Genomic DNA, 144,179 nt, shown 5'->3' on the forward strand with positions numbered 1-144,179 from the left:
CCCCATCTACCTCCTGTTAGAGAAAACTTACATAAAATTTACATCAATAAATTAATATTCAAGTTTTAATTTGAAGGAAATTAAGAGTTTTTAAACAAAATTAAACAAATATTAAAGCCTCTAAGTTACAAGATTTATTTCAGCAACTTCAAAACTAGAATGGAAGTGTCTTTGAAAAAGACAACTCTGTGAGAGAACCACATTTAAAATGTGTTAAGAAATATTAGTTTTATTTAACCAGTTTTCACAGCTGAATATTTATTCTATAAAAACTTTACAGATTGTACAGTTTATATATAGTTCAAACTACTAGAACAAAGAAGTAGGTCCCACAGATGCAAAAATACTGTACCAATTCAAGGTAAAGGCAGATTTACACACTGTACAGCTCTCCACTGGGAAGGGGAGGTGGGTCAGTTCCAAGTAAAAAGTTCAAAACTGTACAAAAATAAGGTTTGATTTCATTTTCATTCTTAATAATACATTCAATAAGATTGCAAGCACAGATACCCAAGTAATAATAGATATCTGCAGTCAGGAATCAATAACCACTCCTGAAAGGAATGCAAAATAGGTCTATTTACACAGGGCACTCTTTTACACCATACTGCATATAGTGTATATTTCAAATAATAAAAAAGCATAGACAAAGAACATTAAACATCTAATATAAGGTAGTTTTTTTTTAAAGAGGTTTTTTTTTTTTTACTTAATAGTGTGCCAAAAGAATTTTAACTTATTAAATAATATATTCTAAGTGAACCTAAAATTTATGAACATAAAATGCATTTTTGGTGTAATACATCAATTAAACCAGCAAATAGGAAAAAAGAACCAAAAACACCCCCCAAACTGTATATAAAGTAGTATTTTCACCCAGCAACAGGAGCACTTATGTAGTTATTAAAAAAACCAAAATAAACAAATAAAAACCCCCAAACAAACAAACAACAACCCAAAGAGGCTTTTTAAAAACCCACTAAAACTAACTTATAACTTAGGATATTCATACATAAGATATTCAGTGATTCACTAATACTGCAAAACAAGCTTTTTTGTGTTGTTTTTTTTTTTTTTTTTTTTTTTTTTGTTTTGTTTTGTTTTGTTTTGTTTTGTTTTGTTTTGTTTTCCTTCCTTCCCCCTTCCATTTCCCTCTGGCTCTCCCTCATTCCCTTCCCTAAGAGACAGTGGTTTCTTCATGCTGTCTGGGTAAGAATCAGACATATTCCTGCCCCTTCCTCCCACCCCTCCATACCTCCCCCCCAAAAAATAACAGAGTGTTTCCTTAGCATTAATCCTGAGCACACTCTCTTTTTGGGGATATGTGTGATTTAAGCATAATAGGGTTTATTTACCCCAAAGTTTCAGAATGTTCCATTACTTGAGGTATTTCAACCTTCTTCTGAGACAATACCTTCTCTCTAAGCTGACTCATGGGGCAGAGAAAGCAAGGGCTGGCTAATACCCGTTTCAATTCTGTATTCTCATGAAAAAGAAAAGCATTACTCCAGACTTCCCTGCCACACAGAAAATAATGCAACACCATTCACTTTTTAATGAATTCTCTATTTGATACAGTACTAGCCAAAGATAACAAAAACTAGAGCTTTTAAAGAGATGTTTGGTAGTGCACTCTATCATTTTTAACCTAGTGTGTGTGTGTGTGTGTCTACATACACACTCTCACACATATTACATTTATATCTATATATATATATAAATATATATATATAAAAGACATATATAGATATATGCACACACATACACTTGTGTGTGTATACATCTGCATGTAACAATCAGGGAGAAAGGAGTTTTGTTCAAATTTAAGAGATACAGTACTTTTAAACCCCTTGACAATAAAAGGGGAAGGGGGGTGTGTGTCCACTCCTGTTCCCAAGCTGAGCAAGGGGTTAGTTTATATAAGGGTTTTTTAAATGGGCTTATTTTGCTTGCCCTGATGTCCAAGAAATACAATTCCAGTGTCACGGGCATCTCATCAGAATTCATCAATTCTGTTCTGCAGATATTTTAACATTGAGTCCATCCCTTGTGCTGAGCCCCAGATTTTCTTCAAAACTTCACACTCCTTTTCATTTGCTTGTTCCAAGTCCACCTTCATGATGTTCCGTACTAAAGCTTTGGATTCTTCAAGTACCTGGGCCAAAGTTAAAAAAGGGGGAGTTGGGTTAGTATTGCCTGAGAACTGATCTTCCAGGTGCTTCTATGGGCAAGTAACAGGTTTATATAGACAAATGCTGGAGCTGATTATCAACTAAAGCTTATCAATTCATTACTATGACTGTAAGAAATGTTTCTCATACTCATCTGCCTTGTGCCATCCCACAAAATTTCCTTTGCCTTATACCAGCACAATTTAAAAGTGCACAGAAGAATGAAAATAATGAAAATCATAAAGTAACTATGAAAATATATCTATATATATATGGTTTTGTAACTATAGGAAAGTGCAAGGCCATAGTAGTGAAGGCTAATCATAACACTTTTATCCCAAACTACTCTAATAAGGGGCCAGATCTTGAGCTCTTGAGCACTTAAAATACACTGAAAAAAAATCTTCTTTGTTTTTTCTGTTTAGAAAATGAATAATTTGCTTTTAAAATCCAAAATTTCTAGTGCATAGAACAGTTAATTTGTACTGCATCTTTCCTTGTAAGAAAAGTAAAATTACCACTATTTGATGCCATCTTGTGCAACTGCCAGTAGCACACACAGCCACTACGTGTTACTCATAAAACAAAGTCCAGCACAACCTCAAAGACTGTATTTATTTCCTTGGTAACTTAAATTAGAACTCAACCTCACTCAAGATTTCTGTGTTTCTGTGCAGATATTAGGGCAACTGTTTGTACTGTTGACTAGACCAAGTTGGACTTCAGCAACTCTGTTAATACCAAATTACATTATAAAAATCCAATGCTGGTTTAGTTTATGTTCCTTATCAAATGCCACAGTACGCTATAGTTAAGAATCAGATAGAAACTTTAAAAAGAATCCTAAAAAAACCCAAACCAAACAGATACATAAAAATCTGTCAAAAAACATTGCTGTGTTATAATGCAGTCCTCATTTCATGAAAAGACCCCTTGTTTTTTTTCCCCAGGACAAGAAGATACAGTCCAGTACTACTTAGATTAATTATTCATCTAATCATAAAAATACAAGAAGATAAAGGAAACTTACAACTGAATTACATGTGACAAGTTCTTTAATTCGAACCATTACTTCCTGTGTGAATGTTCCTGGCCAGAACACTTGGGAGACGAGTCCTTTGGCACAAGCTTCCTGCGCCGTCAGCTTCCTTCCACTGAACAACATTTCATTGGCCTGAAGGGATAAAAAGTTACTTCTGGTATGAAATGTAATGAGACAAAACTCATCAAAGGAAAAATGTTCAAAACAAATAAGAAAAATGCCTGCACTGTTTGAAATAGTTTTATTACAGCTCTTCCAAGTTTTTTTAATTAAAAAAGAAAAATACTGGCCTACAGCTGGCTGGTCCGTGTTGTTAAGCAGTACTAGGTCAGTAGTTATTGAAATGTGGATGTCTATGATTAATGGTTAAATGTGAAAATGTCTTCTGTCATTTCCTGGCTGTGAATGTTTGTTAGCTCTGGCTTTCTTACAGTATTGCTGACTTGGTTATCTGTGTATGTGGGAATAGGTTATAATGCCTGGCCAATCTGTAAAGCAGCAATGAATACATCAGCTTGCCCTTTATAATGATGTATTCCAATTTCTGACCAAATTCATAGAAAATAAACATTCACATTTGCTTCAACAGTCCAATACTGAAATGATAAATCCTTTAAGTATCTGATATAGCAGTCTTATTAAAAACCCTCAATATTTAAAAGATCTTGCACATGGTTCAAGGTACAGAATTGAGTACCACCTTCTATGCAACAAGATCCTCTCTCTAGTTCTGTATATGTTTTTGATTTGTAATTATCATGCACTTTACTATTTACCAATTTCCCCATTAAAGTTTTGTCCTACAGCCACTTTAATTCTAGCTTTAGTGAAGCCTTTTATACAGTTTGCAGTGACATTTACATGGAAACAGGCAGTGGAAATTAAAAAAATCAGAGTAATAATCAGCCTCAAAAAAAAAATTAGTGCTATAGTTTCATAATGACTTATTGCCACTGAAAAATATGACAAAGCCATTACTGGATTGATGAAATATAGGAAATAAGGCTGTTCTAAAACACAAACCTGACAGGTGTAACACTTCTGAGGCAAAAATACTGAGGTTTTTAACATTTTCCAGTAGTGGAACATCTGGTAATTATTTCAGCAACTTTCAGTTAAGGATCTCAAATAATGAATTATTAACTTCATAAACAATTATTTATTTGCTGTGCTACCATGTTCCTGGTATTGCATTTTACACATGAAGCAATGTGGAGATTCTGCAGTCTCTTGTTTGTTCCTTTGTAACGAAATATGAAGTCTGGGCTCTACTGGTAGTTTGCTTCCTGACTGCCAGTCCACTTGAAATGCAAGAAAAAAATCCAGGCAGCTTCCTAGTGTATTTTACTGTGATTTTACCATCAGCACATCTCTCAGAGTTACTATGGAAAACTCTGATTCACATATATTAGCTGACAAAAACCCAAATCTCTTGCACTGTGATCGAGTTCTATACCCTATAGTTCTACCTTCTGTGAACACAGTATCAAATAAACAGGTTCATTAACCATTCCTTCTCATTTTCCAGAATGTATGTGAATAATAATAACCTGAAATACTAAATAAGAATCAGAGATGTACACATGGTTGTCTAAAAACTGAATCCTTTTTCCTACACAGTTGGGGAAAAATTAATCTTCTAACATAATTTAAAACCACTTAACATTTCTACGAAAGATCAAAATGCGAAGTCAATCTAACTGATAGTTATGACAGGCAAGCATTTAAGCCAGGTGGTCAGGTCTACATATTCTTCATATGTATCTTTGCAAGGATAAAAACCAATGCTAGAAAACCCTTTTTCCCCCCTAAAACTTAGTTGCAACTGCTGAGTTCTCCTGAACATGAAACACCCTAAGTGAGAATGGTGCAGTTATCTTATTTCTGCCAGCTGTAACACAGTATTAGCATAAAGTCTCACAAGAAATGAGCATTGCCATTGATGTTCTCACTTGACAGGCTTTGAGGGGAAATCTCTTGCTCTGGCATCTTCACTTTTGATCTATACACAACATCTGCTGGAGACCAAATGCTAAACAAGCTTTAATCATAATCATGCCTTGTACCTGCTGTAAAAATTAACTCACTTGGTGGTTACTTTCCAAGAAATATACTACAGCCATAGAAATGAGTGTGACAAAAATATTTCACTAAGAATCTCATTAGCAACCTTCACTTTCTACTCTAAGTAGAAAACATCTCCTTCCACAGAGGAACTTCACTTGGACCTCTGGACTCTCTTCAGTGAGGACTTTGAGCCTCACCAGGGTCCTTTGGTGCAAGGCCACAGGCACCAGGGCCATGGAGCAGCTCAGCTCTCCTGCACCATGATCAGGAGGCAGCTGGCCTCTGACCACCCCAGACCCTGGCTGTGACAGGGACTCCAGGCACTATGGAACTGTGCTTCCCTCCTGACTGACAGAAAAGCTAAGACATCCTGCCAGGCATGCTGGGGCCTGGCAGGGAGACCCAGTGTGTGATGTGTGATCACACAGCTCCTGGGCTTCACATCTAGGACCTGACAACCAGAGCAAGAGCTCCATGGCAGATTCATAATAACATCTCCCCATATAGACATCACCTCAATGTCTTACATATTATTTTCAAAACTCAAAAGCCAAGTTCAGGGACACTTCTAAAATTCTTGGTAATTCCAAGATGGTATCAGTTTTGAAGCCTAAAGTTTGGGCTTCAAATTTCCTGGAATAAACCCATGGTTGAAAATGGGGGAAAAAGAAATCCCCCTCCATGAGAGACCTGCTCACCCACAGAAGGTGACTGACTCCAGATGGAAGATATTTCCAGGAATCTTGCAATGGAACATTTTTACATAGCTGCAGCTAACAACATTGCATTTTAAGACTGACTTACAAGAGTTAGGGGTGGCGCTACTCCTGATTAATTGATATATTTGTAGAAAATATTATGATGCATTTAGAGGCCTTAATTTTTTGCTTTGTATATTTTTTCCCCTGAATGTTTTGCATTTCATTAATAACATCTTCCTGCTGACTTCTCTCTCTCTTTTACAGACAAAAGCATACTTCTGTATCTACTATATATATCTTCAAAAATGTATCTTCTATATCTATATCAAAGTCTTCAGTATGGATTCTGAACATATTTCATGAAATGTACTGAGTAAAGTTCAGCTTTGTCCCATAGAGACACTGCTTTGCTGCAGAGAGTCAAGGATATTATAAAAACAGTGGATTTTTTCCCCTTTTTGCACTGATCATTTTGGAATTGTTACCACTGGATGCTTTCAACTAAAATCTTTCTATTTAAGAATGAGAGCATTCACAAACACACATGAAAGAGTGCACTAGGGAAGAGCTTGTGTTTTTTGTACAACTTCTAAAGAAATGAAAAGTAACAACCACAAGTCTTTAAAGGACGAGGATGTATGGAATGGATGGATGAATGGATGGATGGCCAAATAAAAAGGGAAAGGAACAATCAGTAATTTGAAACATGCTAAGATATTAAAGATACTCTTATAACTGTTAATCTATTTCAGTTACCTTTTCTGATCTCTTCTAATAACTAAATCCAAATATGACACAATTAGCTATTAGATCTTTTAGAACTGGTGTTTTAATATATATTTTTTAAATCAATAAATATCTACAGGGAAAAAATGGCTTTTATACCAAACAGTGATTTTGGAAAACAGGTGTAGCCACAAGCACTTGTTTCATACTGTCCAAACTGGAATAGGACATAGGTCTGAGTTTTCAAAGAACACAGAGTGAAAGAACACTAAGCAATATGAAAATAACATAGGTTGCAGATTCTTGAATAGCTTTTTGTTAGGGGTGCATGGAAACTGAAATAGTTATTTTGCATAGTGGCATAAGACTGCTCCTGGCTGGTGTGACAATGCCTTGCTGTGCAGTGACACCGAGTGCCACGCTGGTGCTGTGCTGAGTGCAAGGCACCTGTGGCTGGTCCCCACGAGGCAGCAGCAGGGACAGTGTGTCTGGGGACACAGGACATGACCCTTCTGACACCATCAGGGTCAAAGGTGGGATTAAATCCCGTGCCTGCTTTCTGTTCTGTGCATGCAGGTGAAGAGTAAGTTGTAAGAGCATGGAGCAGAAAAGCTATAAGGGGTGGCTTCTCATGAAAGGTTTTCATGAGAGAAAGAAAATAATTAAGAAAAAGACAACACAGGAAGGCAAAAAGTCTTGAAATCACACTGGATAAATTATCCCAACTGAACTGTGAAGCTGTCAGCCCCTACCCTGCAAGCTACTTACAGAAGCCAGGCCCATAATCCGAGGGAATGTAAGGGATGAACATCCATCTGGACTTTGTCCAAAAGTAGTGTATGGTGTCTGAAACCAGGCCTTCTCGTTGGCCCAGACCACGTCACACAGAGGCAATATAGATGCTCCAAGTCCAATGGCTGGGCCATTTACTGCTACAATGATAGGCTTCTTAAACTGAATAAAAGTATTCACAAAATTCCTGAAGAGAAACAGAAACATGCGCTCACTACATATATTGAGAGTGTAAAATATAACAGCCCTTGAAAACTGCATAATAATTCATCTTCACAGTAACATCACTTTCAAACCCAACCTGATAACCTTCCACAATGAGATGGTAATATCTGGTGGATGAGGGGAGAGAGGTGGATGCTGTCCACACAGAGCTCAGAGTGAGGATTTCAGCACTGTCTCTCATAAGAGTTTCAGAGTTGCGCTGTCGATGTATAAGCTGGATGAGCAGACAGTGAGGTGGACTGGAAAATGTGGGAATGGCTGGCCCAGAGGGTGGTGACTCATGGCACAGGCCAGTAATTTAAGTGTTGCACCCCCCGGGTTCAGTGATGGGTCCAGCTCTGTTCAACAGCTTTGCTGATGATTTGGTTGATGGGGAAGAGCTTATTCTGACTGAGTTTGCTCAGGATACAAAACCAGGCTGATACACCAGAGGATTGTGCTGCCATCCAGAGGGACCTCGACTGGCTGGAGAAATGAGCTGACAGGAACATCCTAAAGCTCAACAAGGGAAGTGCAAAGCATTGTGCCCGGGAAGGAACAACCCCAGGATCAATGTATGCTGGAAGACAAGCTGGAAAGCAGCTTGGCAGAAACTGAGCTAGGGTTCCCAGTGGATACTAAGCTGAACTTGAGCCAGCAGTGTGCCAGTGCTATCCTGCACTGCTTTAGGAGGAATGTTGTCTGGAGTGTGCAGGAGTTGATCCTGCCCCACTGCTCAGCCCCAGCGTCATTATGGACTTCTCAGTGAAAGGGAGACTCCAGATGGTCTAGCAAAGGGGCATCAAGGTGACCCAGGGACTCAGTGAGCTGGGCATGCTCAGGCTGGAGAAGGGAAGGCTCAGGGGATGTCACCAAAGTGTAAAAGTACCTGAAAGGGGATGCAAAGAGGATAGAGCCAGACTCTTTTCAGTGGTGCACATTGAGGCAGTGGGCACAAACTGAAACACGGGAGGTTCCCTCTGAACAGCAGGAACACTTTCTTACTGTGAGGGTGACCAAATAGGCAGCCAACAAAGTCATGGACTCATAGTCTTGGGAGATTTAAAAAAAACCCCAGGAAATGGTGCTGGCCAACCTGCTCTAGGTGACCTTGCTTGAGCAGGTTGAACAAGATGACCTGCAAATGTCCCTTCCAACCTCAACCATTTTTTGGTTCTGTAAAAGCCTACCATTCCTCCCAGCCCAACCCATCACAGTAGTTGGGAAGGTGCAGATTTAACACCCCTCTACAAGCATCAGCTGATACAGCGCTTTGGTACATCCATGTGTCCCACAGCTCCCAGATAAGGCTGCAGCCTTTCCACACCTCTGGGTGCCACAGCTGTGGCACAGCCCTGCTTGATCCTCACTGCATTTATGTATGGCATCAGCACAAGGTATTTACCTGTGTTTTTAAGTGACAGTAATAAGGTACAAATGAAGATGGCCAAAGCATTATTGGTCTTCCTTGAGGAGCTCTTCTTAACAAATAAATCTGCTTTTAAAAACTACGAGCATTAATAGTAGAGCTCTATTATCCCATATCACACATCTGTAAATGTCCCCATCTCCCATCTTTTGGTCAGTAATAATGCTCTGGGTACTACACTATTAGGTAGCATATGCATATTCTCATCCTCATTGACAACAAAAAATGGCAATTCATTCCAGTACCCACAAAATATTGATGCTTCTCTGTTCTCAAACAGTAATGCCTCCAAAACCTTCTTAGGAAAAAACAGTCACGTGTGTATGAATACATGCACAGGTAATTTTAAAGTTTGCTCCCTATCTGTGTTACGAATTTTTGTATTTCTGCAAAACAGAACAATTTTACTATATTGCATTCAGCACTAAAGGTTATCATACTCCTTAACTCATTCTAGTGAACTGAAATAGCTAAATGCAAAAACCCCAAATCTAAACCATCTCATGCATCATACAAACATCCCATCCAGAGACTTAAGGTAATTTTAATCATGTCTGAATAACCCAGAGAGGACCATTTCTAGAATATACATGAAAAATACCTTATTTGAAAGGGAGGGTACGTGTCTATAAGTCTTTTAAGTTACCTTTGCCCATTTTATTACAATGAATATTAGGTGAAAAAACAGGTTTCTGGAAGGGCCCAAACTAAAATAGTGATAGAAGCTCAGTGCTAAAACCTTCTGGCCATATCTGAAGTCACTGCATAAGCAATTTTTACATGAAACGACTGAAGAATTTCCTTTGATAAAAATAACTATAATCATCCTTATGAACCAACTGTGCCTCCAATGAAACAGATTTTACATGGCCATGGCCTTTTTTTAGAAACATGACCATTGATAACAAGAACAGAAGAAGAGCTCTGAAAGAATATAGGTACTCGGAAAGAATGCAAGAGATCAGGATCTCAAAACCAATGCTCAAATGTACTTGTTTGTATTACTAAAATGTGTCTCCAAGATCCATACTTTTTTCCGTATATTTTCTTCTACTTGGTAATAGTTCAGATCAATTTGTCTAAATGTTAGTTTTGGTACCTGGCATTGGGATGATAATCACAAGTATTAATCTACTCCTCTAAAATATCCATCATTCCACTTCTCTGAATGTACTATATCAATTTACTAATTCAATACGTATCTTGAATTTTGGTGTATTAAATTTGTTTTCTGGAAACCCTAAGGCTATTGAAGTATTTTAATATTGGTTTTAACTGCATGAGTATTGCAATACTCCCAGTTTTCACAGTTAAAATTTAAAATTAAAAATGCATGAAATGACAACCCAAATAGAAAAGGACAAGAAGCATAAAGGAGTGCTGCACACTATAATGTAACTGGTGAATGTCTGAGATATTTTTGAATAAGAGGCTTCTGAAATAAAGATAGAACAAGCCAGGCCATATGATGAACAATACCCATCAGATGACTGAAGACAGCCATACATACCTAATAGCTTCTGCCATCTTAGTGCTTTCCTTTTTTCTATCATCCGTTAAACGTCGTATAAAATAAATAAAATCAAGACCACAGCAGAAAATGCTACCAACTGCACTGAACAGCACAAGTTTACTGTCATCTGCAGCTGCTGTGTTCAGTGCACTTTGGACTTCCTTCATTACCTGAAAATAAAAATTTCATAAGAATCATTTTAATTCATCATTACAAAGCAGCATGCTGTTCTCTTCCCTTCCTCCCCCTATGAGACCCTTCAACAACTTCAATTTTTCCTTAGGATCCACTCAACCATCTTATTAGAAAAGTTAACTTCCTTCATTATCCAAAAAAAAGGAAGTTAATGTATTAGAAGCTTTGCATTTCAAAAATGTAATTAGACAAAGATAATTAAATCATTAAGGAAAGATCTATTAGGTGTGATCTGTAACTAAAGCACTCATTCAGCATTTCTGTAATTTGGACAGCAGATGGCATATGCAACCAATACAGAAAAAAAAAGAACCTTAATTGAGGCTAAAGGTTTTTTCAAGTTGCACTTTGTAAATCACTGTACATCTTTTAAAAGACAGTACACATCAACATGGTCAGGTAACAGAATTATTAAATGCAAGTGAGTTACAAACAGAGTCAAGTGTACATATAACACCTTGCAAGTAAGAACTTGTATCGTGTTCTGTGTACATTTGTGCCTGAATAACAAGCAGAAAAAAGGTAAGGATTCAAATTCCCCTCCCCTCCCAAAATCAGAATTGTTCTGACCTCTGGATTTAATGAATTATTTTCAGACGATTTTGTTGATAGCAAAATGTGTGTGAATCCATCTTGTTTCCTGACAACAATGTCTCTGTACCGGTAGGCGCTCTCCGTTTGCCTCACGCTGAAACGCAGCCTTTTATCAAAGGGCTGATCTCTCCTGTCATCAATAAACCTTCGCTTGCTGGTTGTCACTCCTGTCACAGATGTCTGGATGTTGGTTGTACCATTGGCTGCTAATGCTTCCATAAAGGTGGGTGTACCTGGAAAGAGTTTAAACAAGTACAATTACATTTGAGTAGCTCACCCATCTCAAAATCCCTGTTAGCATGAAAACATGCAACTCATATTAAATCCACACAGTAAAAATGAAATTCTGTCTCCTGAAAGTTATTGAAAGAGACACTGTGAAGAGAGCAAAACTGAAATGACAAAGGGATTCAAGAAATTAATTTTACAATTTTGAGAATATACAATTAGAATAAGTCCAACAGACCAATTTTCATACACTTATTTTTAGAAGGGGAGAAATGTGTATTTAACCTAATACCAAGGCACTTCAGTAGGTTAATGGTCTGCTTTCTCCCTTTCCAACATTTTAAAGTCATTTAACAGCATCAACATTGCTAAGAGAAAGCAAAAGCCTTTGTTTCCATCAGAAGGTATTATAAATAAAAAGACACTTAGAATAAACCAAATAAAGAATCTGATTGACAAGATCATAAAAAGCATAATAGTTTTACAAGAAAAATGGAAATGAAGAAATGCAGACTATATTTTGAGAGGAGTACAAGACCCATGAAGTGATGGACAGTTTAATGGATTCACAGACAATGAGATCTTTCTCATGTTAAACATTTTTTGCTACTGGAATTGGCAAATAGAGAATTAAAGTTTTGCTGGTCTTGTTCCCAATCCCTTACACAGAGGGAGTTTGAAGGCATGCAAGTAAACAGGCCATTTTTCATGTCACAGAAGGGACAGGTTTTTCTGCAGTGCCCATTAGAAACATAATACCAAATAATTACCATTCATTAGAGAAAATAAGAGAGCGTACTGGATCTGTATGTTTAGGTCTCCATGCAAAATCTCCCCCAAATTTGTCATACTAAAGTAATGGAGTGTGCATAGGAGAGGGGGGGTTAAAAATATTGGGAAAGTGTGTTAGAATACAAGACAGTAAAGTTTTGAAAGACTTGTCCTGGGAATTGAGCTCTGGGACTAAATTCTGGAAAGCCACTGCCCTAATCTCACTAACAGGTACTTTAGAACATCATATATGCATATGATGTCTTAGGAAGTAGAGTTAAACCATGTATAAGTAAATCATTAATTAAATGTTATTGTAATTTATCATTATCTTTCTGAATAAGTTATATTTTTAAATTAAATTATTTCAAATTTTAACTACAACATATTTCAAACACTTGTGCATCCAGTGAAGACATTAAAGAGGCTCACTTAAGTAACTGGAATGTTCAATATCTTGATATTTCAACTGCATTAAAGTGCTGCTTACCTTGACTCATATGAAGTATGAGAGAGATAATAAGAAAAGAGACTAATTAAAATTTAGAACATTATACATTTTCCTACTTATATTCCAGAAATTGTTTCTGGATATAAATTAAGTTTTTATATCAAATAACTTAAAATAAATAGTTTATTATAAATACATTATGATTAATTAGGCAAGTTGTCTGTTTAAGATCTATAAAATAATAAGATTTTATTCTATTTTTAAGGTCTTTCTTGTTGTATTAGTGATTTACACCTCTTACTATCTCACTTTTTGTGAAGTTCAAGACAATTCAGAATTTTTTAGTTGTTTAAAGTGAAGAGTAAGAAACTGGATTCAGTTTGAGATCAGTTTCAGAGACAGAGATGAACAAAATGAAATGGAAGATTAGTCTTTTGTATTGACACAAAAATTTCACATTTATTCCCAAATTTTCCATGGCTTATAAAATTCCTTTCGATTTCATTTCAGCAGAATAAATAAAAATTTGGTGTATACTAAATATGAACTTGATGAGGAAGGCTTTCAACTTTTTTTGAAACCATATTATGGCAATTACATTCCCTTAAAAGAATTCTCATGAAAGGGAGTTTGCACCAACACCAATGTTGCCTCATATTTCATTAGGAACACAACAAGAAGTTGTCCTTTTGTCCTAGCCATGGTGAAGACCACGGAGAATTGGGAGAGCAGGATAGACCAGAGTAAGCCAAAACAAGAAGTCAGTAAATTTGTGCAAGACCTTTGAGCCTGTATTTTCCCACCACTCATTCTTCCAAAGATATACAAATACCAAAAAATTACTTTTGAGATGCAATAGACAATGATTATATACTTTGAGAGACAAAACTTCTGGCAAGAAAGATCAAGATGTAAACACCACAGGCCAATTTTCATGCTTATTGAACTGGCAAGAGACCTCCTGATTTTTTATATAAACCCTGTCTACACTTATCAATAGCTGGAGTTTCAAACCACAAGCAAGGGATAGCTGCAATTCTGGAAGAGGAAGAAGTCTCTTCTTTCCAATCATGTAAACACTTTTTTTATTCCAGGATACTTGGACTGGAATAAAAAAATCTGTCAGCTTTAGAAACCACAATTCTGCACAGGGAGACTCGGCCAGCCAGTACAGATCAGAATATGGCACAGAGAGGTTCAACACGTTTGTTAATGCTTGTCATTACTGATGGAAGTTTGGGACCCTGTATACCTGCCAGCACAGGGGGCTCCTTCTCTTGGTGTTTGGTCCTTGGAAGCAAAGGGACAACTCAGAGAACAAAAAACAGTATTTAATTTTTTAAGAACATAGGCAAAGGTGGTTTTACTACTCAGTCTTGAACACATGGTACAACAAACAGGGATGAAAATAAGTAAGTTCAACTGAGATTTAATTGTATTGCCAGAGATTTCCTTACATGAAAACTTTACATTAAGGTGACTTATCTTCAGGATAATTACAGCTGTATTTTAAAACAGAGTTTTGTAACAAACCAAAAGCACTTCTGCATTTTAGACATTAATAGAGATAGCATAACAAAGATAAAACACTACAGCCCTCTCCTTTCAAACTGAGCTTCCAAACATAAGTAAGGACTTGGGAAAAAAAGGCAGTTTACCTTGGATATTGTCAACTAATGAAGAACTGTTTGTTTAAAGTGTAAACAGACAGCTTATGGTTATATAAAAACCTTTCCACCTGCAGATTGTGAACAATGTGATCTCAGAAGCTGAAGACAGTAGTACTACTGGACAAAGCCAAAGCTTCACTATACAGATGCAAAAGGAAGTTAAGGAATACTTTGTTCTGCAGCTGTTGACCAAAACCTGGTAACAGACAGCAATTTCAGGCAACTGCCCTTGGAGGGAAAAAAACTAAGGCTATGAGCAACAGATAAGAAAGGAACTAGTCTTATCCAAAGGAAGACAGACACAGAATACCAGTTTTGGGAAAGAGGCAGAACAAAGCTGTTTTTGTTAAAAACACAAGTTATGCTCACTTTACAACAAAGCAAAATTAAAATCCCAAGCACCTCTCTAAGATATTCATGCCTCACTACTACTGAGAAGTTCATTAGCTTACATATCAAACCTTGAATACAAATACTCCCCTCCCTGCAACAATACTGGGGATACATCCGAAGAGATGGTATAAAACCAGCAAAGCTTCTTTTGCACACTTCCTTTTGGGTACATATGTGTTGGTTCTCTTAATTCAAGGTTTGACTGACAGAGTGTGCTGTCTCTGAAAGCTTAGCATAGATGCCTAAGGAACAAGCACAAGAACATGAGAGGTGTGAACAATACTGTTTGAGTATTTTCTCTAACTCCAGCCACCAGAAACTTAGCAATTACTAAATTTGCATGCCCAGAATCATTGGCTGCACCAAACCCCATGTATTTAAATTCATCTTCTCCACAGGATTGTCCAATTTATTTTTGAAACCACTATGGGTTTGTCTTCCGAAGTATCTCTTGACAGCAAGTTCTGGAACATACATGTTAAGTTTCTTCATTCCTTTCATCAGAACCCTTCTCCAGATTGACTAGCCCCAGTCTTATTTCCCTTTTCCTCTTCCAGAAGCCAGTCCAAGCCTGCCATTCTTCTCCATGCTTCTTCCTCTTCTATTAACTCTTGGAACAGGGCCAAAAATGGGACACAATATTCAATATGGGGTTTTTTTTTTAAACTACCACCAAACAGATGCTTGCAGAAAACTATCCAAAACAAACCCAATGCCATTTCCCTGAGCAGCAACAGACAGCCAGGAACCAGTCACTGTTTTATGTTTTGCTATAGGCACAGTTTGGTATGTAAGCCTGTTTTGTCCCCTCCTCAATGCCTGGCATTCATCTGCACTGAAAGTCAGCTCTCATTTTACTCATGAAATCACTCAGTATTTTCAGAGAAGCCTGATGTGTTCACAAGGAGCTTTTGGAACTCCCATGTCTTTCCTGTACCCTCCTGGCACCACTTATGTCCTTTCCTACACTAAGTGATGAAGGGGTTAATGAGAAGCATCCCACTTGAATAAGCAAATGAACAAACACCACCAGCAGCAATGTCTTAAAGTGTTAACTGCAGAAATAAAACTGCAACTGTAACTGATTACAGCTCAAGTACCAGACAGGGAACAATATGATCTGGAAAACTGATAAGTAAAAATAACTTGAATTTTCAATGAAAAAAGAAATTAAAATCTAGAAGTAAGTTACATTTTTTTTCCTTAAATTCTTTCTGTACTTTTACTTCTTCATTGTACCTTGTATGTATAATTCACAAGAGTTCAAAATTAGTTGTCCAGTGCAGGTTGCCTCACATTTAATTTTTTGCCAATAAACAGAGGTGTTTTGTTACATGTTCACATGTATTAGCAATCTCTAACTATAAACACCGTTAAGCTTTTCCAGTCTTAACTCTGCACTACATCAAATATTTCACAGGAGACAGGAATTCCAGACAGCGATACCACAATGCAAACATAACACAGTAGAGCTTCCAGTATTTTTTCCACTTCTTCTTCAGTGATTACACAGAAAACAACTTAGAATTGTGGTGTATCAGCACAGACTAGAGAAACTAAAAATGAGGGTTCTAAACCTCCTATGTATGTGGTTATTTTTTGTCTGAATATGCATATTAATAGCATTTACATTTTTGAATCAAAAGTTCCACTTTGAAATGTCACAATAAACATTTGCAAGAAAAAGAAGTCTCAATTTATTGTACATTTCACCTAAAATGCTGATTTGCTCTGTGTTTCTGAAAGAGTATTCAAAATGTGCTGGTCACTTATGTAAGAAAGATGCAACTTCAGTTAATTCCTTCCAGAATATGGTGTTTCCTTGACACAGAGCCCAAACCAACCAGCAGTAAGTTGTGCACACCCCAGCATCAGAACAGGCATCCCCAAAGATGCCTTGGAGGAGAGGGGGTGGGAAAAGGACAATACTCCTTCAAATCATAGGCTGATAATGACTGCAATTACCGTGCTGCTGATAACCTCATCAAAACCCTTACTGTGGGGAGGAAGTGTTTGTGCCCTGCAACACTCTCCTTGCTAAATGAAGTGAACCACTTCTGATTCTGTTCCAAGGAAACAAGTACACAGGCAACCAGTAGATGTTCTTCAGCCATCTTCTGTTGGTTTTGCAAGTATGCCACTTTTCAGTACAAGGACTACAGGTTTTAAGAACAGATTAACTGTTTTGATTATGACAGAACTTGGTGGAACAACAGCAACAGGAAACTACAACTCAGCAGCAAGCAGTCATGAAGTGGCTGGCATGCTTGATTGTTAATGTCTACCTTCAACTCCTAAAAAGTCATTTTCTTGTGCTGTTTAATTACAACTCTTTTCCATATATTATGTATAGGTATTAATTGTAAATATAACCTGGAAACACTGCTCCTATTAAACCTACATTTCTTACAGGACACTGCTGTTGTGGACAAAATTAATATGAGAAGAGAAAAACACACATGTGGCCCAGTAGTATTTCTCTACTCAACTTTTGAAGTTTTTCTAGCTTACACTAGTTTTTAATCCTGGTTGACATGTCACATTTAGAGTAATATTGTCTACAACAGCCTTTTCCCCCTTGGGTAGATATTTTTCTGTGTTTCTTAGATTACTCAGAGCCATCAAATATATTTATATGTTATTTTAATATTGTTAGGAATAGGGCAGCATTACTGGTCATATTGGACTTTAGTAGGTTATATGCTATTAATTATTTTGCTTTTGGATGTCTTTCCTTTTCAGAACATAAGCATCCATGTGAAGATAAACTCGTAATGCCAACCAAAAACGCAACTAATCAGAACATAAAATTCTGTTACTGGAAGTGGGCAACCAATACAAGAGAAAATGGCATTTCTTCACCCTTGAGTTAAATAGGTTTACATTAGCCTGACTACTTTATATTGTTTAAGTGGAAATAATAATTTTTAAAAACTACATATGGTAAAAGATGGAAATAACAAAACACTTGACCTAAGATTTGCTAACACCATGCTCACAAAAGCAACAAGGATAACATTAATAATAGATAAATTGGCAACATATCTTTTAAGGAGTATGCTTAAGTTTTACTGTCTTTGAAGGACTACGCATTTTTATGCATAATGTATTAAGTAAACTTTCCAGTCTCACAGTGGAAAGAAAATGTTCCACTCCTAACAATTCCAAAATGTTTTCCAAATACATCTCCATTCTTATTATTTCACCAAAAGTAGAAAAACAAACACTTCTCAGGTAGCAAAATCTCTTTCTCCTTTATCATGGATCAAGATAAATTAGAACTGTTCTCCTTTCCCCTTCCACTGCAGTTTTAGCCTGTTTTTGGAGTGATTTGTCTTCCACTGAATCTATAGTCAAGATGCTATTGACAAATAGAAAACAGTACACTACTGTTCTCATCCTTTTAGATGGCTGTAAGGAAAAAATATAGATAAAAATTCCTAAGTGCTTCCAGTATTACTCCAGTCAAGAAATCCCAGCTATATTTCACAGTAGCATGCACTAAAGTATTTGATGTGGGAAGCAAAGAGTTAGTTTCCTTTCTTTTCTTCATGAGCAAGTCAAATCAGAAAAGCCTTTTCCAGGTTACAGACTCCTTTTTGAGATATTTTAATACTGGGAACATTTCATAAGGGAAAACTCTCTTCTATCTTGATATTTTTGGAGCTGTAGGTTATGATACCACAGCATCCATTCAAAATGCTCTAAAATTTGAGAGTTAAGCAAGGACATCTCTCAGGGCCCATCTACAGAGGGAAGCTATTGCAAAATAGGCTAAGGTTTAAACTTGAAGTATACCCAGCTATTTCACACTAACTCCTAAGGTGAAGATATTCCATATTAAGAGCACTTCGCTGCAATTTAATCCAATCCCCTTGAGTGATGTGAAAAATGGCTCTCTTTTTGTAGGCTATCAGTGTCCCAATGTAAGGCTTCTCTAAAACAGATACTGCCAGAAGACATCCCAGTAGTTTCACCTATAGACACAAACATATACATGCAATAGTACACATTATATAATGCTTGTAAGGACTCTTACAAGCACCTCAGCTAGATTATGAATTAAATTTAAATAGATGGCTAAAATACTATACTGGCAGAACACTTACATTAACCTTCTTTTTGAAAACAAATGTAAATACTAATTGAAAGGTTCATTCTTATCACATAGACAAGGCTTTCAATACCAGACTTTGCAAGGGTTCCACTCACAACTGTTGCAAAAACCATTTGGCATTTTAATGCAGAAAACTGATAGAAAAGGCTCAGGACTCCCACAGGTTCAAGACACTGCTGTGAATGTGTTAAACTTTCCAAGGAACCCCAAGATCAGAATGCTGGAGTGAGCATCCCTGCTGGAAAAAGGCACCTCTATTTTTATGCATCTATCTCAAAAACGTACATGTGTTTTTCCAGCCACTATCTGATGTCTGCTATTCATAGAAGCTGTCTCAACCTCCCATGGGATATTCAAAAAGAGGCTCATTAAGAGGTGGCAAATGAACCTGAAGCCATCATCCAGTACACCAAGGGCACACAGCTGTGTGCCCTAACACCACCAGCTACACTCTATACTTGAGAAACCTGCAATACATAATGTATACACAGGCAGACTGTTCTGCAGCAGCACCCTCTTATGAGAAATTTCTGACCTGGAAGAAATAACTGGCTGGGGTGGGAAGAGGAAGGGCAAAAGAGGAGTCTCTGACTTTTCTAAGAGGTTCCCAAAACCCTGAAGTGAAAAACTAAACATTGCAGTGCTTGGGTATTTAGTCCTGATCCTTGCACTTATACAAGAGAGATGCCAGCTCCTTGACCCCTTCTCCTGCCTGAAGGGGTGTAGAGCAAAAATCAAGAGCTGGGCATTGGCACCAGTGGGAGAAAATAGGGTGAAAAGAAGATTACAGGTCTTGAGAAAGTGTAAACACAGGGACCTCTGAGCAATGGGAGATGAAAAGTATCTTTGGGTATCTCACTCAACGGGTGCTGGATAGTCAGGTGCTCTGAACTAAAAAATTAATTCAGAATAGTATCACATTCACCTTGCCCAATCTGCCCTTTTATACTGTTGCAGAGGATAGGATCTACTGGCAACAGCTGAAAGGAGGCATGATGGAAAGGAGTGACAACCTGTGCTTTCAAGCTGAATCTGGTCTCTCCTGTTTATTTTTTAGCTATACTAGCTAGGATCAGCACATATATGAGGACTTGCATCAACTGGAGAACTTGTGAAGCATGTCCAATAATACCCTAATAATAATCATTATCATCATGAAAATAATGCCCCACCAAAACAATAAAATAAAAAAAAACTCAGAGAAGGTCCTTAAGTCAACAGTAGAAGACTACCAAGCGTAAGACTCAGATCAGATGCTTTGCATGAAGAAAAATATGACATCCTCCCTCAATCAGGCTTTTTCCTGTATCAGTGCAGGAAATCACTAAAAAGCCCAGGAGGCATTCGTTTCCACATCATCTTGCCCTGACCACAGTACAAGTAGTGCAGCTCTCCACAACCGGGATTTGCAGAGACAGCAAAGATCTTGAACATGCTGCACAGTGTAAGAAGGACACAGATCTGCTGGAACAAATCTAGAGGCACTGGAACAGGCTGCCCAGAAGTTGTGGATGCTCTGCCCCTGGAAGTGTTCAACGCCAGGCTGGATGGGGCCTGGAACAATGTGGTCTAATGGAAGGTGTCCCTGCCCCTGGCAGAGGGGTGGGAACTGGATTATCTCTAGGGTCCTTTCCACCTCAAACCATTCTATGATGATGGCCACAAGTCTTGGGAAAATGCCCATCATAAGTTTTCATCACATTTTGCAACAAAGCGGTAAATAAATAAATAAATAAACCTCCCCCCCAAAAAAGGCCCATGATACATCACAGGGAAACAACCACAGCTGCAAGCAGTGAGCAGAGAAGGCATCTCAGCCAGCAGCTGGAAGGGCTGGAGGCAGTGAGCTGCCCTTACTCAGCAGGATGGATCACATGCATGGGCTCTATTTGGGTGCATGCTCTCCATACTGCTGAGGAAAGCAATAGGCATCCGTGGAAGACCTTAGGCTTTCTCCTGCATTGGCTGTTGTCATATTTATGAACAAATTATCAAAGGAAAAAATCTCAGACAAAAAACCTGAACTGATAAGTCCAGAAACCACTAATTAAGTAGTTAACTGGCCGCCATACATAGAAAATGGTTTAGAGCTGCCAAAGTGGCTTCCCTCAGGCGACAAAGCAAGGAATATAGAAGCCAGGATTGTTAGTTACAGGTGGTCCCTATCCCCAAAAGCTATTTTTTCCTGTAAGTATCTGCTTGTATGAAATACGGGATTTTTTTCTTTACAGAAATTATTAGTATCCCGATTAAAATACAAGTACTAACAGAGATACTATTGCTATACAGAAGAGACAGCTAAAGAAGCAACAGAACTAGCATGGTGATATTTAAGTGGGACATACTATTTCAGCAACACCAATGTATAAATATGAAACTACAGCCTCTGAATTATTACAAAGACTAATACTAGGAGGCTGACATTTTGAAGGGGCAGGAAAAAAAAATATTAAGAAATTAGGAAGTTACATCTGTGGCAGAGAAAACAACCAACCAAGAGAAAAACATGTGGTTTAAAGCAAATTTCCAAACAAGTTTCACAAAAGACAAACCAGTTAAGGTCTGTCTCAGAGAGCAGGATACAGCAACTACCATCAACCCTACCAAAACCAAGGGAGGCTTAGTTGGGTACCATAATGGTTGCTGCTACACAGAAACCAAGAACAAAGTGTATCATGTCTGATACTTTAAATCAAAGTGTGCAGGGAGAGAGAATTTCACAGTTTGTGCAGCTGGTAATAGGAAAGTAAGGCTTATTTGACTATTTAGTGATGTGGGGAGGAGCACATATTTCCATGGGAGTCATACTGATATGTTCACAGTTCAAGAGCAAATTCCTACATTTTTAAATATACAAACATTGCAAATTCACGGAAGGACTTAGATCCACAACCTGTTAATTTTAAAAAGTAGGGAAAGGAAAAAAAGAAATCTCCATTTGAAGTTTGGGGTAGCAGGTTGTTAAAACTCCCACTGCTGCAATTCCAAAGTCCATTACTGATGCCTCGTGTTCAGCAGGAAGTTCATAAAGCTGTGCTCAGACTTATATTTACTAAGAGGTGCTTCATGGGTGACAGGGTCTGAACATTTTTAGGTACAGTAGATGCTTACAATGCTAAATCTTGCCTTAGGGAACAATCTATTAAGAACACACAGAGAAACCAAAAATATCAAGGGGATTCACTAGACAAAAGACAGAAGAATTCTATGGAGTAAATCAAAGATCGTGTACACAAAAATAATGGGACTAGTACATAAGCAGCCACAATTGTGAGCTCAATTTCAACTTGGAAACCATTTAAACATGTCACAGATAAGACAGAATGATGGATGAATTACATGACTGGTTGTTTCCTGAAACCTGCCAAGGACCCACCTGTTCATGTCAGATTCCAACCACTAAACAAACAGAACAGAATTGAAACTTAATTTCTACTAAGATGAATGCTGTGCAATTTTAGATAGCTGTGTTATGTAAAAAGATATTGCATTAAATACTTTTCAGACAAATAACAAGATAGCCCAGACATAAGGAGAGAGTGTAAAAATGAAACTGAACTTATACAGTAATTGAATTATTTTCTTCAGGAGTGAGATGTAGCTTCAATTAATGCCACATGGTTAAACAGGTCAATAGAAACTAAGGGGAAAAAGAGAATATGCTATACTTACAAGAAAATAGGAAGTAAAGAACACTGGGAAGAATACAGGGAGATGCTAAAACAGATAAAGAACGGGTATTAGAAATGCAAAGTAAAACTCTGAAGTTCTCATAGTTACAGATGCTAAACACAAATTATTTTTCCAGTGATAAAGAAAAAAAGGGAGAGGAGAATTAGACCAAAATAAAAAGTGAAATGTAGTGTAAGCTACAAAGTCAATTAATGCAGTCAATTAAAATACTAGTGGTGAAACTAGCATGCCATAAGAAATCAGCAAAATATTTATAATGGGCATGAATATATTGTACATACAACAAATGACAGACTAAAAGGATTGACCATAGCAAGACTGCTGACTGACAGTAAAAGAAGAGAAACAGACAAATGTGATAAGTTTATATGGGAAATGTATCATAAGTGAAATACCTCCAAGACTAGCTTGCTTAAAGACTAGCAAATTTGGTAGGTACCTTGTTTAATAAAATTTCTAGTGATGTAGTTTCAGATATATGTAGAAGAAACACTTTTAAAAAAAGGCAGCCTTAAACCTCTTCCGTTTATTTCTGTTTATAAACAAGACAGCTCTCCAAGTCAAGTTTCAAAAGTGTCCTTCCAGTTAAAACCTACTGGAGATCCAAAGCAACACTCAGGAGAGCCATACTGGGTATCAGAAAAATTTCATCTTTTTACAAGATGAAATTTGTTGTATATTCATTATATTCATATTTGTTGTATATTAATTACTTGGAATATATTTTACCAATATTTTGCAGTTTCATACCATACAAATTTTGAATCAGAAGCTTCCCTATAATATATACTTACATATGAATGTCAGGATTTAAAAATAATAACCTCATCACAGCAGCAACCCTATTTTGCTCAACATTGAAACTGTACACATAGAATTATTCTCAGTTCTGCCAAGTGGGAAATATGTTTAAAACTAAAAATTTTATATCTAAAATTACTTTTGCTTCCTAAAAATCCTAAAATGGGACACTCAAAAATGGAAACTTGTAGCAACAAAGATGTCAGGGTTTTGTATAAGGATGTTCTGTGGACACTCTCTGTCACTAGCAGCTTGATATACAGAGTTATAAGAAACTCTGCATCTCCATTTGATCTCAGAATATGTCTCCACATCACTAATGTGTTGCCTAAGATTAACACTTGACTAGAACAAAAGTTATTGCTTAGAGTTTTCCATTTAGTTTTTATCTATACATCAACATATTTGCATTTTGCAGTCATAAACATCTTGTCTTTTCTCAGTTACGATATTTGATGACTTTTCCACACCAGCTACATCACAAAAGATACCACACCATTAGATATTTCCCCCTACAGCTCAGTTCAAATGCTATCAATCTCAAAGATTTTTAAGCTGTTCTTTTCAATCATCACAATTAAGAAAAATGTTGCAGTGGGATCATCCTTTTCATTAATTTTTAAACTAAATTATAAAGTTACTGAAACTTCTAGGAGAATTAATGTGGGGTTTGTTTTTCAAAGAGGGATTACTTCCCTCCTGACCCCACCTGTCACCCCACAAAATCAGGTAAGAGACTACAAGCAAGAAGCAGCACAATCACATCTTTGCTCACATCAGACCAACACTGCAAACAGAGTAACCAAGTTCATTCCTGACACAAGGAGAAGTCTGCTGCATCTATGTCCTCAGGCGTGATTACCCTTGCTGCAAACCTGCAGTCTGTTTAGCCGGAAAATTCAGGAAGATCACTCATTCCATAAGCCTTAGCATACTCCTGGGCAAGCAGCACATACTGAATTACTCTGAGGTACTTAAGTATGAATCTAGTTTGCATAACATCAAAATTAAGATTTGTTTCCTTTCACTGCTCTGTTTCTTCCTTGTATAGCTTGCCACATCAGAAACAAGTCACTTACAGCAGTTATTTCTGCCTGACCCAGAAACAATGCAGCTGGGTTCCTTAACACCATCTCTGCATCCACTGATGCCTCTGCTGAACCATTACAGGGTTCAACCAAATTCCAGTTTAAAACTATCACCTCTACTTTCACCTCCTTTGTTTTTCCCTCTTGAGTAAGACCAATGGAATCCTACACCAAATTTACAAAAACATTAAATACAGTTCAACTACTGCTAAGTATGTGGGCAAAAGTATTAGTGTTTTCCTTCTTGAGGCGCATTATTTGGACAGAAACATCAACCTCTGACTAAGTGTCAAGAAATGAGTAATCAACTGACATAAAGAAATGAAGACTTGCCAGAACCCCAACAAAAAGTGACAAAAATAATGTAACAGTAGGAACAAGCCAAACATCTTTGTGGGGTGCATTGAGTAAACTTTCAGCCTGATCAATTCCCATGTGTAGCCAGCGACCAGGAACTCATCTAGAAGAGGAAGGGGGAAAGAGGACAGGATGACAGAGTAGTGAAAAGCACCATGTCTAAAGGCAACATCAACACATTTTTCTCCAGTCTAATGACTAGCAAATAGCAATTAGCATTTTAAAATCCACTTCCTGCTGTGAATCTATCTTCTAATATTTCAGTTCCATGGCTACAAAATACACTGTGATTGGGAACTACTTTTTCAAACACAACATAACTTGTACTTTAGACAACATCTGTGGACTAGTTTATTTCCACTGTAGAAAACTGCCTGCGATGTAAACTCCTTAAACTCTCCCAAAAAAATAGTAAGAAAAACCATTGCAGGCATCTGCAAGAGAAATACAGTGTAATTTTTCACTGCTGCCATCAATTTCCAGTTTATCAATGTTTAGCTAGAGGAAAAAAAGGACCTGCAAACAGGATGTCCTGCTGAGACACAAAGTACAGTGGGAGGTGGGAGGTAAAGCCACGCATCTGCTGAGGCTGCCACAGCCTGCGGTGGGATGAAGCATGAACAAGGACAGTCAGAGAAGTGTGACTATTCACCACCTCCTCTTCACAAACAGGCACTTCCCTGCCTGCTAGGTCCAGGCAGCAAGAGTTTTGACTACAATAAATGCTAGAGCAGACTACAAGGGAGAGGAAAAAGAACTAAAGTTCAAGCTACGGTTTCACAAATCTGTCTAACAAATGCTCCAGTAAGCCCCCAGAAAATGTTGTTAGAGAGCACCCTGACATCTCTGAGAATTATATTAGTGCAATGTGTACTCAAAAAGCCGATTTGGGATTATTTTGTTGCCAACTTTGTCAGTCTTCTGAAGGACAGAGAAAACAGTGCAAAGGATACAGACTCTAAAGCTGATAGGAAAGGTTTTATTCCTAAAGTAATGGCTATTGTAAATAGTAGATTTCACTGCAAAACACATTCCTTTCACATGCCATAACATGTTGCCCATGCATATGTGGTACAGAGGGACATGGCCTAATGGTGGATTTGGCTGTGCTGGGTTAAGATGAACTTAAGGCCCTTTCTAACCTAGATGATTCTAGGATTACCAGCCCATCAAACAATTTTGTTTCCAGAGAGAGACTCACACTGTTCCACCTCAGGTGGTTCTCTCACAACTGCTTTCTCCCCAAGATAAGTCTTTCAATGTGCATACTAGCCAGGAAGAAAAACTTTTCCCTTCCTTTTAGGATGGTTAAGGCTTAAAGTTCAAAATTTCCCCTTCTTTTTCATCTAGCTTATATATTTATTCTTTGTCAAAAATGAAAACCCAGTATGATGACCATGAAGTAGGAATTAGTCAAATGCAGAAGTGGGCAAATACTGGATTTTGGCTCAGAGGGTAAACCAGAAAGACAACAAACCTAAACAGGTGATTCTTTTATTTTGAGATTTACTCCTTTTATGTATCAGTTTTCAAACTGTTCTGAAGTAAAAATACTGCTTCAAAACAGGGACAGGTGTGTATTTAATAAATTGCAGTAATTTGTAAATAGGATTCTATGGTTGCCTGTTCAAAGCTTTACTTCTCCTGCAATTTCTATTGTTAAAAGGAATGTTACCTGTATTCATTCAGGAATAATATAATTTTAGCATTTACTACTGGACTTACTGTAGTAGTTTTAATTCTTTTGGTGTATGAGCATGAATCCATAGTCTTCATGTTACTTGTAGTAAATATAAACATGAAACAATAAAATTTGCAAACACTAATACAGCAGTTGAGGAAGGTTAAAATTGAAGCAGAAGGAACCCAGGAAAGGAAATATGCTACATTTAAAATTGATTGTAGCTTTAGTCCCACACGTGCTTAGCTAAAAGACAGAAATTATTTAATAGTAAATATGTTTTCTTTATGTTGTAAACTAAAATCAGTGGCTTGAATTCAGGCCTGTGCTGTTTCTAGACGACCCTTTAAAGGGTCTGTCAGTGGTTTTGCTCTGCTTTGGTAACTTTAAAAACTTTGTAACCATGTCAGTGGTCACAAAACAACTGGAAACAACAACTTATAACAATTACTTTCCTTCAAAAAACACCTCCTCTACCGGTAGGATTCCACTACAAACGCCAAAGGATTTGTCCCACACAGGTTCTCTAGTGAGCTAGCACGACAGTGACTGCCCAGTGCAGTCACACTACACAACAAAGCAAATAACCAGGACTCATAATAAAGAAAGTGAAGTACAGTCCATTTAAAATAATGTATATCCTCTGCTGTGTGTTGCATTTCACCTTATTATATACCCAAGAGGTGCCTTATAATGTCCTGATACAACCAAACACTGCAACAAGTAAACTCAAGTCAAACATTGAAAACAAAAATTCCCCTCATTTTGCACTTCTCACAGACAAAAACCCATTCAACAGAAACCCAAGCATCTCCAGAAGCATGCACATTATTTTCAATGAAAAATTTGCTCATAAAACTCTTTCCCACTACATCCTTGACCAGCTAGAGTTATCAACACTGCTGATGTCCTGAGGGCATCTACAAAAACAGATGGCATTCCAACTCCATCACGTTGCCTGAACCACCTTCTGTTCCACCAGATGACCCTCAGAGAAAATGTACCTCCATTTTGCAGTTCCTTGCTTTTATTCCTGCACACTGACACAACAGCTACTAACTGGCACATTCTGTAACCCCAGAGCTACAGGTGTTTCTCAGTGTCCCTGATGGATTCCTCTGCATGCGAAAACAGTTTGATTGAATCAACAACTACATCTGCTGAGCAGTCTGGGGGGAAGGAGGATGGATTAGATGACAAAGGTCTTTCCCAACCCGATTTTATAGTATTCTGTGATGCATCTGTGATCACACTGTGTAACACTTCTGCCTTTCTTTCCCCACTACCTAAAGGCAATCTTTCAACAAGCTGGACCCATGGTATCAGGTGCAGATTAGCAAACTGTGGACAGTGACAACTGGATTCTCAGCTAACCGCTGCTTTCAGATGAGATGGGGAGAGCTCTGCCTGTGTCCTTGAATCAACCCTGGAGGGAAAGAATCCTCTTCTGTGGAGAGGCCTGAATATTTGTCTGAGAAGCCACAACTACAGCTCCAATATATGTATCTGTACCCCTGCCATAAAGCTTCAGGTCTCACGCTACGCAAAGTCTTTGTAAAAATGTTCCTATGGATTACAGTCTCCACTCTGAAATGATAATTTCTACAATGATATCAATGCTGTAAAAATTACTCTTGGTTTACACATTATTTGCAAAATACTTCCAAATCAGAGGACTGGATCTATGACTGGGTATAAGAAATGATAGCCTTCTAACAGTTTAAAAATAATGATGGGAAAGACAGCCTGGGGTAAGAGGAAACTTCCAGATGATCAGATTAAAAATGACAATTCCATTTTTCTTCAAGGGTAAGGAACAAGAACAGCCATTCATCAAGGGAAACTGCTAATCTCCTTAGTTTCAGCACAACCAAAATACTGTCTAAATTAAATATGGGCGATGTTATTGGATAAACTTTCTGCAATACCTTTTGGACTGCCCAAGGGAGTTTATGGCTAACTCTAGGAATCATTCTCTGAGATGACCTTCTGCAATGCTTGGTGTTAAACTAGAACTTGACAGGGTTACAGAGAGAAAAGTAAAGACAGTGTGATTCCCCTAATATATTGGCATTTAAGTGTGGAGCATGATAAAATGACTTTTCCACTGACACTGGGGAAGTCTGGACTATCTGATAAAATAATAGCAAGAGTAGACATATATAGTTCAAGAGTGCCATGCTTCCCTGTCTTACTGCATTTATGAAGGTGGGATGCCAACAGTTAATTTCTGAGGGTGTTTTTTCCCAGTTTTTTTGACTTATAGTGGTTCTGCTGCCTGCTTTGTCCAGCATGGCCCAGTGTTACTAGCTACTCATGAATGCTGGAAGTTAAGTGATAAACAAAGCCTATGGGGAAGGGAAGGGGGAAATTAGTTTTCCGTGAGTCTCAGCCAAAGCAGAGCCAGTTCTCTCTTGAGGGACCTTCAGGTTCCTCCTTTTTTTCCTGCACTAAACCAAAGAATACTTTGTCAGGGAAACATTCTCATGAGCCACTGGAGTGTTCAGTAGCTAAACAGGAGTTGCAGGAGGGTGTTCCAGGCTGGGGTGCTTCTGTCCCTCTGCCAGTGCACAGCTGCTGGCCCAGGCTCGCAGGCAGGAGGTGATGGGCTCCCAGCAGGACAGGCATGGACAGGACACAGCAAGGGCACTGAGACACCCCTGTACAGTGAAGCACAGGGTCACGTTAGAGAAAGGTAAAAATTCTGATGAAACTAATCAAGGAGGAAGGAGGTGGATGGGAGAGGAGCTGAAGCAGAAAAAGCACTTAGCTGTCTGCCAGCAGAGGCAGCCACAGCTGGCTGCAATTTGGTGAGCAGCCCCTTCCCCACCTGGTCTGCCCAGAGAGAGCATCAGCTGCCCCAGGTCCAGACACCCTATAGCAAAAGGAGCTGGTTATAAAACTCCACAAAATCCACCCACAAACCAAACAAAACCAATATGTTTTTAAGGACATCTATTTCTATGCTGAGGAGATCTGTTTGCTGGAAAGGAGACTGCTTCCTCTGCTGTTAGCATCATGTTAGTAGGAAACATCTGCAGGCATCATTACATTCATTTCCAAGCCAGACTGTGCTCAGTGTAGGCGATCTTCAGTAATGGATAAAAAATGAAGAGGGTTTTGCTGAGTGTGCACACAGCCAAATATTTTTAGAAAGACTTAAAAGGTGGCCAAGTCTGAACGGATTATAAATGATGATAGCAAAAGCACATCTCTGATACATGGGGCAAAGCTCTGCTAAATTGCAAATCATTGCACAAAGGCTCCTGTGAGGAAGAGATTATCAGCTCCACCGCCTTTGACAGCAAAGATATTCAGAAAGCAAACTGCAGAGCAACACATGGCATTCTCAGGATATGGGAATTCCTGACATCCCATATATTTCCACCATATAATTCCCTCTGATGCAAGCCCAATACTCACTGCAGAACTATCTGCTATTGACATTTTCCTTTCCTTTATTCTCTAGTAATTTAAGTTTGGATAATAGGTAAAGAACCCTGAGGCTTTAGCCACTCCTTTTCTTAGAAGACTAAAATCTCAAGCCAATAAAATTTCATCACTTTCACAAAGTTTAAATACTGCAAGTAAGAGGGCTAAAAACAAATCCAGCCCCAAAAAATGTGACATAGAGCAATGACTCCCCCTTACACTTTCAATTAAGAACTAACCATCAGGTAATGCACTGGAAGTTCACCTGTGTGAACGCACACACACACAAACTTCTTTGTAAACCTTTTTTGTTTGTTTGGTTTTATTTTGTTTGTTTGTTTTAAAAATTTCTTCCTGGAAAACACATTCCTTTGTCTATAATACTAAGAGATGTTAATTTGCAGTGAAAAGTGTTCCCTCTCCTCTGCTTAGCAAAGCTGCATTTATGATTCAAAACAATCAATTATTGTTAGATTCAGATTCTGTAGAGGGTTTTTTGCCACTGAAATTGAGTCTTTTACTATGTGGATTTTAGTATTAAACTTCATTAAAGTAATTTAACATTTTATTATCTAATATACATTTATAACCTATATTTCAAAAATAGCTCTTGTTATCTCTTACTAAAGACTCATTTCTTCATAAATTTAACAATGTGACCACTTAAAGATGTACTTTTTTTTCCACAAAATATGACAAAGTACATATTCATAAGTATTACTATAAAAAAGCAAAAGTGACATATCAACAAATATAAACAAGCAGAAGCACACAGGCATTTTTCAGTGTATATATATGTTCATCCCAAACTTGATACATTTTGTAAATTAGTCATTCAAATTGAGTATTCACATCCCTATGGAAAGTTCCAAGTGCTGAAGTTTCATAAATAAATAAATAAAACATTTAAGAGTGGTCCATGAGCATATACATGATATTTAGAGCAAAGAATGCCAGTGCAACTGGAAACACTTGCCAGACCATAACCTCAAGAGAGGGTAAGAAAAACAACATGGCAGCACTAAGGTTAGCAAAGTCCTAACCACTAAGGGATTGAAGGATAGAATATTACTTCTGCTGTGCTGCTAACAACTGCAGTAAAATAAATGTAACAGAATCCTGGGTATTTCAGGCAAACCCATCTGGTGAAAGGGCGTTTGCCTACTGAATTCCTTTGGTTTGTAACAATGTACAATATTTTGAGAGAAAGATACACAGACAAAGAAAATAAATACCCTCCAAACTTTAAAATATTTGTATTTTAGCTGTTCATCTGTTTCTCAATTTAAAAATGTCTAACAATGGTTGCAAGAGCAAAAAAAACAAATATAGACCAATCACAAATACTGAAATCCTACAGAATTCTAAATATTTTAAAGATGGAACCAAGACAAAACAAGGAACATCTTTCTGTAGGCCTTCACAATAAAACTGACTGGCAGAAGAAGGGGGCTGTGGAACAGCAAGCATCAGATGAAGCAGAGTGTCTTCTGCCCAGAAAACTGAGGCAGGTTTGAGGGAATAAGCTTTCAAAGTAGGAAATGTTTTACAGAAATCTGCACTCAGTGAAGCCTGTGGTGCTCCTATATAGTGTTCCTTGCTGTCTTACAGATTTTTACTGCTTAATCCTCTCAAGTAATCTGGAAATCAAAGAGTAACATTCTCTGCAGGTTTCATTTCTATCCCACTACCATTCCCTAGGACTTTTCACTTCACAGCAAGTGAAAAACTGTTACACAGTAAGGGCCAAAAACATGGACAAAATAAAAAAAAAAACCCCAAAACTCTCAAAAAACACAAACAAGCAAAAACCCACCAAACAAACAAAACGAAAAAACCCCCATCAAACAACAAACCCCAACCCCCCCCCCCCCCCCAAACAAAAAAAAACACTATTGGTGTTAAAACCCAAACCCATGCTATGGGGATTGTACTGAAAAGCCAAAACAGTAGGGCAGAGAAAGTGAAGATAATATACAGAGAAATAAGAAGTATAAATCTGAACTTAGTTCTGAGGTATATATTTTGTTTTATTGGGTGGCAACAAACACAGAATAGTATTTGCCTCTACTGTAAAAGAACAAACTCACTTTGAAGGAAGAAAGACACAGAGGTGTTCCAAAAACCCTCTGAAACACATCCACATAATCACAAGTAAAATTCAACTTTTTGTTAAAAATACAAAATAGAGCTTTGAAGAAATATTAACTCTTTTATGCAAAGATCAAAATATGGTAAATTATCTCCATTATTATAAAGCAATTGGCTACCAGAAGTATGCAACTATAATTATGAGAAAAATCACACATGCCAGTGACCTTAATGAAAATTCATACTGGAAATGAGCAAAGAATCTCTGTAAGAAAGAACATACCCATATGCTCCAAAACATAAGATAGCACTCTTTCAGTGCCAGACAGCCTATATCCTTGGCACTTGCTTATTTTCAGCCAAAAATTGAAATCTCAGGAACAGTACAATTTATTACCCATTACAGCAGGTTACCAGAAGTTTATAATATGTTAAGTAAACAAGATAGCCTCTACCTCCTAGCTGAAGCCATCTAGATTATTTATATTACACACTAAAACAAGGCTCATAAAAGTAATTTCAGAGGCATAATGGGAAAGAACTGATGAGATGCCCTCAAAGAACAGCAGACAGACAGAATCTTTTTTTCTCCTTTTTGAAAAACTCTTAGTTTTGTAGCTCTCAAATAATTTAATGATTTGTTATTGAGCTTTTCTCCCACCAGACTGAGTTTTTCAATAATCACCTGAGAAAAATCATGACAAGACCAAAAGAAACAGAAGAGGCAGCAAATGCCCTTCATTTTCATGAATGAAATTACTCTTCACAGCATACTGACTTCTTCATAAAACTTAGGGATTTAGATCAGGCTGATACTTCTGTAGCACTTACAACCAACCTGAAGAGCTTTCTTAATAATTTCATGTTGATCTTAGATCCCTGGCATGACCAGGCAGCAGAATAGCTGAGAAGTAGTGATTTTCTAGACACTTAACAGACACAGATTTAGGATATCCTATTTTCCTGATCTTTAGTAACACGCCAAAAGAAAAACCCAAACAAAAAAAATCTCAACCAAATAATAAAACACCTCACCTAGCCTTAGGTTTACAGTAGAGATATGGAGATTATTCCTTATTAGATTTACTCATGTTATTAATTCAGAGCAGCAGACTCAGGCAATGAAAAATGAATTCTCCCCAAGTCAGGCAAAAAAACCCCAGACACTTGATTCTATGGTCTGCCCGGCAAATTTTGTGGGCAAAAGCCTATTATACTGAGAATAAAAACCAAACAGTGTTGATTAAAGCGTATTTCATTTAACCGAGATATAATAATGCACACTGCCTTATTACTTATTCAAAGTGATCACGTTTGGAAGGAACTTCTGGAGATTATAGAGTCCAACCCCTCCTGCCAAGGCAGGGTGACCTGGAGCAGGTGACACAGGTACACACGAGGTGGGTTTGGAACGTCTCCAGAGAGGAAGACTCCACAACCTCCCTGGGTAGCCTGTTCCAGTGCTCTGCCATCCTCAATTTAAAGAAGTTCTTCCTCATGTTGAGGTGGAATTTCAGCGTTTTAGTTTATGGCCAACACTGAAACAAGTCTGGCACCATCCTGTTGACACCCACCCACTTTCAAGATATTTATATGCGTTATTGAGAACTCTCAATCTTCCTTTCTCCAGACTAAACAGGCCCAGCTCCCACAGTCTGTCCTCACAAGAGATGCTCCAGACCCCAAATCATCCTTGTGGTTGTTGACTGGACCTCCTGCAGCAGCTCCTTGTCTTTCCTGTACTAAGGAGCCCAAAAACACACACAGCACTCCCGATGTGGCCACTCTACGGCTGAGAAGAGGAGGAAGATCACCTCCCTTTTCCTGCTGGCCACTCTTCCTGATGCACCCCAGGATATCCTTGGCCCTCCTGGCCACAAGGACACACTGCTGGCTCATTGTCAACTTGTCACCCACCAAGACTCTGAGGTCCCTCTCTACAGAGCTGCTCTCTATGGGGTCAGCCCCCAGCCTGCACTGCTACTTGGGGTTACTCCTCCCCAGGTGCAGGACCCCACACTCACCCTCACTGACCTCATTAGGTTCCTCTCTGCCCAGCTCTCCAGCCTTTTAAGGTCCTGCTGAATGGTGGAACAACCTTCAGGTGTGTCAGCCACTCCCCCCAGTTTAGTCAGGGAAGTTACTGAGCATACATTCCATCCCTTCTGCCTGGTCATTCACAAACAAGTTGGGTAAGACTGCAGCCAGAACTGCTCCCTGGGGAACACCACTGACTGCAGGCCTCCTGCTGGTTTCTACCTCTGTTATTACCTCTGGACCACAAAAGCTGCCAATCAGCTTGGATATGTATTACATCAGTACTCATCCTCTTCTGGGGAATTTACAAGGCAGGAGTCTCTGAAGCAGTCATTCCAGAACTGGGTATCAGTTTCTGGAATTTTATGGGGCAGGTAATAAATTAGACAAAGTGAATGTTAAGGCACAATTAGGTTCATTTTCCATGCAACTCAAAGATGTTTCTACTGGTATATGAACACATCACCACAAATTCCACTATCAAATAAATATACAAATATTTCACCTTAGAAAATCCATGTTTAAGAATTCTGTTGTGCTCCTTCCCTCCCAGGTGCACTAGAAGGAAGCTACCCCACTGCTGCTTTCACTCAGCAGTAGTTACCACTTGCCACTGACAGAAGAAAAAGCAAACCTGCAATTGCATGCAACCACAACAGGCCCTAAATTGAGTTATTTCTTGTTAACCTGTAAATGAGGACAATTTTCTCATTTACACAGTGAACCAGGATACCTTTTCTGTCACTGAGCAGCGTCAAAAGTATCACTTTACACTCCAAACCTTCTGGACTAGTACTTCTTAGGAAGTATATTGTTTTGGAGGGCATTTTTCCTCTTTCTTCTAGCAAACTGTTACCTCTTACAGAACTATAAAGATCTTTGTAAACACCCTTGTGGTAGCCCATAAACTGCAGACTATATTTAAATATTGAGACATGCATTTTTATTTGTCAAACTCTTGCATAAACACTTGAAATTAGGTGATCTTTACTGGTATCTTGAAAAGAAAATAAAAAGGACAAAAACTACCAATATTATTGTTAAGCACAGAGAATTTTCCTTTAAATTTAACAATGAAGCATTCCAATCCATTTCAGTGCTGACCCTATGAAGTTGGTTCTTTAAAAGCCTGAGGTCATATTTACCTTGCAAACAAGAAAAACCCAACACAGGCTAGATTTGTCAACTTTCTAGGGTATGTTTAAAACCAGAGAGAGTCAAAGGATTTCAGGAAAGTCTCAGGTAATGCTTCACTGCTTATGCCATTAAATAGGTCCAAAAATTAATCTGAACAATCTTAAAATCAAAAGCATGCATGGCACAAGGACAAATGGGTTATTAGAATACACATGCTGTTTCTTTAAGCCTGAGACAGGAAGCCAGATCCTAGACAGGAAAAGTTCGTAGCAGAATTCACTTAACTGAAGCTCTGCCAGTTTATAATTAGTGACCTCACTCATTATGTTTTGTTTTTTCTTTTAAATCTTAATGAGGCATTTGTTTGACCAAAAACATGTAGAGCTAGCAAACAAAACGAAACGAAACTAGAAGATGACTTTCATGTATGATGTCAGCTAGAAGTGATAAGATTAATGTGGAAAGTCATTATTTCAATACATATCTTAGTAGTATGCAAATCTGTGAGATATTCTGAGAATGTGTATTTTACCTCCACCCTCTGCCTTAATACAGATGAGCTCAGGCCCAGTAACAAGGCTACTAGTTCACATACCTAGAGCCCAAGTACTCAATATATCATTTACCTTCACACAGAAAAAGAGATTAAAATAACTATGGCACCATTTTAAAAGAAAGGATGAGGGTCACTGGGAAATATGTGGGAAAAGAAGGGATTGTCACTGTGGAATGAGGAGGAACAAGCATAGAACTCAGATTATTCAAACGTAGTGCATAATTTTTTGGAAAGTCTGGAGGTAAAAATGAAACAGAAATTGCAACTGATTCAGCAGGGTCAGCTACTGAAACTGCAGGTCACTGTGCAATAAAAGTCAGTGCGCTACAAACACTGGGAACTGCATGTGTGGAGAAAAAAAGATAGTAAAAGTAAGAAAGAAGTGAGTTTGTTTCATCCTGCAAATATCTGCAAAGAACATCACCTGACCAGACTGAGCAAGCAATGCATAGCACAGACAGCTACAGATCTTGGGCTACTGATGTTTAAAAGTGGAGCAATCCTTAAAATCTGATAGGCAAAACATTTGGAATTTTCAACTGATTCGGGAACAACACACACTTGATTTAAATTTAAACTAGATCAAAATTTGAGGCACACAATTAAAGCAGCCCAAGGTTGCCCTTTGATGGTGGGATGGACAAACCTCATGTGGGGCAGTTCAGGGGGCTGCCATCACCCAGAGGTCATGCAGAGGGAGGGGACAGTGGGTCACAAGTTCCAAGTAGGTCACAAGGCTACTCCCTTCTACAGAGGAGGAAGGTAGGGCAGTGAGCACAGCCCAGTCCTGCTTGGGGACAGCAAAATGCTGAGCCTTTCTGGTGCCTGTCAAGAAAATATAACCATAATCCAGGAAACTCACTGAGGGATAAGAAAAAAGGGGAAAAACAAAAAGAAAAAATAAATACATTTTCTTGCCATAGTGAAATATATACTGGTGCAATGGAAGCAAACAATGTATTACGCTGTGCTGCAAACTATGGGAGTTGTCTTCAGCACCTTTCTAGCTTTACAAGGATAAAATTAGGAAGTCTTCAGACTCTAGAAAGTCTCACAGGTGCTAATGTCACCCCTAAGTTTGAGAAACAACAAAACAAGGTTAGGAAATCTCAGAAGGTCATGGCTGCTGGATTAGACAAGCCTGGCCAAAAAGCTGTGCTGTGACAGATCAGGAGGGCCACTGGGACACTGGCTATAGGAACTGGGGGGACAACACTGGTACAACCCCCCCCAATGGAATGATCATGTTTCCCCCTGTAAATATCTTGGACCACTGCTGTTACTTTTTCAATAAAATTTTGGCTCCTACTCGTGGCCACCCAATTTTGAAGAGACACAATCTCCAGCCCCCAAAAAAACTGTAACACAGACACCACCAGCACAACCACCCCAAACACCTACAACCAACCTCTCTACAGGTTGCTTGAAATCAAGTAAAAAAAACCTAATGATAAGGAGTAATGGGGAAAGAAAAGAGAACAGATGTTTTTGAGACTGGTGACAAAACAAGGAATTATTCACAAAGGGTAACAACTACTGGAAGACGAGAGAAGCAAGGTATATGAATAATTGAAAAATACATGAAGAAATTAACACACTATCAAACTAAAATTACTTTTCAAGTCAAAGGTGTGCCTTGGGCCCAATTCTAGTCAGTACTTTTTAATCAAGACTCATAATGGAAGAGAAACTATACTCATATGAACAGATTACATCAAATTGGAAGGACTGTAAATGTTTAGAAGGGGAATATCACATTTCTAAATTACATTGCTGAATTTGAAAGACAGCTTGAAAAGAGATTTTTTATTTGTACGGAAGAAAAATAAAACATGCATTAAAAATATGCAACAACAGACTATGGAGCAGAACATAGGAAAGTTTATTGAGATATATAGTCAATCATAAAATCTACACCCTTTAACAATGTTGATATATAAAAGAAGGCAACACCCAATTCAATGGCACATTGATAAGGAAACTTTATAGGTGCAAATGACAATACATTCTACTAATTATCTGCTGAAACAATCCAGTTTTGAGAAATGTACCTCAAAAGAGATACTTTGGACTGTTCATGGCTGATCAACTTAGTCAAGAAATTTAAATACAATGCATAAGAGGAAGGATTAACATATTAGGGTCTTTTTAGTCCATAAGGAACAAGTATCAAGATCTGACACTGTTCTACAGCATGTGCAAGTCATTAATTGTTTGTTGGAAGAATCATTACTGAATGGCATGGGCTGGACCAGTACTGATTAGAATACACTGAGGAAAGAAAAGAAGTGGACTTTTCAAATAAAAGCAGTATGAAAGAAGAGTTAGAGATGGTTTAATTCCGATTATGGATGTATTTTAGGAACCAATCATGCAACCTCTGTTAGGGAAAATAAATGCTCAATTCTGCCTTAGTACAAGAATGGACTAAGATCATCAGCATCTCCTTGAGTCCAAGCTGTAGCCCATACAAAATCCTGGAGGTTTAAAAATAAATTCTGCTTTCCACATGCATAGTTCCAGTTTCAATGCTATCGTATTTTGAACGAAGGCCAATATTTATTGCTTCAGTGACATGTTGTTCTACACAGCTCTCAAACTTAAGATGTTTGGTATTTCTAACTGGAGAAAACGTGTTGGAGTAACAGGCTTACTATAAACAGATGCCATCTTGCTAGTTTGAAGCTATTGGTAGAAATCAGCACCCCTAAAGACCAAGCCAATATGAGCATTAACTCCCTAAACCTACTAAATATACTAGAATCTACTAAATCTACTACTAAATCTACTACTAGATCTAAACCTACTTGAGAGCATACACCACAGAATTCCCATCTGGTAACAATACCTCCTTGAAAATTCCTAACTGACCTCTCCAATTCTCAAAATTTCTAACAAAGACTGGAAGGCTACACGTCCAAATAATAACATGATTCAAGCATGACTAACACTTAACAAGGTCTGAATACACTTTATGAGCTCAATTTGACTATTTGCTGAGGTAGATGGGAGATTCTCAGAACAAAGTCCCTCTTTTCCCTCTGAAATCAGATTTCCAGTGCTGAAACTTCACAATTAAAAACTATTCTGATTTTAGCTCCTGCAGTTTATTTAGGATGGCACGACACGTTACAAAAAGCACTTAACGAGAGTTGATGATCATGTTTTATTTAACTACCAAACACACATCCCTGTAGAAGCACAACCAGATTATTCCTGGAGGTGCTCATTAAGGTATGTGGGGCAATGGAGGGTTGTAACCAGTGAAATTCTGACATTAGGTTTAATAAAGAGTTCACAAAGAGGTTAAGCCAAGTACTGGAACAAGTGTCCTTGCAAATATTTTAAACAAGCCCTGAGCAACCTTCACAAGAACATCAAAATGTATGATGAAAAGCAAAACAAAAAACCCCAGAACTTTAGGCACAAGATTGAATCACACAATTTTTTTCAACAAGCAAATACAACACAATATATCCTGTTCATTGGACTAACTGCTAGATCTTGGTAATTATTCTTATAGAGCAGAGTAAAGAATAGTGACATATTAACCTGTTAAATACTGCCTCTCAAAACTTGTTTAGCCTCTATCTCTCTATGACCTGCTATCACATTATTCAAAACTAAGTCAAAAGGCAACTTCCTTCATCAGTTCCAAAAAGCTACACAGACTAATGGCTCAGGCCACATTTTGCTGGGTCTGAAATACTAACTTCTTATGTGAAGCAAGGGTTTGAGTGAGGTACCTTTGTTCTTATCATCCAGATGGACATATAGCTGCCAGCGCAAAGAATGGAAATGGCTAAACTAAATTGTCATTAAAAAGGCCCTGCATTAGCTGAGTTGAGACATAAAGCAATCCTTCCACTGCTGTAAGAGTTCAGAGGTTTCTATGTTTATATATTACATATGGCCAGTATTTGAAGAAGCTGCTTAGTGACAGTGATTGCATCTATGGTGGGGGGTAGCAGACTGGTCTATTGCATCAGGTTATGGGCAACTCAGAGATTGTTAATTAGGGGGCCTCAGAGTCATCTCTCCATCTCCACTCATTATAATAAGGGCTTTTGCTCAATGAAGAAATCACCTTTGGAAACTCTACTCACCACTTTGCCAGCTATTTTTAGGAGGAAAAAAAGAAAAACTAAACCTTTTCAAAATACATCTAGGGCATGCTTCAGTAAGCAGCACTGCCAGTTTCAAGGCCCTGCTTTGCCCAGTTGCCTGCTGGTTTCAGCCTGTGCTCAGTCCCTTTAAATAGGCTGTCACAAATTAAAGGATATGGACTAGAACAAGCAGCCAAAACCAGAGTGATAAGTGAGACAGATCGAAAGAAAAAAGACATTGTGCAAGCATGTGTAGGGAAGCATTTCTACTTAATGTTTAACCACAGAACTTAACAGGGGGGAAAGTATGGCTTGGGCTAGGTTGCCTAATAGAAACCTGTGGCTCCATTTCTCCTTCTCTTCAAGAAAGCAGTACAGAATGAAGATTTTGAAGAGGCTGCATGCTGAAGAAGACATTTAAACTGAAGATAGTTACTGAAGAAGGTACTTAAAATTTTCCTTACTTTTGCAGAACTTCACAGCCTACACAATGCAAGGGGAAAAAAAAGAAAAGCAGTGTGTTTGTGAGACCTTTTATCTTAAAATCTATTCACACTGGATCTCCCTGCAGGTATCTTTCCAGACTACAGCTCAGCCTGACACATTTAAAATTAAAAAGTCTCTCCAATGATATGCTAGTCTCTAGACAACTGCAACAAAAACAAATCACAAAAAGATCACAACAAAACAAAACAACCCAAATCCTTTTTTGTTAAAGGGGGGTAACAGCAATTAAAAAAATCCTCACTCTTTTATTGTATCCATCAGGCCCCTTATGCCAAATGAGCTTTCACATCCAAGACAAAGTCTGGAGTTTGAGCCGCAGAGGTCTACCAAGGCATCATGTAAGTCCACCTCTACTCTGGTCCTCAGCTGAGATGGAGGCTAAAGGAAGAAATTACCAATGGCAAAGGCAAGCCCCTTATTAGAATGACCTCAGCTCAAGTTTTAATAACCAGCCTGCACAGTTGTTCCTTGTCAGCATACTCAGGCATCCAGGGAGGCATAACAATCTGCACGGCTCTTGGTGGGAAGAGCAGAGGTTGCCAGAAGGAAGTGTTTGGAGGGCACATAACCAAAGCTGGGCTATGTGTACACGACTGAAACATAAGCTGCTTTTCTGCAAGCAAGCTCTTTTAATAGGAATCCAGTTTATTTATTAATTCAGAAGCAGATGGCATCCTCTCAAGATGCTATGCAGAACATGACACACAAAACAAGTATTTTCATCTGAGCATATTTTTTCTAATCAACTCCCTGCTATTCATCATTAAGTGACAAACAAAAATTTAAGTCTCCAGAGTCTGATAATACTCTAGGCTAACTGAAGCTAACTCAGGATACAGCAGTAAGTGATGAAATGTAATGACTTGTAATGCACTGGAGTACAGACTAGATGATGTCAGTGTCTTTTGACTTAAAATGTTCTACAAAAAAAAGCATTCCAACTGCAGGAAAAAAAATATTACAAATTGCAGCCTCTGTGCTGATGAGCACATTTGATAGACAAGCCCCATGACCTATGGTTACTCAGAAGTGCCTAACAGAATTTTTTGTATTTATACAAAGAGAACAAAAGGCAAGAAATCTTGTCAGAAAGTGTTAGTAATACTGCCATGCAATCACTGTGTTGTAGGATTCTGTGTGACATTGCTGATAGCTTTCATACAAAGATTTTATGTAATTCCTGCTGAATCATGACCTTTAATCTCCAATCATTGCAAAGCCTAAGCAGCCACCACAAGGCCTTGTAGAAGTACCATGTTAAAGAAAATGTTATCCCTTCATGCAGACAAAACACAATTTAGAAGGAAGTCAAGTACTATCAAATTCTCCCCACTCTTCTAACCCTTCCTACTCCACACCTCAACTCAGAGACCACTGTGTGCCATCTTTGATAGATATACCATGTTTTCCTTTTAATAGAAGTCATAGATATCTGTGTTGATGTATTGAGGTTAATTTGCCACACAATGGTACAATGCAGTACACCAAAAGTGAGTCATCTTGTCATTACGGCCTCATACAACACATAATTAAAATATAAGGGACTCCCACAAACTAAAGTAATTTTAGAATTTTCTGCATGAAGAATGTGCACAGTCCTAATATTTTCTAATAATTTAACAATGTACTGGTTTTATTCTAAAATAAGATCACATTGAAAGAGTAGTAATATCAACTCAAGGAATTTGTAAGTTATGCACTTTACTAAGGTGGTTCAAATTCAGCAGTCAGTGAAATTACATTAAACTTCTACGGTCCCTTTCTTTTCCTGCCAGCGTTTTTCCAGTTTCTTTTCATTGCCTCCCCTGCACTCCTACCTGGGATCATCAGCTTCCACTCTCTGTGAAAGGAGGTCCTTCTCATTCCTCTCTCCTATGCCTTTCATTTCTTCCATCAGCAAGGCAGGGGAAGGGAAGGACTTGAGGATTTGGACTGCACTTGGTCCCATCTCCTTGGGAAAGGGCAGAAGACTCCAAGAATGGATCTTCTGGGACCAAATCAGCCTGTGACCTGACTGTTGGGATGATCTACTATATGGAGTTAAAGATTATAAGGAAAAAAAAAAAAGTTGTATCGTTTCTCAAACTTACTGCATCGCAAGATAACTTGTACCCGAAGTTCTCATGATCAAGAATGATGAAATTTGCAAAACTGTAGTCATATTATGCAGAAATTTTGTCACCCTCTTTCTCTTATATTTATAAGGGTAACTTAAGTAGGTAAATCTAAGCTAGTTTCAGTGTGAACATTTCCATTTCTTACTAATTACTTATTCTCACTTTATTTTGTTGTGCCGGAACATGGGTAAGAGAATAAAACCTAGGTTTTATTTACATGTGTGTAATTCTTATTTTTAAGAGTTTGGGCCCTTATTATTTGGATGATTTTGCCCAACTCAAGTGCCCTTCTGAAGATCAGCCTGCATCATTACTTTCCCACTCTGCTATATCCAGAATGCTGAAGAGACTTAGCAGGTACCTAAATATCATTGGAGATTAGAAAGGAACACTTATAATTCAATTTTTCACACTGGTAATAGTTTCTTCTATAGTTTTTCATACTGAAGAGTATTTCCAAGCACTGCCAGCTGGGCTTTTGTGCTCTCTGTCCCCTTTTGGGAAAGAGACAACAGTTGAGATGATGACTGAGCTCCAACAGCTCCACATGAAGGAGCTACCAAGCTTCAGTTTCCCTCCATGGCCTGCCTCTCCCACAACTAATCCTATGGAAATGCAGCCAACTAACAGCTCAACACTAGTGAAAACCTAGCAAACCAGCTGGTAAGGGCTATTCAAACCTGTCTGCACTTCTTAACTTTTTCATAAAAAAAACCCCAAAAAACAACACAAAACAAAACAAAACAAAACAAACAACAAAAAAAACAACAACAAAAACCACAACAAACCTGAGACAATTTTTGAATGTTCATCTCATTAGATACTAAGATAAAAAACAAACGAAGACTTGGGAGTCTGGGCCTCCTGCCCTTAAGTTAGTAGTAAAACACACTTGCTGGGCCAGAGATTTCCTGTGTTTTCAGAGATTAACCTCGTTGCTATTTGTGAGTGTGAAAAAAGATACAGTTGGAGAAATGAATAGTTACAGCAAATTTAGTAACTTATATATAAATACATAATGAATGAGAAAATAATTCCTTCAGGGAACTGGAATGATGTTGCTGTTCTTTCCAATATTGTAACGGAAAAGTCAATAACAAAAAGCATTTCCCCCCTCATGTACTATAACTGAGAAATACTGAAATCAAGGTAGTCACTTTTTGGCTTTAGTCTTTTATTTGATCCCTGATGAGAATAAAACCTAGTTGGGATTCCTGTACTAACTGGAGATATTAAAATTTAGTGTGGGTATAAAAATTCAGAAGTGAAGAGGGCATTACATCCTCCATGAAGGGAAGACTAGAGTACAATCCCATTTCCATCTGTTCCTCGAATGGGCTTTACATTAAATTTAGATATTTTTTCCACGAATGTAGATATTCTGTCAACAAAATTTCAATTGTATATTTCCTTCACAAATCTTCAGCTTCCTACACTACATTTTAAATACACAAATTAATTTTAAACAAATCAACTAAACGCCTAAGTATTAGAAACTTCATCACTGAAATAGTACCACAGTGTCACAGAACACCCGGTAGGAAGTGACCTCAAGGATCCTCTGGTCCAACCTTTCTTGCAAAAGCATGGCCTAGACAAGAAGACATAACACCCTGTCCAGCTGATTCTTGAAAGCGTCCAACTGTGGGGAATCTACCATTTGCCTGGGGAAATTATTCAAGTGGCCAATTGTTCTTATTGTGAAAAATTCTCCTCTTGTGACCCATCTCCCCAGCAGCAACTTGTATCCACCTGCTACTCCTCATCTCTCCCTTGTTAAAAGGGAGTCTCCATCTTCTTTGTAACCACCCTATAAATACCGGAACACGGTGATAAGGTCTTCACTGAGCCTTCTTTTCCCAAGGCTGAACAAATCCATTTTTCTCTCAGCCTTTCTTCATTCATCAGCCTGTCCAGGCCTTTGATCACCTTTGTGGCCCTTCTCTGGACCCTCCCCAGCCTGCCCACAGCTTTTTGCACTGTGGGGACCAAAGCTCAACACAACATTCCAGGTGCAGCCTGACAAGCAACGATTAGAGAGGGACAATGACTTCTCCATCTCTGCTGGTGATGCCCTTATTGATGCAACTCAGCATCCTGCTGGCTTTCTTTGCTGCAGCAGCAGCACACTGCTCACTCACACTGAGCTGTTTGTCCACCAGGACTGACTCCATAGAGCTGTCCCTCAGCTGGATGGATCCCAGCCTATGACACACTCCTGGATTATATTTTCCTTACATGGGATACCAGGCCAGACTGCCACAGATTAAGTTTCTTTAGGAGGAGGATGTAGGACACCATTTTGGAAACTCTGGAGAGTTTCAAGTAGACAATGTCACCGCTCACTCCCCACATCCACCGAGTAGGTTACTTTGTCATAAAGGTGATCAGGTTTGTCAAGCAACATTTGGCCTTGGTGAGCCTGTGCAGGCTCTTCCAAATGACATGCCTTATCTGAGCTGTGATGGCTCCCAGCAGGACTCATTCCATCACTTTCCCAGGGACTGAAGTTAGACAGATGGACCTATAACTTGCTGGATTCTCCTCTAAGCCTTTCTCTTAGATGGGGGTGACATCAGCCTTCTTCCAGTTTTCTGGGACATCCCTGATCTCCACAACTTCTTGACTTCTCTAAAATTATGGAAAGTGGCCTTGTGGTGAAGTCAGCAGCCTCCTAACACCTCTGGTGGACAGTGACAGGGCCCATCAGTGTGTATGGGTCTAATTCCTGTGACAGGTCACATACCAGCTCTTCCTTCACTGAGGGAGGGTTTGTGTTTGCATCCACCTGGATTTTTGTTCTCAAGGCCAGGGACCCAGCAGTGTGGGTAAAGATGGTGGTGAAGAAAGTGTTGAGAACCTCTCTGCCTTTCCAGCACTGCTGGTGACTGTTCACTTCTCCTGTTTAACAGTAAGGCAGTATTTTCCTTCTGTTTCTGCTTGTTGTTTTCTTACCTGAAGACCCCTTTCTTGTAGCTTTTCATGTCTGGCCAATTTAAATTTGCGCTTTTGCTTGTCAAACTGCATCTCTGCACACCCTGGCAATGTCCTTGTAGTTCTCACCGGCTGTCTCTCTGCTGTTCCATCTATGGTGCACTTCTCCTGGCTTTGAGCAGACTCAAAAGCCTGCAGTTAAACCAAAGAGGTCTCTCCCTACTTCCCTCACCTTTAAAGGGCATGAATAGTTTTTGAACTTCCAGGAGACTGTTCTTGAAAACCTCCCAGCACTTGCTGTGTCCTTTATCCTCCATGGAAGCTTCCCACAGAATCCCTCCTAACCAAGCTCTGAGCAAGCTGAAGTTTTCTCTTCTAAAATTTAAAACAATTATCTTAATATTAACCTTCAGTGTGTTCAGCAGGATTCCAAACTGCAATATTATGACCAGTGCAGCCCAGACTATCAGATATTACAAAGCAGTACTGCATTTAATTTGTTGATTTGTTCAAAACACTCATATCACAGTATCTAACAGATGTAAAAGAGACTGATCAGAGGTACAACAAACAATGGGCAGAGCATGTCTAGGATTTCACAGCAATTTCTGAAAAATCTAAATTGAAAGAAACTTAAATAATATAACCCTATATTTGCCAATATAAGCCTATAAGCCAATTTGCCTACCTAACTTGATCCTCTACAAAAACATTTTACTCATAAATGAGTCACAATACAATTAGAGCAGAATTACAAGAGTATCTGTGAAAACTGGACGCATACCAAGGAATTTACTGAGCTATAAACAAGGTCTGTAAAAGCACACAAAGATCATGTAACAGTTCATATCATCCTGCAGCCAACAGAAATGCTCCTGAAATGCTGAGGATTGCCAGGGATGCTGGAGTACCTCCGTTTTCCAAAGGTTTCAACAGCCTCCCCAGGGCCTTCCCTAACCTTGACACAGTGCTGCCCAACTCACTTCTGTGCAGGAGAACCTAAAATTGCCTCAGAATACTGAATTTTTCTTTTTAGTCTTCAAAGAGTATGAGGCCTGTCCAAAGAGTGAGTGACAGGAGAAAGAAAAGATAATATTTAAGAATATTTAACAACCGCTAACACATAAAAGATTGAAATGTTTGAAAATGTGATCACTGAATCTGGCTGAGTTAGAAGATGATAGTATAGCTAATGCTGACACTGGCTAAGTACTAAAACATTAGACAAAATTGCAAAAGGAAAAGTATGTTAATATCAGGCCAACTATAGACCCACTGACTTCTACACAGGTTTATCCTGAATAAATGTTATTTATTATTATTCCCATCCTTTTTAACCTAAACATATGTATTTGTTCTATCAGTAGTACAGTAGTCTGTAAGTTTTTAATTTATTATACACAATACTATGCTGAAAATGTCTTCATATCACACTTTCAAACTCTAGAGTTTATTACTGTTTTTTTAAATTGTGTATTACTGACATGCCTAAAACATTTAATAGAGAATGGACTACTCCTTAACACATTAGGCACTAACCACTACTCTACTAATATACTTTATTTAACTACAAAATGACATTACAAACCGGACTATGCCAACAAAATAGTAGCAGGGAACCTTCAACTATTACAAGATACAAGAGAAGAACAATGATTCCTTGAAGATGACCACTATGCCAGACTAAAACTTAATACTAGAATGAAGAAAGGACTTCAGAGCAAAATATCTTAACATATTGTAACAAGTCCATTTTCTTCCTCAAAGCTTCACGGGAAGCTGAAAAATAAGGATCAGTGGGCAATACTAATTGTGTTGGCTTGTATTACTTTTTCAGAAGACTTAGTGCTCTTTAGTGCTTAATGCTTAATGCTACTCAGTGCTTTAATTACTAAAATTGTTAGCTAGTTACATCTGTATTTGGAAATGCAAAAAGAAGTCTGAATGCAAAACATTCAAAGCAAAGAAATGTTTAAATCTTGTTTTTTTCTCCCTCTCCCTCTAACCTATTTAGAAAGGTTTTTTCCACTGCTTCATTGTCTGCACACAGAAAGATCATTTGTAAAAACCCCTCCTGAACCTGACTGACTATATAGGACCCAATAAAGCTAATGGAACAAAAAGCACTATCAATGTGAAAAGAAACAAGAAAACAAAATGGCCCACTAGCTTTCAATAACAACAAAGATGTAACTTGTGCTTTTGTATAAACTTTTAAATATTTAAAATAGGTTTTCAAGCTAATTACCTACCCATGCACGGAAGGTAAAAATAGATGATTCTCTAAAGAACGCAGAATAATCTGTCATCCTTCTACTCAGAAACTGAAACAGAAAATCACAAACCACATAGTAAGTTGTTTGAAATACCCATTATTACCATATTGAGTTTGCCTGCTTGTACTAATGTAAGAAAAAACCCACTATCTTTGAATTCTTTGGCGAAAGGATGCACTGCCACAAATACATCTTCACTCACTTATCAAGTTTGAGAGAAGCCCTGGCAGGATATTCTTTCTGTTTGCTGAAAATTTGTTTTTAAATTAGCACTGTCAATAAAGTGTTATGTCTGGTAAAATAAGCTTTGCATTTACTGTTGCTTTCAACTTATTCCTGTATTTCTCAAAAGTGCCCTCTGAATTTGAAATCCATCCACAAAACCAAAGGATGAGGGGAGAATACAACACAATAATTCTGTTTACACTGGATGGATTTTTGAGCTGACTGTACCAAATCAAAGGAGGACGGATGACAATTAGTGTTCTTTACCTAAAGCATCTGAACTTTGAAGCATTTTTTCCCCTAATATGATTGTTTTATACATTTCTATAAGCAAGTTTTTAAAGTAGGAGTGCTTCACATAAGAACCTCAGCAGGAACCAGACCAGAGCTCTACCTTCTCACTGCTTTTCCAATGCCTGTCCTGATACCCTAACAGGGCAATGATTAGACCCTCCGAACATCTGCACAGTAAAAAGCTAATTCTATGAATAATAGTTAAGAGAATAATTCCATAAATAATACTGGTTAACAATGTAGAAAAACATATAAAAATAACCAAATTTAAATTTTCAGATGTGTCACAAAACACTTCCCTACTTCTGAGGAAAGAGAACTTACATTGTTCGTAAAATGATATCAAGCCTATAAATATGGTATATTCCCATTATCCCCATAAATGCCTATTTTTTTTAAATGGCCATTATCTCCCTGTCTTTGACTCAAACAAGTTTTAGCAAAGAGTTCTCAGGACTAAATGGAAGCATCAACTAAAGCTGTAACTAATCTTTCCCTTTTGAATTTGACACCCTTTGATTTTTCTAGATGTCCCCTTGTCTTACTCATTCAATTCCAGAATAGAAATTTCCAACTACATTAATCATTATTTCATCATGTCTATAATTTGTTTCTTCCCCAAAATATTTACTGTATTCCCTTTAGAGATGGGATTTTTAAACAAATTATTTAATATCCTCTTTGTTCCCGTTGTAGCAGCTTTCATCAATGGCTTGGCCTAGATTCCCCAGCTGTGTATGCACTGCAAGTACATTGGGACACCTCTCACAGGGACCTTGCCAGCCACTCATTCTGTTCCCTCTCATTCCAGCCCATCTTTCAAACAACAAAGGAATTCAAGATGAAATCCAAAGGACAGCAGGGCTAAGGCATGGAAGATATTGTGCCAGCCAGCGTGTTATCTCCAGGTTCATTACACACCAGATGTGACTGAATAGTACCAACAAATGTGCGAGACAAACGGAGAAACCTTGAGAGCTTCTTTAGTCCAATACTAGGCCAGGTCTTCTTGGAGTTGCCCTTCACAGCACTCAGGCATTCCTATCTACATCCCAAACTAAAAATTCTGTTTAGGAGCTAAATTGTGTTTACGTGATCAGCTCAAGTTATCTTTCTGCTGTCCATACTTCATTTAGCTCCTGCTTCAGGGATGTCCCTCTGAAATTTCTGTTCTCTTGTACCTGAAGTAATAAAGTGTTTCTTTGCAAGTTTTGTACCTTTGCTGCTCACTGCAACACTTTCTTTAAAAAGAGATCACTAAATACAAATAAGCACAGATTCCAATGCCAAACTTGTGACACAATGAACGACTAAGCCTACCCTGCTTTCCTTCCTTCCAGTCAGTTTCAGAGCAGTCATTTGAAGCCCTACTTCTTATTATCTTTCATTGCCTCTTTCAAGGAATATTTTCAAAGAAAATAGATGACAGTCTGTATTTCTTTATCCACACTTCAGTTAAGATGTTTAAAGAACTCTTAATACAATAGTACAAAGCTTTCCTCCACTTCTTCCACATTAAATTTTAAGACTTCCCAGTTTTCAGATGCATTTAAATTTAGAATATTATAGCTCAAAGTGCCAATGTTTATGACTTGCCTTTGTTTCTTAAAGGTGTGTAAAATATAATAAACTTGAAGCATTTTAAATTACACTTACTTACTAAAGACAAAAGCTTTTTTATGTGTTCAAAGATTGCAAAATTAAGACAACCATTACTAAAGAAGAAAACAATTACTAAAGAAGAATTAACTGATAATTTGTGGCCGAAATGCATTTCAATGTGTGTTCTTAAATAAGTTTACAATATAAGTGGTATGTAGAGCAAGTAATGTAGATATTTTTGTTTGAAAAAAAAATGCTACAGTGTTACAAACATACAGATCCTGTATTTATTTTCTTTTAAATAACAGTAGTTCTTTGTATTATTATCAGTGACTCACAGCAGCAGCTCCACATCATGGTTATGCCACTTTGAGTACTGAAATTTCTCTGGCTGGGTAGAAAGTAGAGCTATTCCAGGGCAACATAATATATGCATGTATACATAAAAACAAAAGGTATTTTTATGAACACCTATAACATTCAAGACTGTATCCAGCTGTTATCGCAACAGCTAGCCTTAAAAACCCTTGGTTTTGAATCTTAGTTTTGCATCTTCCTAAATCTAAGTATATTGTCTCTTTCACAAGCATTGGTGTAAACACAGTATTTTGGAGTTTTGTCACAACTGCATGATATTTTATCCCACCTGTAACAGCCTCCCTGTGAGGATGTTTTGTTGACTTTATTTTACGTAGACAATGTGATCTAGGCAAACCTTCCACTAACCAAATTGCAGTTGTTTTGGTTGAGTTTTTAAATGGATTTTTGCATGAAACTATTAAGATTAATCTTTTCAAGATAACACAGATTTATAATGACAGTTGCCTTGGCAAATGTGTGTTCCATCCACTTCGCAGCTTTAACAAAGATAGGAGATGAAACTTTTTCAAAAACTGAAACAGCAAGAGACAAAAAAAGTGGCTGGTTACTTTACCAGGCACAACTGCAAAAGGCACCACATGAGTGTTTCTGATTGCACTTCACATTTCTAAAGCTGCTCTGAAATTCTACGATTTTGACAATGTTGGATAAAAAAAAAGTATCTAGCTCAACATTTTTGTTCCATCCTTCAGTCTGATCTTCAACACACTTTCTCTGTGCTAATGTATGCAAAGTAGGTTGAAAGGGTGTCTTGTAAACAGAGGCTCTGCTTCATCTTTCCTGGAAAGTTTTGGCACAGCAGGTGTGACAAACCTGTCCTCAGAATTTACTTTTGTCTCATGTTAGCACATGTGCTGTAGGAGAATGCAATGGCAGATCATTACTGACCCCCCTGACCTGTCAGTCAAGAGAGATGCTGACTCCAGATCCTCAGCTCATGTAAACTGATGTAACATCAGAGGAACTGCACACCTATGAGCTTTATGTTTACCAGGGGCTACAGCTCTAATACAAATTCCAGTGACAACAACACAGGAGTTTTTCTAGCACAGGAGTTTTTTTTAGGCTGAGGTTTTTATGCCCAAACCGAGAATTTATAGGGAAATTTCTTACCTTTTTCTTAAAAAACCCAAACAACAACAACAAACCAATCAACCAACCAACCAAACAAGAAAAACCCCCCAAAAAACCCCAACACAACAACAACAACAACCAAACAAAAAACAACAAAAACCGTTCAATTCAGGGTTTCCTTAAGGGTTTTTCAGGAACGGAATTAAGAAAAGAAAAAATTATGTGTCTGTCTCCCTCCTCCAGGACACATCCTCTATCTCATTGTCACTTCCAGAAGGCTGATAAAAATAAGCCTGCCCTTAAAGGACCAGTTGTTTGGCCATATATATATGATTAATCATATATATAAATACATCTCCCATACCTGGGAGGGGAAAGGAAAGGGATCACTCTTTTCAAAGTAACCGCATTTTACACTTGCTCAGCTGCATTAAGTCTACACCAAAGTAACACCCAACTAAGACATCTCCATTTTGGGAACCGAAGAATAGCAGAAGGCAGAAAAAGAAAGAAACAAGTCACTTATGGCTTATGTTTCTCAAAAATGAAAGCAAACTGCACTTAGATCCTGATTACTATTATTATGATAATCTGTTGCCGTAAACCAATACAGTTCTAAAGATAAGAGATTTTCACAGCAAGTTCTCAGCCCTGGAGCTCCATGTAAAGTAACAATAATGTGTACTATAAACTGCAGAAGCAATAGGGCAGAGGGAAGACAAAAAAACAGAACAGTAACAGATCAATTTTCCACATGACACAGACCAAGCACTCTACAATATTGCTTAAAACGTTTGCATTTATACTAAGCCAGAAAATATAGATAAACAAGAAACTGGTAACAAGTCAGATTACTTTTACTTAAGAGTAAAACAGCTGAAGAACATGACTTTGTAAGACAGAAGGAAAAATTGATGTTAGGTTAAAATGTTTCAATTTAGTGCATAAGGGACATAATAATGTGAATTCTTAAGAAATACAATCAAAAGTCAACTTCTGGAGAAAAAAAACAAACCCAAAGGTGTCTTTAAGCTTGATTAAATGAAAACTGCTTTACTCTTTTAGTGATTTGCTAAAAAGATACACAATCAAAGATAAAAAATTACACACTTGTGCATTTGAAAAAGAAGTTTAACCAGTAATTTTAGAAGTTAAGAGAGCTTTGCAAAGGACTTTAACCCATTTAATAGGCTTTTGTTTGCACTAATAAAATATTTGGTTGCTTTCCAGATCACTCAGCAGAGATCAAGCCACCATCCAAGTGCAATGTACAAAACACACTGAAAAAGGAAGTTCTTCTCTTAGGGCTTTCTTTTGAATCACCACTTACTACTTAAACAACAAAATCTCCCAGCTAAGAAAAGAAGTGCTCAAATCTGCTTCTGTCCTTCCAGGATGCTAAAAGGAAATAAAAAAAACTTGTAACACATCATTCCCACATTCCCTTTTGTTGTACTCTAAATTCACAGCAATGAACTTCAACTTTTCTCTTAATTCTGCTTTCTCAGAGGGTTTATATGCATGGCTTGTGGTCCATCTAGACAACTCTGTGGTTCACAGCACTGTCAGCTGCTGTGCTCTTCCCATGGGACTCTCAAGCCTGGCCAGTTATGCTAGTGACAGCAGACCATTCCTCATGAAGAGTTCAACACTCAGGCACACCTAGGCAGAGGTGAAAAAGTAACTGGGAGAATTTGGGAGGGAAGTGTGTGAGCTTCCCTCACCCTAATGAACAGGGAGGGACTGAACTCTTTTCAGCTGGGCTTGGTATTGCATTGAGAAGAGATGTTTCTCCTCAGTTCCAGTGGCCTCCATAATCCCTTCCACGCTTGCTTGATTCCTTTTGAGACTAAACCTATCAGACACTTAACCAAACAGACACTATTTTCCTTTGGTGTTTGAGTAGATTTTTATTTTTCCAAATCTATGGGTTTTAATCCCATAAGCTGCTTTGGGGAAAGCAGAGAACAGGTAACAAACAAAACTTAAGTTCAGTCTTTTCTTCTAATTTTTTTCTGATGCCACTTTTCATTTTCTGACAATACCATTGTTTTGAGATGAAAACAGCACCATTATCCAACTAAAAAATCAGCAGACACTCTTTTTCCTTGTAGGGTGCTACACTGCAAGCATCTGTATTGTCAGCCTGCTGCTCCTGCAAGTTGCTTATCTGAACTGATATGTGCAAGGAGGGACATGCTAATGCCACCGTGCACACTGGTGGTGCCTGTGTGACTAACAAGTGATGTAATTTACTGCAGTTCTTGTATTTCTTCTCTTCCTGGGTGCTGGCACCAACCTGCCTTATTCTAATTTTGACAACATATGCAGCTAGATGTGCTTTTCCTCCTTATTTTAGACTTTGAGCTTTGCATGCTTTTCTGCCTGAAATTTCCCTTCTTGTAGCATTTATTCTCAATTACATCCATATGTTGGACCTTGCTAGCTGAATAAAAACTGTAGCAAATACAGGGTTACCCAGAATAAAAATTACTAGAATTTGCCAAGAAATGGTATTGCCCTGACTTATGATCCTTTCTAAAATTTCAAGACAACTCTCTAGCCCTGTGTGACTGACAGATCAGATTCCTTTTGCAGCTTCTCTTCTTGTGCACTCTATTAAATACAACTTCCCTGGTTATTATGACCATACTATGCTGAAACCATTTGTAGTAAGATTTCAAAGCTACTTTTTAATACCACTTTGATGAAGGAAACTTTTAAGGTACCAGAACCTGTTAGACACAAAACCATTTGTCTTGACTAGTTTTGAGTAATATGCCTTACGTGTAGGTGCCACTAACCTTCTTTTGGTGGCACTTGAGGCACTTGTGGGTGCCACAAACAACTTTTCATTTCTTTGTTGTTGTCTTTCTACTTTGTTCATCCATTCCAGGATCGCTTTTATTAACTTGTAGTAACAGCTGATGATCACCACATATTTCAAAATACCAGAACCACAGCAATGTTCAATTCAGTGATCTGTCCTCACTTCTTCCATACATCACCCTAACTCTTAGCCTTGAATATACATTACTCCATGGACTCAGTTTTCAAGGCCAAGCCTTTAGAATATGAACATTCAACACAATGCTATTCTTTTGATAGCAGCTTGATTTCAGTGTGCTGAGACTGCCAGCTCCCAGAGTAAACATGATAGATATTTTATTCCCCAGAAGCCTTGTATATTTAAACAGATATTTGCTGATTGCCTTTTGTGAGACTGAAAGATTTTGGAACATGAATTGCACCACAGAAGTTTGTCTCAGGAAAAGCAGGATTAGGTGCTACAATTACACTAATATTTCCTAGTAATTACTGTCACGGCATTTTCATATGCATACACATTTCTGGGATTTTTGTTTACACTTCTCTTATAAATTAAACAAAAAAAAAGGTAAAAACAAGGTTGGGGAAAACAAACAACAGACCCAAACAAACAACAACAACAACAAACCAATCAACCAACCAACCAAACAAGAAAAACTGAGTAGTTTCACCATCCTGAGCGAGGACTTAAAGATCAACCTGAGTCACACTACTAAACAGTCATACCACCATACTGAAAATCAGGAACACTGTTTTCATATTTAACTTTTAATTATTTTTCCAGTATTACTTAAAAAAATGTAATTCAGTTTTAATTTTTAAAGTAGTCTAAAATTTTTTAAGTGCAATCTGTATTTTTCTAGAATCTTTCAAAATTATGCTTTATGACTAGTGATTTCTGTTTTGACTAATTAAGTTTACCAAGAAAAACATCTTGATAAAAAATTCCTAAACCAGCTCAAGTAAGAAGCTATTTTTCAAAACATGCTTTTGTCTTCCTGACAGCATCCTCCAAGTGGTAGTAGGAATTCTTAAAATTAACAGAAGGTGTATGAGGAGGAGGTGGGATGTTTGGAAAGAGTGCTCCAAATGCCAGATCTATCATCTGTATTATTAACATGTCAGATCTGGTGCACATGAAGATGTATTTCTGTGCAATGAATACCCCTCATGATATATGATTCCTGAGGTTGTGCTGAAAATGTGATGAGGTGTCCATTTCAGACTGAAGGAATGTCCTGAGTAAGGAGCAAAACAGGATCCTGAACTGCAGCAGCTCCATGCAGGGGAGGGAAGCACCTATTTGCTACACTTTTAATGAGTTGCAGTGTGAAGTTAAAAATAAAAACAGCAAGAAGAATGCATCTTCAAGGAGTGAAAAGATAGCAAATGTGTCAGCTCGGGAAGCTCCAAGGCCAGGAGAGCTCTAGAAGACCGGGTTCTCTCTCTTTGCTTCTCCCTAAATAAATCCACTCAGGCCACACATAATGGCTGAGTTGGAGCCTGGGCTTCCATGAGGAAAATACATCAAAGAAGTCCTGAAAAGTTAGGAAGAGAGACTGATGTCAGATAAGTGCAAAGTATTTTTCTTTTGCAACTTTTTTTCCAAGTTTTATAATTCCAGAAATACTGCACTTTTGGAAGGTTACCTCCAAAAGTGTTGCAGGTGAACAAAATAAAACCCCAATAAATATGGACATTTAGCATCCATTTCCCAGCAGATATACACAGCTCAGCTTGGGGATTGGAGTGGAAAGCCTCAGTTAATGCACTGATATGCCTCCAGCAGCAGACAGAAGGTGGAACATATTGTGTATGTTTCATCAACCACGTATTGTGACTATCTCCTTGGCTCTCCTTTTTTGATCTACACCTTTAGGATCTTGTGAACACGTAAGTGTGAGAAAACTCTTGTATTGTCATCATCCCTAGAGCCAGTCAACAGCTTTCCTTGTTAGCTGCCCAGACAAATGCCTGGAAGAGTTGAAGGAGGTGGTGGCAGTTGAGGAAATTTTCACACAGTGAAAACAAGTGAAACAGGAACAAATCTCACCCAACACCTTCTGTGTCACTCCCTTTCCCCTGCAGGCCTTTCTGCTTCCATCTGAAGCCCTGTAACTGGGCCCTTGCCATACCACTATTACCAAAGTGACAGGCTGGTGGGAAAGATTTAATCTGATCTACCCAAAAAGATCCTTCATGCCTCAGGCATTTTTCCTGGATGCCATGAGGCAAAAAAATGAGATGCCTAAGGCAGAACTTACCAATCAAGTCACTAGGAAGCCCGCCATACTCCAAAATGCCTATTAGCTATCATAAAACCATGCCATGCAAAAACACACTCCTTTACCTCACCTACTCAGAGAACTCTCATCCTGGCATCTCTTGCATCTTCCCCTTCAGCTTTGTTTACATCCTTTGAGATTTGCATTCCTTCTTTAGCCCATGCAAACCAAGAGATATTCCAGGCATCTGTGTGTGCATTGCCATGGTTACCTAGTACATCTGCAGCAAAATGGGTTGGTCCATGACCTGACACCGCAGCTCCAGGAACACATTCCTCCCTTGTCCACTGCTTCTCAACCTCTCTGGCTGCAGCTGTTCTTTGGAAAATCTCAATGCAAGCAACAGTGGGGTACCCAACACAAACTCTCCCAAAGTCTCTAGCACGTTTTTTCCCTATCCAGTGTCTCTAAGTGTGTTTTTTGGCACGTCCAGTCTTTGAAAAATTCCAGACAATTTTTCCAGCAAGCCATCATAAATAGCACACCTGCACATTTGACCTGCTGCATTTTATTTGAGGGTGCAGTCATCATTACTTGAAAATTTAGACTTGGAAATTGAGCCTCCAAAGCCTGCTTATGAGAACACCTGTGACCACACAGCCGAATCTGTCAGGGAAAAACAAAGGTTTGGAGCACAACAATAAGGACCAAGAAATCTTAACAGTCTCAGCTGGTTGGGGGACAAACAGCTCCCTCCTAGAAGAGCAGTTTAGGTTACTTTGGTGTCACAAATTTTACAGTACAAATTGAATTAACTGTGACCTACTTAGATATTAGCAAGCCAGACATCACTCCTAAATAAGTGTTCAATATCAAATGAGGTATAAACAACAAAATATTGATAAAATATAATGAAAACAAATTTCAATCCAGGCAGAAGGCATATGTATTTCCACAACTGGCTCAAATTTTCACAGAAACAAAGCTTATTAACTTTGTTTTTTAAGCAACATCACTCTCAAGGGTTTTTTCTCCAGGCAATATTTATAACAAAATAGATATATAAACTGTTGTGAAGAATCCTTGCTCACACCATTCATCTCTTCCCATAATTAAGGTTTCTAATATTCATACCAAATTTGACCTATTAAAATAAACTTAAAGCAATGATGTAATATCTGGAAATGGTACACTAAATATGTGTACCACACAATGTCAAGGCAAACACAGATATATCAGATGGTGATTCTGAAAACACAAATACCAATAAACTTCTGCAAGGAAACCAAAAGCTGTAAATTCGAAATGGATTTGTAGTTATAGTTACGTAAAATAAACTGAAGTTCTCCAGACTTGATTTAGCATGGCTGGAACAGAGTGGACAATTTGTCTGCATCTCAACTGCAAAAAACTCCAGGCAAATGAAAAATCACCACCAAAATGATGACTTGTACACCTACCTTTTCCATTTATTGTTAATGCTGATGCAATTGTGGCTGTTACTGGCACTGGCAATTGTGGCACTAATGGATGTATCCTTGGTCGGCTCCCCATCCTAGCACGCTCTGCACCAGGTCCTAACAAAGCTCCCACTGGTTTTTCAGCTGCTACTTCTGGTGCTACAGAGTCATCTTGATCTTGCTCTATATGGTCCATTTTATCTGGGCTTTCATTCTGGAAGCCATCAACTGTTGTCCGGCTCTTAATTGGACTTTTGGGCACTAGGATTTTAATACCTGATTTTGCAAGGTCCATATTTTTACGTCCAGAAAGCGACGGTGAATTGTTTTTCCGGAACTTCTGTGTGGCAGAAAAAAGTTGACTATTTTTTGACTCGTGTTCTTTAGTCATAACTAAAGATTTAGAAGATGTCTTTGAAAAAGAACTATTGGTAGACCTAGAAATTTGTTTTCTGGCATTATTTGGAGAGGTCCTGTTTGTCCTGGTTAATGTGCTTTCTTTCTGCTTTTCATTGTGGCGTCTGTTAAATTCATGTATATATTCCTCACAATTGACAAGGTGCTGTTCTGGCTCCCAAGTATCATCTTCGCTGTCGTATCCTTTCCATCGCACCAAATACTCTGTTTTTCCTTTCTTGTTTTTCCTCTTGTCAACAATTCTCTCTACCTGTTAGAAATCAAAAATAAGCATTAGGCATGGCGAGATATACAACTCAAGAGAGTGACCTGCATGTAAATAATTTGTTAAGTGCAGACAGATTATAAAATTTTCTTGTTGTTTTGTAATCTGTACTTTAGTTCCATAGTATTACAGTCTTTCACTGCTGACTGGAAATCCCTCACTTTAAACTTTAGATTGTTACTTTTATCTCAAAAACATGTTCTAGAATATCAAAATTGTTCTTCACTAAGTATTTTGCATGCACAGGAATCTGAATATAACATCTTAAAATTGACAATCAGCACTGGCCTCAGAGAAGCTCTTGCACCAACCTCAAGGTGGACATGATTTCCCTCTCTCAATACAGAAGTCATGTTTAAATATGCTGTATAAATACAGGGTGTTTACCTTACCAAACTTATCAATTTGATATTGTTTGAATAATTTGCTTGCTTAACATAAGGCATACGTGAGAATCTCTCACTTACAATGAACTAACCTTTAGCTATCAGGGACAATATGGAACAGCTTAGGAACTGGGGCAAATTCGGATGATTTTTTTTTTGAGACTTCTTGTGAAAATAGAATTTGTTTTTGCCAGAGCCTTTGATACACATACTTGAACAAATTACCATGCCTCACTTATCTGCAAACAGAGATGATATTTATGTCACAAGTATTAAGCATGCACATTCTACAACTGCATGTGGAGCCCACGGGCTGGAGGAATTCAGGCACTGGGGTGAAGCGGGCAGGGCAGACAGCAGCAGCTGCAGGGGCAGAGGTTCATGCCTCAGACTAAAACTTATGCCAATCATGCTAATCCTGTGGAAAGGGAATTCTTTTACTGAAAAAGATGTAAGTGCAAAGCTAGTCTTAGGGTTTCCCCTTTTTATTTCATTTTTTCTACCCACACTGATTCTTCTGGTAAATCCTCCATCCCACTTCATTTCAGTTATGGTACTGATATAGCTTTCTTACTCATCTCTCTCTTCTTTTTGGTAATAAAAAAGGCAGGTGTTTGGGACCGTTATTTATTAATGTAAGTCCCAGCCCTTCATGATAAAAACCATGCATAGAAGCTGAGATCACACCTACCTAGAGGAACCTCTAAAGAAAGACTGACATTTACAGGAGCGGAATTAACCCAAATGGAATGTCTACAGAACAGTTTAGAAGGATGGCAGGAAAATACAAGGACGTATGGTGCACATATAGACAGTGTACATATATGGTATATGATTCATTACCAAATCACATGACTGCTGACAACAGATCTTCTTAAGAGTGCATCTCAATTTTACATGTGACATGGTATCATAATGTACTCCCAGGTTTTCAACACTAAGGTTAAATGATTACTATTATTATAATCTCAGCAGCAACATAAGGACATACCCTACAACTGCATGTGATACCCTGCAGGTGTTGTACTGTGTCATCAGCCTGTTGTTCAGCTCTGTGTGCATAGGTCTTAAACTCAACCAAATCAACGCCACAAAAAACAAGAATCAAATACAAACAAGCTCCACTTTTGCCTTGTTAATCTGCTCAATGCATTCTATAGAGAGATATGAAATATAAATTGTCCAAATTTTATTTAAAATCTTAAAATACATAAAAACTATTTTTATTCTGATTATTTAACTTTCTAGTAGTCACTGGGATTGAAACTACGCAGCTAGAAAAATGAAACTTGTTTTCCCACAAAACTATTTAAAGACAGCTTAAAAGAAAATGTGACTCCAAGAATTGAAGAAAGTCACAACAGAGAAACATGCCTTCAATTTTTTCTTAGTAGAGACCAAGTAAAAAGACCTTCAAATATTAAGTCAGAAATGTTAAATTAAAAACTAAGAACAAAATCATGAATCAAACTTCCTCTCTTGTCAAAAAAGCAGTTACTGGTAGTCTTGCTTATCCTCTCTGCTTCTCTTGACCTTCTAAAATAGACTTTAAGAGCATGATTCTCAGAGAAATACCTCTACTACTACACCAAGGTATTTTTATTCTCTAATACAAAACCTTTGTAATGAACAGCATCAATTACTGAGCACAAAGTCCTACCACTGTCTTTCAGTACTGAAAGGCCACCCATTAAGGACATGCCCTTTTCAAGTAGGAAGCCATCCCTGTCATCCAAAAAACCAGATACCTTGCAGAGATAATAGATGAAGTCTAGAACAGGAGACACAAAAATCCATTCTTAACCTGATGATTTATGGAGCAAGCAGGAATGCATAAAGAAAACAGTTATATTTAGCTGTATTGTCCAAGTCTGCAACAAAACCTACTTTGACATTGCTCTTTTTGATTAAAAGGATTTTTTTGTAACCCTTCATTTTTTCTTGAACACATCTTTTGTTTTATATACAGCACAAAATTTACAAGAATTAACCTGTGATACACAATTTATCATGCAGATTCAGAGCTTTAGTGAGGGACTTCTTTTTTTGCATTGACTCAGTTTGGTTAGTCTGACTCCCCCAGAAGCACTTGAAAAAGTGCTCAGGAATATTCTGCCTCAATACTTTTGCTGATGATAACAGCGTCATAAGTGTTTCTCACCCAGAGCTGGGAGCAAGATACATCCTTAGCCATAATCACACTAGAAATGCTGACTAGTACTTTGTGACAACTACCATTTTTACAGTGTCCCATGCCCTGTCCCATACCATGGGCTAGTACTTAGTTTTAGAGATTAAAAGGTTCTGCAGGATTTGCCATTAATGGTTAGTTTTCAAGTGTTGTATAAGAATCACAACAGAAGACAAAACAACATAAAAAAAGATAAAACAGGTGTGAGGGAAAGTTATCAGGCAAACTACCTGGGTGGTAAAAAAAATAACATCTCCCAGTTTATTTTAGCATGCTAAGTTATCACTTTCCCCACCTGGGGGGCACTGATCAATGACACTCAAAAACTCAGGCAGCAGAAGAACTGACAGAAAAACAATGAGCTGCTCAGAGGTATAATCAAACACTGAAATGCCAAATTATAATCCCACTAACCACAACTATACCTGAGATTTCCCATCTGTAAAATGGTAAATTTCTCCTCCCTCCACAAATGTGGTAAAATTGGTTCATGCTTGCTCTCCCTCCCTGAGGATTTTAATTGCTTTTATTACCAAATTATACACAATTTACACTCAAAAAACCTCCCAACAAATGAACAAACAAACAAAAGTTTGCATGGTTGCAGGCTGAAGTGTCGCCTGGCTACAACATCACCAGGTGAAAATGACAACACTGCAACTCCTCCCTGTCCTGTGCTCGGAGACAACAGCTCCTCCCCATCTGTCAGCACAGCTTCTTCCATAATTATTCCCTAATGTAGTTCTGCCAAAGTGACCTGGTTTAGATATTAAGAATACCTGAGTTAATGTAGGCATCCTGAAATAACTGGTTTGGAGAGCAGCCACATAGGCAGTGTTTTCTGACACATCTAAAAGGACTGCAACTTTCAACAGAGGACAACAAACACCTATAGGCTGGACTGGTCCAGTAACCTCATCGTCAGGAACAGGACATGCATTCTTAAAGCCTGATGAAAGCTTCTTAGTTCAAGTCACTAAAAGTAAGCATGAAATTCAAAAGAATATTCTCAATCTAAAGCAATATCATTTAGGCACATTTGTAAATTCAATATAAGGCATGCACTCAGTCACTGTACATGTGTGTATATATGAAAAAGATCATACTTTGAACATTTGAAGAAATTAAACTAAAGGTAAACACCAACTAAATCTGTTGGTGGGTGAGAAGGCAACAAAAAACAGAAAGACCAAAATGAACACATGTAGGCAGGTAAATATTCAATGAGTATTGCCTTGTTTATAATAAATCCACTGTACATTCCCATCATGTTGCTTTCTGGCCTCATGCTTGTGTCAGGCTAAATTAATTTAAAGTTTACAAAATAGAATCTATTGGACTTCATACTCTACCTGTTGTCTGTAAAATACAGGAGAAGGCCTTGTTCTGTTAGCTGAAGGCTATGCCTACATTTCTGTTTTTGTTCAGAGCAGTAGTGCAATTTGGAAGCAAATCCTTCCCTCCTCTGCACTATTCCTGCTTACTGTGGAATGGTTTTATTCACAGACCAGTTTTGGTATACAGGATGTGGATTCTTTATGGAGAAATATAAACTGGAAATGGAAATGTACCAATGCATCTGTCACACTTCAGCCCCTAAGGGGGCACACAGATCCAAGCACGTAACACCTCTGAACAGTTTCAATACATGTAGTGGCATGGATATTTGATCCTGAGGGGCACCACTAAATCTAGTCCAAAATAAAAGTGCTGCACAGCAGAATATGTAGAGGTGGGGGCCAAAGCACCAACTGCTTCACTCTACTGATTTTCTCCACTTGAGCCAAATTAATTCTGGAGATATTCCCCAAGTCAGAGACTGAAAGCTGGAATAAATGCTAGTCTTACATGACATATGTATGCACTGCAAATGAACAGTCACCCTTTCTTAAACTGGACACTATTTCATACACAAATGGGACCTAAATGATCCCCCATATGCAATCAGCAATGTTTACAAGTGGTTGCATCTTCCATTTATTAAAATCTTGCAGAAGTAAATGATGAAAAGTATTCAAATACTTCTTATTGCAAATAAAATAAATGCATTCTACATTAAAAAATCAACTAATAAATAGCAGCATACCACATAAAAACCATTAAGTGCCATGTTTTGCTTAAAGTAGTTTTGGGGAAACAGATACGCAAAAAGATATTTGATGAGGATATCAAAACACATCTGAAGGTCTGTAAAATGAGCACTAAAATCTTATTTTACACATTTTAATAGAAAATACATAATTTCCCATAGGACAACTTAAGACCAAGTCACAGTATTGCTCACTGCAGTTAGCACCAGCAGGGAAATCTGAAAAACAGCTTAACACATACACACAGAATATCAAAATCTGTATAGAAAAGAATGTAAAAAACCAATATTATATGGCTTAATATCAAATAGCATCATCAAGAAATTACACTAGGACATCATATAAATCCAAGAGTTCACCTTCACTGCAGCTCCACGTTGCTCCCTTGACAGGAGCCTGGGAGAGCACACATAAGGCTGCTGCCACATGCTCGGAGCTGACTGATTTGATTAGCAGAACAGACTGATTGGATTAGCAGCCGATGAATTGCTGTAAACTGAGCTGCTGCATCCTTACAGCGTGACTGACCTGAGTGTCTGTGTAGCACAGGGCTGGCCATGGTGAGGCTGTATTACACATATATTGTTCTGCAAGCCAGAGCTGTGGATATAAATGTGGATCAGATGTGGGCAGATTACTGCCTTTCTGTCAAATTAGCTTCAGCAGATGATGCAGTTTTTGTGTTGCTTTTGTGACAGCTCTGCAATGAGGGGTGATACCTGATCTGGCTGAGGCCTGACAATACAGTCCACCAACTCGACTGCCTTCAGGCACCAGCAGGATGAGTTCATACAGGATCATCACTTCCCAAGCCACAGCCACTCCCAACCTCCTGTGGAGGCAGCAGTGTGTGCAGAGGGACTGGAACACATTCACGTTTATGAGCAGGAGTCCCATAAGGGACTAATGCACTTCTTGTGGTCCTTCACGCTAGCAGTGCAATAAAGAGAACTGCACAGCTCAAACTCCTTTCAAAAATTTAAGAGCTGTGCTAAAACAAATATTAAGATTTCTCTTTTTCCCAAGCTCTATTTCAATCAAAGGCTGTCCATTTCTTTAGGATTCCTGGACACAAGTCATGCAAGAGCTAACTTTGAGGCTATCTGTAACATTCAATTAATAAAGTGGCCTGTGGGTTATAATTCACATTTTAATTCATCATCTATATAAATTTCTTATCAAATTGCATATAAAATTTCAATTGTCTCAGTGAAGTTCATTATTTATCATCAGCTTTAGGTTTTACATCCTCTCATGGTCTTAGCAAACACAATAGACAAAACAGTTTAATTACTGCATTCTCATCAATGCCAGTGATTCCAGGGAATCACAGCTATGGTGCATGCCATGCCTGGCTGCACATCCACCTCCTGAAAAAGCATTTCAGGAAGTTTTATACTTGTACCTATATTAAACAAACTAATCACTGTATGTGCAACTCCTTTATGATGTATTCAAAAGTGCAGATCGCAATCAGAAAGCAGATCTCTGTAAGAAGCCTTTTCTGTACAGGACATCAGGGAAACGGGTGTGGAGGGAGAACCTGTGACAAAGTCACTTTGCTTTAGAGAATTAACTCCCTGGATAAACAGTCTGCCTGAGACTTACTTCCTCACAAGTCACCACTGATGATTGATGCTAAACTGTCAGCATCACAGATCCTTCCCGATATAATTTCCAGAGAAATAGTTACAACAGTTGTGATGCAAGTTACAGCCTACTGCAGAATTCATCAACTGCTTTACCCTAATTATAGTTACCTAGCTATTGCAAGAATGCTTAGAAAATCTTAATCTCATTTCATCAACTCACTGTCCACAACATTTCTAACCTTCTATTTACACCAAGGTAAGACAGACATTTATTTTCTACTTTGCACAAAAGCAGAATGAAAATCCATGCAAAACTGGTAATATATATACAAACATAATATAAACAATTAGCTGCAACAATGGATTCTTACCAAACATACACTGTTTGCCTCCTTTAGAAATAAGAACAAGTAGCATCAAATAGGCTTATCATCTTGAATGGAAAAGGTCATAATCAGAAGAAACTATGAAAAACCACTAGCATTGAATTTAGGATACACATTTTTGGCAGTCAAAGCTGTTACATAAGTATTACTATGTTTATTAAGTTACTAACAATTTTATCATCTCTAGAAGATTTCAGCATCGTCCACATATAGAACACCAAAGGAAATTCTTCCCATCTTCAATTCATTTGTAAAAACTACATGATAGGATGCAAATCCTGGATGTTTTTTTCCAAGAGGTAAATATTCTGTCTGCACTTGCCAAATTCTCTAGCTTATATCTCTCCACTGCAGTACAAAAAGTGAAGGTCCAAAACTTGGTGCTACCAATGCTAAATAAAAAAAAAAAATAGAGAAAACTGAAAGCTATTTATTTGCTAAATAAAAAAAAAAATAGAGAAAACTGAAATGCATACTTATTATTGGCAACTCTGGCAACATGAAAAACTCTCAACCAAAGAATGCCCATATTTTGTGTGTGATTGATAATTTGTGAAAATGTAGAAATAATCTAAGGCTACCTCACAGCTTCCACAGCTTGACAATTATTTACTTAAAGGATAATTGTCACTTTGTCCTTCAACAAGAACAATAAAGACTTTGTCAATATTAAGCATCAGGACTACAGACTTGCTTTCAAAGCAGGAGAAACTGGACCTTCAACAGTGCTCAAGTACAAATGACTGATAAAGATTCAAAATATTTCATCTAAAAGGAGTGTCTTAAGGAGAGACTAGGTCACAGCAAAACTGCACTCCAAGTGTTAGAGAACACCTTGCCACAGCGAAGCAAACCCCAGAAATGGGAATTGTAACAAGAAAGAGGAGCAGAAAAAAGAAAATCATAGGACAGTTGAAGAGTGAACTTGGTATGCTGTAGTCAATTTATCAAATTTCATTTAATTCTACAACAGTTTCATCTACCAACACCAAACAAGGCTTTTAGCAGCCTACTGCCTACAGAAGCACCGATGTCAAGTCTGCTATTGTAGAGCTGACCAGCCTCAGTAAGACGGGACACAGACCTCAGCTCTTAGAAGCTTATTCAGTAGCAGTCTCCTCCTTTTTCCTCTTAGAGGTCTGGGGATGCTAGTTCTAAGTATAGTAGCAAGAGCTTTCTCTGGAATCACTTCATCCAAGAAGGCACAATACACACTTAGAGCCTCCTACCTGGCTCCTCTCACTCTTGCATCAAAAGCTTATTTCCATAAGAAATAAAGCTCCTGGATACAAGACCATGACTGAATTTTTGTAGTCAAATACAAAGATGCTAAAAAATTATAAATCACAGTTAAGAACAACATTATTTGCTGGCTCCTTCTGTATTCCTTACCTCAATGCCAACATGTCTTAGAGGAATGTTTGTCCCTGGTCACTCTACTTGCAATAGGACTTCTCTCAATACTTGATCTAGAAAAGCTGGTGATACAGAACTTTCCCCTAATTAATCAACCTCAGTGAGTGCTTGCACAGCTGCCTCTTAGTTGTGACATTCTATTCCTTTAAGAGATTTATTAGCAGATGAACTTTTTTTCCAGACGGGAAAGGTATTTCTCTGTTTGGGTCTCAAGTCTCTCCATCTTTAGACTGAACCTAAACTCATTTCTTATTTAATACCACTGCAGCTTCCATGACTACACCCTCCCATTCACTTTTGTAACTAGGCTGTGGGGTACAAATAAAGCTGTGGGATTGCTGGTAACTGTGCTTGGCAAAGATTCTTCCAAATTCCAAGGTTTTAAAGTTTATTAATAAAACCAGGTTTTACAGTGCTCATCCAGTGTGTACCCTCCTAACAACAACAACAACAAAGACCCAGAGTATATACAAATATGTTCATGCTCTTCACATAAAATTAGCTTTTTAGTAGGCCTGCACACTGCACACGAGTAGTACAAGTTCTGCAGTAAGGTATGTATTCAAATTACTTTCTTGTTTCACCAGTATTTGCAACTTCCTAAGCTTTATTCTTCAAACATGTCAATCAGAAAAAAACTACCCTACACTGCATCACTGGTTTTAACACACATAACCTCCTGCTAGTGTAATTTGCATGAAGACATATTCCCAATAATTACCATTTTCCTGAAATGCATCTAATGCTTACATACATTTTAACATCAAATCACTAATTACTCAACCTAACATTACACTGATATTAAAACTTCTGAATTAAAGGGATTGATGATTAAGATTGATTTCTGTTGTCTTTTGAAAATATGCACTGTCTTAAGCTCTGTTACTTACTGATCCTATCCACCATCAGTTCATATATGCATACTAAAGTAACAGACACCAGGTATTAATCTGATTACTCTGACGTAGGTCAATAAAATACCTCCAATTTCAAAATCCCTCATGCTTTGGCAAGGAGAACAAAGCAGAAGAAACAAAGCATTTTAGGCTTGGAAAATGTCAGCTTCATCAACAGCACCTTTTGTTGAGGTAAAGAAATTTATCTTTCAATAATTCAGATTTTTTTTTTAGAAAAGCTGGGTAGCAGCAACTTCTCTATTACATGGTTAACATGAATTTCTGAAGCAATATACATATAAAAACCTTCTCTGTAAGCATCTTCTATTTCCTGTAATGTGGAATCAAGCAGGATAAGGAAAATCACATGTAGTTTCCTAGAACTGGGTAATAAAATATTTTAAAAGGTTATTCTTTAATCAAACCACTTCTTGAACATTATTTTTCTACAGAAAGCAACATCTCAACAGTGGCTGTAGCATGAAGTAGCCACTGAACTCTTGATATAACACGTAAAAATTGTGCCCTTTAAGGTCACAACACAAACACTAAACCAACCTGAACTATTTGTACTGCAGATTTTGCCACTGCTCTTTAAAGTCTGTAAATAGGCAGAGCTTCTTCCCAAAAAAGGACCACAATTGAAGTCTCCACTTAGGCAGAAATGATACAGCACTACAACTTGCTCAAGTCCCTCCTCAAGAGTAAAGGAACCAAGAGTTACCTTCTACAAGGCCAAATGTCATTCTCTGTCTGCATTCCAGTCCTTCCTCCTGCACAGATGTCATATAAAATAATCTGCCAACTTTCTCATATAACTACAAAAATATGGTAAACAAACTATCACCTGCTTTTTGCAGAGGAAGAACATATTGTTCTGTATTTTCCTCCAGCTATGGATACTATATTGGCTTTTGGTGTCTCCTTACCCACATGTTGGACTTCTTTTACTCTTTGGAAAACAATAAAATAATCTCTCATGCTATCTCCTTCACTTTCAGGTGCTTTTTATCCCTTTCCCTCTGTCCCTGTGTGAATCTGATACTGCTATTTGCAGTGCTTTTCCTAATCCCACATCACAATTTGCTCTCCAAAATATGCCTTGAGGATTACTTTCCTCATAATTTTATAAGGTAATGGTGTATTAAATCCTTACACATTTCTCCAGATTCAAGTAATTTGCAAAACACTCTGCAAAATAACACTTATTAAAAAAAAATTTAAAATCATCACGTTCACTTCAATCTAAGCAGTTGTTCACAGTACAGCAACTGTTCACAAAAAAACAGATTTTATTATACAGAAGGCATTTCAATTTAGACCCAAACTTTTCTTTTTGCCTTAGTTATTTCAATGATAAATCTAAAATTATTTCTATAGTGTAGAGAATAAACAACTGTCTCACCTCCTTCTTTATAAAGAGAAATTCACTAACTTAAGGTATGCATAGAGAATCAAGACTTAGGCATGTAATACACTGGCATCGATCTTCCCCTCCACTGTGTCTTTTCATACCTTAAGTCAGTTTAAATACACTGTAATCATGAACACTTTTTAAATTAAGAGCTGTTTTTTATATCTAACACCCTAGCCATATTGCTCTTTCTCCATCCAAAAAACCCTGATATCCAAAGTAATACCACAAAGACAACGAGAGAATTTATAGAACATTATCTTCACACTGCAATATAAGCATTATTTACAGTTGTCTGCACTGAGAAACAGTCACCACAGGCCAGTGTCACCAGCAGGGAGCTACCCTTCAGAGACAGCTACAAAACCTCTTTCCTACAGAAGCAATGCCAGCTGGTTTCTTTGCACAAAGAAGTCCTCAAATTCACGGTAGCTCAGCCAAGGTTGAGCCAATTGGCTCCCTAACTTCTAACCTTGGTAATCCTGCCTCCATAAAATAGAGATAATTCACTTAGAAGCAAGTTTCCAAATTACAGGAATATGGCATCATAGTTATTATTGCACAACCCAGTTACAGTAACATTGAAATATAAAAGCATAGTTTAATTTCTTTAAAATTTTCCTGGAAGGCAGGTGAGAATCCTTTTTTTTCTATACATGTCTTAATGCTTAGCATTATTAGTGTATCCAAAGAATTTGTACTGCAAATTCCTTGTCAAGTGTTTGTTTATAGAAATAGTCACATTTTAAAAACATTTGGAATTCAGAATCTTCATTAAAACAGATACTCTCCCTTTTATCAGGTGCTGCTAATTAATCTAGTCATTTGTTGTCAATGCCCAGTACCATCTGTAAATTCAAAATAGCTAGTGATTAACTTGAATATATTTTAAAGAATAATTTAAAAAAACATGCTTGTATAAAAGAGGTCTTCTGTGACCATTTTGGATAGCATTTTTAATACTTTAGCACCTTAGTATACTCAGCCCAGGATTTCATCTTATCTCTATAGTTACTAAAAATTAAACTAAATTAATTCATATAGTTACTGTTACAGGAGTGGTACAGAGAACAGAATTTAGTCTCTAAAACAAATGCACAAATTTAGATGCAATCCAAAGCACTAGTGTGTGTGTAAATGGATTTCCTGAAAACAGGAAAGTACAGTGTCCAGACGACTGTACTTTATCATCTAGCTCATGAGACTTCATCTTCCACACCTTGCTACTTGAGTAACCCAAAAATTCAGATTTTTCCTGGCTATTTGTATAATTACTAATCAGTCACCAAGATATGGATAATGGCCGGACCATTCAGTGGATAAAGCACTGGCAGGATGGCCACATGCAAGAGTTGCAGTCAGTGGCCCCATGTCCATGAGGAGATCAGTGACAAGTGGTGTCCCTGAGGGGTCAGTCCTGGGGCCAGTGCTGGTCAATATCTTTGTCAGTGGCGTGGACAGTGGGACCAAGGGCACCCTCAACAAGTTCACTGATGTCACCGAGCTGTGTGGGGCAGCTGGTATGCAGGAGAGAAAGGGATGGCATCCAGAGGGACCCAGACAGGCTGGAGAGGTGGGCTTGTGCAAACTTCCTGAGGTTTAACAAAATCAAGTGCATGGTCCTGCACATGGTCAGGCAATCCCAGGAACACCCACAGTTTGGGCAGAGAAGTGATTGGGAGCAGCCCCGAGGAGAAGAACGTGGTGGGGGGTGGCTGACAAAAAACTCAACATGAGCTGACTGGTGTCACAGCCCAGAAAGAAAGTGTTGTCCTGGGCTGCATCCAAAGGAAACTGGCTAAAAGGCTGATAGAGGTGATTCTTCCACTCTGTGCTTTTCTCATGAGACACCACCTGGAACACTGAGTACAGTGCTGGGGCTCTCAACATAAGGAGATGAAACTGTTGGAACAAGTTCAGAGGAAGGTCACAAAATTGATAAGAGGACTGGAGAAGCTCAGAGAACAGGCTGAGGAGGTTATCACAGAATATATCCTCAGCCAGAAGGGTCATCAACTCCAGTTCCTGGCTGTGCACAGCACCAACCCCAAGGCTCACACCATGTACCTGAGAGCACTGTCAGTACATTTCTTGAACTCTGCCAGGCTTGGGGCTGTGACCACTTCCCTGGGGATGCTGCTCCAGTGCCCAACCACCCTCTGGGTGAAGAAAATTTTTGTAATATCCAACCTAAACCTCCCCTGACAGACCCCCAGGCCATTCCTGTCACTAGGCACCACAGGGAAGAGATCAGTGTCTGGTCCTTCTCTTCCCCTTGTAAGCAAGCTGTAGACTGCTGTGAGATCACCCCTCAGTTTCCTCTTCTCCAGGATGAACAGACCAAGTGGCCTCAGCCACTCTTCATATGGCTTTCCCTCTAGATCCTTTAAAATCTTGATTGAGGAGAACTCAGCCTGTAGAAGAGAAGATTGCATGGAGATCTTGTAGCAGCCTTCCACTGTCTGAGAGGGCCCTAGAGAGACTGGAGAGGGATAGGACAAGGAGCAAGGAGTACAAACTGAATGAAGAGAAATTTGGGTTGGAGATACAGAAGAAATTCTTTACTGTGAGGGTGGTGAGGCAATGAAACACGTTGCCCAGAGAAGTTTCAGATCCCCAGTCCCTGGTTCATGACCAGGCTGGATAGGGCTTTGAGCAGCCTGGTCTAGAGAAAGGAAGGAAGGAACCCCCACAGCTACAGGGTAAGAACTACATGATTTTTAAAGTTTCTCCAAAAGAAAACAATTCTATGATTCTTCATATATCACTGACTAATTTAGATTTTCATTTTAAACCTATGCTTTTTATAATATTGAGTGACATTAGTCATGCCATCAAGGGGAAATAGATTTTTTTAGCTCAAATAAAACAGTTAAGTATTAGGTAAAGTTAAATACCCTTTAATAGCTCTTTTAACTTTTTTCTTTTAAAAAAGTGTTTTTCTCTTCATTTTTTCTTTCTTTTAAGGCATAGTAGTAATGCATCAACATGATTTCTGGAGGAATGTAATATTTATTTAGGGCTTTTTCCTCTGAACAGACAAGGTCTTTAAAAACCCCTCCTTCCTAATTTTCATAACTATAATCCATGAAAACAAACATCTTTGTTTCATATTCTGTTGAATCTGGAACAACTTGGCTCCATTACTGTGAGGAACATAGCTGATTCCTTCCTTTTCCAAAAAGTAGCAATGTTACAAATTAAACTGGTGAATGAATCTCCCTAAAGTTAAATACATCCAAATTGTTTTGGCTTTCAGCTGGTTTATTGTGTAATCATCCCCTTATGTGATGCAAGTGAGAGCAAAGAAAAAAGGAAGTGGAGATACAGAAGTGATAAGTTTTTTTGGAATAATATAATGTGGAATTATGGTGAAAACTGATGCAGTTCCATAGCAGCATGGTTTATATGGGTTTGTCATGAACAGAAAGGAAATTTACCCCAGGCACCTTAACCTTAAAAAAATCTCAGAGGTGAGGGAATTATTGGAAGGGATGCATTATTTTTGGAGATCACTTTAAAGACTGAATACTGAGTTTATATGCATGAAAATAATTAAAAATTGTATACAAGTATCATATATAATTAAATGCATAGTCAAGAATTCTTAAAGACTAATTAATTACATTTTTAAAGTACTGGGAATGTATGAATTAAAACCTCTCAATTTGTTGCCTGCATGTTTGTCTTTTATATCTTGTTTTTAAAATGTCTTCAATTACACGAGGATATCAAGAGTTCTGAAAAGTCACTCACCTTCAAAAACTTTTCTACCCAAAGTCTTTAATTATTTGTTTTATGACATGAATCTTTTCACAGAAATCAAGTACAATGTGGTGTCAAAACAAAGGATTAGGACTTTATTTCTCCTTCTATTTATTTCTTCTGTATTCCTTATATTGACTACTGCATGTTTAAATAAGCCTTGCTTTCTAACAACTAAAGCAGAGAATAAGTAAAAATGAAACCATTCCCATCCAGAAAACAAATAAACAAAAAATTGCAAGGATCTTAGTTTTAGTTTTTGCCATAAGCACAAGAAGGGTTAAGTAAAGGGTTTTATTTTTGGTCTACAGACACAATGTGATTTTAACTTGCCATCTCACATTTAGAAATAATTATTCAAGGGCCAAGTGGAATCTTCATTCAGAGTTGTGTTGTGTTTCACAAAGAAAAACAATGCATGACTGCTTCCGAACTAGAAAAGCATTTGAGCCAAGCTTTTCAAAAATTTTTAAATCGAGATAGTCAGATGCCAATTTCTGAAATAAATCATTCTTCTGACAATTCCATAAGTTTGTGACATCTCACAGAAGGCGGGAAAAAGGGAAGTGAAACAGACAACTCTTTAAATCTCAAGCTACTGATGGATGTGAAATTTCATTTCACTTTCCACAATACACAAACACTCAGTGTCATTTTGAAAAAGAAATCTGGGGGAAATGGTTTATTTCTATAAAGGATTCTGTATGCATTGGTATGTGCCTTAGAGAATCCTGCTACCAGCACCTGAACTTAAAACAGGCTGCTTTTTTCCCTTTACACTAGTCCCGTACACAGGATATGAAAGAGATACACTGTCACAGACCAACGACTGCTAAAGCACATTTATTCTGCCTTTTCTTTTTTTTTTCAGTTTAACATTTTGAGAGCAACAGCCCTTTTGCTGAGTAATGTGTGTATTAGAAGCAGTCTGAGCTTTCTTCCACTGCCAGCCATAAAGTTACTGTTTCAATCTGCCTCCTTACACCCAAAACCACTGCTGCATACCTCAGGCTGATTCTCTTACACCTTCACAGCTTTCCACATTAAAGTGCTGCGATTCTCTCTATCAAAGACTTTGGAGCTAGTTCTGAAGAATGAAAGTAGTGACATTCAGAATTAAAGTGAAAATCTTCAAGACTTTGCTAAACTAACAACTGAAATTAAGGTTCTGCTGGCAGTATTTAAAATTTACATGTCTAGGGAATGGAAATGCCTGTTTTATACTGGTGGGACTGGACTGACATGACAACTTTACACTCTAACTTCCTACAATAGAGGGTACTCTGAGGGGCTTCTTTTTGAAACTTCTGACACTTGCAAGGAATGGCAAGATGAGCTACACTACCCTATGTGTAAAACTGAATCCTCTGCCAAAACAAGATTGACATCTCAAAGCCTCTAAACAGATCTTTATGAGGACCAGTGGCCTTCTGAGGGTGCTTTTCTTTTATGTTTCTTTTATGTTTTGTCCAAACTTATTTCAGTTCTCCCCATCTTCTCCTCCTGTTTGCCATGGGGTTCATCTTGTTTAAACCACTCATCACAAATACAAAAATGCTGAACTCTCGGGATCAGACCTTTTCCAACTTGGAAAATCCTAAAGCACAATTAAATAAATTTTTGAAGTTTGCCTCAATTTCTCAGGAACTGCATGGTGTAAACTCAAATACCATCCACATCACATGTACAATTGTCTTTCCATCTTTTTTTTTTTTTTTGAGAACAGATGATCTCCACTAGCAAGAACTATCAGTTTCCAAAAAAGGAAAACCAAAACAGACTGACTCTTCAGTTAAGAGGTGTATGATATGATGAACAGGAAAATGAATAGGAAATGTTTCCTATACTTCCTATAATAATAACAGCAACAAAAAAGCAGGGAATACTTAAGTGGGAAAAAAACCCCAACCAATTAAAACACAGCCAAGTTGCAGAATTGATTGTCTCATTGCATAGGGGAGCAACGAGAGAAATTCAGGATCTACAGATCCATTACAGATTAGTAAACACTAAGAGCAGACCATAACTCAGGAAGCTCTTAAATTACTGCTCTCCAGTGACAAGAAGGGTATGCCAAAGGAAGACTCACTCTGTGCTCTCTTATTATTCTTTATCCATTCATTGCTACCTAGGTGAACTTTTGGGCTAGTCCAGCAGAGCATTTCTTATATCAAAAGCTACTTGGCATTTTTAAGAAGTATAAAGATAAGGATTAACACTTCACTGACAGTAGGGTAAAGAAGCTTTATGGAAAAGCTAAGGCCACCAGCAGATTAATCAAGTGCTTGAACTGGAGTAGTAGTCCTTATTTTCAGTTTCATGCAGACCAGTGCCATTTCAGAGTCTGAGTTACAGAGGCAGTTTGGAAAGTGTAGGGAACATAAAGACAACTTGTTATTAAATTTAACTGTTTCAGGAATTTTTCTAATGAAATGTTTTCTTATCAGTGAGGCTGTTTTCATTAAATCAATTTTATCAAGAGAAATTTCAATTCTACGAAATATTCTTATTGATCAGAGAAAATAAAATTTTCTCTGATCAATAATATCATAAGACATTTTTTAATTCTTTGTCTGATACAAGTTGTAACATCTCAACATGACATTTACAGCAACTTAATGCACTCTGCTTTAATGTAATTCAAAACCAATTTAACTTCCTTTTCCTAGAAAAGTTGGCATGATGGCCTCTCTTTGGAGCTCCTAAAGCCCCCACCTTTCATAGAATCATAAGTCCTTCCTCAGAAAATTATGCATTTCCTCACATTATGAAGGCAATAATTCCCACCTGCCCATCCAGGAAGCACAAAAGAGACAAAACTGCCTGTTCAGGGAAAAATAACTTGGCCAAAGCTCCTAATTCTTTTGGGTAAATAACACACTAAGGCTCCTAAACAACAGCACCTTGAAGATGATATGCCACAGAGGCAAAATGCAGGTTGAAGGATCAAAACTCAGCTCAATGTCAACATTTCCAAAAAACATGAGAATTTCTACTATTAAGAAGTTAATTTCAACTGACTTCCACCCAGAAAAATGCCCCCAGCCGACCCCTAAGGCTCCTCCCAAACCCTTCAAAAAAACCAAATCGAGTTTGTCAGAAATTCCATGTTGAAAATTCGAAGTATTAGCTAGCTCTTCACAGAAATGTTTCATGAGGACCTTGATGTTTGAAGGTTAATTAGCTTCCCGTCAGGCAGAGGACCTGAAAACAATACTTTTAGGAGCAGATAGCCACCACACAAACCCGGATTACCCGACCCCAAAAGAGAGGTGTTCCACCCAGTCTCAGCACTTCACACCCTCAAAGGAATTCAATGATACCCCAACACAAGGTGATATTCAGGAAATCACATACCTGGGATACCAATGCCAGAGACCTGTGACAAGGCAAAAGCCTTGCCTTCTAAAGTAAAACACAACCCCCCACCACATACACTTTCATAAGAATGTGTTAAAAGTATCACGATAACTGAGCAATGGTATCTAATAAAATTTTCCTTTTGGAATGGCTGCTGGTGCTCTTTAGAGCATCCCCAAAAATAGCATAAGGTTTTTTATCTACACAACAATCCAGCTGGAGAAACAGATTCAGGTTTAAAATGTCACAACAGACAAAAAAAAAAAAAATTTACACTTTGTTTCCAGTATCATGTTGCATCACTATTGATCAAAATCTGTGCCATGCAGAGGAGCAGGAAGGAGCAGCCAGGTGCAGGAAAAGTGGCATCTGTGCTAACTTATGCCAACAAAACATTAATCTTAGCTGTTTCATTTAGGGCTGATGGAACAGAAAGAAGGTCTAAAGATGCTTACAGGCAAACTGTTGTGCTGCAAGTAAATTATAAACAATAACCAAAACAGGCCGTCATCATTTCACTGATACTTTTTCCCAACACTCATATCAATTATAAGGATATTGCAGCTCCTGAAAAATCACTTTAATTACTTTAATCAGTGGAAAGCTAGTTATTATGAGAAATAACTGGATTATTTTCCTTTAATTATTTTTTCTGCCAGCTAAGATGCATCACAAAGTTTTTTTGTTTACTTTGAAATGAAGAACTCTGCCAGTAACTAGAAGAGAGAACCAAAACAGAGAAAAAGGTCTTTAAAAAGGATAGCTGGGTGCAGCTCAGAGACCTCGTTGCTGGGTTTGATGGCCTTTGCAGGCATCAGATACAGCTCCCACTGAAGGCAGCTCTTCTCTGGAATTGCAATTTCTCCCTTCTCCTTGATGTCATTTCACAGCGCTTATGATCTTGAGAAACGGCACCACTGAGCGATCAATTACAATTCTCTTGTGCAAATACCTTTGGAACATTTTGTCTCACTTTCTCAACAAGTCTTACAGCCTGATTTTATCTTCCCTATCTTCTTTTCCTCTCTTCCTCCCCACAATCAACTGCCCCCTACTAACTGAGCCCATAGAATATTAAATACATTTTTTAAGTGTTGCAATGTTCGCACCGATTCAGCAAATCAAGTCAAAGCTTAAAGAAGGTCATTTCACCACATCACTATTTCTCAGGTTCTCCTATTAGGGAAGTTTCCTGACAAGTAAAGTAAACTATTACATGTTCCTATTGGTCCCACCCCGAAGGTGTCCCAGACCCTTCCCTTAGGAGTAGCACTGGAGTTCATCTGATCTCAGAGGGAGGACATAGGAATTTTTTACCCCCCCATACTTCTTAAAAATGCTATAAAACTCACCAGCTCTCCGAAGTATCTCATGACTTCAAAGCAGCTCAAACAAGGCAGGAAACTGGAGCTTGGGATGGGTCAAAGGGAGACCTCCAAAAGTCCCCATTCAGCTCAGACTCAAAGGTGCAGCTGAAATGCACCTGGAAGCCACTGAGCTCCATCCTCTATTGTCTGGGCACCCGGGTCCAGCCCCTGTAATTGAGGACATTTTCAATCCAAGAGTCTCCTGACTCCTGAGTCATCCTACACTTTGATGAGCAGTTAACGCCACATTTGCTTTCTCAATTAAGTTCGAATTGTGTTTGGTGGGGTTTTTTTAGTGTGGTTATCAGAAAAAAAAACACCCCATAACCTAACAACTGCAGACAGAGAATTAGAAATAAACTAAACCACACCAAATAGAAAGCCAACTTTAAAGGAGAAAATAAAGTAGAATTCAGGTACTGCAAATGGGCTAGAACAAAGTTTAGCTGGCTCTTGCTCAACCTGCTTTTTAAATTTACTTTTCCCACTCCATCCTTTTCTTCATCTAGCCACTAATCAAATTTACTTTAACTCAATTTTGTTCCCACCTTCATTCCTATTCCTTTCAACTCCCCAGGACACACACACACAATGGGAATGAATCAAATCAATTTAGCGAGAGCTGCTTCTCTGGTTCAGTTCAATAATCTTTTTACTCCTCTTCAGCCATATCTGCAGCTCCCAAAGATTCGAGATCCAGTTTTGTTTCTCTTTCATTACATTTTGGGAACAAATCCTTTATGATTCAGTTTGTTCTGTTCTTCTTTACAGGTACATCCTTCCCTGCTGCACCAGGTAGGTGCTTTAATAAGAACGAATAAATTCAGAGGCATGGGAGGGGCGGAACAGATTGACTGGAATTAAAAAAATCCCAAACCAACACAAACAACCTAAGACCACCACAGATGTAATCCTGGTTTCAATCAAGGTTTTCTGCTGGTTTGAATCTTACATTTTAACAGCAGCTACATCCTACATTTTAAGGAAAGGCCCACTTTTGATGGTTGGCGTTGCATAATCAAAATGATAAATTCCATCTTTTAAGCATAGTTGGTAGGTTTTTCTGAACAGGACAACACAGTGTGATGTTAAAGGTGTGAAAAGATTTAACTGCTTATTTACTCAGTCAGGAAATGCATCATTCGTAGACCTTAAAGAATTAAGGAAACTCAGGGTTTTATTTATATATATTTTAAAAGGATGTAAACTAAAATCTTGCTACAATGAAGCTTACATTTCTGATTGTTTATTTTAGTATTATTTAACTAATAATTTAACTAAATAAATTGGTTATTTAACTAAAAAATAGGTTATGCACTTAAATACTTGATTTTTTAAATTTAATAAGCATTATATATACTTAATTATAAATCATTTTAAGAAGATAATCAGTAGCAGGGAGCTAAACTTGGATTTGCATCTATGCTTCAAGATTTTGGAAGTAAAATATCTGAACCCATACCTATTCTTTTATTTAGATAGGAATATTTAAGACAATGATTTCTGCAATGAAAAATGCTTTCCAAGCTTTAAGTAAGTTATTCTATTGACAGCTGAATAATCTGGAAGGAAGGTGTGCATCTAGAAAAGGTTTGCCACTACTGCTAAGAATGGATTAGGTACCTAAATTTACCTGCCCACAACTCATTCAGTGATGTAGGTTTTATGGTAGAAAAACACACAGTATATTTTTCTGCTGTTTCCTGTACCTTGGAAGTTATAGAGAGTTCAGCCTTTATTGGATGTGTCATATTTTAAGTAAGTTTTTCAATGAAGTTCAATACTTATTTAAAATACACCTAATCATATAATTACTTATTCAGATTTTTATATTAATCTGCATAATTTTGCTTATTTAGCATAATATCCTTACCTTAATGTTCTGTCAAGAATAATTCTTTTTAATTCCTCAGATTCAGTTTTCTTACAGCTACATAAGAGTTACTATATCTGTTAAATGTTATTACTTCACTGCCTGAGCCTCTCTCCAGAGAAAGAGAAGTTTTAGTAGTAAACATTGCCTAAATTAAACTCAGAACAAATTCTAAATTTAAAGAACAGTTTTGGCCATTTTTTTTTGACTAGCAGTGAGGATCTGCTAATGCACAACAGCTGGGGACAGCTATTTAAACCTAGGAAGCCAACAGGGAAGTATGTCAAGGAACATCAGGAGCCCCAAGCAGAGTAATGCTTGGGGCTCCTGGTTCAGATAACCATTTTCAGATCTATGAATCAACAGAAGCTTCTTTTACATATTATTATGAAGTGTATCAAATACATGCACACCTTTTTAACTTCTTCTGGCCTAAACATTATGTACAAGTTTCACATGTAAGAAACCAAACAATTTTTTGAATCTATCTTAAAATTGTTTGGGAAAAAAATAAATACCCAGTCTAAACAATGGTTGGTTTGCTTGAGTATGCATTTTCCACATAAGTAAAAGTTGAAGGATTGGCTCTGTATTCTTTCAGAAAACATAAATGGACATCCTACTACTTAGCAAGACACCAGCATTTACTTTATTCTGAATTGTTTCAATTTTAAATACCTAGCTTTGTACTTAGCATTGTGGTTCAATCACACCAATGCAGTTTGAGATTTTGCTGACTACCAACAACACTAATGCATCAAACTCAGAAGAACCAGATCGTACTGTGACACCAGAGGGAATCTAAAAAAAATGCTCAGCTTGGCACCTGACAAACAACTTGAAATCCTGCTGGTAAGCACTCAGTTACATCGCTGATCCAAAAAGACTGAAAATACAGTAAGAGAAAGAAAAGAGTAAAGAGTACAAGAGGGTCAACAGAGTGTACAAATATTGTACACTCAGAAAAAGAGCATAAAAGACAACTCCAAATCTCATGCTGTGTTCAGTTCTTAAGGTGGAAGAATAGGTGGTATTTTTTTTTTAATAATGGCGTAAGGAAATATTGTTTGAGAATAAGGATTCAAGCAGAAGAGAAGAGGGAACAGTGTGAAAGAAGCCAAGAAAAAAGAAGGTGAGGATTAGGATAGCACAAAGGGTATGAAGGTTGCACATAGACAGTATTGTACAGCAGTAGTGTCACCAAAGAGACAAGTAGGTGACTTTTTAGCACTGCATGCAATAACAGTGACCTAGAGTAGAAGGTGGGAGCAAAATGGCCAAATGGAAAAGCTGGAAAAGCACTGTGGTTGAAGAAGTGGGCTACAGCCCTGTGAGCACAGCAGTTGCCTGGCTGATGCTCCACAGCACAGTGCTTTGAGACACAAGTTCCTGGCTACACTCAGTATTCACAAAGGATCAAATATGTACTTAAGCTCCAGTGAAGACTGTGGTCTAGCAAATGGGCTCAGACTACAAGTCACACTCAAATTTCACTGAAGTCTACACAAAACTCATCTGCTCAAGATGTGTGTAAATGTAATTTAGGCAATTCTGAAAAAAAAATTGGAAAAGGGTGATTTTGAGAAACAGAAGTACACCACTACTTAGTTTTTCTCTCAGGCTAAACAAGATTTATTTCTGCACAGTGAAACTGGACAGCATTGAAACAATAATCTTCTTTAAGTATTGCCTTCCAGAAAGGTGTTGTTTTTTGTCAAGAAAAGCTTTTGGATATTTTGAGGTATCTTTACAGTTGTGCAATATATTTGGAACACCTCCTTCCCCCCTAGCAGCCATTTAAGGTCTGAATTGGAATTCTCAACATAAAAGAATGGTTTTCATTATTTGTCTTGCAGTGCAATTCTTACTGTGATTCCAAGTTTAAGGATCTAGTGTAGGTATAAACAGGTAGATGGACAATTACATTTCATCAAACTTTCCCATAATCTGGCAATGACAGAGATTTAGGTACCTTCCATCAATCTTCTGTGCCTTCTTTATTAGGAAGGGTTTTTTGAGCAATATTCCTTCACAGCACTGAGTGCATTTTGAGAACACGGTATTCTACAGAAGGTTTCTCTGATTCCAAGAATCAGAGAATCAAGCTTCTACTCTGGAAGCTTATAAACAAACTAATTCTTAAAGCAATTACTTGAAGAAATGAAGTTTTCTTGGGAAGGAAATAGAAGAGTAAGGTTCAAAAGCCCTATAAACTGTCTGAGCTAGCAGGACAAAGCAATTATTTATAACACTGGAAAACTGAGAGCCTTCCAGGCAGTTTTTGCCACCTCTCCATGTACATTTGCTGCCACTGGGACACAGATAGTATTTCTTTCAGAGGATGTTTAAACTCAAGGGCAGAATTTAAGGAGGTACTAAGTGCTAGCAGTGGGGATGTAATCTAGTACTCTGACTTGCTCTTGGAGGAGGTCACTGACCTGCCTTGGAGAACAACACAATTACAAAGCATTTTGAGGCCAATTTATTCCTTTTGAAAGCAGATGAGGAAAGTGTGAAAGACTTTCTTCAACACTTTGTTTTCTTTTCTATGAAAAAACTTTGAAAAATACGTGACAAGAGGACAAGACAAGGACCATTTACAGCCAGATGCTCAAGCTGAGAATCCATTCTACTGGGAATGAACAGAAGCCCTTGAATGCAACTTGCAGAAAAGCGTTCCTCTGGGTGACCTGCTACCTGCTCTTCCTTGCTTTGCTCCTTTTAGGGACTTTTTTTTTTACTTAAAAAAAAAAAAGGAAAAAAGGACACTGGTATAGTGATTGAACAGATGCATACTGTACTCATTCATAGAACTAATTCTGCTGTAATTCAGCAGAGAAGGATAATATTTATATTTTAGCTGAATTTCTGGACCTGATTCACATCTAGCCATAAAAACACATTAGCCACCACAGTGGAAGCAGCCCTGGAATAAAATCCCAAAAAAACAAATGTCATCTCCTCCCTCCATCCCCACTGGAGTATTGACTTAATACATACAAAACTATGGCCTAACAGGCAGGAGAAACACTGGTTTTACATCAAGAGTAGAGAATTACAGGGAGACTTAAGACTGACATCACCCCAGTCCTCATACAAACCCTCAAAGAATCTGATCATCATCATCCTCTGCAGATTTCCAAAGAGCAAGTAAAAAGATCACCTGGCTTCTTTCCAGGACTGCCAGTTTGTCCCCCACATAGACAGCAATCAATATCCCAAGAAGACTGGACTCCTCACAATAAATCCTGTCCCACAGGGTTCCTTGTCCCTCTGCTTTAGAACTAAGCATCCTAAGCCTCAGCCAAGCAGGCCGTTGTGCTGGACAATGTCCCCAGAGATACACCCAGGCAAGCTTCAAATGCAGGATTAGGCTGTGCTGTAAGACTGTATCAGACAGGTGACCTGATGGGAGGCTGCCTTCAGCTTATCATTTCTAAACATCAACCTGACCCTGCTCATGCTGGGCAGTCCAAACTTGTTCTTTTATGTTGCTTTGTTTCTCATACCAGGGAAGGGTTTAGGCACATGTTGGTTTACAACAAAGGATCAAAAAATCATTAATGTGTCTGAAACATTAACCAGAATTCCTCCAGAACTGTATTCCGAAAAAATTGTCTGAGGCATTTTTAGAGCAGGCTTGTATCAGGAAATAGCAACTTGCTGGACTGAGTCCTACACATCACTTGTATTTGTTTGAGACACCCCTGCTGATAGCAGGCCTTGTCAAAGTATCCTCTGTGTCAGCAAGGTACAACCGAAGGTACCAAGTCCAAACGGCATAGAGTTCTTTTGATGTATGGCACAACCAGGACCTTTCTGAGAAATACTTGTGCTGGGTGTTCTTGGGAATATGAATGGGAAAATTTACACACAGATAGCCCTGAATGGTAGGACTGATAATGTAAAATGTGGTTCTCTGAAAGGGGCACAGGCCCTGAAGTGGAAGGTGATGTAAATGAAAAATTCCACCCACAGTGATGATGTCACTTTTTATTATTTTGTTGGGGGTGTGTGGTGGTGTGCTCCTCTCAATGTACCCATGTCTGAGCCTTTTCAAAAGTGGGTTAAGTGTTTTAAATTAGATTAAAATCCATCAAAGCAGAAAATTCTGGTTGTATCAGAAGGATCAATGTTTGTATGGTCAACTAATTTCCAAAAATGAACAGCTAAAAGGAACTGGTAAGAAAGTTATGAAAATTTTCTGGTTTCATTTCCATATATGCACCTCCATCCAGGTATCCATTACCCACATATCCACATAGTAACAAACAAACCTCCCAAAAGGAAGATTTTGCTGTTAGAAGAGGTGCAGAGGATGAACACTGCTGCAGCTGACAGTGACTACAGAGTTCTGAATGTATGTGCAGATTAGCACTATGTACCACAAGAAAAAAACCAGTCTACTGTCTAACGTTACTGTCAGTGCTCTCAGAACTGCTATTACCAGGACAACAAAGAGACCTTTCTCTTTTCATACAGTTGGTTTTCAATTGCTCAGCCCAATTATAAAATCTTGTGCTTTTACAAAGTAGGCACCAGAGGGAGACCTGCACTTTAGTTCAACTATGAAATAATGCTGGCAGGAGCCATTCAAAAGTGGACAATCAAAGCCTCTTGGCCAATATGCTCTAGGTGGTTCTGGGTGAAATTGTGGCTAATGGGAGCACTCAGACAGGAACCAGCACAGGCAGACTTCTCCTTTTTAATGGCTCAGAAAACTTCAGAGTGCTCCATGAAGAAAAGCCAGGTTCCCAAATTTCAGGCTGTAGATGAGTACACATCAACCAGTCTGAGCATAGCTGGGAAAGACCTGCTCTTTGCCACCCACTGCCCCACCTTATCATCACATCCTCCCGATGGTTACCACTTCTCAAATCTTCTGGCTGAGCTGCATATATAAGAACTCCCTAAACATGTCAGTCAAAATAAGCTAGATCAGCTTAAGTAATTTAAATAACAAATCTTTCCTAACATGGCTCAATTTGACTGAATTGGATTAAGGAGAGCTCCCATGAGCAGCTCAGCCAGCAGACCAGAGAGGGCACTAACCCCAGGTAGAGGGCAGTGATGAATGCTCTGGAGTGGACTTTGTCGACTCTTCCATCAACAAAGCTACTGCTGAAGAAGGATGTAAATATATATATTGTAGGCAGGTTGCTGCTGTTTTGTAAGCCTGCTAAGACACATCAAGAAAAGCTATATGGACAGTAAATATATTACTGTCTTAAAAACAGGTACTCTTAAGTTCAAGTGGTGAAAGGCAAGGAGCAATGGCTTCTAGGAAGCACGTAAGAGCCCACAAAATTGATCCCATGAAGTTGAGCACACTAACTGGAATCCCTGTAGACAAAGTAAAATAAAATCATTACTATGAATTATAGGCATGATAATATGGAAAAAACTCCCAACTCCTTACCAATACACCTGGATCACAACATTGATTGTTTAAAACATAGCAATGCTATTTAGAAGTCCCTCTACTCCATAATTTTTCTCACTATGCAAAGGAAAAAAAAAATCAACAAAATCATCAGACCCTTCCAATTTAAGAAAATTACTGAAAAACAAAGAGTAAAGAGCAAATCCTATAAGAGAAGCAAACTTCAACTCTGCTCTTTTGTGATAAGACAACAGGCAGTCTTAAGTAAAATTTCTAGGAAGTTTCCTTAACTTCAAAATTGAGAACTTAGGCTTTGCATTTTTGTTTTAAGTAGATACAACTCTAATTTTTAATTAACAAGTTCACTCTAGATGCTTGCAACCAATACAAAAAGTTGCTATTTCTATCACAAAGTTATTGTACCTTTAATGTAACTCTCGTGCCAAGAGAGTTTTTAAAGATATTTCATTTTAAGCGAGTTGGTAGTGAAAAAATGGCAAATATTAAGTTTCTTTACAAGTTCAGAAGTCATATCACCTCCGAAGTTGTCATCAGCTTAACAGTCCAAGGAGGCTTTTTCACAGCTCTTTAAAGTAATACTGATGGGACTGCCAAAATTTAAAATAAATCTCTTTGTGGAAGAAAACATGGCCTCAAACTACCTATTAAGCAAACCAGGAGGGAAAAAAAGAAAAAACAATTGAGGGTTATGAGGGAGACCTTTCAGGTGGAAAAACTGCATAAGATGTCTCTATATGGAGTCCTGACTACACATGCTGCTAAAGGGAATACCCAACTGAGGAGATGAGGAAAGGGCAGGATGTCAATATATATTACCTCAGAGATATGTGGGAATCCCTGGTCCTTGAGAATAAGGACAAACAGGAGAATTTAAGCATGGCAGGTTTTTACTCATGGCTTATGCTTCTCCTCTGGGAGCACTAAAGGGGAAGAATCCTTCCCACTGAACTCATCTGAAAGGGTAGATTAGCTGTGCACCTTCTAGTTCTGTCAATTATGACTGCAAATGGTTTTCTTCCCTGACCACAAAACCTATGATCCAGTCTGAGCTCAAATTAGATATAAAGAGAATTAAGGCAACTGTTAATCTGGCATTTCCTGAATCGAGAGAGTTTCAATTTGTGACGTAAATAGTAGTATTTTTACAATGAGGTACAAAAATCCATAAAAAAAAAAAAGATGCTTAGGCATAGTTCTTGAGTTTTATTAGATTTATCTAGTATATAAGAACAAGGGGCTAACCTAAATTTGGTTTGTTTATATTGTCTTCATCAGGCAAGCAAGAGCAAGCATCTCATAATTTGGTGGAAGCTGAATTTGAAGTTTCTTTTTCTGTTGGTTTTTTTGAGGTAACACTTATGCATTGCCAATAAACTGTATCACAGAGCAGACTCAGTATAATTTCACTTACAGTGTATCACTTTTTTTTGGTCAAATGGTCTTTTTCAAAGTAGTTCTTTTAAAAGTTGCGGTGAGCTATTAAAATGTGCCCTAACATAAGGAATGTTTGTGTGTGTGGTTATACTTTCTAGTTCATTTCTATGAATAATATTCAAAGGTAGTATAGCCTGTTCTCGGCTTGACACCAAATCATCAAGTTATCACAAAATGTAGTACATTGCTCCCGCTTTCTGTTGTCCCACAAACATTAGCATTGTAGTGGGGAAGTGGTGGAAAGGCAAAGGAAAAGATTAGGCCGGACCCAATTTCACCATTTTGATAAAGTGAGTAAACTCACTAACAGCAAAAGCAAAAAGAAACAAAATTCATAGGGCTTTGCATTCTGTGCAATTCATAGTTGTTTCTCCTGTCTGGGTCACCTTTTCTTACATGTTTTCCACATTGCAAGGAATAAAAAGTAAAGAGGTACGATGCTTGTTTTCTTCCCAAAAGATGCAGTACACACTCATGTATATACACAGATTGAGCATAAAATCTGCAACATGTCCCAGAGAAATCATAAAGAATCTAAATACCACCTGTATAGATACATAAGCTTGTCAGTGATGTCCACTACTGCAGTTAAAATCTATTTATCTGGATGTATAATCTCCAGTCTAATGTCTTTGAAAAATGAAATATCTTAAGTCTATGATACATGTAGGTCTTGTAGCATTTCATTACTACAAATATTTCTCAATAAGATATTGATTACATTACAAACATATCTTTTGAAGAACCTTAACCTGCAGACATAATTTAGGCAACAACTTTACCACTGGAAAGCTCTGAAGTAATTCAGAGACCTTTATCATAGTAAAAAAAAAAAAAAAAAAAAAAAAAAAATTCAGCGTTTAAAACAGAAAAACCTAGAATTCAGGAAATCAAATTAAAGATTTTCTGATAAAGATTTTAGATGCTCAAGTGTTCAAGTCAAGCATCCAGAAGATTCTAGTCAAGCTCAAAAGTTACATATCAAATGCAAATTCTGCTGTACAACTGCCACAAAGCAAAACTGGAATAAAACTTTTTAAACCACAGAAGTGTTCAAGAACAAACTTTTGAAAAACTCAGTGTCATTTGGAAGGAAGTAGGATTTTACAGAGCCTCCACTTTTGCCCCCCTAGACCATAACAACCTTCACTGCACATGCAACTTCATCTTTTGCCCACAATTACTCCAGTGCAAGTGTTTCTGGTGTTCAACAAAACAGAATGCAGCAGGTAGTGACGACAAGTGACAAAAATCTACAACCAAGATGCTAAAACCAAAGCAGAAATTGCACAAAATAAACAAAAACTGCAAAAAGGGCAGATTCTGACACACTCACCTCTACATTCATCAAAAAGAAAGACCTACTTAGTCTTTTTTACACTGTTTATGAACTAAATTGAAGACTAAGCTCAATAGCTGTGACATGGTTAAAAATAGCTGTACAGCTTTAGCACAGCAACTCATACTGCTCCACAGGAAGAATTATTCTCCCGGTCAAAATATTTGCCTTTTCAATGAGCTGAACTTTCAGGTCATCTGTTAACAATGTAGATTCTTTCCTGTCTAGAAGAACTTTATTGTCTCTCCTTTAACAAATAGCAGGGTATTGTTCCCAGCCGGTTGCTAATTCACACAATTAGCATGCAAAAATCTTTCTAAATGCTATATGGAAGATGTATGTGTTGCCTGGATGATCACATATTTTGATTTAATAAATCTCATACTTAGCTCCTCTCTATGTGTAAAATAAAATTTAAACCCATCTTTATTATATTCTCTCATTACATCTCTAACCTTCTCTTTCTCTCACATTTTTCAGCCTTCCCAACAAAAACACAGGTGCCCATTAAAACAGAGCACTGTGTGCCCTTGATGCCAAAACCACTTTTCAGATCAGATTTTTTAGATTACCTGTGTAAGTAACAATTACTTAGTCTGCCTTCCTGTATAAGAGAAGGAATTTCGCTCCAAAATTCCTGCATCAGATCATGATATTGTGCTAGAACTAAAGGTATCTTTTTGGAAAAAATTACAGCTTTTTTTTCCCCTGACATAAGAACATTCTTAAAAATAAGCTGTTCTGATAGATTACTTCAATATTAAATTTATTATATTTCTAGAAGTAATACACCTGAGTTCAGCTTTGAGTTACTGCATTTTGTCATCCAAAACCTAGTATACCTAAAGGACTACTTTGTCTGAAATCTTTGCCCCGTATAAGTGCTTACAGGCCATCAGTCACCTTTGCTAAATACCACACAGAGTGAGCTTCTCCAGACTCCTGCTGTACGCCAGGGTTTCTTGACTTATTTGTTTTTAATATTTACAATTGTCCTCGACATGTTTTTCTGAATCTTTGTAAGTTCACCTTGGTTTTGGGGCTTTTTTCATTTGAAGCTCAAATAAGATACAATTTTCTACCATCTCACTAAAAGCTACATAGCACGGTAACAGCATACTTAACTCCACTTGTGTCCATACCAAGAGACTGCAATGTGCACTTTAGCTGCTGTATTGTATCACCAAATTACTCCTTCCCAAAGCACCACTCTCCAATCTGCAGGTATGACCCCACTGTCAGGACAAGTGTCTTCAGCTCTATTAATGTATCCTCATTAATGTATCCTCATTAATGAATGATCCCCATTAACACAGCACAGACCATCCCTCACACTTATGAATCCATCCATTTCTGCACATACGCATTTTACCAGAGATTACATTCTATTTTCCTCTAGATTATTATACAAATCCTCAAAGCAATGGGCTGTGAAAAACTTCTAAAAAATCCAGCATGAATGTCCTTAATCTATTACTCCTTTATGATCTGCCAGTCAACCAGTTTAAAATGGATTTGATAGGGACCATGTTGACTTAGCAAGGAGATAGATTTCTGAAATCAGAACACCATGCAGTACTGCAGCAGGTGCTTTACAAATGATTACTACACCTACATGAGTATCTTTGTCAATCAAAATTTTCAGCCTCAGAGTAAAGAGGTAAGTACAGATCAGTTCAAATTGTCATGAACACTTGGACAAGCAGTGACTGCTTTCTTTAATTTTCTGCTAAGCAGTTCTCATTTTAGCCTTTTACAGTTCTTTTTTTTTTGCAATCAGCATCAACCTGTCCAGTCTGGTACTTATGTTACATCCTGGCTTAGCCTATCTAATTTACATTTCTAAACGATTAAAACTAACACACAATAAAAGACAAACCACAATACTTTAGATACCTTCAGTTGGTTGGTGTTTTTTGTTTGTTTTAAATCCTGTCTCCTGTAGACTAAAGAAAAACTTTGGTTTGTTTGCTTCTATCAGAATAAAGAAATACTTATTTGTAAGTCACAATAAATTGAGAACAAAACACCCAGATTTTGGCCCCAAAACAACAGTAGCCTGACACACAGCATATTTTTTAAGAAATCATAGAATAATATTTCTTTCAGTATTTCTCTCTCAAATACTAGTGCTCCTACCTAGTAGACACGTGGTTACTGGCATTATTTTGCTCTCAATAGATAAGAGAATTTTCATACTGTTCTTAACCCCATGGATAGAAAGTTTATGATTAAAGTCTATATAATCTACTATGAATGGTCTTTTTGTTGTGACAGCAAATAGCCACTAGTGCTCATGGCATTTTCACTGAATCTTCACACATTTGAATATTCACCTCTGCCTTACTGCACTACGACAGTTTTCTATCTATCCCTAATGATTTTCATTGTAGGAATTAAAAAACACCTCCATAACTTTTATCTGAAAGTAATATAACTTTGAGATGAAACTGCTTTCTTTATATTTTCAGTAAAATCTGTATGACTTTTTAAATTAAGTATTTACATTTATTTTGTTACATTATTCCCCTTAAGAGTGATTATATATTATTGGCAAAGCCAGTGTTGGTAGAACATTGAAATAAGCAATGATAACTACCAGTGCTGATTATTTTCATGGAAGTGATCTTACATATCATTTCACATTTGTCAGAATAGTAAAACTGAAGAGAACACAATTGCTTTTTCTTAGAAAAATATGACGAATGACCAACACATATTAGTAATTCCAAGAAAATGTCAATAATCGTCAGCTAATGTAATCACTCTGAAGTAACAGTGCATGGTTTCTTTGCATCTAGACATTTAGAGGAAGATTACTCTGTCACATAAATGTACAGAAAATGTGCCTTGCTTCTGAAAATAGAAAATGTAGATCTTACAGAACTTTCTGAGGCAACTTTCTATCCCTAAGTGTATACTTTATTTATTTACTTTTATCTTGTGAAAAATCAAAACCAGAATTTTATTCTTTGTTTTTTGTGTGTAAAGAACCCAGTGTCTAGGCCAGGTTGGGTGTTAAAACTATGTTGGAACTGAGGAAGAGTGGAAGGGCCAATAATAATGGTCAATTTTATAATTTGATTCTGCTCTTACTGAAGTGTGGCAGTCAATAAAAATTGGCACACTGAAAGTGTATTTGACTTAGTTATTTTCATGTAAGTAGTCTAAAGTGTTCACCGTTTGTTTTCAATAATTTGTTGGCAAGCAAATAAATTTGATTATATTGGACTGAGTTTCTAGACAATGATCAATAGACTTTTTTCCTGAGTGTAATCTTATTTTCTACTTCTAAATTATTTATTTAATAATTTGTTGGTTTGGGGTTTTTTAATTAAATGATGGACCAATGTCAATGGCTGGCAATACTATTAAATTGTACTGGTTTAGAAGCTAAGTATAGCTTCAACACTTATTGCTACATGCACCTGTTAAAACAATGAGTCATCTGAATGTACATTCAGGCAATTTTAATTTTTGTGTGCTACACCCCTGGATAACCAATATTTTAAGCTATTTTATGCTTTCAAACTGCATACAAATGCAGACTTTGTAATAAGTATATTAAATCTTTTCAATAAAATTGTCTTTAAAATGCTGAATAAATAGTCTAGTATTTTATAATAATATTTACCATACAGAAATAATAAATATCTTCATTATTACCTATACCTAAATAATTGAGAGAATATTTTTACTTAATATAAGCAAAATAAGGGACTAACACACACACACAAAGAACTGAGTACATTGGATTTGGGGCAGTTAAAACACTCAGCTACTTTCTAAAGTCTCACTCAATTACTACCTCTATGTTCCAAATACTTCCATAAGACAGCACTGGCCTTGTAGTCTTTAGTATTAATAGGTATTTTTCCTTCCTAACCATTTTTTATTTATATATTGGAAGGACTTAGAGAGCAACGCAGTTTACTTTCCTTATCAGTCTTCCCACCTTCACGTAAACACACTCAAAACGAAAATAATTTGCTCCTGCTAGTGAAACTGAAACCAAAAGTAATTAAAGCCTAGCTTTTTCTACCCAAAAGATATTGACAGCGATTATACTCTGAACTTTAATTCCATTGGAGGGGCTAAAAATAATCTTTATGAATATCAGCATTTTAAATGAAATGCAGCTTAAAGCGAGCTCAACTACAAGGAGACATCCTGTTTCATCCCACTCCCTGCCCACTGCCCGCTCAGTGAATAACCAGAACATTTAGAAATAAATTATACTTTTTAACTATATTTGTTTGTCCCCTGCATCTTCAAACTGGGTTTGCACAACAGCCTCAGAGCAAGTTACAGTGTAATCCAGGTGGACAAGGAAAATACAACCTTACACAGCAGCAGAATTTTCATTACTTCCACAGCACACTAAAGGCAGTAAGTTTGACCAAGCTTTGCAACTGCTATGGTGAAAGTAAATTCAGGGAATTGTAAAAGTTTTGCAACATGGAGAAGTAAGTGGAATCCCAAAGTCTTGCAAGCACGAGTTTGCCATTTTCCCCAGAAATGGAAGAGTGAGCAGCCACTAAAACCCGCAGCACAGCACCTTGCGCTGTGCCGCGCCAGGGCTGCAGCCCTTTTCCCGGGAGCGCTGCTCCCCAGCCCATCCCGCACCGGCTGCGTGACCTCGAGGTGGAGTCCGGGACACGGCTCTGAGTCAGCTCAAGCCACGGGCAACAAGCGGTGCAGTCGCACTGCAAGTCTGTCCAGCGAGTTGTTCCAGCTGAAAATAAAGCTTGCAGTTTGACAGATTCTTTTTTTCTTTTTTTTTTTTTTTAACAGAGCCAAGTCATTGCTGCAACCATCCCCCCACATCTAACCCATTTTCTTCTGTCTCTCTTCAAACATGACACGCCTTATATTCCTGTTTCTTCCCTTGAAGTGGCACCTCTTGGATTTCAACCTTGGCCAGTCGATAAACTGCCAGAAAACTATTTCTGTAAAAGTAGTGGGCAACCTTCAGCTAGGCAAGCTTTCTTTATGAGCGCTCCCCTCACCCAGCGACAGAAATCGGTGCGGGTGCAAAGGAAGGAGGAAGACACTGGCGGCAAGCAAGGCTTGTGGCACTTAGATTTGTTTAAGATTAAATTTGTTTTTGTAGAGGAAAGAGCCCTAGTACTCACAGCTGGAAGTGGACAGTCTCCCAAATGTTAAATATCACACTGTTCAAAGAAATGTTAAGTGAAAAACCAACACAAACACTGTCAGCATGCACAGTTTTTCCCTTGTCTCAGGACTTGCTCACTAAGGCTGTTTATTTGTGGCATCACTCAGAAGCTCAACAGCTTCAATAACCTTCCACACCTGCTTTGTCATCCTGGCAAGAACATGTACGGCCATGCACAGAAACAGGCGGAGGAACTGCTTCAACCAAACAAACATTTGGGAGCCAGAGTTTTTTGTTTGGTTGTTTTAATGATGCCAGATCAATATTCCAATCCTATTAAAACATGGCCAAGCTGCTGTTGTGGCTCAAACAGAAGGAACAGCTGAGCAATCCAAGCAAAGACAACTGAAGTCAATCATAAAACGTAGCCACCCGAATACCTTCAGAGATTTAATATAAAAGGAAGTAAAATATAACAATTATTTAAAAACATAACTTGATCAGTTATTGTCTCTCAGATAACAAGCCTTAGCTTACACCATATGCTAAACTCTTTATGCTTTAACACTACAATCCCTTAGCAACATTCACCTACTAACACAGTTCACAGCCGCAAGGGAAAGCCTATAATGAATGAAAAGTTGGGTATTATCCTGCATTAGGATCAGAAGACTGTAGAAAAAGGAAACAAAACCTTACTGCTTAGGAGGCCATATTTAAGTATATTTAACTTAACTGACTAAATTAACCCAATTCACTTTTGTATATTTTTTTACAGAGGAAGGGGATAAAGTCTATGACCTTTTAGAGAAATTTCACTTAAATGGTCTAAAGGGCCTTCTGGCCTAAAGTCCTCACTGACTGCAGAGGACACCAAAAAACCACTGCATGCAAGTTGAATACCTCTCTGCAGTTAGCCCCACGAAAATCAAACCAAACACCAACATAAAAGGAGACAAGTCTGTATGTAGCTTGTACTTGCAGCATAGCTTCTCTTTACCAGACCAAATTAGCCTGCTCTACTTTATTCTAAGATGTTTTGACAATATTTACCTGGGGGGGGAAAAGAAAACAAAAAAGAAAAAGGCTTTATTCTGCTTGTGCTTTGGCTAAGGGATTCAAACTTTGTCAGGGAGATGAGCAATCATCTCTGAAATCCTGAGTCTGAGTGATACAGTGACAGAGAAAAGAGAGAATTACTTTTTGAGACAGTACTCAGGTGACCTAATGATGAGAGCCTCCATTTTCACTCAACAACCCCTGCCCACCCATCTTTCTACAAAAGATAAAGCAATTTTAACGCATAGGCCTTTCTTCCACTATATAACCAATTTCCAGCTTCTTCCAGAAAAAACAGAAAACATCCTTATTTTACAATCAATAGGCAACAATTCCACACTGAAAGTGCCCTTTTCTGGCAAGGTGGATGGAAAAAAGAATTTCCTGGCGGTTTGACTGAAAATGAGAGAGGCAGGTATTGAAAAGACATTGAGTAGGTAGAACTCAAATACTGGACAAAAGGGACAAATTAATAGAAAGGAAGTATTAATTTAGTGACAAGCACAAGATAAAATTCCACTGGTTCTACAGTCAAGCACTATTTTCTTCTTCCCCTTCTCATGATTTACTGTCTCACTATACTTTAAGTCTATTTAGCATGTAGACATATAAAATCCCTTTCTCCAAATTAATCACCTTTAGTCACATACTTTTAGTTCCAGCTTCATCAATATAAACAAGTACACATAAAAAATAAAGGGCCAAATAAAGCATTATTTTATTAATAGAAATAATAAACCCATGTACAGAGATATATAGGCTAGAATCATGACTCTCATTAATTCCCATGATTTTTGCTTGACAGTAAGAATGATAAAGAAATTATTTTGTGTGCATGCAAGGAATAAGCATATATATATATATGCTCAGGTGTGAAGGATTGAATTTTTTAGGATAAACTGATCTGTAATTACTTTAAAAAGGAACTTAGAATTGGATAATTCAATTAATACTGAATATATTCAAATAACACACAACAATAGAGAACCTCATATTTTACAGACCAATACCAGCATAATGTTTAACTAAGATGTTCGTTTGTATTGAAAAATACATCTCGCACTCTAAGTATAACTTAACTGATATGTGTCCATCAGTGCTTTAGTGTCTGAAGGTAGGAAGAACAGAGCGTAGAAAATGATTTTATTTGGATAAATGTAGGAAAATAATATGGGCATAGCTATAAATTAGTAACAGCACAGTTTAATCTGTCACTATGAGTGGCTCAAAACCTAATGTTCATGGGGACAGAAACCATATCACATTCCCAGCACTCATTTTATCTCCCCACTAAATCCATGTTTTGTAGCATGCATAGATAACCCCCAAAACACCATCTTATTCAATATACTTCTGCATCACACCAGTTTCAGGAAAGCTGAACTTAGAACCTAAATCAATCTTTGTAAAGAATTGTTTTTTAAAGATAAGGTGTTTTAAGATAAGGTGATTTTCCTCAATAAGCATTTAAAACAAAAATCCAATAAAAGACAAAAACCATGTTATTAAATCTTTACTGTTAAGGAAGTAGAAAAGTATGGTACAGGTTGCCTACACCTGTGGTGTGTATCCTGCTGATGAAAAAATGAAGATTATCCCATCTTTGTATAGTTTTAAAGTTTTGTGAAGTCATAACCCTTTATATCCATTGGGTTTCCAATATCCATTGTAGTCATGGGCTTAACCTGTCAAGTCAACACCTGCTTGATCCACCAGCTTCCATGTTTTAGCAGTCCTACAGTGTCTCATCTCAAAGAAGCATCCTCAAATACAGTGATTTCCATCTTCTCATTCAGAACCTAATATTTTATTCTTGGGTAGTTTAAATAAATAAGCACAAACCTCAGGAGAGCTGATGAGTACAATGTGGGAGAGAGGAAAAACAAATCAATTAAGGAGCTGCCCTGATACAAGAGAGATGCCTCTAACAGGAGTGAAATAGAATCTGAAACACTGATGGATCTTTGGAAATAAGGAAGTTAACCTACTTGTCTTCGGCATTTGGGAAAAAAAATTATTTGTTGTTATTGATCATTCCTTGATGACCTGGGTAAAAAATAGAGCTCATGCCAGTGTTAATTCTCTGGAAGCCAATGCCTTCAAAAGTCATATAATGATAAACTTGTCCTAGACTTCCGTAGTACATTGTCTTATGGAAGTTTTTTTCAGATTAAAACCAAATAGAGATCAAGTGTCCTTTTTTCCTCCCACTCCACACACTCGCTTTTGTACAATCAAATCAAAACCCAAAGCACATAACACTAAGCACATGAACCAGACAAAGAGGAGAAAAAATTTCAAAGCTGGGCTTTAACCTTCTCTACATACATATATTACAAAAAAACCTGATGTGCACCAACAGTTTAAATTTGCTCTTTTAAATTTCTGACTTTGCTACATCACAAGTGAAAATTGATTGACTGCCCTAAAACTGCACTCCATTAAATCTTCTGTTCCACTTGGGAATGCTTGGACATCTAGTTAGTTACTCCTTCAGCTGCAAAAGAGGGTGGCAAACTGAGGTCAAAGCATCATTTTCAGGAAACATTAGAAATTGTTTTGCTGGAAATGCTCACTCAACTGACAAGTTGCTGTGAATATATCTATTTAGCATAACTATATTTACAAACTGATTCCACAGAAAAATACACTAAGAACAAAAGCTCAAGATTCTGTCTGATGTAAACATCACTGCTCTTACTTTATGTTTCTTTGTTCTTTGAAAGCACTACTAATTTAAGATCAAGTTTCGTCCTTATCAGTAAACTAAGTAAGTGAGAAAAAATGTGCTAGTCTTGAAAACATGACTTGCCACCTAAGAGTTAAGTTATAAAGTAACTACATGGCAAAAAGATACAGAGGAGAAAAAAATGCTGTTTTTTCCTGTTTTCAAAAAAATTTGCCATCAGTCTTCCTAACCTTTATATATTATACTTCAGTACAATCTACTATGGCTTATACTTACAAAACAGTACTAACTTCAAATAATGAGATTAATTCCTAGAGTTATTATTACAAGTGCTATTACAATTTGTCTTATTTTGTGGGCACATTCCTCTCTCCAAATTTTCTAGGCTGAGTGTACTTCCACACAGCTGCCAGCTAGACTTATTTTGGCATACAGTCCATCAGCACATCAAGTCTGTGCTGAAGACTCTGTAGGTATCTAGAGCATACAACCTCAAGCTGATGACTTGAAGTTTTACACAGAGTTAATGTTTGTTTTGTTTGATCACATACACTAACAACCTCTTCTTTAAAAATCTGAGTTCAAGTTAACACAGAATTCAGGAACAACAATGTATTTGTGGCCTGCAGCCACAAGCCCCTGGCAGATGTGCACAGGTAATGAATGTGGGCTTGGAACATCTGGGCAGCTCAGGTTATGCTGCCAGTATTTTATAACCAAGGCTGAAATCTGCCTTGTCCCAACAAAGCCAGCCATGAAAGCTCCCAATGACTATTGTAGTGCCATATTTCCCATTTTTCACTCTACAGTGAGACATTATGGACCTGTGATAGGAATTGGGGCGCTGAACTGGATGGATCCTTTGTGTCAGTACATAGAGCCTTACATTCCCATTATTTCTTACAGACACAATCCCAGGTCTGTTGCTTTTAACTCTGTAAGTGACCTCAACACAAAAACGAAATGGAATTGTCACACTGTGCTGTCACAAGCTGTGTTTTATACAAAGAACTGGGGAAAATCAGGTGCTGAAATCAAAACACAACAAATGAGCATGATTTAACAACTAGCCAAACTATACTCCAATCAACTCTCACAAATATACTTTGAATTGCTTCTACCCTTCATATGTCTAGTGATTGGTAACAAAAATGTTAGCAATATCTTGGTGATGCCTCATTGAAGAGCTGCATTTAATGGAAGGAACTTAATAAATTGCCCACTTCTAAATATCCACTGAATACAACATTCAACACATCATAGTCTTGAAAGCATTTTGAAGTTGATATATATCCATTTCAACACTCTTAAGATTGTACCTCAATGGTTACCCTACATTTGTATTTACAAAATGTACATGTAACATTTTTCTGTGATAAATATATCGCAATATACTTCCCACAACTTGCTTTAAACTGTGGCATCTCCAAAATAAAGCCAAAATTTTTTCCCTAAACCAAGCAAATTTACATAATCCAGTATTTTACAGCAAGTGAAGATGCTTAGAGAAGTATTTAAATGTCTCTGCAAAATGAAAATCACAAAGTTATTTAAACAAAAAACCAACCCAAACGAGAAGAGAAGAGAAGAGAAGAGAAGAGAAGAGAAGAGAAGAGAAGAGAAGAGAAGAGAAGAGAAGAGAAGAGCTCCTTCCCTTTCAATCCAGGATATTAAAAAAATGTTAACAGAGTTTTGATTTTTCATTTGCTACTATGACAATCAGCAAAGAATGAACACTTAATTTCCTTAAAAGGTGTAACAAACTGTGGGGGCAGAAGAGTTAGAGAAGCACAACTACAAATGTGGTTAGGCCACTTGAATATATACTTTATCTTTCCCCACAAAAGAAATGAAACAAACCCTCAGACTTAACATGGCCAAGAAGAAAGATTTGATCTGAGCTTTACTAATTCATTGTGTGTACTGTGATAATAAAATGTGAAGCCTCACCACAACAAAACTGAGTTACATAGTTCCACTATTCAATACAACTAATTTACAGTTAAAAGATACTTAGAAAATAGTTGCTTTATTTTACAATTAATCCTACCAATGTGGCTTTAAAGTAACTTAAAAATGTAGATCTATGATTAAATATGCTTTTTAATCCACATCCGTCCCGTGTATTCACACATATGAATAGATGCCTTGAAAAATATCTGCCACAGGTCACCATTAGGAACACATGTAAATCTTATGAGGATGTTTATGAAAACAGTAAATATTTTTGCCTTTACAGTGTACTGAACCAGTACATGCCAGTTTTCTTTTCCTCTAAGTAATATGGAGAGAAGTTCAAAGAAATAATTTCAAAGAGCACAAAATTCTTGTGTGTAAATATTAAAAGCTCATCAGAAATCAGAAAAAATAAAAGCTCTTCGTAGAGAGACACTACAGCTCTGGAAAATACATCTGATAATATAAAATACTGTACTTTTAAGGTATTTTCTGGACTAGCAGCATACTGTCAGACAAACCACATGGTGGGTTGATTATAAATATAAATATTTTTTTCTAAGATTAAAAAAATAATCAACCCTGTATTTAATGACCCATAATATCTATCACGTGGCATCCAGCCATTCAAAACCTCAAAAGCATAGAAGAGAACAGGGAGAGACTTGTGCATCCCTTTTTACCCTGCAAATAAAATTTGTGGAGCTTGTGCTTCCAACAGATACACAAAAATAATACACTGCCCAGTAACAGCAGATTTGGAATTTATTACAGAAGAATAAGAGTGGCATTATAGGGCTGCTTCTCTGTTATATCCAACAGAACTGAACATCCAGTTATCACATAGTCTGGTTGAATAAGATGAAAGCATAACTTGGTTTTTTCTACTGCTTTGGCACAGATCAGAAATGCTGCAGCAGTCAGGAAGAAATGAAGCTGCACCTACTGAGAAGTCTAAAAGGGACACAGCAACCCTGATGCTGTTCCAGCTACGCCAACCTTCCTGAAGAACAAGGGGCTGTGGCATGTCTCATTAAGTTCTTTGTGTCCGATAATTTATCCTCATTCAAGAGGTACTGAACATCAGCATAGTGGAGCAACCTTCTGTGATAGTACAGTCTTGCAAGTTGGAAGTAATTGTTCTGTAACTCTAAACGTGACTGGCACCACAGTAACAAATCTCTGATTGACCAAAAAACTCAATAAATTAAATCACAGTAAAAGACAGACTGTGAAAGTTAAGAATTATCAGAGCCTCGCAGGCTTTATGGATGAGACATCTCTTTCCCAGTTTCCCTGCCTTCCTTTTTTTTTTTTTTTTTTTGTCTGTGAGGGACATGAGCAATTCAAAAGAAGCAATACATGAAAAAATAAAACCATTATTTTTACTATACTGATTTTGTGCATGTAGATACAAAGGAGTTTTCTGCATAAAACCTACTGAGACATCTCCATATCTGTGAGCCATTTGTGTTCCACACAGGACACAGTCAGAGGTTCCCTCCTTTCCCTGCATGTGTTTGAGCTCTCCCGGGGAGCAGCCCTGAGCCTTGCCCGGCCAGCGGCGCCATGGAGGGCAGGGCACACTGGAGAAAACCCCGGGCAGCTCAAGCACTTCCCTTCAGCTGCACCAGAAGAAAGGGCACTACTCCTCAATTTTGTCCAGAGTTCTGGGGCTAAACAAGCTGGTTAAAAGCAGCTTGGCAAGGAACACGGAAAAGTCAAGTTTCTTACACTAAATGTGATGGCTCCACTCCTGCAGTGCTCTTGCATTCGTGCTCTAGTTTAAAGAAGTGAAAGTCACCCGTGGAGGATGAACAGCTAATCCTCAACTCTACTGGAAGTCAGATGTGTATTTCCTAAGGAGTGGAAGCAGCACAAACATATCTGATGTAAATTCCTAGTCTTACTTAGTTGGGTAGGGTCAGTCAAGCAAATTTGTGTCTTTTACCTCTCCTGAAATAAGCATTTTCACCAGCTGTTAAAATAAACTCATAAAAACTTAGGCATTACACCTCAATGACTGTAAGTCCCTCCTTATGAACAAGACCTTTAACCAAGATCTTGGGAATCAGCGTATCAGAAACAAGCAACAGAAGACAGATCCCAAGACAATCTGGAATTCCTGCAAGACAGGTTGAATGAAAACAACCCATTGCAATGAGGAAAAAAATGGCTATTGCCTGAATATACAGCCAATTCTGATTTGTTGCTAATAGTAATTTTTCATCAAATAGCCATTAAAAACTACAACTCCAAGCTGCATACTGCAGATAATGGATTTATCCTTTCAGTTAACTTAAGCAAAACAAATGTTTAAACTTTCCAGTAAATGCACACAAAACATGATGAAGATTTGATCGCTGCAGTGTTACTAGGGCCATGAGAGAAACTTTGGGTTTAAGTGAGTAATTCCTATGCAGTATCAAGTTTTCAACAAAATGACAGCATTTCTCCAACAGTTTTCTACACTCTATCATTTAAAAGACTAGCACGCACAATGAAGAACAGCCCACAGGATCACTTTTTTTGACTTGTGGCCACTACTCTACACACAAAGCTTAAATTTTCTTGGACTATGTGTCTTTGGGCTTACTTATTAGGTGATTAAACCTGACACATAGCTTAATGTCAGGCCACAGCACTTCAGCCAGTTGCTCCTGAAATTTGTTTCAGTTTGTAGTTTTACTGTATCTGTATAATTTAATGTCAAAGGCTTTAGTTCTAAAAATAAAACCAAAAGTACTGAATCATCATTGGAAGTGAAGTATCACCTTGAGGATATAAGACACCAGTATGAAAAAATGCAAGTTTTTTGCAAGGCAATGGAAGATTTAAAAAATATATATATTTTCCATTTTATAAAACATACAAAAATGTATAATTTTGAAGTACAGGACTTTCAGTATCTTAATCTGTAATATTTAAATGGAAACCTTAAAACACTGGGTTTATGACCAATGCCAATGTAAAACACAGAGTAAAGAGAAGGCATCAAGGCACAGGTACACTAGCAAAGTTCACACAAACTGTTTTGCTTACTTATCAGTAAAACCCAGTAAAAATGTTTTGACGTGAGTAGCAATCATGGCCCAAGCCTAGCCAGAGTTACACAAATGGATCTAGTGGGCCATGTATATTACGGGTATCAGCTGTACCAGCAGTTCCCTGAGGAAAGGCAGAAACACTCAGTAATTTGACTAGACACAATGTCCAACAGTAGAGAACTTCAAAGCATTTCCACCTCACCTAATACAAAAACAAAATATTAAATTTTATGAGAAAGAGACTCTTCCCAACTCAGCACAGATTAGTCGTTGTCCACTGACCACAACTTGGTACATCTGATCTGCTGGCTAGCACACAGTTCTCCCACAGAGCACTTGTATGGAATCATTTCCACATTTCATCAAACAAACTTGTCATGCCAACCACAACTCAGGATGACTTCAATCCCAGACATCACTTGCAAGAGCTTGCCAAAGGAGGTCAAGGGATTTTACTGCAGAGAGAGCAAACATAGTTTGCTTCTGAAAGAACCTTGGAAATAAGGTCTACTTCTAATTACTCCAGTGAAGATGGTGAGAACAAGTAACAATGTTTAGTGGGAAACAGGTCAGTAAGCCAAAGGAAAGCTGTCACATTGAAGAAGAAGGTAACCCTACCATTTGCCTAAAGGCTGTACAAAGGATTTTTCAAAAACCACACTAACTAATCCCAGCAGGCACATACAAAGAGAGGTGCCATAAGATGTCAATGCCTGTTGAAACAAAATTGCAGAAATAAAAACCCAATGCACCTTTTCTTAAGTTTTCCTTCACCTGTCTTATTCACCAACTTCTCCATGTCGGTCCACCTCACTAAAAAACACTTTGTCCCTTGAAGAAACAAACTTGAAAACACAAAAAGTATGTTATTTGCCTCACCTACAGAGGCTGGTAACATTACCAACTGCTGCATTTTTCATCTAGAAAAGAGTCTCTTCAATGTTTCTACCCCAGTAAAAAAAAAAGAAAAAATAAGAAAAAAAAAAGGGAAAAAAATAGCGGGTAGTCATCACCACAGCCTCTAAAATGCATGGGAACAAATGACATTGAGGATACACAGCCAGTCCCAGTCACACTGCCAACCCATTAGTAGATTTCAAGGTCTTGATCTTTGAATTTGAAATCACTGGCCTACATAGAGATCAGCTCCCTCACTTCAGGGATGACATCCAGAATAAAAAGAATTCCACAAATAAGTGAATGCACTAAGATTAAAAAAAAAAAAGAAGAAGAAAAACGAACTTACCATCATTTTTATAAGAGGATTTTTCATTTGTATTTTGGAAGAACCATGACACATATCAGCAGAAATAGTTGGCATTCATACTTAAACTAACAATTGCAAATAGATTACATAACATTTTTTTGATCAAGACACTAGATCAAGATCGAGAAGGAAAAATGGAAGTATAACAAATGGCAGCAGATTTCAAACACCAGATTCAAATGATATTGAATGGCATGACCTATAAATAAGACAACCATGAAACAGAAGTAAACCCCCCATCAATAACACAGGCAGTTCACAAAATAGCTTAAATTACTTAAAAAGTAACATTTCATGTCTACTCACAGCTATGTCCTTCCTAAATTAGTGCTCACTATATTTAAATCATTTATTATTTTATAGTTTTTAAGACATGGCTAGAAAATTCATTATAAGACAAAACTTGTCAAAAATGAGCAACAATTTAGAAAAAAGAGACAGCTTGACCACATGTCAGTCCAAAAGCATTAACTATTTTGGCACCTTAATTAAACTTTGCACTTGCACAATTAAAGAAAGTGTCAGATTTTAAAAATGTAGAAGTATCCCTTCAGGTGTTTTTCAAGAGCGGCATTTGCGAAATGGCCACTACGTGCCACCTGCCCAGAGGACAATTGCGCCCCACAGACTACTGAGCCAACAAGTCAACATTTTGAACACAAGACAGCCAAGAAGAGTCATGCACAATGGTCATTCTTAGCCTCAGTCCAATGCTCAGCAAACAGAATTTTCCTGGTAATTTATTAGTGCCCATCAAAACCAGTATCCCGTTGTGCATCTTTGATCAAACATGGCAACACACGAAGAGCAAGAACTGGCCGCAGCACAGTCTACAGGCCCAACTCCACAAACTCAACACAACCCTCGCAAAGTCAAAGCAAGTTTTTGGCAATTCCTTGAGACGCAGAAGAGGTTCCTAAATTTCTCTCCAACTTTCAGAGATGATCCCTTCAAGATTGGCTTAAGCTACCTTGTGAGGATGGGGAAACTTGCCAGAGCAATTAACCATGATTTATCTGTCTTGGGAATACAGGCCTTTGGTCTTCTTTCTAGTCTATCAGTTCAGCACCTCTCCTGACAGCCAACTTGCTTAAAATACAAGCCCACCCGGGGCACCTAACACTGACTTCTACAGGGTCTGTTCACCGATGGCATCACAGATGTAACTCAATTAAGGAGAGATTCATGTGCACCAGCTGTACGGTAAGACATCTTCTGTCAAGTGTCCTGAAGGCTATCTGCCTCCTTTTAACCTTAAGAGTTCCAGCCTCTGGATATATATTTTTAATAGATCGCTGTCTGGATGCATATTAACTATCAGATATGAGCATTTTTGGTTTTGGAAGCCACTTCTCTACCCAAAAGGCAAGAACAGCTCCAAAACAACAATGGCTTTTCAGTCCCGGGGATAACTTCTTGCAAAAATAAAAACAAGGAAGTTCAATCCAAGAGAACCATGATGCTTTTCAGTTAAGGGCAAGGATGTGAAATTGCCAGACATAAGATAGGAAACTCAAAGTCCGGCTGTCACCTTGTTCCCTTCTTCACCCCAAGACCTCCATCTCCCGTCAGCACACGCTGTGACCACCTCCCGAGTGACGAGTGAAGGATGGCGTGTCAAAGCCTTAACTTTCAATCTTTTTGGCTTCTCTCGCAACCTCAACCCTATCGTTGGAGCACGAAGAGCCGAGGAGTTTAAATTTTAGTATTTTGCACCGCCGCAGCTTGCCGCACGGCCAAGGCACACGATGGTGGCACAGGACTTTGGTATGGACACAAACCCAAGAGGAAAGCCCCTCTGCCCTCCTCCTCCTCCCCCGCCCCCCCCCCCCCCCCCCGGCCGGGACAGAGGCAATAACTCGGCTTTGCTCACATTTTTGCACAGCGCCGGGCTCGCACTTCGACGTGCTCACTGCCGGGGCTGTCAGCGCTGCTCGCCCCATCCAGCACCCCCCCTTCTCCTCCCGGAGTCAAAGTGTTGTGTGAACGTGGGGAAAGGACTGGGGGGGGGGAGCGCAGGCCACGGTAACACTTTGCCGTCTCCTCCGTTCAGTCACATTTCCGTCCTCCTCCAGCAAAACTGGGGAGGGAAGGGGGGGCGGGGGGCCAGGCTGGGCACACACGCAGGCGCTGGGCCCAGCGGGAAGGGGCAGCAGCCGCTGCAAGTGTGGGTGACAAGCCCGGCGGCGCTCCCGGGGAGCAACAAAAACGCTCTCGGGTGCGGTGGGGTGGGGTGCGGTGGCCGGCGGGGCCGGGGGCAGGGCCGGCGGGGCTCGGGGGCTCTTACCTCGTAGAGTTCCTCGGAAGCCATGCTGTGGGAGCCTCACAAGGTGGAGTTGGGTGCCGGTTTGGAAATACTTTTGTTTCAGTTGGTGTCCGTTTGGCCTCCTCCTCCTCCTCCTCTCCCTCCTCTTCTTCTTCTTCTTCTTCTTCTTCTTCTTTTTCTTCTTCTTCTCCTCCTCCTCCTCTTCTCCTCCTCTTCCCCTCCTTCTTCTCCTCTTCCCGTCCTCCTCCTCCTCTTCTTCTTCCTCCTCCTCCCTGCGCGTCTCTCTCCAGCGCAGCTAGCAGCTCCGCTCGTTAAATGCCAGTGAGGTGCTCCTGTTCCTGCCCCTGCTGCTGCTGCTGCTGGCGCTGGCGGCGGCGGCGGCGGCGGCGGGGGGGGTGCGCGCACGGCAGCTGCGCAACTCGCTCGCTCTCCCGGCTCGCCCTCGCACAGCCCGGCGCGCGCGCACCCGAGCGCGCACCCGAGCGCGCGCCCGCGGGAGCACGCAGCCGCGCGCACCCGCGCACACAGAACTCACACGCGTGCTCGTCCCCCCCGCCCCCCCGCACCCCTCCGTCCGCCGGCGGCTACACTCGCTCGCTCCCTCCCCAGGAACACTAATCGAGCGCAGAGAGGCAGCGCCACACGCGAACCACCGCTCTCCGCCCCGCCGGCTCCACCAGCCGCCCCCCCGCGCCGCCGCCCGGCACCATCCTCCTCCTCCTCCTCTTCCTCCTCCTCCTCCTCCTCCTGCTCCTTCTCCTCCTCCCCCCACCCCATCCCGGCTTTGATCTCCCATTGTCTGCTCAGCTGAGCCCGGCGGCGCGCGGGGGGCGGCGGGGGCGCGCGCCCGGGGCCGCGCCCGGGAAACCGCGGGTGATGGGAGCGGGAGCGGGGGGGGTGCGGGGGTGTGGGATGTGCCCGCGGGACGGCCGCGGAGTTGGGAGCGGGCGGCGGTGGCAGAACTCGGGGCGCCGCGCACGTGCAGGGCTCCCGTCACGCCCCCGAGCCCCCGCCCGTGGCCGTCCCTCCACCGCCCCCCGAGCTCCGCTCCCCGCGGGCTCCGCCATCGCCCCGTCCATCGCCCTGCGGTGGTGCCGTGTATAACGCGTGTGCACGCGCTTCTTCCCCGTCCAAACTTCCTTGGTTGGATGCCTTCGTCGTAAAAGAAACTAAACAGCCCTCGACGGTGGCTGCCAACACCGGATATGTGCCTTCCATCTCTCGGCTGACCGCGGTTGCCAGGCCGGGAAGGCCCCGCCAAGGCCTCCGTTGGATGATGGGCCAACAGAAAGTAGCTGAACTGTTGACCTGCTTAGGAGTCCATGGCTAGTTACACTCCGCAACCTGTGCTTGTCACCTCGAAGCCTGTTCTTGTCACCTCGTGTGTCGTCTAGGGGTGCCTCACATGAAGTGCTGTGTAGCTAGCCATGAACCTGATGAATGGAAGGCTTTGTTATGCAAAGGTAGATGGAACAAGTTACTGAGTCGCTTCTTCGAGAGAAAATTCTTCAAGGCATAGTTTCTGGTCGCAAAAGGGCTGAAGAGTGGGACAAAACCAGTGTCAGGACAGGAATGCCAAACTGTGTGCTCTGTCATACCGCAGTGTTTGTTCCAGTGAGTGTTTCCTATTCCATGCCACGCCAGGGAGCCGTTCTCTGCCGCAGAACAGCGCAGGTTGGCGCAGAGTTCCTCACATTTATGTAATCAACCAACCCATTGAGTCAACTCATTTTTAACCAAAGTTTTGGGGTTTTTTTTTAAAGTCTTTCAGAGGTCTTTTTTTAAAACGTTCTCAAATGTTCTACTTTGATAGTTCAATGTTCTGCTTTGTTCTACTTTGTCCAGCAGATAGTCATTCAGAAAACATTGCTCCATTTATGGGCTTTGGATGATTTATGTAGAAAGAGCTGGAGATTCCTTTCTCAGACTTGATTCATCTGCCCATTCTTTATGACAAATATGTCCATGTCTCCAAGGGCAACATCCTGCATCTGGATAACTGAAGTTTTGTGTTGGTCTTTGAGATGGACATCATTTATGCAGATAAAACATCTAAGAACTTTCATACTTTTCATACTTTCCTAATCTTCTAACTAGTCTACAAAAAGGTTTTTAATCCACTCCTTGATATATTTAAGGGCTAAGGTGGTGAAAGAGAGGGAGTGACAGGAGCAGGATCCTTGGTGGAAGGATGGGCCTACATACAAACTTAGGATGGTTAAGATGTAGTAAACTCTGTGGCTGCCTTCTGGAGATGAGCATTAAATCACCATTCCTAAGAGGTTGGCCAAATTCTTTTTGAGCTATACACAGAGTGATGTCACTGTTGTAGCCTCCCTTTGAAGGACAGTCTTTGAAGGTAATCAGTAGTCACATGATAGCAAAGAGATGGTGGCAGTGGTTGCTGAAGGTGTTACTTTGCTTTGCAAAGGCATAAAAATAGAGCATCTTAATCTGTACTAATGGTCTCACCATTGCAGTAAACCAGGTCATAAGCATTTTGATTTTCTGGATGTTTCAAAAGAAGTACTGTTGATCAGTAGTTCTCCATTTTTCGTATTTCAAGGAAAGAGCCAAAGCTCAGTTACAAGAACACTAGTTTTTAGTGTTCTAACCATGCTCCACAATTCCCCTTCAGTGAAAGAACTTCTTCTTTTACACATATTCATTGCTTGCATTGCCATTAATTATTTTTTGCCTTCCATTCTAACCTTTTGTCTTTGTCGCTTGGTAAGACTTTTCAGGAGAATCAATCGCACTATTCAGAAGTACCATGTGATAGTGCTATGGCTCAAGCATCTGAGATGTACCAGGTTTTTGTGACAGCTTCTTATACTTGGTATATAAGGTTCCATGTTAGCTTGCTCTCATCTTGCTTTCTCCAGAGAAAAAATCAAGTTGTCCAAATGTTGCATGATGAATTGTCAAAATCATTGTTTCTTATTAAGGTGTTTCTTGTGTTCCTCACTGGAGGCAGGATGCATCAAATTTCAACAATATTTTGTTTGTTGAAGCCAGCCTTACTGCCACCTTCCTAAATGCCTTTCCTAACATTGCATATAAATATCTCCAGAAGAGAAGTTGCATGGCATGCAGTAATGGAGCAGTCTAGGAAGACTGGAAAGCCAGGCCAGTTTGAGTTCTGACAGTGGCAGCAAATGTTTTCAGAGGTGATTGAACAACCTTGGTTAATCCACCTTGGGAAAGAACCAGACAATGTCAGCCAGGCAGGAAGTTTTGCAATGTGCATACAGAGCTTCCAGTTTGAAGTGGACAATTGCCTTAGTGGCACTCCTGGTAAAGTCAGGAGGACAGTTGTTCTCTTTAGCTGAATAAAGAATGTTCTAATTTGTGGGTGAAGTACAGATAGTGGAATCAAGTTCCTTTGAAAGATCAAGTCAATTTTGACCTCTTTGTGTGCCACTGTAATGTCTACAAAGATCTTCACAGGTGGTGGAACAGCTGAATTGGAAAGTTCTGGTGGTAGGTCACAGCCAGCTGAAAGTTTACAGTGTTGAAAATATCATGGAGATCTGTATTGGATGGGAATGGGTCTACATCTCTAGGATTTGCTCTAGCCAAGGGATGACAGACATATTTCATATGCAGAGATTTATGCACAAGATCGTAACTCTTGATAATAAAGTGACTATCAGTAACATCTGTTTGGTTATATTAAGGTGATTATCTGCCTTTTAGTATTTGGGAGTAAGGCTTAGGAAGGAAGCATTTAGTCATTGAGATACAGCCAGTGATTAGCTGAAAGATTTCAAAAGGCAGGATTGATATGACTAAATGGGATGGTCTGGTCTGTGCTGTAGGCATTAACACCTCATCCAATCATCCTATGCACTTTTTCACAGTCAAAGGAAAGATAATCAGCATCGTTGGTGGAATTCCCAGCATGCTTCATCTCATCCTCATGCAGATGCCTATGTCTGGTCAGCTGAATCAAAGTCTAAATTTGATTTATTTTGTTGACTTTTGTTTTACTGATCAGAATTATGTCACCTATTCTGCAACTGCTTGGAGAAAGTTGAGATTAATCCTACTCATGTTTCTATAACCCAGTCTTTCTTGATCTAAGACAACTGGATGGTTTAAATCTCTGTAATGGCCAAGTTATCTTGACAGTTTAGGTCTGAAATGCATAATATCCCTTTGCACCTAATATTTTTTTCTCTCCTATTTTGATCCTATGCTCATTTGCTCACAACTTCTGGGGTGTGGCTCATTCTTGTAATTTGTTATTTTCTGTAAATTCTGTCCCTCTGAGTTTCCTTACCTCTTCCTCATTTCCATCTCTGTTGTCTTCCAAGTGGTCTGAGATGTTTAAGTTAAAATGGAGAAACAAAAATTACAGAAAAAAAATATTTCTTGCAATGTGTACTTCCAACACTCCAGAGCTGAGAGTTACGTTTCCCATTTTGTAGTGGGTGCAGTTTCAAGAGAGGCCATTTCAGGCAGATAGAAGTTTGATAGTTTTCAACACATGGAGGAGAGTGGGATCACTTGAAGGAGCACCTGTTGAATGAGATTCGTTACATGAAAGTCTGGGAGAGAGGACATCCTAGTTCTCTAAACTACTGAGACATTCCTTCCATTGATCTGAAAAACACTGATTCTAGATTAGATTAAGTCAGTAACACAATCCAGTTTAAATCACTGGAGAAAGGAATGGCAATATTTAGAGAAATATATTCTTGGTAATTTTTTGGACTGACATTATGGTATTTAGTTCTTTATTGATAAGGACAGTTTCCCCAAATTTTTGCTTTCAAAGAATGTGATCAATACACTACTGTTTCCTTATGGAGTTCAATGATAGACTCAATGTAGCCATTTTTTAAAGAACCAATAATTTTTCTTTACAATATGCCCATTAAATAAGGGAGGTTTTGTTATCCATTCTCTACCCATGTGGAACTAAGACATGAAATTACAACAAATATTGGCAGACTTGTCCACTGACTTCTGCTATTCAATTAAAGAGGCCTAGATTTAAAAACCTAATAAAAGATAGTATCTTTTATTTTTAAAGTAGCATTTTTATTTCTATTTTTTACAGCTTTAAATCCTAGATGATTTTGTACCTCTAGCTAGATACCCAATATCTTGAATTGGCTTTCCAAAGCTATATTTAGAATCCATGCTTGACTATGTTTTAATGGCTTGCTTAGTATCAAACAGAAGTTTTACAACAGAATTAGGACTAAATTACATGGACAGAATGCACGTTTTATCTACAGGACCTACTTTTCTCTTTGCATTCTCTGGACACTTTCACCACCTGCCTTTCTAGTTCTGCAACACTTGAAACTGGAATTTTACCTCCAACAACTTCCATCTGTAACAGACATAGATAGCCCTGACTATGGACACTGTGAAGCCAGTGCTGACAGAGATGAGATCAATATCTTTACATCCTTGGTTAGTCTACATATGTTCTTCACATTTCTGATTTATTCCTAGAAGAGGATTTGTGCTTTGAATGAGGTGAAAGCACCATGGAAAAGGCAATTTGAACAGCTGATTGGAGAACACACATAGAAAGTGAAGGTGTACCAACACTACCCAACTTAAAATGATTTTATGTTTAAAAGCCTCAAACTGGAAATCTAAAATAAAAATAATCTTGTGCAATGGCATTGCTCGCTCTTTCAGCTCACCCTATTGGTCACCAGCAGAGTTGAGTTGTTTACATCCACATCAAAGACAAAAACTTATAGCTGCCTCCTTGAACTCCTTGGCTCTATTCAAAGTAGTACTGTCTTACCACTGGAATGTAGCTTCCCTTGCCTTGGTGAGGATGAGAACAGGTTTATAAAAGGACTAAGAAAACAAAATCCTAGCTTAATAGTTGAGTTGGGATGGGAGCATTGAAAGATAATTTTATCCTTATAGAACACTTCAAATGTCTGATCAGCCATAACAATTTGCTTGTTCTCATAGTCAGGGTAATGATCATTATGAAGAGTGCATTACCTGAACATTAAATTAAGGAATGTCCTCTTCAGTTTTGAAAGGAGGTGTCATAATCTTAGAAAGCTGTAGGTTGAGGACTGAAGCAAATGTAGGTACTGTATCTGAAAGACAGACATTCTTTGCTTTTCTCTTTGAATTTGTAATTTGTTCTCATGACTAAGTACACTTTAGAATGAGTAACTACATGGAGAATAGGGACATCTGAAATTCTGTGTTTTTACAGAGAATGCAGAGAGCCTTACAGATTTTTAATGAAGTACATATTCTGCTACAGCTCATGCAGGATATTTTTCATAGAGAATGTTGGGGTTTTTTCTGGATATGGGTATAGTATTTACAGGTTGATTTTCAAGAGTCCAAATATCTCCAGCATTTTTTTTTCTCAACATGGCTGATCAAGTCTTTTCAAAATCCTATAACCAGTGTTTTCCAATGAAGAGAATTTTAATTTGGGTGGTAAACTGTTAGCTGTTTTCCTTTAGGAAAATAAGGACATTTGTAAACATTGAGAAAGAACAGGATGTTTCTTCTGATAATTAGAGAAAGACTAAAAAACATCTTTTTTTTTTTTTTTCATTCAGATGAGAAAAATAAAAAAGTCTCACAATCTTCTTAAATAACTGAAAAAGGGAATGTAGAGGAAAGTTATCTTCTAAAGTAATAGAAATGCCTTTTTATGAATAAACAATACAAAATTAAGATCAATGGGTTTTTTTCAGTTTGAAGATTCAACACCAATATATTGGAAATCCTATGAGATAGGAAAACAAACACTACAATCAATAATACTAATGACAGGGGGTACAAAACCCAAACTATTCCCATGGAAACTCGCTGACAATGGACAATAGCCAACTTCTCCCTCTGCCACGCTATGCCGACTCGGAAGGGAGCCCTTCCCCATCCCTGGAAAACGATGTGAGGTGGTGCAGAATAACCTCTGGGTCCTAGCCATGCCCCTCCTGGCTACTGCAAAAATTACCCCTGTCCTGGCAAGAACCAGGACAATTTAATCTTCTTGTAATCATCATAATGTAGATTTTTTTCAGTACACTGCGGTGCAGCCTAGTTTTACCAGTACTTCTTACCAGAAGCTTGACTCATATAAGAATATTATGCTAATGTCAGGCTTAGTGCTTGAAAAACTTTTCACAAAACTGTGCAAGCTGCCTTTCAGCATAGAGAAGGGAAAGTAAAATGTATACTTGATTCATCATTAGCCTGCAGATTTCACTCTGGATTCAATGTAGCCTGAACAAAAATAATAATAATATTCTGTAAAGGAAGAGGTGCAAAAGGTAAGGAATCTTTAGCGGCTCATCTTAGAGATGATTCACAAACAGTTGCTTTTTGGAGAAGCGTGTTCGTGTCAGTATATAGCTTGGTAAAATTGTGACAAAGTGGAAGAGGAAGTGGTCTGAATGCCTTCCATTTTGCTTCCTTTCTGTTGTCTAAAGAATTTACTGACTTGACTGATGTTCCGTAGATGAATTCAAGACCTTTTGCAATAAATTTGGCAATATGAAAGATCAAAACTGCTACAGCTTCTTGAGACTTATCTAGCACTAGCACTGGAAATTAATTTATTTTCTAGGGATAGACTATGACAGTATGACCCTTTAACGTAGGAGCTTAAGTCAACAGTCTGCTTCTCCTGGGTCAGTTTTCAGATGGAGGTTTTGTAGCTGAGAACTGATGGAACTGAAATTGCAGATTCATGCAATTTTAATCTTTTCAGGTAGCCCCCAGTAACAAAGGCTGGCACATGCAGTCAATAGCCTTGTTGTTTAGACTGGCGGCACTGGAACAAAAGGCCTTGTTCCAGAAGTTTGCCTCTATTAGGATGGGCTGAATTCTACTGGATTTGCTCTGTTATATTTTAGCAGCTGCTCACTGGCAATCATTTGGTATCATCATACAAGTTTTGCTATCAATAGGCAAGGGTAAATTCACTAGTAAACACTTTCCTAGGTTTTGCCATCAAGCCTCTATGTCATCTTGGACTGTGTCCATTGTCCTCACACAAGGAGATTGTGTTTTAGAAAGGCATAGGTATGTTTCTATCAGTCTTTCTACAGGTATGTAATGGGGAATGAGTTTTCCTCTAGAAAGTCAAACATACAAAGTCACAATTACTATCTTTCATTTTGATATTAATTATTTTGTGTTGCAACACATGCATTATTTTTAAAAGCATCAAAATAAAGTTAATAAATCAAAATGATCTCAACTCATGCCTAATGAAACAGAGAAATTAACTAAATGCCTGTGGCAATTTTGGTTGATGTTACTGTATTTTTGTCATCTTGGCTTGCTGTAGTGTAGTTTGAACAGGGTTTGTAAGGAACTCCTGCCTTTAAAAGTTCCTTACATCTACCTTTTGTAATCTTACCTAAGATCACTAGGCAGCAATGAGGAAAAGAAGTGAGCAGAGAAGATGCCAAGATGCTCCAGCAAGTACTTTCTCAAGGAGTCAGTCCACTGTCAGGTTGTATTGTTGGCATATTCTAATAATGAAAACTACAAAAGCTATTCAAAGAGTAACATTTTTTTAAACATTGTTCTGGGAAAAAAAGAAAGAAAGAAATGAACAAGCAAACAAAAACCCCCAAATCTGGCCACCAACTGAACCTTTTCAGATGAAGTATTCCTTCAAAGAATTCATCAAGGCTCATATATTGAAAACTTGCAATCCAAGTGCTTTAAACTCAGCAAAGATAGCAATGTAAAATGTCTTATACTTGAAAGCATCAAGCAGCATTAACCATAGGCATTGCTGTATGTATTGGCTATAATAAAACAGTGTAACTGTCCTCAAAGATGCAATCTTAGATCATCACAGGCATGCATAAGCACTACATATTATAAAGTTCTTTAAAATAAATATGGGATGATGCCATTACTCACAAATAGCATGGTCATGAATTAGTCATGCAGGTCAGCCCAAATGAGTGCAGAAGATAGTCTCTTTATATATAAACATCATAGTGTTACATTTTTTCCCATATAATACATGTATCAGAGAGGAGCTATTTGAAAGGTATTTGAAAATTTGTAAAAGCAGTATTGTAATTGTTGTCTAAATCTTTTCAACCTGTAAAGGCTGCTCTAATTAACTTGACTGCAATAGTTCAAAGTTCAGACAAGATGAAGTCTTGAAAGGAATATCTGCAAAAGACCTCAGAACTACTTGAAATTGTTTCTGTATGTGGAAATGATTCTAAAGGGCAATAAAGGATTTTCTACACCTACAGTCTGGAACACTGGGATTTCCCAAAGGAATAGACTTTTTTGCTAAAATTTCTGCAGAATAGCAAGGGAAAAAAAACCCTATCAACCATTAAAAATGTATCAGAAATAACTTCTATTTCTTTAAAACTAAGTCCAGAGCAGAGAACAGTAACTGTTCATCTTCCTGGCTCTATTCTGAGACTCTGTCATGTGGAACATGTCAAGGAAACTGGAGATGGCATCACAGAAGAAATTTCCCTGCTTCTGCAGGAAACTAGAGAAGCCAAGGGCTCAGGGCTTATTTCAAATTCTATTCTTTTCATTAGTTTTTCTTGAGTCTACTTGAAACATGCCAAAGAAAATCATTGGCAAGTGGCATTTAGTAAGACAAAACAGATTTTTATGCTTTATGGACATACTCCATTAGTCAGGTGATAATACTCTCATCGACTTCAAAGGTCAAAGTTTTATAAAGCAACTTCCAGAGTCAGCAAATATAATTTTGCTGAAGATAAGTATTCATTCGCAGGCAGAGAATGTATATGTATTCAAGGGGTAATAAACTCAAAAGTGTTGTAGGTTTTCTTTTGCAGAGAGTTGTAACTCTAGGAGTAGGCAATGGAGTCAGTATCAGCCTTTTCCAGAGTCCTAACATGTAATTTCCAATGTTACAGGAGTGACTTCACCTCTGACTCCTCTCTGATTTGTCTGATGCTGGGTTTGTGTTTGTGTGCCATCTTGCTCTTCTTTTATTTTCACCCAGGAGGCAAGTGCTATCCTGTATATACCAATGTCTATCATGCTGCAGATCGGACTGGTTTCAGGTACCTGTTTTTCTTTCGATATTGACAAACAGCTCCTTAAAAGAAGACATCTTTATTTAGCAGTTGGAATAAAGCATGAGAGAAAAGGAGATTTTAGAAACGCCAAAGTGCCTAAGAACGTATTTAATTCAATTTTGGTAAAGGTCCAGCTGGAACCAATCCACTGCATAGGGATATGCAGGAATAACATAGTCATGCTGAGAGTCATCAAATGGCTCCTTACAATTCCTTCACCACCAAGAACAGGCAACCTCTAACAACTGGCACAATCAGTTCTGAAAAGGTATATTGGCTCAGATAACCTGACTTACAGGAGTGAGTTTAAAAATCAGTGGGGATATTAATGATAGTACTGCTCTATTGCAGGAATTCTCTCAACCACAGAAGGTTAACCCAGGTGTTCACATGTCTGTGTCTGTCACCTGGCTGGAAGTGAAAATTCACATCAAGATCTGAAAGTCATGCATCCAGTGCCTTATGTATCGTACAAAAACCTCTTATTAAAGACAGATCCAAATTCAGCATGAAAAATTATTCAAAGACACACCCATACTTGTCACTGTCACATTCCTATTACATTGTGTAAGAAGAAAACAATATCTGACAAAAATAAAATAAACACAGACACATGAATGAAAGAACTGACTACAATACTTTTGCATTTATCTGATATTCTAAGGTCAGATAAGCAAAACATATGTTCAGTGTTATTATGGAAATGTGACATAAGGAAATATAATAGTAGTTTTCTTAAAGAAAGCTGAAGAGAAGAACAGCTGTAGGTATGTTCTCAACAGAGATGGAACAACACAGTAGTTATTGAAGAGAAATATAAATATTTTCAAATTCCACTTTCTACCTTCCTGTTTATTCTGGCCACAGAAGTCCTTGCCATCTTCCAATATAGGTACCTTCTCAGTAACATAAAAAGAAAATTACATTGCTGCTGATGAAAATGTAGCAGTGTACAAAGTAAGTAGGTTCATTTTCTGTCCAACTGGTTAAGGAGAATTTTTGACCCTGTCAGCTAATTTAGAATCTCAGGGCGTGGGGGGAATTTATGAAGCTGAAGATTAATAACCACACTCTATGCAATTCTTGACACACTGAAAAATATTTAAAACAGTGTTTGCATGGCTGTTAGGATCTTTGGGTTTTGAAGAACAGCCCAAGGTAAAAATTTGTTTTGCATTCTAGGATATAAAGAGAATAATTTTTGGTTTCAGTAGAATATAAACCTTAAAGCAAGACACCTATACACATACACAGATTTTCCCCTTCACTATAAATAGTCTTCAACATGTACACTGATGTCCTGCTGATTCAGGCTTGTTGAAGAAATGCAATTTCTATTTAAATCTCGTTGGGGAATTATAAATTTTTTTGGGGGGGGAGGTAATTGGCAAAAATTAAGTCTCTACGTGGATATTAGTTCAGAAAACAATCATATGCCTGGAAAGAGGAAAAGCATTTCCATTCCTTTGTGGAATTATAAGTTCTGGCTGTTAAGAGTCTACTAAGGTAAAAGTTGATGAGAAATTTAAATTTTTGGATTATTGACAAATGGTAATCAAGCATCAACATAATTTATTTCTAAGTCTTCAACTAACTCACAAAATCTGAAAGATCAGATATTAATTTCTTGGGGTGTTTTGGCATTTTTTATCACCTTGTCTTCTGTGGTCATAATCTTGAAACAAATCCTATAATGCAAACCCATGTGAGCTTTGCTTAAATTTGTTCTCATCTCTTCTCTCCAGGATGCAACAAAATCAAGTGAATGTATGTCTGTAGTTTTTCTCTTAGTGACAGCAGTGATTAGAGATATGGAGTCATAGAGTCATGGAGTATCCTGAGGTGGAAGGGACCCAGAAGGATCATCAAGTCCAACTCCTGGCCACGTACAGCACCACTCCCAAGAGTCCTACCATGTGCCTGACTGCATTTTCCAAACACTCCTTGAACTCTGTCAGGCTTGGCGCTCTGATCAGTTGCCTGGAGAGCCTGTTCCAGTGCCCAACCACCCTCTGGATGAAGAACCTTTCCCTGATATTTAACCTAAGCCTCCCCAGACAACTCCAGGACATCCCTTTGGGTCCTGTCACTGGTCACCACAGAGAAGAGATCAGTGTCTGCCCCTCCTGTTCCCCTCACAAGGAAGCTGTAACTGCAATGTGGTCTCCCCTCAGTCTCCTCTTCTCCAGGCTGGACAGACAAAGTGACCTCAGTCTCCTCTCATACAGCTTCCCCTCAAGGCCCTTCACCATCTTCAGCCCTCCTTTGGATGCTCTCTAACAGCTTTGTATCCTTCTTGTATCATGGCACCCAGAACTGTCCCCAGCCCTGGAGGTGAGGCTGCCCCAGCTCAGAGCAGAGCAGGACAATCCCCTCCCTTGCCTGCCTGGCCATGCTGTGCCTGATGCCCCCCAGGACAGGGCTGGCCCTCCTGGCTGCCAGGGCACTGCTGGCTCATGTTCAGCTTGCCACTGACCAGGAGCCCCAGGTCCCTTTCCATGGGGCTGCTTTCCAGCCTCTCATTCCAGTCTGTCTGTATGTTCAGGCTGCCCCATCCCAGCTGCAGAATCCAGCACTTTCCCTTGTTGAACTTCATACAGTTGGGGATTGCTCAGCCCTCTAATTTATCAAGTTCCCTCTGAAGGGCCTCTCTGCCTTCAAGGGAGTCAACAGTCCCCCCCAGTTTAGTGTCACTGGAAACTTATTTGGTATTCCTTCAAGTCCTGTGCTCAAGCAGTTTATGAAGATATTGATGAGCACTAGGCCTACAATGGATCCCTAAGAAGAACCCTGGTCTAAAAGACTAAGGCTGATAAGCTTTGACTTCCATTCAGAGATGAACATTCTCAGTCAGATTTCATTGGGAATAGAGTTTTCAGGCTCTTCTAAGTTTTGAGGACCTCATTGACTCTTTAAGACTCCTTATTTCCCCGGCTTTTGAAAGAGGCTGTTATTCTCCTTTAAATGACATGGAAGTCATTATTTTCAAGATCTTTTAAAGATCATTTCAAGAGCTTTTCCATCTGAAGAGAAAAAATATTATCATTCATAATAGTGATTATCATTATTGTTACACACACACACAAAAAAGTGGGTTTTTTTCAAAATGTGATTTGAGGAATAAAGTTCTGTATACTTTTTTCCTCCTCTGTTTAGACTGTGCCATCTTAAACAGTAGATGATATATCTTCTGATGTCAGGAACTTACTCTATTAAACTCTACAGCAGTACAGTTGCACTTCAGTATTCACTAACAATATTGTGGAAGCCCACACTGCCACCACTGTGATTTTGCTCAGAAAGCTTGTTTTAATTTCATTTAATATATATAGGCACTTGAGTTAGAGTATATAATTTTCATTATTTTTGCAACCCTAACAAAGTAATTATTTGTAAAAAAAACCACGTTTCCAATTTAGTCTGATACAGATAATTTTTTTACTAAGACTCTTCACACTGACATTTTTATACTTTTGCTGTATATAGAATGAATCGAGGAATATGTAATAGAGATTTCCATCACTGTCCATACTACCAAGCTGCTATACATTTGTGGCAAATAGCTTTGACATTTCTTGTTTTCAAAGTGTGAATAATGTGAAATTTGCTCTATAGAGATTTTCTGTTGATCTTTTCAGACATAATCTTCAAGTGCTGGTGGGCATGACATACCTGGTGACACATTCAAACTATTTTACCAGATAAGGCAATGCATTCATAGAAAGTAATGACACTTGGCAAAAAAGCCTGTACAGTTTGTTCTGACACTCCCTGAAGCCTTTTCTAACTCATTCTGTGATACAGTAGTATCCACCAAATCAGCTTTCAAGTTACAGCTCAACAAACCTTTCAAATGTGTAGTCTAAGGTTTTTTACTTCTAATTAAGTGGGCTTTTACTCACTTGGAACAACTACTGTAGTAGTGGAATCATTTTCTGACACTTACTAATATTCACAGGTATTTCAGAGAACCTGCAGTATTGCTGACAGTCCATGGAAATCGGTGTAAATATTTTCCTCCTCGTCCCCAAGTGAGTCCACGTTTTGCTCAACCAATTTCCAGCTTCCACAAAATCACTTTGGTTGTGTTTTTGTAGTAAGTTTCTGTAATAATGATTTAGAGGGGATTCTTTTGATCAATACACATTCAGTTGCAGTTATCCTCCAATATGTCATCTGCTGCAAGATAAGCTTATTAATTTTGTACCACATAAATAATATATATAACGTATAACAGTTTCAAAACACAGAAAAATGCATATGTTCCACAATTAAATCACTAGGACTAGTCTCTGATGAAAAGAGCTGCTAACTCAGTCTCACTAAGTCCTACAACGTGTCTCTTCTGCTGTATGCCAGAGCTAGCAAAAAAGTCTGAAGTGAATTAATCCTATTCTGCTGTCTTAAAAACAAAATAACTAAATCCTACACCCTTCCACTTCCATTTCATGCAGTTTATTTTTTGTTCTGAAAATTGAAATGAAACTTTTTTAGTTATCACTATAAGTTACTTTTCCCCTTCTACAATATCCTTTGAGAACATGAATACAACTGTCCTTTGTTTGGAGAAAAGTGGGAATAATTATTGTTCAAACAGCACAAAAACCGTCCATCATGCATATGCTCAACCTCACAAGTGCAAATAGAAGTCCTCCTACAGATCAATCTGCTTGGCTTTGGTGATATGAAGAGTAGCAAAGGGAAGGCCTCTTCTGGTCCAGTCTAAAGAAAATCACTCCTATAGAGACCAACTTAGCTGAGCAACTAGCTGGTTCAGTATTCTGCTCTGAGCCAGGCTGTGACCAACATGACAGCCTGGCCATCAGCTGTCATCCCCTTGGTGACAAGCCTGGTAATTCTCCCAAGTCCACTCTGAAAATGCAGCTCCAGCCTGCACCAGTCAAAGTCATTTTATGCAGGTACACAATCTCCAAGTAGATACGCCCGTACAAAGGAAATGTTTCCTCCATGAGTTTATTGATAATGAATTTAGTTACCAAACCAAAGTCCACTTCCTGTAAAGGCAGAGTGGTTCTGTTGACTTAGAGCCATCTTTTGCTGGCTCAAACTTTACACATTTTCTCTAACCAATGATTAAAATTTTATTAAAATTTATACAATTCAATCAGATTCTAAGCACAAGAAAATGAATTCTGTAAATAGAATTTCAAGTAATTAATGTGATAATTATTTTAAAAAGTTGACTGGTACAGACTATTCTTCTCCCTCAGAGTGAAAAAGCAAGTACTTTTGCATTATTTGTAGTGGTGCAGAGACATTATAATTAATACAATACAAAGAGTTCTTTTTGCTCTGCAGGTGCCAATAAGCAACCTCAAGGGAATATTCAAGAATCCTTGGTGTGTTTAGAGTTTTATTGCAGGAAAGTTGTATGATGTAAGTGCCTTCCATTTCACTCTCTTTCAGCTAGGGCGCCTTTTGTTGCTTGCTTAAAACACACTTGCCTCTTTCTCCTTTTTTTTCAGCCTTTCTAAAATACTTAATCAGAGATTCAAACGAGCTTGTATTCTACTACATGTGCACAGGAAACTTTAAAAAAGTATTATGAAAGTTGCAAAATCAAAAACTCTGGAGCTGCTTTGAGGGAGCTCTATTTTATAGATGTTATGATACTGAGTTATACAATTATATTTTGGTTTTCTACTAGGCAACTTTAATTCCTTATCTCAGAATCCTTACCTTAAAAGTTTCATAACCTGCTAACTCAGATTTAAAAAAAAAATTTAGATGTTTTTATGCACAATTGAAGAAGCAAATGAAGCTCAAGACCTGCTTGTGTGGCACCATGCAGATTGCAGCATTGCCATTCATTAGCAGGGTTTAAATTTTTAGTTACAGAAAGGAGGTTCCTACAATTCAATTAGTGAGTAAAAGTATCAGTAGGTCGTTCCTTCCATAGAGTCCATAAATGGCAGGGAAAGAGGGTCTCATTTCAGGGTTGGTATAAGTGAATGTAGGGCCAGAAAAATCGAGAGTGGAGATATTCCCTGCATTCGCATCTGTCTCTCCTGCAGCTTCTGCCATTTTAACTTTTGTCAACATGAGCACTTGAGTGGCAGCGCAGTAAATCAGATCAGCTCACTAGTCTCACTGAAACTATCTCTGCAAAAAAGTGTCCCGTGTCTAATTAGCTCTGTGAGCTGCTTCACCTCTTCCTGTGGGTCCGCACTCATTAATACTGAAGCAAAGAAGGGGCAGCCAGAGACAAGGGAGAATGCGTGTTCATTCTTTTCCATGGGAGTGTGATCTCAAATCCACTGAAGACCAAATACTGACTTACTCAAACCTTAGTGACTTTCAGAAGTGTTTGCTGACAGCAGAAGAATGTGAACCGTCAAGAAACCTGGGCTCAGGTCTAAGTGCTGCCAGCGTGTGATCTAGCAGAGGACTTTGTCAACCACAGGTAATGGTTGACACAGGAGTGTCCTCATCCTCTCAGAACTGTCGTGCTGGTCCATTTATTTTTTTTCTCTTTAGAATCTGGATGTAGTCTCTGTTATTCACTTGCTGCCAAAGTGGTGTGACTGCAGTTGTAGGATTCTTCTTGCAGCTCCAGACCCCAACCTCCATTCTGTTTTTGGCTGTGGCTCTGGTCAGAGTGCTTAGCCATTTGCAGGATTAGGAGCCCTGGCTCCTTGCTCCCTATTCTGTATAATTCACTTCAAACACACACACACACACACACACACACACACACACACACACACACAAGATCACAGCTGTTTCTCTCAGTCCTGCTACAGTTTTCCATGAGCACTCTTGTTCTTACCACTTCCAACCTCTCTGTCTTTCATTCCTTCAACTCTTGCCCCAGTTTCTTTATTTAGTCTCAGGATTCCCTTCAACTTCCCATTCTGTTTCAGCCTGCTCATTCTGGATTTCAGAAAGGCCTTCGACACTGTTTCCCATAGCATACTCCTACACAAGCTAGCTGGCCGTGGTCTGGATAGGAATACCCTTTGCTGGGTTCAAAACTGGCTGGATGGCCGGGCCCAAAGAGTGCTAGTGAATGGTGTCACATCTAGCTGGCGACCAGTCACAAGTGGTGTCCCTCAGGGTTCTGTGTTGGGACCAGTTTTGTTCAATATTTTTATTGACGATATGGATGAGGGCTTAGAGTCTTTTATTAGTAGTTTCGCTGATGATACCAAATTGGGTATGAGTGTAGATCAACTAGAGGGGTGTAGGGCTCTCCAGAGAGACTTGGAACGGCTGGACAAATGGACAGAATCAAATGGGATGAACTTCAATAAGTCCAAGTGCCGAGTATTGCACTTCGGCCATAATAATCCCCTGTACCGATACAAGCTGGGGATGGAGTGGCTGGATAGTGCCCAGGTGGAAAGGGACCTGGGGGTGCTGGTTGACAGTCGATTGAATATGAGCCAGCAGTGTGCTCAGGTAGCCAAGAGGGCCAATGCCATCCTGGCCAGTATCAGAAATGGAGTGGCCAGCAGGAACAGAGAGGTCATTCTTCCCCTGTACTCGGCACTGGTGAGGCCTCACTTGGAGTACTGTATCCAGTTCTGGGCCCCTCACTTTAAGAGGGACGTTGAGTTACTTGAGCGTGTCCAGAGGAGGGCAACGAGACTAATAAGGGGCTTGGAACACAAGCCATATGAAGAGCGACTGAGGGAGCTGGGGTTGTTCAGCCTGGAGAAAAGGAGACTAAGGGGTGACCTCATCGCTCTCTACAACTTCCTGAAGGGTGGCTGTGGTGAGCTGGGGGTCGGCCTCTTTCTCCGGGCGACAACGGATAGAACAAGAGGACACAGTCTCAAGTTGCGTCAAGCTAGATGTAAGTTAGAAGTAAGAAGGAAATACTTCACAGAAAGAGTGGTCAGAAACTGGAATCATTTACCCAGTGAGGTGGTAGAGGCATCATCCCTTGAAGAATTTAAAAAAAGACTGGATGTGGCACTTGCTGCCATGATCTAGCTGAACAGTTAGAACATCGGCTGGACTAGATGATCTTATAGGTCTCTTCCAGTCTTGAAAATTCTGTGATTCTGTGATTCTGTGATCCTCTAGCTGTCTTAGTCCCAAACTCGCTTTCTTGAAGCTGATACCCTTTTCTTATTTTACCAGCGACAATAATCAGTTGTGTTGTCCCCAAAAGTCCATCCAAACTCCCCCAGTCCAAGTGCTTGCTACATTTTGGCATTTCAGACAGATTTCCTATTTTTTCAATGTATTTCATTCAGGTTCTTTCTCTGGTAGTGACCTGTCAGTGCAAGAATACCAAGACCACAGACAGGAGTCTTCCTGTTTCCAGCTCAGATGCCGACTCCTGCAGTGTTCCACAGCAACCTGGGGCAGCAGCGACAGGGATTGTCCAGCTCAGCACCTCAGCACAGAAAGACTCTTAAGGGACTGTAGCTGTCAAATTGTGGTGAGGCACTGCTGGGCATGAGCAAAGAGTGGTTCTCATAAAAGGCTTATCATTGTGGCAGTTCATCAGGGAGATTACAAAAGGCTCATCCCTGACACAGGAGCTATTTTGCTGCCAAATTTTGAGTCACTCACCCACATAAGAAATACATAAGAGAATCTCAAATAAATAATTTTAGTATTTTAAGCAGGTCGCAATCATTCAAAATAAATGCATTGAAAAGAAGGCATCACTTATCAACTGGTGTTCTATTTATTCCTCAGAGGAAAGTTAAGAAAAGAATACATAATACATAATTTTCCAGTGAGGTTTAGAAAAAATCTGCTTAGTAATCATCTAACATTTTTCACTATAATGGTGAGAGGGAGACATTCCATTAGTCACTAATGAATAGTTATTTTACAGTGGAAATATAGTATAAGTTTTTGTCACAGCAGTTTTATTTCTATTTTAAAATAGTTACATGCTAACATATTTTATTTGCATTTGCATAGCAGAAAATATCAGCTACTATCAGCTACTGCATTTTATCTGAGAGCTGGTTTCCTAAGAGGCATCCTGGCTTTGTCCAGGTCTTTTCCACTGGAGTCTTGCTACCTGATTAAATCCTAACTGATTTTCTACATGGAAGAAAATTGCTCTTTATATTATTTATATAGCTGTGTATGATAAGGCACTCTCTCATAAGGTAATTCCTCATTTTAAAATGAAAGAATGTTTATATTTGGTAGCTTGCTAAATTACAGCTTACATTATATATTTTATGATATCTAATGACCTATAAATCTGTTAAATATTTTCAAATTTAATTAACAGAAGGCTAAAGATCTCAGAGTTCCCTAAAATATAGTGAAAATCAGCAGCAAGGTATCTAATCCCATCGTGTTGCCTCCTGGTGAAGGACTGTGGTGTGGATGTTTAGGGACAAAGGACTGAAGCAAATAGAAAACAAGCTTCCTGAGTCCTCCCCCTGCTCACTAAAGAATTTATTTCTACATAGCTTTACCCCCATCTCAAGGTAGGCAATTTAACAAGTATTTTTTTCTTACAGAGAGCCTCAGTAATTGCTCAATGTGTTCAATTAAGTGTTTATTTTAACTTTCTCCTTATTTTTTAAAAAACGGAAAAGTCATCTGGACTCAAATTTGGACTCACCCTTTTCCAGAAGGTTTGTTTCAGTTCGAGATTCTGGGGGAAGTTTCTTCTGAAACAAAATATAAAACCTTCGCGTATTTTTCTCCCTCTGTGTTACATTCCAGTAATTTTGTACAAAGAATTGATTTTGGCAAAGTTATGACTCTTTCTTGAAAAATTCACTCTGTAATTATTAGCCTTTCTTTGGAAAGGCCTAGAGAGCGTTGCTAGCTAAACTCTCTTCTGTTTCACATACTGCTGCTTCATACGACTTCCTCTTTGTCTCAGCTCATTCTTGCTGAAAGTTTTAGGAAATCTAAACACTAAATAAAGTTCCTGCTCCTTGCTGTGTGTGCATTATATATGTGTACACAGAAACACTGATAGGAGGAAAACAATCACTCCTTTGCTGTCAGTGTTTCCCTAGCATTGCTTCAATCCTCTATTTTTTGAAGGAACCCCTTCAAATCTAAGGTCTTTATTAGTATTATAGACTTTCAGTGATTTTAAGTGTATGTACAGCTCACATACATACACTTAAAATCACTTTATATTATTTATAATATAAAGTCACTTAATAATATTTATATTATTGGGAATAATATAAAGAACCATTGTTAAGGCTGAACTTTAGTCAGTAAGCTTTGTGGCAATCAGTTTCCCTTTTTTTCAGTAAAGTGTTGCCAATGAGGATACACACCTGGGACTTCATGGGGGATGCCACAAGCTTCATGACAGACAGGGGATGGTTAGCTGAGTAATCTGACTGAGTAAACTTTTTGTATATGATAACTTTTTCATCTGGACAATTTCTGGAAAGTTGGCCAGATGACAATTGCTTAAGTGAAAACTGGATGTCACAACTGCTGCTATTTATACTGTTAAGTATGCTGTTATACTGCTGTTATTGACATGCAGCTTTCCTACCATTTAAAATGTACCCATTTCATCCAATTTCAAAACAAGACTGTATAAGCATGGGGATCAGGAGTGAAGAACATACAGACATGCATCTCATTGAGGAAAGGTGAAATGCATCACTCACAGGGTTCAGAAGATGTATGTGCCAGCACAACATTACTTCAGAACATAAATTCAGGTTCTGTTACTCAGATCTCCAATCATACTTCAGTTCTGCTTATTACCAGAAACTTGGATTAGGGTAAAAAAACACATTAATTTTAAACTCAGATTAAGTTGCTGGTCTGTGTTATAACACAGCCTCACAGTCTTATTAGCACAACAAAACTGGGCAGTGAACTCCTATGAAAAATGCAGAAATGAATGGCTCGGGGTGCAGTAGGATAAAAACTCTTCCAGCTGGTTTTGCCACCACGAGAAAGGTTTGTGTGCTGAAGTCTGAGATGCACTACAGCAAAGACTGCACATAGTAAACTGAGAGGCCATGAAGCAAACATCCCTGATCATTACAGTAAGAATAATGACTCTATGGGAGAGACCTAGATCCTTTACTTGATTTTTGAATGGGTAATATTTAAGAAAGGCACCTTAGCCCCTCTGGAGTAAATATGAAATAGCTCATACATACCAGTAGGAGATGTATTGAGAGGAGTCAGTAGAAATAAACAGAGATTTTCACATGAGTTCTTGGGCATTAAGACAACCTGTCCACCTAATGTGTTCACCTGTCTTTGTTCAAAGGCTGACAGTTTTCCAAACAACTGCATTGTCAACATGGAATTTAAAGCACTCCTGATAATAAAATCAGCTATTTCCTGAGGAGCGCTACATCTGAGGAATGCTTGGACTAAATGTCTCAAGATTTTCCTACTGAAGAAAATGATTCCTTGTCTGGACACATCAGCATTCAGTCATTTATATAGACTTCAGAACATATTTAAAGTTGAAAGGTGTTGTACTGTGGGCATTGCATGTTGGAAGTGCCTAATTCAAAAGATCTTAAGTTTCTACCAGTAGTTCTGCTTCAGCCTCTACTATTGCAATTTTCAAGACAATGTGCATATATATGTAAATCAAGCATCTTGTTTATGAAAATTAGTCCTTTTGAGCAGAAAGGCAGCTGAAGCAAATTACCTTAAACTTGCACTTTTAATTCTTTCCTAGGCACATAAATTTTCAGAATAACCTGGATATGCACATTGGTTAGAAAGCATTTTGAAATACTGGCTCTTAAACCTGCATTATTGTTTTCAGTACAAATATTCCTGAAAGAGCTCCTTCAGAATGCAAACTACACATATAAAAATTCTTAACAATGGCAAGACTTGAATTCATACTATCCAAGTCCTGTTTGGATTTGATGACTTCAGCATGTTACCATAAGTCACCTATTTATTCTTTACTAGCCTGTCTTGCAAACAAGCTTGTAACTGGACTCCTACTCCTGTTGTACAAACTGGTTTTTTTGTCTCATTACCTAAATTTGACTCCCTTCTTATCTCTTCTCGGGATCTTTTAACATGCTGCTTTCCCTGTGGAATTTGACCAGATTTGAAACATAAAATTATTCTAAGAAGGGTCAGCATTAAAATTTGGGCAAAAAATGTCTGATAATATGCAAGTATCTATGCTGTTTGATGCTATATGAGTATTTTAGAGGAACTGTATTTTTATGGAGTCTTGTTCAGTCTCAGGTTTTTATCGTAAACTTTAGCAGCATCCTTTGTAGGTTAGAACTGTAGTATACTAACACAGAACACAACAGATACGTAATCACCAACATCCAGATTTGTAATGCTCATTGGATCCAACCACATTAGATACTAATGTAATTTGTGATGTTACATTGCATATGTAGCATAAAACTCGATGTAATATGAGAATAAGGATAGGGAGAACCTTATTAACTGTTGTCAGATAGGACAGTTTTCACTCACATGCTTCTTCCTGGGGAATAATGTAATGTTCTGCATTGTTTGTGGTGCAGTAATGAGGTGAGAGTTCGGGTCGCTCAGTGTAGTGCTGTTTTATTCCAATATTCCTTTAATACTAAATATCTTTCAGGTAAGAATAAAATTATCTAACTTTGAATGTGTTCTGGGTCTTAGCAGCCTTTAGCAGAGTTACCTTCCTTCTGTTTTCAGCCTATTCCATATGCTGTTTTATGTCTAGAGAATATCCCCAAATATCAGCAGCACCTTTGCAGTGTCTCACACCTTCCTGCAATAGGCTTCCATTGGAGAAGTAGTGAAACGCTTCTGTCTCTGAATGTACAGACAGCAGATTCTGCAAATCCTTGCCCCTTGGTTCCAGAACAATTGTTGAAAAGATAGATCAAGAGCCAATCAGAAAAAAAAAATACTTTAGGGGCTTGAGCTGCCCAGCAGACTATGAAGAAGTGTGCATCTGGAAGGGGAACATGCATAGGAGCGCACAAACTGGCCAGACCCTGCGTATGGCTTTTCAAGTGAGTTATATCCAGCTGAGTGGGATGGATGGCTGGTTTTGCCTGTTTGTCTCTGACCAGATGAGCACAAACACCAGTGCCAATGATCAGCCTTTTGCCCTTGTCTAGCAGTTTTCCCAGAGTAACATCGTAGCACATGCAGCCTTCAGACCAGCCACATGATTTGTCTTGGATGATTAGATTTACATTCTCTCCTGAACAGTATGTGACTAAGGCCAAGCACAAGCATAGCTACATTCTCCACACCACAGACAGTTTTGGTAAAGCATCTGTTTCTGAACCATATCACGTTTCTTTCCTGGTGTTTCTTCAGTGCCACAACTTCTAACCCGTGTTTACTTCTCCTTCTCTATTGCTCAAAACTTAAAGGTACTTGAAAAGAGCCTAATATGGAATGATCTGTGTTTGCAGTAAAACAGGATTATTTTTAACCAATATATAAGCCATTTTAGTAAGCAGAGCTCTGCAAATTTCACTGATGACATGTCTGGGAGGACAAAGCAGAAGTTAAGGCATAAGTCTGGGATAGTCGCCAACACATGTATAAGTATCAGGTATGTATCATAGATAGTTCCCATATTCACTGAGTCGGCTTCCATATCCTTTGATGTAGATTCCTACATCCTTAGGTAAGTCATCCACACATTCCATGGCTGTGGGTAGCATGCAACTTAACGGGAAACTTCCCTATTCTTATACTAAAACCATTTAAGATTGGAACATTGATAAAATTCATTGCATGTCACAGGAAGGCCTTGGAAACAAATACACAACAAGCTGAAGTGTACTGGCTGTTCTCAGTGCAGTTGTAACTCTAGAGGCATGGAGGAAGTATGGGTTCTTTATGTCATGGTCATGATGTCATCATGAAAAAAAAAGGGGGAAAAAGAAGAAGAAGAATAGGGTTGAAGTCAAGCCAGGACTGATGGCCTTGAGCCTGGTGTTCAAGTTTGCTCTGACACGCTTAAAAATCTACTGCAGAAGTACATGTGTAACCTTTGGGTTATATTCCCAAACTACCTTTTCCTCCTGTTTCCCCTCCTATTTTGTGATCTCTTCTGTCTTTCTCACGTTTTGAATCACAAACAGAATTTTTTTATTTTCTTCCTCCCCAGTCTCTTCACTTCCTTTGCTGCCAGTAAATATCCTCCTCCCTGACCTGTCCTAAGTACTTTACTCTCTCTTGTTTCCTATCCAATACTTTTCCAATCTTTGAAGAATAGTTGTTTAATTAGCACAGTCACTTTTCCTTGTCAAGTTAACCTAATGAATAACTTGTATATCTATGCTTTTCCTACCCATGAATTACTTTAAAGGTGTAGCTTGACTCTGGTCAAAGACAATACTTGTCCTGAAAGTGAATGAGGAAATGGCAATAAACACCTTTTGACTGCAATAGCAATTTCCTTATTTTATTTAGCAATGATGTATGAAATTTAAAATAGGGGTAGATGTCCTCTGAATTGTCAGTATTAGTGACCCAATTATGTAGCTCCTTTGGCAGCTAGCTGACCTAAGCAAAAGACATTTATATTTCGTTCTTTCCCTCTTCAGGAAAAAAAAATCAGAAGTGGAAATGGAGGATAGAGAAGTGCACAAAAGGGAAGTGTTAAGTCTGGGGGAGATCCTACCTACTTCATTAGTCCACAGGGCTCTTGGATAGAGCTTAGGCAGTTCCTAACCTGTACAGTAGGGACTATGTCTAGAAGTTAATTAGGAGGATATTCTTGGTAGTGGTCAATATTCTATTCACTGCAGGGGGAAAAGGAAAGAAGCAGGGTGAGAACGTGGCAGTAAGTAGACTTCATTGATTATACAGAGCTTGTTTCTTGTGATCTACTTCTTCGGCAGTCTGCTCGAGGTCACAGAGCTTTAAACATGTCAGCTTTAAAGCTGTAATTTTGCAAGCTCATCTGGTGGGTCAATTCTTGACAACACGTGAAACCCATTAACATCAATGGGATTTTGTGCAGGTGTAAGAGTCATCTCTAGAGAATCTGCACAGTATTCATTGCTGAAACAAATTATTTTTTTGCAACCAAGTATGTAATTTCCCTATACATAATAAAATTTTCTTCATCCTTTGGAGAATTCCAATCCATCAGTGTTGATTCCTAATACCAATTATACAAGCTAAACCACTGATATCACAAACAATTATAGAGATGAACTGAAATGCAGTTGTAAAAAAAAGCTAATGGGTCATGGGTGTGCCATTTCAGCAGTGCTGGGAGATAAAATATGTTTGTACTATTTCAACCTTTAATTAAGGGGAATATGACTTTCCTGAGAGCCAGATTCATTGTGAAGATTGAATTCTATTCTCAGACTTTCCATTTTCCACATGGAGACTGTGCTTTTGAAAGTGGGTAGGAGCTTCCTCCCCTCCCCCAGCTTAGTAATTTTCTCTGACTTTGCAGAATTGTGACTTATGCAATGTCACAGAGAGCCATTGTCAGAGCTGCAAATAGTTCTTCCATCCTCCTGTCCTGACTATTAGATCACTGTTTCAGCAGTGCACTGGATCAAAGATTTTTGAGGACCCTCCCTTATCACACCTCTAATTTCATGTTGTGACTAAATTGGCATGGTCCAACAGCACAACTCCTTTGAGAAAGCTCCAAACAAGCCAAGGGAAAGCTGCTTATTAAAAATGCACCAAATGATTCACAAGTGTTTCTCTTATAATTCCCCAACATTTTAGATAAAATATGTCTAGCTAAAGATAGCAGGATATATTTCAGAAAGTTTCTTTCTTCTGAAAATAGTATTTAAGATTCATGCATGATGATTATACTCTATTTTCTGCCTCAAACAAATGAACTCAAGATACTCTATAGGTTGCTCAGTGAAATTTTTTCAACACTGTCTACGATAAGCATGATGATATGATAAGTCCGTGGAGATTTCCCTCATATCCAGATGGGCATTCTAATTTGACTTTTTAAAATACTATCACATACTTCCAAAATGTTTTTATCCTATTTATTTTTGGCCAAAGACTGGTAGCTATTACAAGTTTACCGTTACTTCACGAGTAAGATAAAATTTGATCCAGCTTAATTTCTTGTTCTTCTAGCCATCTAAAAGTTATTCATTTACTCTGAGCTAGTCAGGTAGATCTTCTTTAACCAATGAATACAGTTAGAAACTTCAAAAAGGACTCAGCTAATGCCCTTTGGACATTTATTCTAAATTTCAGTTAATCATAGTTGGGAAGTGTCAGTCTCTCTCTGTGTTAACTATAGAGGGAGCCTTGACAATTCACTTAGATAAGAAGAGTCTAGATTCTATATAATTAATATTAGTAAGCTGAATCCCACCCTTAGTGAGATCAAAAAGACAGCAATCTGATGCTTTTTAATGTTTTCTTTTCTAATCCTTTGATGAAGGTCACATGAACATATTAGAACCATAGAATCATAGAATGTTAAGGATTGGAAGGGACCTTAAGGATTATTTAGTTCCAGCCTCCCTGCCATGGGCAGGATCACCTTCCACTAGACCAGGATGCTCAAGGCTTTGAGCGCTGCCAGGGTTGGGGCATCCACAGCCTCCCTGGGAAACCTGCTGCAGTATCTCATCACACTCACAACAAAGATATTCTTCCTAATTCAACGTAGTTTTCCCCTCTTTCTGTTTGTAGCCATTACTCCTTGTCCTATCACTACAGTTCCTCACGCAGAGTCCCTCTTCAGCTTTCTGTTCCTCTTCAGATCCTGGAAGGCTGCTGTGAGGTCTCCATGCAGCCTTCTCCAGGCTGAGCGGCCCCAACAGTCTCAGCTTCTCATTGTAGGGGAATTACATCAGTCCTCTTATCAATTTTGTGGCCCTCCTTGCGATTTGCTCCAACAGTTCCAGTTCCTTCTTATGTATTCCAAGTGTATAACTTTAAAAATAAATATAGCATTAAAATATACATAACCAGAAACCTTGCTGCTTTGACAAATGTGTTTTGTCAGACAAATAAACAAAATTCTTGGCCTATTTGATTTAGTTCTTAGTATTCTCATCATCTCCAGGTAAATTTGAAGTCTTTAAAAAGAGCTTTTGTAAGGATATAAAACGACAAAGATGATTCCAGTTTTGCCTGCAAGACTTATGTTGGAAGAATATTAACTGTACATGTGAACAGTATGTAGAACAGACCAATTCATATCTCTCTGGATGCTTACTGGAATATCTATTTTTCTCAACCATTCTGTACATCTGAAAACTATCAAACACAGCTGATCCACTCATCTCTGAAAATGGCGACACAGAGATGGCTAAACTTTGGTTTATGAAGATGTGAAAACTTTGGTTTATGAACCCTATTAAGAGAGGCATTATTATTCCATATATTTATATATATAAAACATTTTAGCCTAAGAATATATAAAAGGTCCACCATGCCAATAAATTGTGCTTGGATCTTATGTGTTAAGAGTGAAACATTTGATTTTTATAATTGATGTGTCTGTAAAGGTATAAATGGAAGAAGAGATAGGATTTGTCTGACCAGAAGTAGATGGCAACAGTGTCTATCTTTTGAACTTTTTGTCTAGACTTCTTTTATAATCAATGAGAGAGAAAATTACATTCCTAGACATGATTTGCTTAATCATAAGGTAGATATCTAAAATAGGTTGAATGAATAATTCCCTATAAATTCTCTTTTTTGACTTGAGTGATCTCAGTATGAGTAGTTCAAGTAGAAAGATTTATAAGGTAGGATTATGTGAGATTGATCATAAGCCTTGCTGAACCATTACTATTTCATTATTAAAGGTGAGATTTTTAGAGAAGCTGATCAGCTTTAAGGCAATGGGAGAAACACTAAGTTGTGTTAGTCCCTGACAAGCAAAATCAATCACTCAGCACTAAAGTGGCAGCTCTCTGGAGCAGACAACTAATATCAGAAGGTTTTAACGAGGTGCTGACATGTAGAAAGGAAAGATTTCCGAATGGTAAAACACCTACCAAGTTATTTGCTCTGTTCAGCTTCTGAGCAGACAATTGTATTTTATACGACTTTCATATTATCTATAGACCTCTCCATAGATCTCAAAAGAACTGCTGGTTATGGACAAAGGAGGAACCTGTCCCAGACTGGATGATGATAGTGAGTCATGAAACAGGGAATAGTGTGGGATTGAACAGATTTTGTTTTGTTTACCCACAGACATGGAAGCATTGGTCAGTAGAAACAGATTCAACATATTTTATTCTGTGTTGTTTTATCTTAAACTCAACGTGACAAAGAATTTGCAAAGAGGATGAGTTTGGTCTGTTTTGGCCAGTTGAAGAGGAGAATTGATAGACCAACTGTGTGGGCACCTGGCATCTGGCTGAGGTTAATGCACCACAAGAAGTTAATGAAGAATATGGCTTTGTCTTCTTTTCCCATTTGCCTTCTAAACCCTGAAAGTCTCAATGTTCCTTTAAAAATTCTGTGGCAGTACCGCTGTTTTAGAGCTGAAGAACACTTCATATGAATTACCTAAAATTATATCTTATGTATGACATGGACTGAGTGGTTCCACTGTTGTAAAATCAGATGCCTGGAACAGGAATATCAGCATTATAGCGTAGTACATTTAGTAAAGTCTGTTGGCTTTAAGTCACCTCCTTTTTTCTTTCCAATGTTAATGGGCAAATATTATAAAAAAAGAAATTAGCATTTCAGTGAATTTGTATTTTGATTTTTTGATAATGTAAATCAAAAAAGCTCATCTTGTAATTTCTTCATCAAGACCTCAATGTTTCTTTGAGACTCATAGAGAAAGACATTGTACTTAGATCACAAGTGACAAAGATCAAACATATCCTTCTAACTTGTTAATTCACAATCAGTTAAAAATAAAAAAGAACATACCTTCTCCTACCTGAAATTATAGACTCAAACTCCAGATTTCTATTTACTCATTCAGCCTAGAGTTTTATTTGTAAAAATAGGAATTTTAACATATTTTTGCTGTTTACAAATACCTGACTAGGGGGTGTACGAAAGAGGAATCTATGCTCTTGGAGGGATTCTTTAAAAGGGCAAGATACTATGAAAACAATCAGACACTGGAATAGATGTCCAGAGGGGTCAAGGTGGTCCATCCTCCCACCTTGGAGGGATGCAAGACCCATCGAGACACAGTCCTGGGAATCCTGCTCCACCTGGGTTTGCTTTGAGCATGGGGCTGGACTAGAGATTATTGTTGGTCTGTTCCAGCCTATGTGATGTTTCAGTGACACATATCTGATCTTGATTTAGTGGGTTAAAAATTCATGTTGTACACATGAATCATTGCTATTTCCATTGTGGGAGCACCAGGGACTCCTATACGTCGCACACTCACTAGAGCAGGAGGGCTGGTCATTTGCAGGGCTATCCTTTCAGGGATACCTATGAAGCAGTAAAGGAAAACTCAAGAAAACTCCTGTAGGTAATCAGTTGCAGATAAAAACTGACATACAGAGAATGAACAAGACAGCCTGAAAAGTGGAAATATGCCTGGAAGGCATTCTTTATAAAAACTCCAACAAAACCCACTTAATTCTTCATGTGATAGCAAAAATAAGGAGCTAGAGGAGAGAGTCAAAGAGTGAAGCCTAGAAAGACAGTCTTTGTAGCAATAGTGTGACTGTTGCTTCTATTAGGAGCAGCAGAAAAAGGTTGTAGGGTTTGAAGGCAAAGATTATAAAAATTTGGTAAAAACTTTTAATGTTTTAGCTCCAGAAACAAGATACAAAATGGAAACTTGATCTGGATTTTGGACCTAAAAACTTGTTTACATCACCTGCCTGTCTGACAAGTCTGGTGATCCCAGCATTCACAGCAGTTGTAAATGAGGGAAGTTCTAAGGACTGACTAGGGAAACGAGGAGTGTGTGACATGCTTGAGTCATACTGCATTTGAACTGATAGCTATCAGAGGAGGCTGAAGTTGAGAGGCAAGCCAAGATATTTTGGATGAAGCAGAGGTACAAGTTCGTGTCTCTCTGTGGGAATGGCAGTTGTATTTGTGGATGAGATTACTGAGACACGCAGACCCAAAGGAGGTAAAGGAGCCAAAATCAGAATTCTATATGGTCATGTGTGAACATACATGGTCCTTGAAAGTCACTAACAGAATGATTGGAAAAAGAAATGTGAAAGGGCAAAGCTCCTGCAGTCACTGAAGCTAGAAAAAGAAAATAATTCAAAAGAGGAGTTTGGCTGTTGTGATAAGGGCAAGTGACAAGTGAGGATGGTGAGGAGAGGGGACCGATTTTGAGCCTCAAGCAGATGTGAATCAATATAGTAATACTTAATGTAGGTTCAATTGAATAAAAAGGTTCACAGAAAGGTTCTGAAACCTCAGATGAACAGAAAAGAGGGTGGAATCAGGGCATAACACACCTAACAGAAATTACAGTGTGATCTTTGAGACTGGAAACTGCGGAGAAAGACTGGATTTTTTTTATGGAAGAAAAGAAAACATAGTGTTTATTGTGAAAGAAAGGATGAAGAAAGAAAAGTGATGAGAAAATCAGGGAGATACTATAAATGGATTAGAATGCATCCTGATCTTCAAGGAGTCACTAACAGGATCAGAGGAGGTCATCAGATGAGAAATCTGTTTATGAAGGGGATGAGGAAGCAGAGGAAGAACAGACTAGTCAAAATGAGGTAAGAATACCCCATAGTTTGTAAATTTTCTCTTGGATTAAATCAGTGACTTCCATCACTGACAAACAAGGAAAAACATCTCAAGAAAGGCTTATGAAGCAAGCTGTAGGTAAAAAGACATCTAGAATATGGGAGTGGAAGTCTGTTGAACTGGACAAGTAGAGTTGTTCCAGTTGAAGACAACAAAACTGAAAGGGAGAAAATACATTTTTACTGCGGGAAACTGAGCTCTTCGCAGTCCTTTACACTGAAGATACCATACAGCATGAACAGAGGAAGCAGAGAGAGTCTAGCCAAGGAGCTGGCATGCTGTGGCAGTTCATGCCTTCTGTGACACTTCCAGAAAGATTTCATATTTTCTTCAGGTCTTTATGAAAAGTAGTGCCCATTATGGGACTCAGTGTAGCTCCTTGACGAACATACAAGTTATCCCCACAACAGGGCAGCAGCTCATGGTTTAGTCTTACCACAGGTTGTAAGGAACCTTGAAAATCATACGTGTTTTTAATGTTACTTATTGTAAGATTCTTCGATATTTTTTAAGTTTTGAACACAAGTTGGTTCACTGAGAATGCTATGCATGACTCAGTTAAATTCCCTGCAGAAATCTCAACAGAGGATATTATCACTGTACCACTGTCAACAAAGTCTGTAATCTGTACGAAAAGTTACTTTTTCAAACAAGATTTATAGTCTACAAGTTGTGTTCACTTTGTATTAATAAATGTAGTGACTTCTAAAAATTGTTAGTACAGACTCTTCTGGCAGTCTTGGTTCCACTGGCTCGCCTATTGACTACAGGATTTTGAAGTACTTTCTGAAGACTGATAGGTCAAACACTTGATCTCCTTTGGAGTGTGGGTGTGAAACTGCAGATACCTGTATGTGATACTCCCTCTGGCTTTGTTGGAATGTGAAGAGGCTGGGTTTCTAACATAGAAGAGGTTTTCTGCCTTTTTGTTGATCCACTGTTACCTCCTACATCAGGAACAGAAAAGGACCGCGGGTGGAAACATTATGTGGAATGTGCCTGCTATTCTGATGGGAAACTGGGCACTACCTAGCCACTCTGAAGACAAAAACAACTGTTTTCATTTATATTAAAATAAGTAATCAGATCTAACTAATAATAAGATCCAATTTTTTTAGGACAGCAGGTAGACTGTGTCTTAATTACAGGTGGAGTTACAAGGCAGGCAGATAACAATGTTCTCCTGTTAGCTCTCTTTTCCATTTTTGTATACATAAGCAGCCAATCATGTTTACAACACTCCTCCAACTATAAGTGCTGATTGTGAACTAATAGCAAGTCAAGGAAGGATTTCTAACACATTAATTGACAACCATGAACATTTTTTTTATAGCTGGAGAAACCATAGTGGCAGATTCTGCTCATTCAAAATCCTATTTTAAGATGTGCCTCTTCCATGAGGAATTGAGTCAATATGTTTTTTAAAAACTTACAGCTGTTAATTGAGTTATCAAGTTCTCTAAATGCTTGAATAGAGTAACCATGTGGCATTATTGTTATAATTCTTGAACTGCATCCTCTTTGTTCCACTTTTTATATTTCCTTGATGTAGCCAGTATTTAACATATACAAGTACAGCAGACTACTGTTTGCAAATGGCCATGAGATTGGCATAAGGTCTGACAAGACAGAATGTAGACAAGGGTAGTTTCATGGGCTGCTATTTATGTTACCTTCTTATCACAGTACTACATGCTGTGTCATCAGCCAGACTTTGAAACCTTCCTGCAAAATTAGAAATCACTAAAGGTAAAATGGCTCCTTGTTCCCCTTTGTATATACTCAGTGTTGTCAAGTCCATAAACTTTCTATCACTGAGAAATATTTGCAGGACTTTTTCTTCTAAACTCTTGTGTTTCTTTCTCCATCTTCTCAGTGACAAGGTTATGGCATATGCTTTGGCTTCATCCTTAACCTGTACTCTAAATATTTCTGTTTTCCCTTCTGGATAACTTTGGAAAGATGGGTCTGCCAAACTTACAGGTGGATGTAATACCTAGCACTCTATTCAGTCATTTGATTTTTTTTGAGAATTAGATGTTTGTTTTTTACCTGTTTCTATCTTTCATGCATTGTGGTAGAATAAATTTTCAACTGGAAACTGTTAGGTAGCTTCTTAGGCTCTATGTTCTTGATAACCAAATCTTGTTTAAGTTTATAAATATAGATGATAACATTTCAAACCATCCTTTTGGATGTTCTCTTGTCTTGAATGGATATATTACCTCAATGCTTAATAAGAGTAAAGAAAGTAAATGGAATATTATTATAGAATATAGAATAGAATTGTTAGGGAAACACCAGAGAATACAACAGAAGATATTGTATGACTCCATGATTCACTTATTTCTAGGACACTGTGTGAAGACCTGCTGACCCCTTTGGCTGAAACCTCTCCTCCCAAAATGTGGAGAGTAAAATTTGAAAAGGTTTAGAGAACGGCTAAAAGAACTTGAGAATAGCTTTTGCAGAAAGAGCAAATAGGTAGATTAGTGCTCTTCAACCTGGAAAAGATGTTTGAGGAGGAAATGTCAGAGTCTGATAAAATCCTGAGCAGTATGAACAAGATAGGAAATTATTAATTATATTATCTCTTCATATATAAGAACTAGAAGGCAACAAAAGCAGGCGTCAGATTCAGTCTAAGGAAGAAGTGATTTTTCAGTAAGCATGTCGTTAATCTGCAGAGATGTGAAAGAGTGAGAATTACTGTTTACATTGAAGCAGCCTCAGCTGCAAATTTGGAATACAGAAATATCACATACATTGGGAGAGACCCCCCTCTAGTCCAGCACCCTGCAGATAGAGAAAGTTGTCCAGAGCTGTGTCCAGATGGGTCTCATATGTCTCCAAGGAGGAGATTTCACAGCTGCTCTGGGACCTGCTTCACTGTCTGACCACCTTCATAGTAACCTGTACTGAGTGAGAATTTCCCAGGTTTCATGCTGTGTCTTCCATCGTGCACCTCCAAGAAGAAAGTCCCTGCTTGATCTCTAGCTCTTAATCAGTTGGCTCCTTGTAGTGGTGTGTGGGGTTATTCCATTCTTGCTGCAGAACTTTGCCTTTCTTGAACTTCATGAGGTTCCTCCTAACACATTTTTCTAGCCTGAATAAAATTACACAGGAGCCAGATATCCTATTCACTACCCCCAGTTTTCTATCATCTGCAAAATTGCTGAGAGTACACTCTAGACCATCATCCAGCTTGTTAATAAAGGTGTTGAATGTTCTTGCTACTGGTATTTGCCTTGTAGAGATAATCACTAGTAGCTGACAGTCCGTTCAGATTTCTTACTTCTGATCACTGTGCTTCAAGCCCCACGGTCCAGCTAAATTTTTACCCACCTTATCCAGTTCATATTTTACTCCTTGTCTAAATGTTGCTATGGGAATGCCATGTCAAAGATCTGCTAGGACATTTCCTGCTGTACCATTATGCACACAGCCTGGCATCTCACTGTAACAAATGAGTTGGTCAGACATGAATTGCCCTTGGTAAATTTATCCTGGCTGGTCCAGTCACCACGTTCTCCTTCTTGTGGCTGGAAATAGTTCTCAAGAGGATTTGCTCCTTTATCTTCCCAGGGACTAAGGTGAGACTGACCAGTCTGTACTTTCCTGTGCTTCCTGCCCTTGTAAAGAAGAGTATGATGTTTGGCTTTTCTCAATATCCTTCCATGCAGCTGACCTGGTCCCATAGACTTATATGTGTCCAATTAGCTCAAGAGCTCTCTAATTGTATCTCCCTCTACATTCCCACTCTCTCACTTATTAGGCAGTGGGAACTGGGCTATCAGAGGGAAGATCTAACCAGCGAAAATTAGATCAAAAGAACTATCTCAGCCTGTTCCATATCCTTTTTCACTAAATATCCTCCCTCATTAAGCACCTGTCCTTCATTTTCTTTGGCCTTGGTTTTCTGCCAGCATTGTTGTGGAAGTGCTTATTCCTTGCCTTTCGTATCCCTTGCTACCTTCAACTCCACTTGAGCTTTGGTTTTCCTAATTCTTTTCATCTTTCTGCTGGTTGGAGTAGACCTGTCTTGCATTTGAGGAAGTTCTGCAAAAAAATGAATGGTTGACATGGGTCCCTTTGCCCTCTAAGGTAGTCTTCTCTGGGATTCTACTGAGCAGATTGCTGACTAAAGCTTGCTCTTCCGAAGTTCTCGGTTGTGATCCTGCTATTTATCTATCTCCTCTCAGGATTTTTAGCTCTATGAGTAATGGCATAAATCAGCTCATGAGTGAAGTCAGCTCATCTTCATATGAGTGACTTGCTCATGAGTATGAGGTCCAGGAGAACATCTTCTCCAAGCAGCTCCATTATAACCTGTGTAAAAAAAATCATCATTGATATGTTCCAGAAACATCCTGGGTTTCTTGCCCAGCCTTATTGTCCTTCCATCAGGCTTTAGGGTGGCTGAGTACCTAGATGTGCAATTTCATGAGGTTTCTGGATGTCTAAAGAAAGCTTATTTTATTTTCTCTTCTCAATCAGGCAGTCTCTAGCATGTTTACCACAGCATCACCTGTGTTGGTCTGTCTTCTGGTTCTTAGTCATAAGGTCTCAGCTGATTCTTCACCTAGTCCAAGGCAAAGCTCCATGCATTTTAGCCACTTCTTTACATAGAGTATAACCCCTCCTTCTTGCTGTCTCAGCCTGTCTTTCCTGAAAAGCCTGTATCCATTTACTGCAGCATTCCCAACCCATGAGCTATGCCACCATGTCTCTGTAATCCCAAAGAGGTCACAGGTCTACAATGGCATGAACTGCTAACTCTTCTTGTTTGCTCCCAGGCTCTGTGCATTTATGTACAGGTACTGAGACGGGCCCCTAGTCATGCTGCTTTCCCAGAGGGAGTGTGATATCCTCCCCACTCGTGTTGTCTCTCAGATGCTTCTTCAAATTGCTGGCTGCAGGGAGAGTATTTGGAAAAGTCATCATATGCTTGTTCCATTTTTGTACTCTTCACCAGCCATCTGCTTTTGATTGCCGACCTTGGTGTGTACCTAAAGAACTGCCACCAGTAGGAGGGATTATGTCTGTTAAATTTGGATGTCAAGAGCAGGACATGAACCCAAGTCTCCACGAGAAAACCACAAAATATGCTGCAGAAAAATTATCTTTGAGCCTCAGACCTCCACCCGCAACCACCGGAAAGTGGATACTGGCTTACACAGACCTTGTACTACCATGCACATGGTCTTGGGCTGGTGTCCAGAGCAGATATGAAAACTGAATTACTTCTTTTGTTCCTTTGCCTTTTAAGATAATACTTGATTTGTAACTGCTGAAATTATTGCTAGGTGTTTTTCATAATTGTTTTGTAACTCAATCTTTTTGATGCTGAGTCCTCCTATCATTGCTTGAATGCTAATTGAGCTGTCCTCTAGAAAAACTGTGTTGCCAGCAATATCCAAGTCTCCTAATGCACTGTGGTTGAGCTAGGCAATGTGTGTGCTGCAGCAAATCCTGTCTTTTTTTTCAAAATGACAAACCCAACAGAAAATGTGAAACAACAGTTTCCTCTTAAAAGAGTCTACATTAAAGCTATTAACATGTGCTCACCTTGATTCTACCTTGGGCTGAACTTACAATGATATTTTATTTCTACATACTGAGGATTTTTTTTTTAAATCACCATGCTCAATTTCATGACTCAATTTTAGGCTGAAAAAGTTTGGTTAACATATGACTTTCTGAGTCAAGCCTTGCTTGATCATCCTTTTGCTTTGTTTCTTTCATGTCAGGATGATATTTTTTGAGATTTGTTATATACATAATACACGTCAAATGCTGCAAAGGCATAGGTAATTTTTTGCTTTTTTTATTATTTTGATTGTGATGTTTTTTCTGCAAACAAGATTGATGGGCAAACCAAAAGTAAGTGTCAGAACTTCTCCAAACAAGTGATTGATTAAGAAATTACATTATGAAATTGCTAACAATATGTCATAAAGCACAGACTTGTAAATGTTTACTAGGGCTAGTAAAAAGTAACAGACAATATCAAGTGTATTTTTAAATACATTTACACTTTAAAATTTATGGACTCTGGCTGTCAAAGTAATGACTTTTGGAGACAGTCCAAATGTCTGCATTATTAATAAAAGATGTCCTCAGATCTGTCTCACTAGATCTATCTCTTTCTTTCATTATTTTGAGCATGCAAACTGGGTTTCAAATCTATCCAGTTCATCACTTTTTGATCCTCCCAAAACTTCTGCTCAGCACTTCCAAACAATGGGTGTTTTTTCTCATAAATTTCACACTGTTGAACTTATTCTAGGCACTCTCCAGAAAGGGAGGTGGAAGCTCCTCATCTGATAATGAAGAAGCTGCCCTCAGCACCTCTTGTACAATGTGCCTGGGCAGGTCTTTCTCACGGTTGTACCTCATGAACAATGAGTGGAATGAAGAAGAGTGCAGAAATGGCTACAGAAGTACCAGAGCTGTGCTTGCCCTGCCTACATCATGATCCAGAAGCCCTGAAACCTGTAAAGAGTGGTTACTTTTCAGCTCCAACTCTTCCCCTCTACATGTCCACACTACTTGCTCATGTAGAAACAGTAGTCCCCCTTTTACAGGTACCTTTCTCATCTCCCACCCCTTTTAACTGGCAGCTCCATCAAGTCTTCTGCACTCTGTGCACAGAAAACATACACTGAAGTCAAACAGATATTTTCTCATCTTCACTTGATCTGACACTTGTTTAAAACTCAAGCTCTGTACTTAGAATCATATAAGGACAGTTAAAAACATCTGAGTCTTACATGAATGGAATTCATTTGGGGAAGGGAGAAAAAAGCCACAGCTTTAAAATATAGAATAATATGAAACCAAAATAGTTTTAATTAATAGAGACAATTCAAGGTACATTGTGAAAATTCAGATGTCACTTGTTTTTGGAAGATATATAAATCAACACAAATTACCTAAATAAAAAGGTCATAGAGCCAGTGGGTAATCTGTGCACAAAGTGGATGAGGAATACCTTGACTTAATAATGTTCCATCTCAATAGCGGACTGAGCTTCCTCTGGTGTGTCTTCTTGTGATGCAGACTGTTAGTGCAACAGGAACAATGTCTGACAGGAGGTATTTCAGTTTCAGTTCTTTTCCCACAGTTTCCAGACTCCTGACAAATATAAATTGCATACATTTTATGTGGCAGGGGGAATATTTTATAAGGTATGACAACCTGATTATTTACCCACTATTTATTTAATTATAATATTTTCATCTCTGAAAATCACTGTTATTCCTCAGAGTCTAGGAAATGGATTTTTAATTAGATACCCAGAAAATTATTGTGGATGATGGATGTGAAGGTGGTTTTAGTATTCTGTGTGACTCCTGGCCAATGATTTTTGCACTGTATTTTAAGCTATGAATTAAACTCAGGTACAGTCAGCCCTCTGTCACTGCTCTGTCTAATCTGGTTCTGATCACAGGAGAGAAGACAAGGAAAAGTGAGATGAGTGGGGACAGTAATTTCCATGGGAGATTGCTTGGGAGGTTCTATTTCTTCTTTCTGGAAGGCCAGCAGGACTGAAAAAACAACTAGGTGTTTCTACTCAACTAGCATTGAGAAATTTCTTCCACAACAGAGAGAAATGGAGGACTCTAGAGTTAAATTCACTTTTCCTTCATTTCTGAAGTTTTCATTAATTTGAACTGAATATTTCCTGTTACCAGGATGACACTGAGAAGAAGCATGGTGACAGGGTGAATTGTATTTGGGTCTCAAGAGTTGTCTCTCCCCACCTTACCTGGGGAAGCAGAGCCCTGGAATCAGCGGACAATTTTGCTTCTCAGCTGATAGAAGAAGTTGATATGGAGGCAAGACATGTTCCTTTGGTTGCAATGGCATTTTACATCCATCCATTCCCAAAAGATACATACCACGTATAAGCCTGAACCCTAACTTTTCCCAAAGTTTATTGAGACAAAGAACTGGGCTTTACAGGTTGGCAGGTGTGAGGGAATGATGTAGGGGACAGTCAAGCTTAGATTCAACAATGTGAATGTAAATTGAGCTACAGTTGGGTTAGAGAACTGGATCAAAAATAAAATGTAACGAAAGTATGAAAAAATTAATTGATACCAAAGCTAAATTAAGAGGCTCCCCTTAATCCTGTTCAGATAAGTTTGCCAAGTGTTGTTTACAGCTGTATTAACCAGCTGTAGAGGTTGCATGTTGAGTAGCTGTGATTACTGCGGTCCTGTGCCTGATGTAAAATGCTGTTGAACAGCAGGATATAGGAAAGTGGGCTTAGCATCAGACTTCAAATGCTACATAGCATCTCCAGCATAAAGGATAGGCGTAGGAGGCATGTGCATCTGGAAAATACTATGTGCTACCATTAGTTGAACATCCTTAAGGAGGTTGAAAGCAGCAACATGCAGGAGTTCAAACAGATTAGAACTTGAAGAACGCAAGTTCCAGAAACCAAAGACAGATGAAATATATATTTACAAAAATAAAACCAAGGACCACTGCCTCTCTTAGTTTATGTAACATCTACAGAAGAAAACATATTTTTTGAA

At 38.4% G+C, this 144,179-nt stretch overlaps 1 protein-coding gene across 2 annotated transcripts; it reads right to left on the minus strand.

The window, feature by feature from the left end:
• Positions 1-202: 202 nt before the first annotated feature.
• CDYL (chromodomain Y like) lies at positions 203-105,300 on the minus strand. Of its 2 annotated transcripts, XM_059472890.1 has the most exons (8): positions 104,987-105,300; positions 77,498-77,680; positions 57,968-58,634; positions 11,411-11,667; positions 10,643-10,815; positions 7,476-7,686; positions 3,202-3,345; positions 203-2,155 (listed from the first exon to the last, which is right to left on the minus strand). In XM_059472890.1, the coding sequence occupies exons 2-8, from the start codon at positions 77,516-77,518 to the stop codon at positions 1,997-1,999; spliced, it is 1,632 nt and encodes a 543-aa protein (XP_059328873.1). In that variant the 5' UTR covers positions 77,519-77,680; positions 104,987-105,300; the 3' UTR covers positions 203-1,996. The 2 variants fall into 2 exon arrangements, with proteins under 2 accessions (XP_059328873.1, XP_059328864.1); XM_059472881.1 differs by lacking the exon at positions 77,498-77,680.
• Positions 105,301-144,179: the final 38,879 nt, after the last annotated feature.

Source organism: Ammospiza nelsoni, chromosome 1 (genome assembly GCF_027579445.1).
Source record: "Ammospiza nelsoni isolate bAmmNel1 chromosome 1, bAmmNel1.pri, whole genome shotgun sequence".
Lineage (NCBI taxonomy): Eukaryota > Metazoa > Chordata > Aves > Passeriformes > Passerellidae > Ammospiza > Ammospiza nelsoni.

Excerpts from the sequence above, each read along its gene's own strand:
- CDYL (XM_059472881.1), bottom strand. The coding sequence starts at position 105,010 with ATGGCTTCCGAGGAACTCTACGAG. Across the intron at positions 10,816-11,410 it reads ATAATTCATTAAATCCAGAG|GTAATGAAGGAAGTCCAAAG; the intron begins GTCAGAACAATT and ends TTTTATTTTCAG. Across the intron at positions 3,346-7,475 it reads GGATTATGGGCCTGGCTTCT|GCCAATGAAATGTTGTTCAG; the intron begins GTAAGTAGCTTG and ends TTATCCCTTCAG.